We start from the raw sequence: 144,179 nt of genomic DNA, 5'->3' as shown, positions 1-144,179 counted from the left end.
GTAAAATGGCTTTGCATCATAGGGTAATATCTAGTAAGTTTTTAAAATAGTAAAATTTATTTTTTGATATTTACATACTATAGCTAATAAATTTTCAATCGTAAAATTACTTTAAACCGACAAAAAATGATTGATTGAAATGATTGATTCAAACAGTCACTATCACATAAGGAAAGTGTTTATTTGAATGCTTAATGTTGAAATTTTATCAATGTAGATTGAATGTTAAACGCCTTTTTGCAAAATGGCTGAAATTTAGGTAGAAGTAGTATTAGAAAGCTTGTTCAAGTATCAAATTATTAGTTCCAAAATAGTTATGTGCTTTCAAATTGCTTAAAATAAAGTAAAAAAACATTTTGCTAATACTGCATTATTACGGAAAAAATGTTTCGTGCAGAAGTCGAAAATTTCACATACATAAAATGACAAATTCGCAGCTGTAAATTTTAATTTTTTTACATGCATTAATAAATTCTGAAACGGATCAAAGTGCCGCAAGTTTATCCAATTTTTATTGCAAAAATAGATGCTTTGAAAATGCAGTTAAGTTTGTTAATGAATTTTATAATTCTTATCATTAACATCTTTAGAAACTTTTAGAATAAATTGAGAAAAGAACTTTTTAATTTCTATTAATTAGCTGAATTTCTATTTGCAACGACTTTATTAATGATGTTCCCGCATTTAAACGTTTACTTTGTTTCAACCTGTAACCTTACAAATTTAATCGTACTACTTAATTTTCTATATAACTTTAGTGTTCTTCATTAGGAAACCCTAATGAAGAACACTAAAATTTGTTGATGAATGTTGATGTAAATGATGTACCCGCATTTAAACGTTTACTTTGTTTCAACCTGTAACTTTACAAATTTTATCGCACTACTTAATTTTCTATATAACTTTAGTGTTCTTTATTAGGAAACCCTAATGAAGAACACTAAAATTTGTTGATGAATGTTGATGTAAATGATGTTCTCGCATTTAAACGTTTGCTTTGTTTCAACCTGTAACTTTACAAATTTTATCTTACTACTTAATTTTCTATATAACTTTAGTGTTCTTCATTAGGAAACCCTAATGAAGAACACTAAAATTTGTTGATGAATGTTGATGTAAATGATGTTCCCGCATTTAAACGTTTACTTTGTTTCAACCTGTAACTTTACAAATTTAATCGTATTACTTAATTTTCTGTATAACTTTAGTGTTCTTCATTAGGAAACCCTAATGAAGGACACTAAAATTTGCTGATGAATGTTGATGTAAATGATGTTCGCGCATTTAAACGTTTGCTTTGTTTCAACCTGTAACTTTACAAATTTAATCGTACTACTTAATTTTCTATGTAACTTTAGTGTTCTTCATTAGGAAACCCTGGAAGAATCTCTTTGGTTGAGAATGACCTAAGAAATGAACATTTTTTGAGTAAACAAAAAAAATCAAACTATCAAAATGTTTGAAGCGTTTTATTTCTACAATCGTTGAGTTCTATAAATAGATGTAGAATGTAAATTTCAAGAATAAATAGATTCCACTATATAATGTTGTATGTAGAGAGTGTATTAGTGTTCATTTTCTTAAAAAGTGTGCATAGTTATTTTAGTATAAAAATGCAATTATATTAAATGTTATGTAATTAAATATGTTGTATACAAATACTTCAATAAATTAATATTATGAATTTTGTTTTTCTTAATATTGAAAATATTTTAATTTCAGATTATGAACATACAAGGATTATGAACATACAGCGTGAATATAAAAAATTTTAGTTTTTATACAGATATAAATTTTTGCGATTTACTTAAAAAACAACAACAATTGATAAACACTATTTTTGAAATACATTTTTATTGTCCTCTCAGCGGCACCAGGACAATACACCCCCCCCCCTTGAGTATTGCTTTGACTGCATCATGTTGTATGCAAGTATTTTTCTTTAATTGCCGTAATAAATAAAAATGCTTGCTACTCACTTAAAATGAACGAGTGAAAATAACTCACTTTGAGTGCCATTTAACTCGTTCAACTAGAAAAAAAAGCGGCCTTCTCGTCTTGAGTTAAAATCACTCTCGTGTAAGAGTTAAAGGGAAATAGCTTAAGTTTGAGTGAAAAATTTTTTACTCAAACTTGAGTGATTTTAACTCCTGTTTCAGCGATTTTTAGCACCATTTGAGTGGATAGTTTTCATTCAAACTTGTGCGATTTTCACTCGAGTTTGAGTGATTATATGTATTACTTGATTGAGTCCTTTCAACTTGAATTTGTGTATATTTCAATTTTTTTTTCATAATTAGCATCTTTTAAGTGAATATATTTTATTAAAACTGTTCAATGTGGACCTTTATTCCTATGGGTAGGTAAATTCCAATTCAATTAAGATTGTAAGCTGATTGAAATTTAACCCTTAGCAATACGATGTCACCTCTAAGACGCCATCAACAATCACCACTCTAAAGTTAAAAATTTTTATACCTCAGAAATTAGTAACCATTTTATTTTAAGAATTTTAAAAATTGTTTAAAAAGACTGTCGTATGTTAATTCTCCTATCCTAGGACCACAAAATCTTCTGATGAATTTATTCTATTTTTACATGCCATTTAGTCATTGTTACATTGCCCTAGGACAAAATTTTAGATGAAAATGTCTGGTGCCAGCTAAAGTTATTAAATACACGTTTAAATTTTTTAAATCAGCATTTATCTAAACAAGAATAAAGAGTGAAAATTTAAATTTTGCTTCCACAATAAATATCAAAATAAAATGTTCCGGGAATTAAAGAATACTTGAGAAGATACGGAAAACAATGTCGTTTAGGCGCATTAAGCATTCATTAGTCTTAAAAACCAATTCATTTTTTTTATTCCATTTATATTCATTTTCGATCCGGCATTGAAAGGTTGTCCTTAATGAGGGTGAATACATTCTTGATTTAAAAGAAAATCTAGATAACAAATATCAAATGCTCCGAAACGATATTACTTTCCAGTCCACCTAATACACGTCAGTACTTTTCATTTATGGACCACTTTTTGTGGCTGAGCATAAGTGGGTTAAAAGGACTCTAATGGTATACATGAATCAAACCATTATTAACAAATATTGACATTTATAATTTTATTTCTATTCTTTCTACATGAAACCAATCATGCAGTTTCAATTGAAAACATTTTCAATCATAGTTATGATTGTCTTGTCCGGGTCTTTCAAAAAATTGGAATGTTGGGGCACCTCATTCGTAGATGTCACATACGAAGACGTCAATGCAATAAATGCAACATGCAGTGGTTTAGACTCTTGTGAACTACCAAGAGATCCTGATTCTCTCGAGCACTGCAGCTGTGACAGATTCTGCAGTTTGTTGGGAACATGCTGCATAGACTCTAGATATAGAAACAGATATTCTAAACCATTGAAGAACATCGAATGTTTACACATCCCTACTAGAAAAGACAAACACCGTTATATACCTATGATAAAAAGTTGTGATCCGGATTTGGAAAATGGTATATTTACCGAGATGTTTTGCAAAAGTAATGGCGAATTATTAAGCGATCCCTTTTTGAAAATACCCGTTACTGATCCAATAACTGGTATCTCATATAAAAACTACTATTGCTTTGCCTGCAACAAAAACTATGGTACAGAAGAGCCAATACCATGGAATATAGAATTAGCCACTAAAATCGATAAATCAGCAGCAGCGAAAAAAAAGTCTAAAGCGCGTATTCCACAGATGGCTGGAATTGAAGAAAGTTCAGGTTCATCAGTACCAAATCTGCAATACGACGCATTCTGGCAAGCGAGGGTTTTGAAAGTTTCTAATTCATCATCTGTTCCGAGTCTGCGTTACGATTATACCCGAAGAACTTGGATTATGGACCCCAATCAAGAGAATGCAACCGACGTCAAATTTCATGCATCTTTTCCTGAACAGTTAAAAAACGTTACACCCATTTGCTACCATATGTTTTCCCCACTTATTTCAGAATGTGCATCGGATTGGACAGATGACAATATGAAAAAGAGGTGTATGGCTTACATGGCTGTGATTTCAATCCGAAGAAACTACTACCGTAATCCACATTGCGCCATTTGCAATTATGAGAGTATGGATGACGTGAATTGTTTTGTACATTTAAAAACTTTCTATCGCCCAATGTGGCATTCCGAAGTTTTATTACTTAGATTATTTTCTCTCCAAGACAAAGCAACAAAAACTTGTGCAGACTTTATGGTGTATGATCATTTTGAAAAGAAGTGCAGAAGGGTATATAGATCAAAGAGGCGTACTTAAATCATAAATACAGGGTGTTCTCCAACTACCGCATCTAATCAGCACCTCCTGCATCAGAATGCCTCCACACGGCATTTTATAAGTAGTCTGCGCAGATTATTTAAAAAGTGAACCAGTTGTGTGGATGAACCCAAATTCTATTTTAAAAGTAATTGATAGCAATTTATCAAATAATATTAGTATTGAGTCTGTAGTGGTTGACATGTCAATAAGGCAAATCAATCATATTCCCAAATAAAAAAATTTCAATCAAATATTTGCTTCCATTTTCTAATTCTAAATAGATTTTCTATACAAAAGCTCTTTCGTTAGCTAGTTTACCTTCATAGTGGTCTGATCAGACTATCTGTAAAAAACAGTGTGGAGGCTTTCAGATATAGAATCAGCGTTGGTATAATGCGCAAGGTGACTGAGCCACCGTCTCCTGTAACTGAAAGTCTCTACTTTATGTAATTGGTCCGATCAGACCATTATGAAGATAGACAAGTTTGCGATAGAGCCATTTAATAAAAAATGTAATAAAAATAAGGAAGTGGTAATAAATATATGTCTAAAAATTTGTTCAATTTTTGAATATGATTGGTTGTCTTATTTACTTGTCAACCTCTACAGATTCAATACTTAAATATCTATGATACATTTCTCTCAATTGCTCAATTAAAAGAATTTGGATTCATGACCACAACTGATTCACTTTTTAAATAGTCTGCGTAGACTACTCATAAAAACCGTGTTGTGGCTCTCTGATGTAATAGGTAATGATTGAGCTTAGCAAAATATGTAAGTTTACTAGGGATACAGTACCTTAATGTCCCAGGTATAATGTTAAGGGATCTATTTTAAAAATACCTTATTGCTATATATAAAATCAAAAACATATAATTGTGATCCGTTCGAAACTACTTAATTAGGATTTATCTATTCAAGGAACCGTGATTGTGAGCTATTTGAAACCACCTGATTATAATGTATCTATTCGAAAAAACATGATTGTGATTTGTTCGAAACTACCTGATCTTGATGTATCCATTCTCAAACCGATGTTTGTGATCTGTTCGAAGTCATTTGATTGTGATGTATCTATTCGCAAACCCATGTTTGTGATCTGTTCGAAACCATTTGATTGTGATGTATCCATTCGCAAACCCATGTTTGTGATCTGTTCGAAACCACTTTATTGTGATGTATCGATTCGCAATCCCATGTTTGTGATCTGTTCGAAACCATTTGATTGTGATGTATCCATTCGCAAACCCATGTTTGCAATCTGTTCGAAATCATTTGATTTTCATGTATCTATTCGCAAACCCATGTTTGTGATCTGTTCGAAACCATTTGATTGTGATGTATCCATTCGCAAACCCATGTTTGTGATCTGTTCGAAACCACTTTATTGTGATGTATCGATTCGCAATCCCATGTTTGTGACCTGTTCGAAACCATTTGATTGTGATGTATCCATTCGCAAACCCATGTTTGAGATCTGTTCAAAACCACTTGATTGTGATATAGCTATTCGAAAACCCATATAATTGTGATCAATCCAAAACTAGCTGAATGTGCAGTATCTATCCAAAAGCATCTGATCTTGTTATATCTATTTAAAATCTTTGAAAACTCTTGATTTTGTGCTGAATCCACTCAAAACATTTTGTTTGAATACCTTGATTGCACTGTATCTGCTTGAAAAACCATAATTGATCTGCATTTTTTTAAAAATACTTTAATGTGTTACATTAGATGTATTTAAGTTCAATCACGAAAAAAATCTCCTTCTAATGAAATTACTTTTTTTATTGCAGTTACCATTAAATGTGCAACAACAAAAAAATAAACACGAATCGACATTAACAAGGTCAAAAAGATCATTCATTTTAATAATACGTATTTTATTAAATGTATATAAATATAGTAGCTATTATTTAATTCCCGTCACACTTGTAGCCTTGAAGAATGCAAATTATCAAATCATTTGACTAAAGAGAAATCTTACTCGATCCGGTTTTGATCTTTTAATCAGCCAGCTACTTGATATTTCCCCCAGAACTTGAATTACTTTCTTCTCTAAAGCAATTGGATAGGCTTTAATCACTGCACTACATTCTTTTATTTTGAATCTAATTAAAGGTATGTTTAAAATCATTATTTTTATAGTGAAACAATTTATGTCGAAATAAAATCAGGGTCTTAGATAATAGAGTCTCATGCATTTAGTCTCATGTGTCTTAGGAAAATTATATAATGTTAACAAAAAGTAGGCAATATTCGATCTTTTATTATCTTTTGGATCAACACGATATGTCCTTTCGTAAAGAAAATATATCTTTAAAAGAAACTTGGCTTATTCAGACCTCTAATTGTTGTTGCAATATCTTAAAGAGCAAATTTTGACTAGTTTTAATTTTTATGTTTATGTTTTACTACTATTAAATTTATTAAAAACCCGAGGGAACGTTAAAGTTTTGCTGCACAGAAATGACTCTAGAAAATTAATAAATAAAATTGCAAGTGTAACAAATTACACTGAAGAGTCAAAAAAACTGGTATACCTGTCTAATATCGCGAAGGTCCCCCGCGAGTACGCAGAAGTGCCGCAACACGACGTGGCATGGATTCGATCAATGTGTGAAGTAGTGCTGGAGATAATTGACACCATGAATCCTGCAGGGCTGTCCATAAACCAGTGGGAGTAAGAGGGAGTGGGGATATCTTCTGAACATCACGTTGCAAGGCATTCCAAATACGTTCAATAATGTTCATTCTTGGGATTTTGGTGGATTTCCGATACGCACGTTATACTCGTGAAATGGTCGTAAGTGAAAATCAAAATTTCATTGCTATTTCGGAGGTGCTATGTTCCATCTCCCGTGCGCCGACTATAACACCACGTTCAAACTCTATTAAATCTGTATAACCTGGCATTGTAGCAGCAGTAACCGATCTAAGAACTGTGCTAGACACTCGTTGTCTTATATACGCATTGCCGATCGCAGCGCTGTACTTTGATTGGCTCCATACCCCTTTATTTGTATACTCATGGGTGTACCAGTTTTTCTGGCTCTTCAGTGTAGTATACTATAGGGTTGTTCGGAAAGCAATTGAATTTTTTCTCAACGGAGGACATCATTGTATTTGCTCACAGCCGTCGATTCGAATTCAGCATCGGCCTTTCGCTGACCACAGTGCTAACGTAAAACATCCTCAGTGTTAGACGGATCATGGGTGAGATTCCCCTTGCCGTCAGACCAGCCGTGGGAGGTTATAGTGGTTTTTCTCTTGATGTAACGCAAATGATGGTTAGTTCCATCAAAAAGTACTCCACGACGGGAAAATTTCTCCCAATGCTTGATCCTTGAGTTCGCTTGTCTACAGGGTTTTGTTCAAAATTACAAGGCTACGACGTTGAACAATGGTAGCCGTAAACTCAAAATTGAGTCGGCTGTGCAGCGACAGTTATATGAAATGAGAAGGTTAAAAGTCAACCTCGATTGATTTTGACCAGTAAAAAACAAGAATGTTTTAAGCTAGGGAATCATGCTACTGCCGGAAGGATGGGAAAAGGTAATGCAACAAAATGGGCAATATATAATTCAATAAAATATTTATTCACTATAAGAAGATTGTGTTTCATTCAAAACAAAATTACTTTCCGAAAAACTCAGAATCCAATGTTACGGAGGAGCAGTAAGCATTGCTTACAAGAAAAAAAATTAAAATGCAACAAAATTATTGTTTTTAATATCATTTTTTCAGTAAACCGCCAAAGGAATACGATGGTGACTACTAGAAATGACCAACACAACGACCATTTCAAAACGCGAAAAAATTTAAACAATTCAAAATTTTTTTAATTTTCATTAAAATAACCAGGAAATTAAGATAATTTTTTTACACTAATTAAATCATATTTTTCAAACCTTAATTTGGTGTCATGAGCGTTTAATTTCATGCCAAGTTCATACTTTTAAAGAGAAAATTTTCGTTTTATAAAGTTTATATGCTTTCACAACTTCAGAATTTCCTGATCTTCACAAAACAATTTTACTAGTCGTAACAAATATTTTTAAAATTAAATGTAAAAATTTTTTCTCCTCCATAACATATAAGTTTTAATAGATATACATAGAAAAATAGCTTTGCTCATAAAATATGGTCTAAGTTTTGTAGTCTGTTATTTTAGAAAGTTTCTTCTTTTATTCCTTACCATAGGTAACCTCAGTTTAGTTCCCTACAAAATGTTTCGCAAGAAACTTGAAGTTAATGAAAGATATGAAATTTTAGAAAAAATTCTGACATCAATTATGCAACGTTTCTTTATCAACAATATGATAGTTTTTAAATTTTCCCCTTTTTACGTAAAAAAATGGAAGAATGCTTTTGAATGGAAGAATGCTGAAAATACATACTTAATTAATAAAATATTCTTAATTTGCAAAGATATTCAAAACAAACAGGAATGTTTTTAATTTACAAGATTTTTCTCAATTTACAAAATACTCTTAATTTACGAGCATACAAAATAATCTTATTTTAAAAGTACTCTTAACTTTCAAGAATATGTTTAATTTTCAAATATCCTTTAATTTACAAAAATTATACAAAACTTTTAAGGTCATTTATATTTTACAAAAATATTTGGAATTTTCAAGAATATTCTTAATTTCGAAGAATTATCTTAATTTATAAGAATATTCTTACAATTCAGGAATATTTTTAATTTCCAAAAATTTTCTTAATTTACAAGAGTTTTTATTCTAAACTAACATGTTTTTTTTTTTTAATTTACAAAATTGTTTTTAATTAGCAAGAATTTTTTTGTCTTTCAAGAATAAATTTTATTATTAATAATATTCTTAATTTGCAAGAATATTTTTATGTTTATATGCTTCCCTCGCATAAAAATATTCTTAGCTTTCGCTCCTTATCTTATACAAATTGAGGAAACGTCAGCATTAAAAAAGGTTTTTACTGTAACAATGTGTTATTACCTATTATTTTAGTATTCATATTTTAGGAATGTTTGAAAGGTTACAGAGAGTAAAAATTTACTTGATACTGTATTGACTAAATTTGTTTCTAAAACTATGAAAGGGAAAAATCTTCATGATTCGAATGCACAAAAATAGACAACCATTCTCGATGTGAATGAGGAAATCAAAGCAGATTTTTAATAGATATTGTATTGTTATCAGCGAAAAAAATAGATTATAAATAAAAGGAGAAAAAGAAAAAAACCTGTGGTAGCCCAGAGAGGCTAATTAGGGCAGGTTGCATACCTAAAGGCTACGGAGAGTTGGAGAAAAACTCATGTCGTTAATTTGAGATTCTGCATTCGAGTGAAGGAAACAAGATTCCTGAGCTTCAAGATGAACATATTTTTAGATTATCTTGAAACTCTGAAAACTTGTTTGATTTGCCTCGCACGGAGACCTGAGTTTTACTTTGTTTTTCACCATTATTAATTTTTCTTTACAAGTGTAAACGGAAAGAAGTTGAAAGGTCATTATTAGAGATTATCAATCAATGAAACTGGTTTTGTTTCCCCCTTTCTCACAACGGTTTCGGCAGATTTCGACAGCATATTTGCTTTTTGCTGGTATAGTTGGCAACTTTACTTCCATAAAATTATCTGAGCAATGAAAGTTTACCTATTCTGATTTTTTTTTAACACTAAATATCCGCTCTCACGTAAGCATCACTAATAAACTCAGTTTATTTGACTCCCAAGCTAAAATTTCAAAAAGAACTTAAATTTATTATTTTTTAAATTTTGCCCAAATGGTTGAACTTAAATTATTAAAAATTGTTATGAAGCATTGCTTGATTTAAGAAAAAAGAAACATTTTATTTAAAAATTAAGATTTTAAACAATTTTCCGAAATTATAATTTGAAAAATAATATATATATATTTTTTTGGCTTAAAAATGAAATTTATTAGCATGGAAATTGTTTGCAAGATGAATAGAAATAATTATTGTACGAATTTGAATAATCCAGCATCTACAAAGCTTATAGTCATCATATAATCAATGGCAGAAAAAAAAGTTCAATTTTTTAATATATCAGTAATGGTGAGTGCACCTAAAAACGTAAAAGTGGTGATTAGTTTGTTATAGATAAGATTTGTTACCTTATTCTTCATAATAATTTTTTCTTTCTGTTTATTATTAAGAATGAATGAAAGGGAGATTTTTTGAGATTTTAAAGATTTGGTACCTAATTCTTTGTAATAATTTTTTCTTTCTGTTTATTATTAAGAATGAATGAAAGGGAGATTTTTTGAGATTTTAAAGACTTGTTACCTTATTCTTCATAATAATTTTTTCTTTCAGTTTATTATTAAAAATGAATGAAAGGGAGATTTTTTGAGATTTTAAAGATTTGTTACCTTATTCTTCATAATATTTTTTTCTTTCAGTTTATTATTAAAAATGAATGAAAGGGAGATTTTTTGAGATTTTAAAGACTTGTTACCTTATTCTTCATAATAATTTTTTCTTTCAGTTTATTATTAAAAATGAATGAAAGGGAGATTTTTTGAGATTTTAAAGACTTGTTACCTTATTCTTCATAATAATTTTTTCTTTCAGTTTATTATTAAAAATGAATAAAAGGGAGATTTTTTGAGATTTTAAAGATTTGGTACCTTATTCTTTATAATAATTTTTTCTTTCTGTTTATTATTAAAAATGAATAAAACGGAGACTTTTTGAGATTTTAAAGATTTGGAACCTTATTCTTTATAATAACTTTTTCTATCAGTTCATTATTAAAAATGAATAAAAGGGAGATTTTTTGAGATTTTAAAGATTTGGTACCTTATTCTCTTTAATAATTTTTTTCTTTCAGTTTATTATTAAAAATGAATGAGATGGAGACTTTTTGTTTTAACTGTACATCATTGATTATGCAATATTTGTTGGTAGTTACAAATGAATTGTTAAATGAAGAAATGATATTAGGTTTCTACAATTTTTTTTCTTGTACAGTGCACCAAAAAAAGGGACCACCCTGAATAACTTTTGATCTAATGTTCGGATATTCACTTTCAAGGACTTAATCTTAATGGCTCGGGCGGTTGACCTCAATTATGCTAATTAATTAGTGCAGACTATGTCTTAAGCATACATGGCAGTACTTTGACTTTCGTTACTTGTACCGCCGGTACAAGTAAAAAGTACGTACTTTTACTTGTACTTCGTTACTTTTTAAATTTAGTACTTTTACTTGTACTTTCGTTACTTTTTTAGGGAAAAAGTAAAAGTATTTGTAACGGAAATATCGAATGAAATCGTTACTTTTTTCTAAAACTCGGTAAGCTTTCTTTAAAAAAAAAAAAATAAGTAAAAAAAAGCTGTGAATGCAATATATATGCATTCACAGCTAACTTCGTTTTTAAATACCATCTGTTTCAACTTATACACACATTCAATTATTTTTTACTAGCTCAAAGATCACAAAGCTATCTGAAACCCCGTGTTTGCTTTGTTTATGCTTGTGTTTTGAAAACGCGTTTCTAAAGAGTAAAACAATTCTAAATCAATGGTAATTTAATTAAACAAAAATAATAAACTAAAAATTAAAGTCAATAGATAAAATTTCTTTTTCGTGCAAATCCATAAAAAGTTTGATATTAGAATTATATTTGATTTTAAAATTATATTATACGATTATATTATAAAACTATATTATAATATTCCTCCGAATTTAAAAATAAATTAATATCCATAACTTTCAAAATTAAAAATAATTAAATAAATAACAACAATTTTGCAAAAACATTAAAGAACATAAGAATATTATTCAATAAAATTTTAGGTTACTTTGAATTTTCGATTTCCTAAAAATGTACTTTTAAATCGTTACTTTTTTTGTTTAGTACTTGTACTTTTACTTGTACTTTTTACTCGTTACTTTTTAAAATAAGAACTTTTTACTTTTTACTCGTTACTTTTTTAAAAAATACTTGTACTTTTACTCGTTACTTTTTATAAGTAACGTTGCCATATATGGTCTTAAGTGACGAAATTAGGTACAGATCGTACTTTCTCTGAATAAACATACCTTTATTTTCAACAGATTCGGATTTCTGATCCCAAAAATATAGAGGGTAGCCGCAATCTTGGGAAATATGGTCTTAATAGTTTGGTCAGGAGAGCTATCCAAAAATTGGTCTCCTTAAAGTTAAATTTAAAATTTCGTCACATCTCGAGAAATTTTTAGGTGAATTGGAAAAATTTTGTGCTCAGTTTTAAAATTCGCTTATCCAAAGATAATTCCACCCAAAAAATAAATTTCAGCAAATATTTATTATTTTTTGTAATAATAGTCGAAGAAATTGTGAATTGTAAGGTATACAGTTTTGTACATCATTTCATCACTTTTTACCTCATAATAGTTCTTGAGAAATCCAATTTTAAAAAAGTCGTATATTTAAAAATCGATTTTTAGGAACTATTCAAACGATTTCATTCAAATTTCGTGTTTTGCCATGCGAAATTAGAAACTTTAACTTCATGTAAAAATCGTATACCTTACAATTTAAGTTTTTTCGACGATTATTAAGTAAAATAAAAAAAAGTAAATATTTACTGAAATTTATTTTTTTCGTGGTGATTTATTTTTTGTGAAATTTATTATCTTTGTATAAGCGAATTTTATAATTGTGTGGAAAAATTTTCCAATTCGTTACATTTTTTTTCTAGATATGACGAAATACACCGAAGATAAAATTAACATGAAGGACTCAAAACTTTGAACCACTCTCCTGTCCAAACCATATATCTCAGATTGCGGTTACCTCTTATATTTTGTGGGTTAAAAATGCAAAATCATTGAAAAGAGGTACGTTTAACATAGCTTCCAACTCTTCCGGTTTTCCCGGAAGATTTTATTTCCCCATTTAAAGTGGTAGCGAAATTCATGTTATTCCGTTAAACTTTTTGAATTATAATAATAATTATAAATGAGTTTGACCACCATTACATATAAACGACTACAACAAATATATAAAATCATATTAGTGCTTACGATAGCGAATTTTAACCTGATTAAAATATAAATATATTTTTGAGGAAGATAGTTTTTCGGTAATTGTTTTACTACCACTTGGAAAATCTATTCTCGAAAAGAGTGAGTGTTGGCAGGTATGGTATGCATTTAATCAGAGAAAGAACATTCTTGTGTTTGACTTCGTAACTTAAAATATCGTCTGCGCTAACTAATTAGTATATTTGAGGTCACCTACTCGAACCATTAAGATAGAGTAGATCGTGAAGATCTAATCATTAGAGCATAAGTTATTCAGGGAGGTCCGTTTTTTTTTTTTGGCGCATTGTACGTAACATCACTGATATATTGAAAATCTTGTAGAAGGCTTTTGTTTATATCCAATGCAAAAATTTTTTTGTCTCCAACCATGGGTGAAAGCCCTTATATAGCAAGACGGAAAAGAGAAAAACCTGGTACTTAAAACATTTCATTCCAGCATTTTTTTCGAAAAAAATGAAATATCTGTAACTATCAAGATTTCTTTCATAATGCTGGCATATATATAAAACTGCTTCTTTTCCAAGATAAAGTAGATATTGTTGGAAAATTTAAAAAAAGAATAAGTAAACTCCTCCCCAAAACTAGCTATAACTGAAATGGTTTTACTACCAGCCTTTCCTCTTTTCCGTCTCGCTTTCACCCCTGTCTCCAACTGTAACGCAGAGATGCCAACTGCTCCGGACACGCCGAAATAATTTAAAAAACGGTAAATAACTACAAAGTAAATTTTGCAAATATTTGATTATTTTTTGCTTGCTTTTTAAAAGGTATAGCATGACATAAGTACTATAAAGTGGTGAATCATAAAAGCCTACGAATTATTTAGAAATAGTGGTGGATAAAAATGTACTAAATTGAATTTATTAAGCCAAGAATCAGAATTGATAAACTACCACATCAAAATATATATATTGCTGTGCGGAGCAAGTTGGTATCTCTTGTAACTTTTGATTGATTGATTGATATGAGTGGAATCTCGGTGTTAAGCGCGAAGCGCTTCTAACCGATTCATCTATACTGTTTTGGCATTTAGTCCAGAGGTCATATACAGTTCAAAGTTAGGATCAGATAATAAGTCCATGATGAGGTGAGGCATGAGTTGATTCAGTAGTACATCAGTTGTATGGGGAATTCCCCTGGATTAAAGTTGTGAGAAGATGCAGTACGTCTTGGTCCTTCAGCAAGTCTTTAAGTTCACTGTTCTCTTGTAACATTATCAAAATTGACTTTAAACAAAAATATTATTAAAATTTAGTGGTAGTCAGAAGTTAACTTCTGACTACCACCCAGCTAAAAATAAACTGCAGTTTTTCTACAGAACTGAAGTAATTTTATAGTTTTTCTAGAGTTAACTGCAAATTTTCTACAGTGCAATCTTAACTGTAAAAACACTGCAGTTATTTCGCAGCTAATGTGAAGTAATTTTTCAGTAATTTATTTCGAAAAAACTTTTAGCTATTGTCTACAAAATTACTGCAGTTTAAGTGAGGTCACTTTAAAATCATAAATTTCGAAGAAACTGAATCTTTAAATCCGTGGTTATTCTGCAGTAAATTTGAAGTAATTATGCAGTCATTGTTGCAGAAGTATACTTTCTGATGAATTTGCAGAAAAACTGCAGTTACTTTTCATTGTTGTAAAATTGAAAGAATTTGATATTTTCAATCTTGTTTTCCTGGTTGGTATATCAACATTTTACAATGCTTATGGCTTTTTTTTTCTTGATAATAAATTAATTTCTTATAAGTAGGTAACAATTCTAAACATATGTATTGATAACGGAAATAACGTACACTATCTATATTCTTAAAAGATAATATTCATAAAATACATACTTGATTTAGTTGTAATTATTTATAATTCAGAAGCGTCAATAACTTTTAAGTAAGATTTTGACACAATTTAATTGTTTCAAAATATGCCTAAAATTAGGTATTTAAATATTGCTATATTTTAGTAAATTTATTACTAATTTTATTTTTATTAATTTTTATTATAGATTTCTTTTTGACTTAAGAAAACTATGTTTGCGCAAAGTTTATGGTAAAAACAATATTAAAGTAAAGGCAAGTAGTTAATGTTAGTTTCTTTATTTGAATTCATACTAAGCTAGGATTTTTGTAGAACAAAAATTATACTTATTTTTTCTAATCAAAACAAATATTTAGTTTGGATTTTAAACAAATTTATATCAAAGGAGTTTACAAAATTGAATTTGAAAAGGGATAATTAATCCAGATTTTTTATCTCTCCTTCAAAAATTTAATTATTTTACTTTGTTTCTGAAGTTTGTCTTAAATAAATTTAGGCAATTTTAAACAATATACCTTTTTCATTACTTAAAAATAAAGCTTTATAAATTAAGCAAATAAGGTTGTTTGAAAAAAAAATAACTCATAGCATTTACAATTGAACCTAAATGAGCATAATATTTACAAAACTCCTTACTTTAAAAATTCGTTTAGACCTCCTTACTTTTAAAAATTAAACTTAAAAGAAAAATAACTAAACTTAGGAGAAAAAAACTTAAATCTGCAATGCTAGGAATTTTTCATAAAAAACACTCTTAAGTAATAATCCATTTAATTGTCATTTTACCGTAAACAATCAAAACAATTGGATAACCATAAAATTATAATATTCAAACAGTTAACTCAGAGAAATTTTATTAACTGTATTTTCACCTTATTTGATTTAAAGCACAAAAACTTTATCCTCACCAACAAGACCCAACTCATGAAACTATTTAGTTCTTTGCAGCCGTCTTGACATAGGGCTATAGCCGAGAGGGTTGATTGGTCAATCTCACGTCAGATATGAAACGAGTTCGAAACCCATGATACATGCGTCGACATATTCACAACGAAAACTTTCATGAGTATTATATTTCCTAATTAGTTAATTAAATTGAGAATAGATGAAAATAAAATTCTATCAAAAACTTTTTTTCAAAAGGAATTTTTTTTAAGCAAAAACTATAGTATTTTCTATCGCTCACGATAGATGGCACCACTAAATAATGACATTTTGTAAATTAACAGTAAAATGTACTGCAGTTTACAAACTGCAGTAATTTTGCAGTGTTTCGACTTCAAAAATTCTGTAGCGGAATTGGCTAAATCACCACAGTCTTCAAACTGCATTTTTTCTGTAGATTTTCTGCAGTTTATTTTTAGCTGGGTTATTTTGCACCTGCAATAAATATTTATTGTGAAACACATATGCTATATATATTTTTCTTTTTTTGAAAAAAAAAGGAAACATTTTTTTAAACCCAATTGGGCTTAAATGGCTCTTTAAAAGGACAGTTTATTTTTTTAACCCATTGTTGACTAAGTTATTTGTTGTTTTGGAAAGATCTAACGCGTATATCCGATGATTGTTTTGAAAAGCGAAAAAAGAAATAATCCTGATAGTATAAATATAAACACAAAGCTGCTGACTTGTACGGCTGTTTAGAAAAACTTTTCTTAGTGTTAAATCTTCAAATTAAAGACGTATTAGATCTTGAAATTAAAGTTTTTAAAAAAAATGCATACTACGACAAATCAGTAATTAAAAAATATGTAGATATGATTGATTTGTAAACTTATTCATCTCTTAAATGTTCAAGCTTTATAAAATATTTCAAACTTCAGCTGTTGTTTTACTACCACTTTGTATAATCTTTTTCAGTGACCGTTGGCAAGTACGTAAACAGTTGCTAAAAGGAATTTTACACCTATGATAAAGTACTTTAATATATTTGGATTTTTTTGTAAAAATTTTGAAAAAAATTTATCATACTTTCATAGACTTATAACTATAGGTTTAACTTATTTATATATAGTGGTGATAAAAATCATGTTAAATTAAATAAATAGTAAGTATAAATTTTAATACAATATTAGATACCTAAAAACATATACACTCTTCTAAAACGCTTTATTCCTCTTGGTAGGTAAATTCCGATGCCACCTCTGAGCAAAGCCTCCACACGGTTTTTTGTAGGTAGTCTGAACAGACCACTATGAAGGTAATCCATTAGGGAAAGAACCATTTAATATGAAATCTATTAAAAATTAGAAAGTGGTAGCAAATATATGTCTAAAAATTTTTTTAATTTTTGAAAATCTCTACAGATTCAATTCTCAAATAAATATGATGAATTTCTCTCAAGTACTTTTAAAATATTTCACCATTCATTTGCGCTTCGGCGAATTATTATTTATTCCCACTCAGATGAATTAGTTAGAGGCCCTGGCAGGACTGATGCTAAGATAACCACCACATATGAGTATGAGAATGAGTACTTTTAAAATAGAATTTGGGTTCATGCGCGCAAGTGGTTTCCTTTTTTAATAATCTGCGCAGACTACTTATAAGAAACCGTGTGGAGGCTTTCCGATGTAGGAGGTGATATTGACTCTGAGACACCATCAACACTCACCACTCTAAAGTTAAAAAATTTTTACGCCTTAATAGCCGTTTTATTTTAAGAATTTTAAAAATTATATAAAAAGACTGTTGTGTGTCCCTTTTAGCAACCTTTCTGAAAATAACGTTTCCTCATGCTGATACAATTCTGAACAACTCCAAATTCAAACAAACACAACTATAGAACACACAAGCTGCTCATTTTATTTTTTTGTTTCCTTTTTAGTTATTCAAGCAAAGTGCTTGAAACATTCATAAGAGCAACTCCACTTCCTGCTTACCTCAATGCTCAAATAAAACAGTGATAAAATTCGAGATGAATGGGATAGGGGTCGCTTCGCAACCCAGGTGCCCAACAAAATCATAACACTAGGACTAGTTATAAAAAAAATTAAGAAAAGTCTCTTCTCCCAGGACCACAGAATCTTCTGTGGAATTTATTCTACTTTTACATGCCATTTAGTCATCGTTGCCCTAGGGCAAAATTTTAGATTAAGAGGTCTGGTGCCCACTAATGAGGGCAGGCACCTCATCGAACACTAGATCGTCGTCGTGTGTTAAGTGTGCTTATATTAGTTCCAACAGCAAAGTAATTGGAATATAAAGGGTTATTAAATATATGTTTAATTTATTTAAATCAGCATTTATCTAAACAAGAATAAAGAGTGAAAATTTAAATTTTGCTTCCACAATAAATATCAAAATAAAATTTTCCGGGAAATAAAGAAAACTTGAGAAGAGTTGGAAAACAATGTTGTTTCGGCGCATTAAGTATTCATTAGTCTTAAATACCAATTAATTTTTTTTGATCCATTTATAGTCATTCTCGATCCGGCATTGAAAGGTTGTTGCTAAAGAGGGTGAAAACATTCTTGATTTAAAAGAAAATCTTGAGAACAAATATCAAATGCATCGAAATGACGTTACTTTCCAGTCCACCTAACACATGTCGGTACATTTCATTTATAGACAACTTTTTGTGGCTGAGCATAAATGGGTTGAAAGGACTCTAGGTGTATACATGGATCAAACCATTATTAACAAATATTGATATTTATAATTTTATTTCTATTCTTTCTAGATGAAACCAATCATGCAGTTTCAATTGAAAGCATTTTCAATCATAGTTCTGATGATCTTGTCCGGGTTTTTCAAAAAATTGGAATGTTGGGGCAACTCAATCATAGATGTCATATACGAAGACATCGCTGCATTAAATGCAACATGCAGTGGTTTAGACTCTTGTGAACTACCAAGAGATCCTGATTCTCTCGAGCACTGCAGCTGTGACAGATTCTGCAGTTTGTTGGGAACATGCTGCATAGACTCTAGATATAGAAACAGATATCCTGAACCTTTGAAAAACATCGAATGTTTCTACATCTCTGGTAGAAAAATACGCCGTTATATACCTATGATAAGAAGTTGTGATCCGGATGTGGAAACTGATGACGCTACCGAGGCACTTTGCAATAGCGATGGCGAAGAATCAAGTGATCCCTTTTTGAAAATACCCGTTACTGATCCAATAACAGGTATTTCATATAAGAACTATTATTGCTTTGCCTGCAACGAAAACTACGGTGCAGAAGAGCCAATATCATGGAATATAGAATTAGCCGTTAAAGCCGATGAATCATCAATAGCGATGCTTACTGAAATGCGTAGGAAGACTAGAATTAAAGGAGGTTTAGGTTCATCAACGCCAAACCTGCAATACGACGAATCCAGGAGGATATGGGTTCTGAAATTTAATAATTCATCATCTGTTCCGAGTCTGAGTTACGATAACACCCGAAATACTTGGGTTATGGACCCTAATCAAGAGAATGCAACCGACGTCGAATTTACTACATTTCTTCCGGAACAGTTAAAAACCGTTACTCCCATTTGCTACAATACGATTTTCCCGATTATTTCGGAATGTGCATCGGATTGGACAGATGACTATTGGAAAGAGAGGTGTATGGCTTATATGGCTGTGATTTCCATAGAAAGAAAAGATAGCTTTTTTTCTAACTACTATCATAATCCACATTGTGCCATTTGCAATTATGAGAGTATGGATGGCCTGAACTGTTACGTAGAGGAAAATGGTGTCGGTACGATACTATGGGAGTCCGAAGTCTTATTACTTAGATTATTTTCTCTCGAAGACAAAACAACAAAAACTTGTGCAGACTTTATGGTGTATGATTATTTTGGAAAGAAGTGCAGAAGGGTGTATAGAGCAAAGAGGCGTACTTAAATCATAAATACAGGGTGTTCTCTAACAATCGCATTTAATTATCTCCTCCTACATCAGAAGGACACCACACGGGATATTATAAGTAGTCTGCGCAGAATATTTAAAAAATGAACCAGTTGCGCGCATGAACCCAAGTTCTATTAGTAATTGAAAGCAGTTTATCATCTGAGTCTGTAGTGGTTGACATGTCAATAAGATAAACCAATCATATTGGCAAATTAAAGAAATTTTTATTACTACCACTTTTTAATTTTTAATAGATTTTCTATTAAAAGGCCCTTTCGTAAACTAGTTTATCTTCATAGTGGTCTAATCGGACTACCTATGAAAAGCTGTTTGGAGGCTTTCAGATATTTGAGCCAACGTCTCCTATAATTGAAAGAAAACAAGTTTATTCTATTGATAAATAATGTTTTTTTTTACTCTGAACGGTTGAAAAAGATTGAATTGTTGTCTAAAGTGTTCTAATCACATTTAATAAATATCAATATCACAACGCATTGTGATTTTAAACATACTTTATATCTTTACTTCCTGAAAAAAAAAAGATGTAAAATCAGAATAAAAAGTACTTGTTACACTGGTAACAAGTACTGCACTTACTGTCACTCATGAATGATTTGTGCAGTGCATTTATTTTTAATTATATAGTCACCTACAAACATAATCCAATTATTAAAATTTTGCATGTGGCATTATCATCAGACACAAAGCTTAAATAGAAATTTGAGTGCATTAGCTAGTAATTTCGATTGCAAGATTCTAGGTTAGCAGACCAAAAGCAAGCAAATAAGAACTTAGTAAAATAAGATTTTTTTTCAAAATAAATATCTACTAGATTTTATTGTCTGATTGTCTACTAGATATTATTGTTTGGAAAACAAAGCTGTTTTTCTTTTAATTGACACCTTACTCTTGCGAAATCTATTAGCTTGATTTGATGTCTGGTCATCTAATTTCACCTGCTGCAAATCAAGTAGATTAGAGATTATGCGTAATAAATATAGTTTTCAATATTCATATACCAAAATATCTTTCCAATATCTTTGTTAAATTTGTTCTAAAAAAGTTTTTTTCTTTTAAAAATATTCCGATTATAAACTTTAATAAACATTTTTTTCCTCAAACAAAAAAGTAGCAGACGACAAAATACCTTGAAATAGTAAGATGCAAACGATTTGAATGAAATAAAACACGTGATTATGTATTTTTAAGTCGCATCTAATGAGACTTTTCCTTCAAATTATTCTTTTTTCTTGAAAACCGGAAGTGATTACATAGATGGGAATGGCACAACTAACAAAGATTCAATTTACTCAAATTATTAGCATAATCATCGTAATAGCTCTTTAAAAACATATCTTTTTGCAGCCTTGGAAGTAAACTATCTAATGTTTTATAATTAAGACTAAAAAAAGTACCCTGTCCGGTTTTAGCTGTTCTATCATTGCTGTTTCTCTTCAGGTACATTACATTTACGATTTGAGTCGCATTGTGAACAATGGAATATTGAGCGAACTGTTCTAAAAAAAAGTAGGAAAGATAAAGGACAACTGTATGGATACATCTTAATGCCAATTTCGCTAATCAAAGTAAGTTAAAAATTCTTTTACTTAATTCTTTTTTTAGAATAATAATCAACTTCAAGGGATTAAAAAAAAGTTTGGAATATTTATTTAAAAGGCTTTTATCACCGGTAACACATGGGAATAAATGTTTTGTTGCATTTCTACAAATAATTGAATACCTAATTCGTTTGTTTTGCGCCTAATGCTACAGACTTTTTCAAATGATATTTTTATTCTATTTTCTGTCCAAAAGATCGAGATAAAAATTATACACAACAGAGGGTAGCATAAATGGTGTGGCAAACTTTTAGGAGAGTTAAAGGGCATCATCGTGCATGGATTCCTAGGCAATTTTAATCCGGATAATGTGTCCTCTTGAAATTTGTTGTAACATTTAAGCGAATATCGCGCTAATTAATCGAATATATTTATATATAACGTTTTTAAATTTGTAAAATTTGACAAAAATATACTAAAAACGTCATATAATTGAAAAGAAAACTGTTGCCGAGAGAATTGCCGATTTCTGATTTAAAAACAGCGATTTGAATATATCCGAGATCCTTTAAAAAATTGCCGACTTGTGATTTAAAAACAGCGATTTGAACATATCCGATACCCTTTAAAAAATGGCCAATTTCTGATTTAAAAACAGCGATTTGGATATATCCGAGATCCTTTAAAAAAATTGTATTCCATAAAAAAAAAATACTTGTTCCAGAGTGTAATTAATTGAACAATTAACCATGAACAATATCAATTTTTCACCCAATATAAATTAATAGCTAATGTATTACCAATTCTCGATAATGTTCAATTACAAATAAAAGGTAAAGTGTTTATAATTGACGAATTATATATTGACGTTCTTTTATTGACAAGAACACTTAAGGATAATAAAATAAACATGTCTTAATCTTTGCATCAACTCTACAAGTTGATGAAAGATAAAATAAATATTTTTTTCATATTTTTTGCAATTGATATAAACTTTAAGAGTGAAAAAGTATAGAATGCTTATGTTTACATCTATTAATGATTTTAATCAATTTATTAATTCTACACTCATATATTAATAATTTAATTTAACATTTTCTAATATATATATTATAAACTCTAGGTTTTTGTCAATCATAATTTTTTTATCTTAAAAATATATCACTTAAATAGAGTGTAAAGTTCTACAAACAGCGATACTAGGGCAAAAATAAGCATCAATTCCGCAAAGAGGAATAAGACTAAAAACATAATCACATTTATCATTTTAGAATAACTATAAACTTTGTTGAAAAAATCATATCGGAAGTAATAGTTAGAATTCTATTAATTATCAATTTATATATAAGCAATTTATATAATCATGATTAATAGCAAATATTGTGAATTGGACACTATTGTGAATTGGATTAATTGAAAATTAAAGTATATGCTTTCCTCCTTTTTTTTCGCTCAATCTTTATGTCTTAAGTATGTTTGTGAAGACATAACTCACAAAATGTTTAGGGGTTTATTCATTTGACTCTAACTACCTTGCTCACATCCATTTTCGGGCTCATCCAAGGTAACTAACAAATTAAACGCGCTTCAGTATTGCAGTAAGAACGTGCCATAAGAGATCACTTTATTTATGAATCTGTTTTCATATTTTTCATTCATCTGGCAATCTTATTGCGAAAATATTTTAAATCATTCTTGAAAGATTGCGGTAAGCGTAAGTTCATTTTAATTCGCTCCTCACTATATAGATTTCCCTTCGTGTTTTGTTCTGTAATTTCTTTATATTTTTTTTTGTTGTTGTTGTTGTGTGGGAAGAGTAACTTTTGACCATGTCAACCTTCATCTATGAAAAGGTACACCGACATAGAGTCGCGTTAACATGTCTTATATACTAGTGAATTGTAGTGGTAGATACGCTACAGTACTCCCCCACCAGAGTTATATCTGTGATTGAATTCGATGAATGGATGCCACTAGTTGAATCATTGCTGCTTTTGTGCGAAGCCGGGAGAGCTGTATTAAGATCACCGTACTTTTTGAGTGCTGAATGAGAGAGGTGTATTAACTTCACGGTCATAGTCGCTCATGTGTTGCCTTTATCAGTCGAGTGTATGCGTTGTACGTTGTGTGTGATTGAAACTGAGCAGCAACAGCGCTAAGAGGTGGATGATGTTGCAGTCACAAGTAGCAAGTCAACTGTTCAATGTGGACCATCCAACGAAGTAGGCGTATACAGATCGAAGTGGGCGTTCCTGCCCAGGTAGGCGTGTTCACATCCCGTCCGGGTCACCAATGCGGAAAGAGTAGCTTTTGACCATGTCAACCGTCATCTATGAAAAGGTACCCCGACATAGAGTCGAGTTAACATATCTTATATACTAGTGAATTGTAGTGGTAGATACGCTGCAGTTGCTTGTTAGGTTTTATTTCGTATATATTTTTTACTTAATGTGTTCTATTTTCGTTTCAATTTTTTGAGTGCTCCTCACACTATTGTGCTGATATAGGAGCTATTGTGTTGATTGCTTTGACTTTATTGATACAATATTAGAAAACACTCCTTTTTGCTGATATAATCGTGTGAGCTGATGAAGAGATTATATCTTATTTATATTATATTTTGTTTTCCAGATTTTTATTAATTTTTATTTTTATTTTTTTAAGGTAAATTAAAAAATTTTTTAAATACTTTTAAAAATAATTTTAATAATTTTTCTCCTCTTGTCATTATTTTTTATTATTTTCCATATATTCTCAATATATTTACTTAGTTCCAGTTAAGTTAGTTTAGAGTTATAAGATGTTTCTTTAGGTATTCCTTGAGAAATATGAAAAAATGTATTAGTATAGAAGTGTTATGTCCATCATTTAAAAATGTAATTTGTGGGCAAAGACAAGTTGTATAAAAGAGAGGTACGTACAAAATTCAAATGCATAACTAGTTATCGTTTATCTATTTGTTTGCAATTAGTAATTAAAATAAAATAAACAATTTTAATAAAATATTCATTACATCAAGAATAAATAAGAATCAATTGATTTTTTTAACAAATCTTTTATTGCATTTACGTAAATAAATCTTGCCTGATTCAAGTGTAGTGATTTTAAAGATGAAATTTGCTTTGCTCTTAAAGTTACAGATTTTTTTAAAGGTATTTTTAGTTTATTTTTTGTTGAAACGTGCTATTTTAAAGAACGTTATACATAACTGTGGAAAGCATAAATGTTACGACAAAATTCAAGGGATGCTGGGACATATCTTCAGAATTAAAAATGCATAATAATCCATATCTGGAGATGTCGTTCTTGGCTAGGCTTCTTCCTTATTATGATCTCTTCAAAAGCCCACAAAGGTACAGTTCATAATAGAGTAGTGTCCCCAGCGGCGTATGACGACGTTTCCGGGAGTATATTTCATATGTAATTTTAATCCTGATAATGTGAGAATTTCTACCAATCCCAGCAATAGCTGGTCGATACGAATTCCACATCCGGCTTGCACCGCATACAGTGCTGACGTGAAATATCCTCAGTGGTAGACGGATTATGGATTAAAGTCCCCTTGCCATCAGGCTAACCGTAAGAGGCTTCTATGGTTTTCCTCTCCATATTCCGCAAATGCGGGTTAGTTCAATCAAAAAGTTCTCCGCGATGGCAAGTTTCTCCCATTACTTGATCCAGGAGTTCTCTGGTCTTCTGAGTTGAGCTCAAAATTACAAGGGTACAGAGTTGAACATTAGTAGTCGTAAACCCAAAAAAAAGGGTCGACTGTTCAATGACGGTTATAAAATCATGCGTCCCACTGTTATATATAACGCTTTTAAATTTGTACGTTAAAAAAAAAGGTTAAAAGTGTCATTACCGAAAACTTAAACATGGTGAGAGAAACCGATGGCAGATTTGAAATCTGCGATACGAAAATATCTAAGATTTGTATTAAAAAAATCACATGCAACAGAAATAAAAATAAATTGCTTCCCACTGTAATTAACGGATAAATTGTACTACAAACGCAGCAAAATAACTCAGTTATCTGTTATTTTATATGATTTTTTTTATATGAAGCTCGCTAGAAGATAGAAGATTAATTTTGTTAAGATATTGCTATCCTTAATTTGCTATTAGTTTTCACTTCACTATGTCAGTACTGTTAATAACGTAGGTAAGGCTCTGTATAGTCGCATGAAATGATGCTTTTTTGAGAATAATATGTCACTTTCATAACTGATGTGAACTAAGAACTCATGACTGTTAGCGTAAGTTTAGTCTGTCTTTAGCCAGAGCACTCTATGTTTATTCTGAAAATGGCGCATGGATTATTAGTGGTCTATTTATCCCCATTGCTCATTCATTGCAACTTTCCCCAACTTGTTAATATCAACAAGAAAAGAGAAAAGAAAAAAAACAACACTTGTGCAAAAGTATTTTTACTAGAACTAACATAAATTCACTAACACTCGTTAGACTCCTTAAAACAGGAAGAAAAAATGATAGAATTTGCTTATTTCATATTCTTGAAATAACCAAATTCTCGTCAGCCAGAATTTGTTTTTGAAATACTAAAATTCTTGTCAGACAGAATTTGTTTTTGAAATAACTAAATTCTTCTAACACAACTTAGAAAAATAAATCATAGAACGATTTTATGTTATCATCAATCACATTTTTTAAAAATTTCTACTGCCAACATGAGTTAACATTTCGTCAATTCAGGCATTTACAGCTCAGATTTGTAGGCCACTTCTTCAGGGGCACCATATCAGGTGGGCCAACTTTGCTTCATAGTAAGGACAGATAGTGCAGTGAATGAATCTATGCCTTGTCTGGGATTCAATCCCAGAACCTTTCCGATGCAAGGCCAGTTCCCTGACCCCGCAACTGTCCGATCGGATCATCAATCACAATTTACATACATGAGAGCCACGATGGCTCAGAGAATAGAGCGTTCGCCTTCCAATGAGGTGAAACGGTTTCAAATCACCAGCAATGACTGGACGATAGGATTGCAGTTCAGTTGAGTGCAGAACATACAATGATGGAGATTTAATACTATGTCCCCATGGTATACGATTGTGACCCAAATTTAGAAAGTGATAAAACCACCACGGAATTGTGCAAAAACAAAGGTGAATTATTAAACTATCCCTTTTTGAATATACCAGTTACTGATCCTGAAACAGGTATTTCGTATAAGAACTATTACTGCTATGCTTGCAATGAAAACTATGGCGATGAAGAGCCAGTGCTGTGGAACTTGATTATAGAAAGCTACTATGGAAGAGTCAATACAAGAAAGTTACCAGATCTTTATTTTGATGAAGCCAGATGGTTATGGATCATGAACCACAACCAACTAATTGCAATAGATATATCATTGTATGCACAAATTCGAGGAGAAATTAAAGAGATCATACCGTTTTTTTTACGGTCAGAATAATATCAGAATGTGCTTTAAATTAGACTGATGACCAAATGTTACACTACACGATGGGAAAACTCCATTTTGCATTCATTCATTAAATCTTTTCAAAATAATTAATAAATTTCAATCATTAAATATTTTCGAATTAAATCATAGTTTTTCGTTGAAATTTCTTCACTAAATTCGGGGTTCCGATCAAAGAGGTTGTTCACTGGTTTAAATAATTAAAAAGAACTTTTTAAAGTTTCTCCGATTTTCTAAAAATGATTAAATTTGATCGATTTCTTAAGCGTAAAGTTGCCGCAACAGAAAGCGAATTTTGATATAGGCATTTGCTGTCAAAGGGTTATTAATTATCCATCTTCTGTATTATTTTTTAGATCAAACCACCCATGGAGCTTAAACAGCAAATATTTCCGACCTATGTTCTATTGATGCTGTGTGGGCCTTTCGTGATTCTCGATGGTTTGAGCAACCCTTTCTTGGATGTTACCTACAACGATATCGAAACTGTAAATGCAACATGTAAGGGTTATTCTTGTGCAGATGAAGAATTTGACGAGTACAGCTGCAACTGTGATAGTCCTTGTAGTCTTCTAGGAAATTGCTGTGCAGACTCGCCAAACAAGAATAAATATCCTAAGCAATTAAAGCACGTCGATTGCAGAACATACAATGATGGGGATATATACTATGTCCCCATCGTATACGATTGTGACCCAGATTTAGAAAGTGATAAAACCACCACGGAATTGTGCAAAAGCAATGGCGAATTATTAAACGATCCCTTTTTGAATATACCCGTTACTGATCCTGAAACAGGTATTTCGTATAAGAACTACTACTGCTATGCTTGCAATGAAAACTATGGCGATGAAGAGCCAGTGTTATGGAACTTGATTATAGAAAGTTACTATAGAAGAGTCATAACAGACACGTTACCAGATCTTTATTTTGATAAAGCCAGATGGTTATGGATCATGGACCACAACAAACCAAATGCAACAGATGTATCGTTGTATACTCAAATTCCTGAAGAAATTAAAGATTATATACCATACTGTTATACGGTTAGAATGATATCAGAATGTGCTTCAAATTGGACTGATGACAACGTGAGGAGTAAGTGCCTAGGGTACATGGCTCTTGCGAGAATAAAAATCAATGGTAGCTCAGGTATTGTGTATTATCGAAATCCTCACTGCGCCATTTGCAATTATCAGACCATTGATGACATGGTTTGCAACTCAGAGTTTGATGATAATCGGGTGGTTAATGACTTCTTTTATGGATCTTTCTCTCTTCGTGACAAAAAAAGTAAATTTCAAGATATTTGGGTTTTTGATTATTTAGTTCGAGATACCAGAAAGGTGCGAAGAACAAAAAAGAAAACCAAGAGTTAAATTATGGCCGATAAATTTTTATCATCGTACATTTAATGATTCATTGAAAACTGGAAATTTGAATATTAACTTTGGAATGCCTGAGCAGCAACTAAGATTAAAAATAGTTGCGTACACTTTTTAAAACCCTTTAATACATTAACATTATAATTCATAAAATGTTCGAATTGACCAGTTGCCAACTACAGCTTTTTTTAGTTACATAAAATTTTAATTCTGCATCTTAAATAATAACTGCATTTAAGATCAAACCGTCAAGTTGAGAACTTTTGTAAATACTGTAAAAGTTTTTTCAAACTACCTTTTAACGAGTAATAAGATCATCATTGTTAGAGATGTTATTCAGGACTGAAAATTTCTGAAAAGTACATTTAAAACATATAACAGCATTTAAAACTTTACTATTGTATTAAAGAACAAATATATTTACTGTTAACATTATTATGAAATTAAAATTGTTATTATTTTATTATTCCAGTGTCGAACCTATATTCAACGTGTTTGTTTCCTCATTATGTATTATGGAGAGAGCGTTTCTTTAGATATAAATTAATATAATTTAGGATATATATATATATATATATATATATATATATATATATATATATATATATATATATATATATATATATATATATATATATATAATAATAATAAATGCAAGAAAACACGAAGAAAGTTAAGAAAAACAATAAGTTTCATTTACCGCGCCTAAGCTGCAAGTAAACAGAACTCATTAGATAAGTTCAAAATGAAGAATAAAACAAAGAAAAATTATAGACATATGGAAAAAAAAGGGGGGGGGAATAATAAGTAAAAAAAATAACAAACAACAGTTTAAAAGAGAAAAAGGATGAAATTTTATTTAAAAAACCGGAAGAAAAAAAACCGGAAAAAAAAGATATAATCTTTTCTTCAGCCCACACGATTATATCCGCAAAACAGAGTGTTTTCTGATATTGTATCAATAAAGCCAAAACAAAATATATTAATACAATAGTGTGAGGAGCACTTCAAATTATTTTTTATAAATATAACAACAAATAAAATAGATTACAAAAAGTAAAAATAGGTAAAAATAACATGTAAAAACAGAAAATAAAATAAAACAAAAAGAAAAACATTAAAAAGGGAACTCTAAAGCGAGTAGCAAGTCACTTGAAACACGAGTAGTAGCACGAGTGAAGTGATCACTTCAGTGCAGTAAGAACGACACTTTAAAACCCTCTGTTACACTCAATTTGCGCTTTTGTTTTCATATTTTGTAATCTGGCAATCTTTCTACGAAAACATTTTTAAATCATTCTTGAAAAATTTTCTGTCCATGTAAGTTGATCTGATTTTGCTACTCGCTTTATAGTTCCCTTTTTGATGTTTTTTCTTTTTCTTTTATTTTATTTTCTGTTTTTACATGTTATTTTTACTTATTTTTACTTTTTGTGATCTATTTTATTTGTTGTTATTTTTATAAAAAAAATTTTTGAGTGCTCCTCACACTATTGTATTAATATATTTTGCTTTGGCTTTATAGATACAATATTAGAAAGCACTCTGCTTTGCGGATATAATCGTGTGGGCTGAAGAAAAGATTATATCTTTTTTCCGGTTTTTTAAATAAAAGTTCATCCTTCTTTTTTTTTTTTCAAACTGTTGTTTGTTATTTTTTTAACTTATTATTTCCCCCCCCCCTTTTTTTTCATATGTCTATAATTTTTCTTTGTTTTATTCTTCATTTTGAAAGTGCTTTCTAATATTGTATCAATATAGCCAAAGCAAAATATAGATTTATATATTCGAAATATATAAATATATTCGCCTTATAGATTTTCTTTCGTATTTTGTTATATATTTCCTTTACTTATTATGTTCTGTTTTTTGATTGACTTGTTTTATTTCATATATTGTTTTAAATTAATGTGTTCTATTTTCGTTTCATTAAAAAAAATTTCGCGCTCCTCACGCTATTGTATTGATATATTTTGCTTTGACTATATTGACACAATATTAGAAAGCACTCTTTGTTGTAGATATGACCGTGTGAGCTGATGACGAAGTTATTTCTTTCTTTCGTTATTCTGTTTTCTGGAACTTATTTGTTTTTTTTAAGATACATAAAAAAAATTGAAAATATTTTAAATATATATATATATATATATATATATATATACTAAACTACGGCGGCGCGACAGCGAAATATTACACCCGTGGATTAAATATTCCTTTATAATTAATGTTAGATTCTTTTCAATGATTATATATTTAAAAAAAGTTTTGAAACTGAAATTTGAATGCAGTATTGCATCATACTTAGATCAAACTTTACATTATTTAATTTTTTCCTAAAATAATTATTAAATGCATTTATTATTGTATATTAATAGACCATAATATAACAATATGAGTAGTTCTTTCGACTTTAGAAAATAATGTGAATATTTTCATTTAAAATTTGAAATATTTATATTCTTTTCTTCTTCCATCTTTTACTTTGGCAAAACCTGCCCACGTCTGTATACCTTAAATTAATAGCCGCCCTGACAGTATAATTCATATTTTGTTTTCTCTTATTATAACTTATGACAGTGAAATTTGGAACTGAAATATCTTTTTTGCTACTTTCGTTCATACAAAAGTGTAGAGGTTAAACAAGGGAAAGATAAAATCGTCATTTAACAAATTACCTTTGAGAAAGGAAAGAAGAAACATTAAAAAAAAACCTGTTGTAAGTACTGGTTTAAACTTGAAGATCTTTCTAATAATCGTCTACAAAATACACATTGTTCTGTTTAGTTATCAGCAAAGCTTTTTATATTCACCTTCTTCGGTCGTGGTTACTATGGTTGCATATTTAATGATCACTATCAATAGATTTCCATGGTTAAATAGTTAAGAGAAATAGCATACATCTTCAGAATGCAAATGCTTTAAAAATATTTGATGATGTAGGTAGATAATACTACATTTTATATGCATACTTCAATATGTATTTTTGGAATCCTTGTAAAAATATGGTTAAAAAGCATTTATATGTAAGGGATTGCAAAATTATATTTAATCATGAAAAAAAGAAGACGTTATTAAAATCTGACGAATTAATATCGAGGAGATGACGAGATTAATAACATTCAAGCAAGTTTAAATTCCTCAGTAAACATGAAAAAGTTTTAAAATTTCATTTCCACCTCAGTTTTGTTCTGGCAATCATATAGGTTTTGACGTTCTCTTTTCTCGATAGAGAGTCATAAGTTTTAAAAAAGCTTTTCTTTTCGTTTCTCTCTCACTTAAATATTTATTCACTATTCTTACTTCATTTATTTCAAGGATTATATATAGTTGCAGTAAAATTACTATAGTTGCAGTAATAATTTGCCCTATTTAATAGTTTAAAGCAGCCGTTCCCCAACTCTAAGATCCAATTATAATTTTACGAAACATTATCAGTTACGAAACCCTGTAATAAGATTTATGTGCAATTTACTTTCATTAAATATTTAATATTGGCACTGTTATTATTCTCAACGTTTATTTTCGTCATTATTCATTTTTACTTAAACGAAAGCCACCTATCAGCTCATTCATTCCGTTAATGCATACAATTATTCTCAACGTTTATTTTCGTCATTACTCGTTTTTATTTAAACGAAAACTGCATATCACCTCATTCATTTCCGTTTATGCATACAATTATTCTCAACGTTTATTTTCGTCATTACTCGTTTTTATTTAAACGAAAACTGCATATCACCTCATTCATTTCCGTTTATGCATACAATTATTCTCAACGTTTATTTTCGTCATCACTCGTTTTTATTTAAACGAAAACCGCATATCACCTCATTCATTTCCGTTTATGCATACAATTATTCTCAACGTTTATTTTCGTCATTATTCATTTTTATTTAAACGAAAACCGCATATCAGCTCAGTCATTTCTGTTTATGCATACAATTATTCTCAACATTTATTTTCGTCATTATTCATCTTTATTTAAACGAAAACCGCATATCAGCTCAGTCATTTCTGTTTATGCATACAATTATTCTCAACGTTTATTTTCGTCATTACTCGTTTTTATTTAAACGAAAACCACATATCACCTCATTCATTTCCGTTTATGCATACAATAAAATCTAATTAAGAGCTAGACTACAGTCCCTGGTTTTAATCAATTGACGCACTATAAGATTTCATGCAAAATCTTAATTATCAGGTGATAGTATACAGCTTGATTGCTATTACGGGACTTAAACCAGTTTGCGCTTGTTTACCTTCGTGTATCAATTGATTAAATTACGCAATATATAATATAAATTCGACGATTGTATGAATTAGACGATGTATTATTTAAATATAGAATATTTATTACGTCAGGTATTACATTATTATACTGTAATAATTTGATAAAATTATTAGGCGAGCTATAGTTTTTTAATAATTACATGCTTTGAACGAGTTTATAAGCAATACTTATATATTTACACAAATATGTAATGGGTTTTTATTCAGGAGAATTTTTAAATACTTCCTACTTATTTTTGAAATATTGAATTACGATGTTAACCAATTGATACACGAGTGTAAACAAGTGCAAACCAATTAAGATTTTACATGGAATCTTATAGTGCGTCTAATAATTTGGTCAGAGACTGTAGAAGTTCAACTATCTGACAAAAAACCCATTTTAAGACTAGCATTGTTAAAACTGCATGATGGGAAAACTCCCTTTTGCATTAATTCATAAAATATTTTTAAAAAAATAATAAATCTTAATCATTAAATATTTTAAAATTAAATCATAGTTTTTTGTTGATAAAAATTTTATTACAATTGCCCATGAAATTTCTTCAATAAATTTCGAGGCTCCGATCAAAGTGGTTGATCACGGGTTTATAGAACCGATATTGTTCTATGTTTAATTTTTATAAGAATTTCTTCGATTTTTCTTAAAATGTATCACTTTGATCAATCTCTTAAGGCTACAGTGGACGTTCAAAAAAATTTTTTTTAGTTTTTATGCTACACTAAAACTTTTTTTATAACTTATGTATTCTATCAAGATATGCCCTTGCAAAAATTTTTGTAAAAAATATTTGGACCATTTTTGAGAAATTTAAAATTTTTTAAAAAAAATTTCATCAATTTTAAAATGCTCCCAGCGGCTTAAATTAAAATTTTTATTTATTTTTTTTTAATATTCTTTTTTTAGAGATAAATGTTAAAAGCTTTATGCATTATATAGGAATTTTCCTAAATTTATTTTAAAATTATGACCAAAAAACAAATTTTATGTAGATTTTTGTTTCAAAATAAAGGTCGTTAGGTACATGAAACCCGATAACTCTTTTATTACTTGTCGTAAAACAGAAACAAATGCATAAACTTAATCTAATATACATATAAATAACTAGAAAAAAATTTCATCTCAATAGGATGAAAACAAAGTCGACTGGAACATTTTGAATACGTGAAACATAACAAAATTTCAATTTTGAGAAAGAAAAGGGGCGTGGCTTCATAATGTGAAAACGAAACTACCCTATAACTTCTCAAAAAATGACGAAATTTAATTTAAAAAAAATTTCAGTTGAAAAAGCAATGAAACAAGTGTCTAAATATGTCCAAAAAAAAAACCGTAATTTTTATCAATTTTTTCGCAATATAAAGGTCCACTGTAGCCTTAAGTGTAACGCTGCCACCACAGAATGCAAATTTTGATATAATGAACACTTGAGGCTTTTGCTGCCAAAGGGTTATTAATTATCCATCTTCTGTGTTATTTTTTAGATCATACCACCCATGGAGCTTAAAAGGAAAACATTTCCTGCCTATGTTCTATTGATGTTGAGTGGGCCTTTTGTAATTCTCGAATGCTTGAGCAATCCATTTTTGGATGCGACCTACAACGATCTAGAAACTATAAATGCAACATGTAAGGGTTATTCTTGTGCAGATGATGAATTTGACGAGTACAGCTGCAACTGTGATAGTCCTTGCAGTCTTCTAGGAAATTGCTGCGTAGACTCTCCAAACAAGAATGAATATCCTAAGCAATTAAAGCACGTCGACTGTAGAACATACAATGATGGAGGTATATACTATGTCCCTATGATATACGATTGTGACCCAGATTTAGAAAGTGATAAAACCACCATGGAACTGTGCAAAAGCAAAGGCGAATTATTAAACGATCCCTTTTTGAATATACCCGTTAACTGATCCTGTAACAGGTATTTCGTATAAGAACTACTACTGCTATGCTTGCAATGAAAACTATGGCGATGAAGAGCCAGTGTTATGGAACTTGATTATAGAAAGTTACTATAGAAGAGTCATAACAGACACGTTACCAGATCTTTATTTTGATAAAGCCAGATGGTTATGGATCATGGACCACAACAAACCAAATGCAACAGATGTATCGTTGTATACTCAAATTCCAGAAGAAATTAAAGATTATATACCATACTGTTATACTGTCAAAATGATATCAGAATGTGCCGCAAATTGGACTGATGACAACGTAAGGAGTAAGTGCCTAGGGTACATGGCTCTTGCGAGAATAAAAATTAATGGTAGCTCAGCTATTGTGTATTATCGAAATCCTCACTGCGCCATTTGCAATTATCAGACCATTGATGACCTGGTTTGCAGCTCAGAGTTCGATGATAATTGGGTGGTTAATGACTTCTTTTATGGATCTTTCTCTGCTCGTGACAAAAAAAGTAAATTTCAAGATGTTGTGTTGTATGATCGCTTTATTCGAGATTTTAGAACTGTACGAAGGACAAAAAAGGAAAACAAAAATTAAATTTGGCCAGTAAATCATTGATGACACATTAATAACAGAAGTTTTACCTTACATATTAAGTTTGGAATCCCAGGTCTACAACAAACATCAAAAATATTTGTGTGAATTTTTTTAACATCGTAACAGAAACGTTATTACTTATAAAAAGTTTGAATTTACCAGTTGGCAACTACAGCTGGTAATTACACATAATCATTGAAAATTCTTGAACGGCATCTACTGCCGTGTACATTTATTATATTTGTCGAAATTTTATTACCTTAGTAACAGAAACTCCATAACACAATAAGTGCAGAAGTTTATAACACATATTATACTGCAAGTAATGATCACAGCAATATACCGAATCATTAAATAAGTTCTTAAAGTTCTTATGCAAAACAAGTAGGAAAATGGTACTTATCATAAAATGCCAAGAACTTGAACTGTTAAATAATCAAACTACCTTTATAAATATAAAAAATAATCGTCTTGTATACTGTTAACATCGTTTTGAAATTAAAAATGCTATTATTTTCGTTGTCGTATTTTTATTTCTTTATTGTGTTAAAAAATTCGGCAATATATTCGACCTACACTCATATATATATATATATATATATATACTATATACTTCGGAAAAATGAAGGAAAATGGGCAAAACACAAAAACCTGTTTAAGTGTTGGTCGAAACTTGATTATGCGATTGATAAGATACACTTTGCGAGAAGCTTCACTTAGCTTTGCCCATCGATCGATAAAGTCTATATTCATCTTCCACAGTATTGATCCCTATGGTTACGTATTTATTTATCAACGAGTTTCCATGGATTGTTAAATAATTAAGAGTAGTAGCAAAAACCTTTAGAATTTAAATTCTTTATTGTGTTCGTAATTCGAAGCAAAAAATGTAAACAAAATTCTTCTTGTATACTGTTAACATCGTTTTGAAATTAAAAATGCTATTATTTTCGTTGTCGTATTTTTATTTCTTTATTGTGTTAAAAAATTCGGCAATATATTCGACCTACACTCATATATATATATATATATATACTATATACTTCGGAAAAATGAAGGAAAATGGGCAAAACACAAAAACCTGTTTAAGTGTTGGTCGAAACTTGATTATGCGATTGATAAGCTACACTTTGCGAGAAGCTTCACTGAGCTTTGCCCATCGATCGATAAAGTCTATATTCATCTTCCACAGTATTGATCCCTATGGTTACGTATTTATTTATCAACGAGTTTCCATGGATTGTTAAATAATTAAGAGTAGTAGCAAAAACCTTTAGAATTTAAATTCTTTATTGTGTTCGTAATTCGAAGCAAAAAATGTAAACAAAATTCTTCTTGTATACTGTTAACATCGTTTTGAAATTAAAAATGCTATTATTTTCGTTGTCGTATTTTTATTTCTTTATTGTGTTAAAAAATTCGGCAATATATTCGACCTACACTCATATATATATATATATATATACTATATACTTCGGAAAAATGAAGGAAAATGGGCAAAACACAAAAACCTGTTTAAGTGTTGGTCGAAACTTGATTATGCGATTGATAAGATACACTTTGCGAGAAGCTTCACTTAGCTTTGCCCATCGATCGATAAAGTCTATATTCATCTTCCACAGTATTGATCCCTATGGTTACGTATTTATTTATCAACGAGTTTCCATGGATTGTTAAATAATTAAGAGTAGTAGCAAAAACCTTTAGAATTTAAATTCTTTATTGTGTTCGTAATTCGAAGCAAAAAATGTAAACAAAATTCTTCTTGTATACTGTTAACATCGTTTTGAAATTAAAAATGCTATTATTTTCGTTGTCGTATTTTTATTTCTTTATTGTGTTAAAAAATTCGGCAATATATTCGACCTACACTCATATATATATATATATATATACTATATACTTCGGAAAAATGAAGGAAAATGGGCAAAACACAAAAACCTGTTTAAGTGTTGGTCGAAACTTGATTATGCGATTGATAAGCTACACTTTGCGAGAAGCTTCACTGAGCTTTGCCCATCGATCGATAAAGTCTATATTCATCTTCCACAGTATTGATCCCTATGGTTACGTATTTATTTATCAACGAGTTTCCATGGATTGTTAAATAATTAAGAGTAGTAGCAAAAACCTTTAGAATTTAAATTCTTTATTGTGTTCGTAATTCGAAGCAAAAAATGTAAACAAAATTCTTCTTGTATACTGTTAACATCGTTTTGAAATTAAAAATGCTATTATTTTCGTTGTCGTATTTTTATTTCTTTATTGTGTTAAAAAATTCGGCAATATATTCGACCTACACTCATATATATATATATATATATACTATATACTTCGGAAAAATGAAGGAAAATGGGCAAAACACAAAAACCTGTTTAAGTGTTGGTCGAAACTTGATTATGCGATTGATAAGCTACACTTTGCGAGAAGCTTCACTGAGCTTTGCCCATCGATCGATAAAGTCTATATTCATCTTCCACAGTATTGATCCCTATGGTTACGTATTTATTTATCAACGAGTTTCCATGGATTGTTAAATAATTAAGAGTAGTAGCAAAAACCTTTAGAATTTAAATTCTTTATTGTGTTCGTAATTCGAAGCAAAAAATGTAAACAAAATTCTTCTTGTATACTGTTAACATCGTTTTGAAATTAAAAATGCTATTATTTTCGTTGTCGTATTTTTATTTCTTTATTGTGTTAAAAAATTCGGCAATATATTCGACCTACACTCATATATATATATATATATATACTATATACTTCGGAAAAATGAAGGAAAATGGGCAAAACACAAAAACCTGTTTAAGTGTTGGTCGAAACTTGATTATGCGATTGATAAGATACACTTTGCGAGAAGCTTCACTTAGCTTTGCCCATCGATCGATAAAGTCTATATTCATCTTCCACAGTATTGATCCCTATGGTTACGTATTTATTTATCAACGAGTTTCCATGGATTGTTAAATAATTAAGAGTAGTAGCAAAAACCTTTAGAATTTAAATTCTTTATTGTGTTCGTAATTCGAAGCAAAAAATGTAAACAAAATTCTTCTTGTATACTGTTAACATCGTTTTGAAATTAAAAATGCTATTATTTTCGTTGTCGTATTTTTATTTCTTTATTGTGTTAAAAAATTCGGCAATATATTCGACCTACACTGATATATATATATATATATATATATATATATATATATATATATATATATATATATATATATATATATATATATATATATATATATATATATATATATATATATATATATATAAATACTATATACTTCGGAAAAAGGAAGGAAAATGGGCAAAACACAAAAACCTGTTTAAGTGTTGGTCGAAACTTGATTATGCGATTGATAAGCTACACTTTGCGAGAAGCTTCACTGAGCTTTGCCCAACGATTGATAAAGTCTATATTCATCTTCCACAGTATTGATCCCTATGGTTACGTATTTATTTATCAACGAGTTTCCATGGATTGTTAAATAATTAAGAATAGTAGCAAAAACATTTAGAATTTAAATTCTTTATTGTGTTCGTAATTCGAGGCAAAAAAAAAATTAAGTGAAATATACGAGCTCTAGCCTTTATTGAATTGATGCTAGATTTTGGTAGCAGATATTGCTGCAATTCATGTGTATACAACAATATGTAGTTTTAATAATTCTATTGTAAAATATGTATAATTAAGTATATATATGTCAGGTATTTAAAAATTAGCAGCAGTATCACTTTCTGCACTTCTTTTTTATAAGCGTGAAATCTTTCAATCGAAATTTCGACTGCTTTCCTTAAATCTTTCGAATCTCTACGGAGTTTAATGGTTGATAACGATGCATTTTTTAACGATATTTGAAAATTACAGTCGGAATTTAGCACCATATTGAATTTATAATCAATCAAAATTCTGGTCATTTTCCGAATAATTTAAGTCCTATAATTCCCAAAGAAATTTCTTGCTCGATGACGAAACAAAATTCAACCGTTTTATGAATTACACAAGCAGAATTAACTACCATATTATTCCTAATATGAATTTATCGAAAATAATATTTTCGGCCATTGTTTGAATAGCTGGAAAGCTTAAAATTTAAAAGAACATAATACGTTCTGGATGACGTTCTTATGTTGGTACATGATCACTGCAAACTGAACTTATTATATTTAATATAGAATAATATTTAATAAATGGAATAAATTGAATAATATAATAAATAGAATAATATTTAGAAAATATGATTTTCAAGTAGACTGAGAAGAAGAAAGTAGTTTTATTTTTGTTTTGTTTCAATTAAAAAAACGTAAAATGAATCTCTTTCCAAACAAACCATTGAATATTACTCTAGTCTAAATTATTCGCTCTTCGACTTTGGTCTGAAAGTCTATTACTTATTTTATTTTATAACCGTCGTTGAATGGCCGACCCAATTTTTTTTTTTTGGGGGGGGGGGGTACGACTACTCTATTATTTTAACTGAGAGTGGTTTTAATTTTTTTTATTTTACTCTATTATTTTAAATGAGTGCTTGCCCATAATTGAACTGTATTGCACAAAATAGTTCACCTAAAAGTACGTTTTACAACCACTGTGTCCATTTAAATATGTGACATGATGGATGCATTTCACATTCTTCTATTTTTCTTCTGTTCTGTTTTACAAATAATATTTGAAATTCTTCTTTCAAATATAATCTACTAAGTATTAATCCATCGTATTATTTCTAGATATAATTAACCATGGAATTAAGATGGAAAGGAACTCTGACCATTGTTCTGTCGATGTTATCCGGGTCTTTAACAAACTTAGATTGTTGGAGCGTACCATTACCGAATGTGACATCTGATGATATCCAAGGAATTAACGCATCATGTAATGAAACAGATTCCTGGGAACAATTATTTGATGTGATATATGATGATATCCAAAACATAAATGCAACGTGTAATGAATCAGATTCTTGTGAACCATTATTTGATGTGACATATGATATTCAAAATATAAATGAAACTTGTAATGAATCAGATTCCTGTAAACCATTATTTGATGTTACATATGAGGATAAACATAGCATAAACGCAACTTGTAAGGAATCAGATTCCTGTGAACCATTATTTAATGTGACATATGATATCCAAAATATAAATGCAACGTGTAATGAATCAGATTCTTGTGAACCATTATTTAATGTGACATATGATGATATCCAAAGCATAAACGGAACATGCGACGGAAGAGATTCATGCGAATCACCCAGAGATAAAGATACTCTTAGCTATTATACCTGTAAGTGTAACAGCTACTGCAGTTTGTTTGGAACATGCTGTGTAGACTCGAAACACAAACACAAGTACCCGAAACCTCTGAAACACCTATATTGCGATTCAGTCTTTCAGGACGAGAAGTTTTGGTACGTACCCATGATATACGGTTGCGATCCTGATTCCCAAAGTAATAAAACCACCAAGGAACTTTGCAATAGCAATGCTGAACTATCAAACAATCCTGTTTTGAATGTACCCGTAACTGATCTTGTAACAGGTATTTCGTATAAGAACTACTATTGCTTCTCGTGTAACAAAAACTATGGTGAACAAGAACCAATGCCATGGAAGTTAGAATTGGAAAGCCATTCAGAAAAAATGAATGGGTCATTACAGAACTTACATTTCAATATTTCCAGATGGACTTGGGTCTTGGATTACAATCAAGCAAATGCAACCGATGTATTTTTGTATATATCTATGCCAGAAGCAGTGATAGATGTTATTCCTTATTGCTATAACTTCATAATAATATCAGACTGCGCTTCAAACTGGACTGATGACGCTACGCGAAATAAGTGTCTGGCTTATATGGCACTGGCAAGAATTCCTGTCAAGAATAAAGATGAGACTAATCTAATATACTATCGAAATCCACATTGCGCCATTTGCAACTATCAGAGTATTGATGGCAGGGATTGCAATGGATATGATGATAATCATAGTGTGTCTTACGGGCATAATGACTTTTTCTATGGTTTGTTCTCTTTACACGACAAAACAAGCAAATGTGAAGACAATATGATTTATGATTATTTCGGAAAGAAATGTAGAAGAATATACAAAGCAAAAAAGCGACGGCTATCATAATCTTCTTATAGTTGTTCAGTGCACAAAGTAAAAAACCGGTACATCATGAACAATTTTTGATTTAATGATGGGATTTTCCCGTACTAAAGATTCGGATTTCTAGTTCTCAATATGTAGGGAACAGCTGCAATCCAGGAAAGAAGGTACCAATCGCTTACAGAAGAGCAGTCGAAAGCTTGAGATTTTTAATTTAAATTTTTTAAGATACGATATTTTTCTGTTTGCTTGATAGGACAAAACACACAAAAAATAAAATTAACACAAAAGGGTCTAGGCATTCGTCCGTCGATCAAACTATTAAGACTATATTCCCCAAATTGCAGCTACCGTCCTTTTTTTTTTAAGGCCATTATTACGAAATAGTGCGTAATTTAGAAAAGGTACGTTTTGAGCCTTATTTTGTAACCTGAAATATTGCGAGCACTTACAAGTTACTAAATTTAATATTTGGTCCTAGAACTGTCAAAATGAAATCTCGGTACGGGAAAATCTAATCATTTGATCAAAAAATATTCAGGTTATTCTTTTTTTCTCTCTTTCTGCACATACGTCCTCCTTAAAATATCGATTTCTATACAATTGATATTTTTTCGTGGACAAAAAAAAAAAAAGTCAATAAAATTCTCCAATTTACTACGAAGGGGAGAGTGGGTCAAAAGCGGGTAGTGGGGGTGAGACTGGGTTCCCGATTGTGTCAAAATTAGTTTTATTTTTCAGAAGAGTACAGAAGAAGTATCAAATAAGTACACTTGAAAAAAAATTTTATGGTGACTATTAGAGCCACGGATGTTTTCGAATTAATACATTTCAAATTATGTATGATGAACAAGTTTAATTATAGAATCATAGCCCATCTAAGGTGCATTTTAAGTATCGAGAAATAAGTTCTGGAGAAAATTTAAATTCAAAGTAAAAAAACATTTCGAAAATTTTAGTTTTAGACTACCCAAAACCATGTTATTAATGCCGACCTTTCAGATAAGGCGAGATGGTACTTACAAGATTTTATTTTTAAATGCTATTTTCCTTCAAAGTAAAAAAAAAACTATTATTTTGCGACATTTTAGTGAATATAAATGCACTTTGTAACTGAAACTGAATTTTTGAGAAATTATCCATTTTCCTAGGTACACAAATAACTATTTGTATTTGAGGAGGACGTATACGAGGTATAAATTAATAGTTATACATTCGTCCTATTCATTAAGCATTTAGCTTAATATATATTCGTTCATCATCTTTGTTTGAACTGCATTAAATTGCATACTGTACTTTCAAAAATATATGTACCATTAGAAAATGCTCCAAAATTTTAGATTTGTATTAGTAAACTATTACCTAAATCTTTAAAGGAGCAATATTTACTTTTTTATTAAGTATTTATAAAATTTTACATAAAAAAGAGCATTAAATAGATACGTTTGTGATTTTGGACACCTAAATATGTAAATACTTTTTGTACCAAAAATATAAATCTGTAAATTTATTTTTAGATATTTACTAACACAGCAAATAAATTTTCAATCCTAAAATTACTTTAAACCGACAAAAAAAAGTGATTGATTGAAACAATTGATTCAAAAAGTAACTATCACAAAAGGAAAGTGTTTATTTGAATGCTTATTGCTGAAATTTTATCTATGCAGATTGAATGTTTAATGTCTATTTGTAAAATGACTGAAATTTAGAAAGTTGTATTAGTACGCTTGTTCAAGTATCAAATTATTAATTCAAAAATAGTTGTGTGCTTTCAAATTGTTTAAAATAAAGTGAAAAACAAACACATTTTCCTAATACTGCATTATTACGATAAAATAATCGAAACCTTTACCCACATAAAATGACAAATTTGCAGTGGTAAATTTTAATCTCTATACATAATATTCTGAATAAATTCAGATATGGATCAAAGCTTAGTAAGCTTTAAAATTTTTATTGCTGAAATAGCAATTGTTAAGTTTGGTGATTAACTTTTTAATTCTTATCATTAACATCTTTACAAACTTTTAGAATAAATTAAGAAAGGAACTTTGTACCGTAAAAGTGTAATTTCTATTTGCAATGATACTATTAAAGCCACCTACCGCATTTAAAAGTTGAATTTGCTTCATCCTGTAACTTTACAAATTTAGTCGTACTACTTAATTTTCTGCATAACTTTAGTGTACTTCATTAGGAAACCCAGGTAGAACTTGTTTGGTTGAGAACTACCTGAAAAATGAACATTTTTCGAGTAAACAAAAAAAAATTATATTATCAAAGTAATTTAAATATAATGTTGCATGTTGAGAATGTATTAGTGCTCAATTTTCTTAAAAATGTGCATAGTATATAAGTATAAAAATGTAATTATAATAAATGCTAAGTAATTAAATATGTTGTATACATATGCTTGAATAAATTATTGTTTTTCTTAATATTGGAAACAACTATTTTTAACGTAAACTCATTCAGTCAAATTACATAAAACATTTGATTACTGAATTTTCAGCGTAGGAACTTCAAATCAAGATGAGTCAAAGGTTACACACAAAATGGAAGGTAAAAGGTTTTAAAATTTCTCAGCACAAAATTCTTACATGGCAGTGAACTCTTTGAAAATCAGTTTTCTTATGATGGGCCAACAGTATTTAGACATACTAACACTGAGACAAAATTTAAGATAAGTAAACGTTTATTTTTAAAAATTCCACCGAAGTCTGATACGATGATAACCTTTCTATGTTGATTATTCGTATCAATAGATATTGATGAAACTCAAAAATAATTCTCCGTTAATGAATTGACCACTTGTCTGAAGAAAACATCAAATTGATGACGCACAAATGGTCAATTTACATGCGTTTCACTTTATTTAATTTTTGATTTCCTAGGAAACTTTACTTTATTAAACCTTTTCAAAATTAAAAGGCGTGTGATATAGAAGTAAATTCTTTAGCCGCGGATTAATCTCACAAATTGCTGAGTGGTAACTATTAAAGAAATTTTTTATTTCGTCAATATTCAGTTTTAAAAATACAATCTCATGCAAGGTGCACAAAAAGTACGCCTATAAGTGCAAATATTGCGCTTTACTTTTCGTGACTTAAAATGCACTACACTATTTTTGATTGACGTAGAGCAGTGTTTCCCAAACTTATGACTTTTGTGTACCCTTTCTAAATTTTTCGTAAAGCTGTGTATTAATGTTTTTTTCACTATACGAAAATTGCACAAAAGTTAAAAATCACAACTGGCTGTTAACACCACTAATTATTAACTGTTAACTCTCCAAAAAATAGCCAATAGAAAATGTGTAATTGTAAATTTTCATGTCTAGCTTTGTTTTTAAATAAAATATTTTGAAATTTTCGCTTGTTGCAAGATATTTCGCATAAGAACGCGTACGCCCACTAAACTGCTCCAGTACCCATGAACTGAAATGTAAAACCTAAAATTTAAAGCAAGGTACTACCATTGAATGATATTTTATGTAAAAAAATTAATGTCCACGAATATGAAAAGCGTCGTGAACTTATATGATCCGTAATCGTTTCAATGCATTTCCTTTACACTTTTCTGAGTTGTGGCTTCTATTTAAAAAAATTTCTTGTTTTTACATTAATAAATAAGATATTCTTAATGAGAACTGTTTTTTTTAGAAATTTCATTGTTATTCAATGTATGATCGTTAACTATTAGTGGTCAGTGACTCGTTAGTCCTTTTAAAGAAATGATTATTTTAAAAAAATTATTATTGTTCTTAAGATACAGTATTCTTTCTAAACTGATTAACAAATTCTAATAAATTGATAGCTCATAAATCACAAAAAATTCACAAAATGCCACTCGCCTATCGGGCTTATAATTTTTTTAATAGTTTTCTAGATTTAAAAAAAAACTTGTCTATTTCGAAGGGCTTATTCAAGCTCTAAATCAGTGTTCGCGGACCGCTACCGGTCCGTGGATCAAATGGTACCGGATCGCTCATTTCATCGAAACTAAATTTAAATTCCTAGGTTTATACCCCAAATTAAAAATATCTGTGCTCCATTAAAATTTTATTTATTTAAAAAAAGGGGCCCCCGAAGGTAGTGACATAAATTTTTTAATGTTTGTCATGTATCATTGTCTCCGATTACCCTCAGATGGAACCGTCTCATTGCAAAGAAACAAGCTCAGGGTTCTCATTGATTTAACGTTCTAGTAAGTTAAAATTTTAAATCACTTTATATTTATTTTTTTTGGTGCAACTGTACTTTATTTTGAAGGCATGTTTAAATACAATTAAATTAAATTAATAAATCAAAATAATCTGAAATGTAAACAACGACCCCCCCCCCCTCCCCAGCGGGCCGTGGTAAAATTATCAAACGTTGACAGGCCCGTGGTGATAAAAAGGTTGGGAAACACTGCTCTAAATTATTAAAAGCATCGATTGTTACCTTAAGCAAGTCACCAAGTTGTGTTTCTCTCCTAAAAAGTGTTACGTTTGCTGTAAATGATTGCGTTAATTTAGACTTTTACACTTTATTCAGAAATTTTAAATTTGCGTTTAAAGAAACTAAGTGATGAAATTGGAAAAAAAAAAACAAATAAAAACGTGAAAATAAAATTTCATAGCTGGAATAAAAATTCTGTAATTTTATTAAAAAATTCCATACAATCCTTTGGATGTCAAAGTTAGGGTAAATGTTGAATCGAATTTTGAGGATTGATTGGAGGAAAATTGAGTTTTGGAGAAAATTGACAAACTGATCCGAAGCCTTTCAATTGCAAAATTACTGAACACATTGAATCGTACACTGAATTCAATCGTACATTGAATTGAACACTGAACACACTTTTAAGAATCGTATATTGTACACAACTATCTTAATCAAATCTGGCAGATTCAAGGTAGAACAGTTCAGCTCCAACAATACTTCGAATCCTTTCCCTACCTTACACCACTTTCCCCATAATATTACTTAAAGTAACAAGATGTGAATGCAAAACATGGTTTATAATACCCAGACTCATTTTAATTCGAAATGACGTCATTTATACCCTTGAGTCATGCAAGAATGTGCAGATAAAATTGAAAGTTTAACCTCTGTGACGTATTGGTTTCCCCAACTAACCAGCTTTTCTCGTATTTTTCAGTCTAAACATATCACGACGATGGTAAAGGAATACAAATAAGATAACTCTAAACGAAAGTGTTTTATTAAGTAGGGCTCTATTTATAAATAAAGAAAAGATTAAGTCAGTTGGGAAAAAAATATGTGGAATCGTTCACATCTAAAGGCTTCAAGGGCACCGGCAGCGGGGTGCAAGAGGGTGCACTTGCACCCCCCCTGACTTTTCTTTTTTTAAACAATTAAAGAGATACAGAAAAAAAAATTTGTTATAAAAAATTTTTATCAAAAATACTTTTATTCAAAAACAAATAATTAAGTAATTATTGATACATAACAATAAAAAAATTCTTTAATCAAACAAGAATTGTAATCGTCTTGTTTGCTGTCCTAATCTGTTTATAACTTTTTCAATGAATTCTGAGTCATCTTTGATTCTTTCCTTATGCAAACTGAGCTTGCACAAACTTGGCAGATATCTGAGCTATATTTTTAAATTTCATTTAATAAAATATATAAATAATATTTTATTTTCTATTAGTTACTTAGTTTAACGAAGGTATATAACACAAACTGACTTCTCCCAACTTTAAAACTTCATCAACACAATAAATACCAATGTTTAGCGTGCGCAAACACGTTAGTATGCAAAACTACTGCTTGTAGTTATATGTGTTTTAAAGTCAGTAGCTATGCCAGCGCCATCAGTACAGTTTCTCGTGGCAAAATTTGCAAGTACAAGAAATTCGTACTCTTTTTTTTAAATATCTTGTTAACAATGTAGAAATGTATCTTGAAAAAACTTAACAGATGAAAATATATGTAATAACAAAACAAAATGCAATAACAGAATATTTTAAATTTTTTTTTTGGGTGGGGTGTAGTTTGTTAGATGGTTGCACCCCCTTTTATATTATTCTGCCGGCGCCCTTGAATGGCTTTTTACTAAAAATACTTTATTTTAATCACTAAAAATATGATAGAAATTTCCTGAAGAAAGCAAATTTCCCCTGCACGTATAATTTTATCCGTTGAAAAAGTAAAAGTAAAATAAGTCATTATTCTAAACCATTTAAGCTTGTGTTTGTTTGTCAATAAAATAGTAAAATATTTTCGTACTTATCTGTTTTGGGGGTCATGAAAAATTGCTAAAATCTTATTGAGATCAGTGATACTTAATTAATGGAGATAAGTGGTGAGTATTATTTATCATCACAATTAAATGCACTGTAAAAAAAAATTTCGAATATCTTAACCCTTTAACGCCGATGAAACACCGGTGTCATTTCTATATATATTTTTTTCTGACACTCTAAATTACAAGCAAAAATATATTTTGGCATGTTTTAATCATAAAAAAAATCTTCATAGTTACTAAAAAAATCTGTTCGATTATCGGAGTTATATTTGTATTAAAATATAAAATTCATAAAAAGGTAGTTAGAATTTTATTCATTCATATTCAAATATAACAAATAATTGATTTTATAAATTAAGAAATTTTAACTATGAATGCCTGTTTCCCTTAGATCTAAATACTGCAAATACGTGTAATTTCAAAAAAATATTTTGTTGGTGAGTAAGCCATGTTTGGCAGATTTTGCCTTTAACGCAGAAAAAAAACATTGTTGTATTTCATAACCACATATTATTAAAATGCTAAATATAGTATTTTTCGCTTATTTTAACCTAAATTAATGCAAAATAACGAGCAAAGTGTGAAAAATATGTTTAATAAAAACTCTGCTCTAGTTGGTTTAAAAAATAAAGTGCTAACAACTATTTTACACCAAAGTGATGTTCCGTTACACAAAAAATGGTGGTTTATACTTTTTGGTGTTGAGTGGCAGTCAAAATTTGTTTGTATTGAGTAGCATTAAAACTTATAACTTAACTTATAATTATAAGATAAGAGGAACATATCTGTCAGTAAAATTATTTTAGCTAAACAATTTAGAGAAAAAATCATTAATTTAAAAGCATATATTCACATAGTTTTTCTGTTCCTTTAGGAAAGTTTAATGTGAAGGCATTTTTGAATCTAAATTTTTTTTTTATATATTCTTACTTTCAATTCCTTTTATTGAATTTCAATACAAATACTTAAATAAATGACTGGAGCTTTCAAAACACTTTTGAATTGAAATCCATATTATAAGATGAGGAGCAAAATTGAAGAAATTAAAAATCGATTCTGTAGATTCAGAGTGAAGTTGACATAAGAAACATAAGGAAAACAACCTCATAAGTTATTGGAAAAAGTAAAATAAGTAAATAAATAAAAACATTTTGAACCGTCACTTTATTTATTATTATTCAAAAATCTTTAAATGTTTCAGAATGTCGATTGCCTAACTACCACCATTCAATAATAATGCCATATAAAAAAGCCTCTAAACGCATAATAAAAGTAGACTAATCGATCATTCAATTTGTTATTATTTAAAAGTGTTTTAATGTGTTATTATGATTCCAACCATAGCACCATTCAGTCATTATTGCCGATATTAAGAGGCCTATTAAGGAGCTACAAACAATAAAAAACATATAATAATTGTTTACGTAATGTATTTTTAATCAAAAATACTTTTAAATGTTTTGTTTTATCATAACGACAACCAAACAGGCATTCAGCAACAAACAAGCATGCTGATATAAAGAAGTCTCTTAAGGTGTTACAAAAAGTGGAGAAAAAACATACACTAATTATTACCTTAATGTATGATGATTTAACACTAGAAAGACGTAAAATTAGTATATACCTATATTGCCGAAAAGCAGTCAAAATGACTAGATTGTGAATGCGTCAATAAATTTGTTTAAAATTAATTTTTAACATTTTATATATTATTTACAGTTATATAACAAGTTATTAGTAAATATTAACAATGAAAAAAATTATATGTCGTTCAAAAAGTCACAAAATTTTAAGAAATTGCGTCATTGTATACATCATTGTTTTTCTAATTGAAATTAAAAGCAGTCAAAATGACTTCCTTAGGCAATCTAGTGTTAAATGTGTTTCATAATGCCAACAGCCTGACTACAGACATTCAGTCATCTTCTAAATATGTGCCCTTCATTCTTCACATAAAGAGCTTCCGATTCAATTATGTTACGATTACATGGGTTGAAAGAAAAAGTGGGAATAATCAAAAGCACATTGTTATTCTATGGGTTTCACTCAATGCCATCGAAGTGTTTAGTTCAAAATCATGTATTTGATACCCTTCGCACATGCAAACTTTTAAATAAATGAAACTATAAATATCGGCGACTTTTAAACTAACACGGTTTTTTTGCTTATTTTAATCATTACGGCGAGAATAAGTTGTAAGGTATTTAAAAGGGATAGTAAAGGGATAAGACATACTTTATGTCGATTTAAAATTGCTGTTGAAAGGTAAGATAAAATATTATAGTTTTATTGCATTTAAACTTTAAAAGTTTGTTTCATACTAATGGTGCGCAATAGAATAAGTTAAAAAGATATATATTATAGAAAAGATATATATTATTATATAAGATATATATTATTATATTATATAAAAAGATATATATTATTATATTATATAAAAAGATATATATTATATAGCGCAATAGAATATTTTAAATCCTTTAGTGGTAATGTGTTAAAAACGTCTACTTGAATCATAGAGAAGTATTCAAAGTATCATAACTCTGTATTGATAACTATTATCGTCGCAATTGGTCAAATTTGAAATTTAAAATTCTTAAAAATAAAAAAAAGATATCTGCAAAATTACAGGTTATGTTCATGGGCTTGCGGCAACGCTCGAAATATTTTATTTTTTAACAGCCATGCGCGTGTTCGAAATTTTGATTCTTTAGAAAGAAACAGAAAAATTCATTCTTCAAAAAAATTTTGATGAATCATAGTGATTTTCCTGTATCATTCTGATGAATCAGAGTGATTCTTCAGAAAGTGTGACATTCAAAGGGGGAAAAAACGATTCTAAAAATGTGGTGAGAAATTATGAAATATTCTTTTTAAATACCATTTATAAATAACATTAATCTACTTACTCTAGATCTGCGGCTTCCAAACGGTGTCCCGTGGAACCCAAGGGTTCCGTAGAAGATTTAGGGAGTTCCAAGAGTTAGGAATTTTTTACCATTTTTGAAACCTCTAATTATATTCAGATCCAATCAATAAATCATTATTTACTTAATATATCGGATGTCCTTACAAAATTATATAAAGGATAGCCAATGGAAAAGAAATAGTAAATATTTTGGAAAATAAATATAATTTCTGTTGTAATATATTGAATAAATTATTTAAGTATTTCCCATTGCGATCTTCAAACCAAAATAAAATAACAAATTTGTTAGTAAAGAAATGTGTTTCCTAATAACCATTCTCAACGTTTGCTCAAGTTCTTTTTAATTTTCATTTCAACGAAACAATCATGCTACTAATTTATTCATTTTCAGCTTATGCTTATGGACCAAAAACAATTCATATCTAGATTATATTCAGCTCTAGTACTGCGAATTCAACTGTCGGACATAAAACCAAATTTAAGATTAATAATGAAAAAAAGATGAAAAAATTCTTCTTATTAAATCTTTTGAAAATTAAACATTTCTTTATTAGTTAATAAATTAACAATTGTCTTTTAGTAATTTTTAATTTTTAAAAATTAGTAATCTTTCTCCTGTTTGTATATGCACAACTGCTAACGATCTTAATTTATGAAGTTGGAGTTCTGCTAAAAGAAGGTTGATCATTTAGGGTTCCACAGGCAAAAAATAATAAAGAATCACTGCTCTATATTATCTTGAAACATACATTGTCACAGCAAATGCATATACCCTACTAGATATAATATTCCACCTTATCAACAGAAAATTTAAATAAATAAATTGTTTAATGGTTGAAATTTCACTTGTTTCGTAAATATATATATATATTTTTTAATATTTGCATTAAAAAAATTCAGTGGAAATTATTATTTAATGTTAATGTCTCGAACAAATCTCTAACGTCTTATTAATGTCTGAGTTAAAATCATCAAAGGTATCAGTACAAAATCTTTTAAGGTAATAAATTGACAAATTAATAATAACCTGCGAGCTTTCAGTAAGCTATATAATTGTTTGAGTCAGGGGATAATTTAAATAGGGAATTTAAATGTAAAAACGTTGATTCAAAATTAGCATGTGTTTTGTTCCGAAGGATTTGAAATTTGACCCTCAAAATCCATACTATAAGGAAAACATAGACAAAATAGTCCAATTAAAAATTTCAGCTGCATAATGTTAATTTTATTTTTTTGCATATTTTCGCATACCTGGTACTATTTATTTTGAATAAAATATTTTTTGCAAGTAATTGTTAAGTTTTTTTTTTAAAGAGAACTCCAAGGAAAAAAATTAATATTAAGTATTATTTATTGTTTTTTTAATTTAATTTAAATGAAGAGCTGAGTAGAAGATTATAACTGATATTTTAGTAAATCTAAGATATTTAGACTTTTAAGTTTGTACGTTGACAGTAGCTAAGAAATATTATCCGTGCCTTTATTTCTTATCCTCAAGCTGCCGAAAGTTTGAATTTTAGAGGTTACTCGTCAATTGTTTGTTGCTAAATGCACTTTGAAATATCTTTCCGTACCAAATTCTCACTCAAATATTGTCAAATTAGTACCTTTTTTACTGATATATGTGGAATTTCAAGACCTGACAGAATAAATTAGTAGTATGATAATAAATTAACAGTATAATAATAAATGTTATAGAATAAATTGTATAGTACAATAAAAAAATATGACTCATTTTCCAAGACACAGATACCCGAAACTTTTAAAGAGACTATTCAAGACCGAAATACCTTAGTTTTTTCAAGGAAACTATTCAAGACCAAGATACCTCATTTTTTAAAGAGACTATTCAAGTACAAGATATCTCATTCTTTAAAGAGACTATTCAAGTCCCAGAAAACTCATCTTCTAAAAAGACTATTCAAGTCCGAGATAACTCATTTTTTTAAAAAAGACTATTCAAGATCACGATTCATCAATTTTTTTAAAGAGACTATTTAAGATCAAGATACCTCGTTTTCAAAGAGGCTATTCAAGTACAAGATATCTCATTTTTTAAAAAGACTATTCAAGTCCGAAATTACTCATTTTTTTAAAAAGTCTATTCAAGACCACGATGCATCAGTTTTTTAAAGAGAGTCTTCAAGACCAAAATACCTCAGTTTTAAAGAGACTATTCAAGACTTAGATATCTTCGCTATAGATGGCACCACTGGAAAGCAAAAACAATTGCACCCCTTGCCTTAATGACCTACAACAACAACAAGACTTAGATACCTTAATTTTTTAAAGAGACTATTCATGACCGAGATACCTTACTTTTTTTAAAGAGACTTTTTAAAAAAAAGCCTCCTACTAAATTTTTTTGAAATTATTTTATCATATCTCAGCTTTTTTCTCTTACCTTTACATGATATATTCACATTTCTGATTTTCTTTTTATTTAAAGTCAGATAATAATATGCTGAAACAAAAGATAGCAACAAAAATATATTCAATTTGCAGGGTAATAATATAACCTTGTAAATTTATTTTATGCTCTTTCAGATTTTATTCTACCTTTTTTAGATATTCAAATAATAACGCCTACCGATATTTTATATTTTTAGATAAAAAAAACTCAAGATGAAGTTACAATTGAAAGAATTTCCCACAATCCTGTTGATATTGTTCAGGTTTCTTATAAGTTTAGAATGTTTCATAATTCCATCATCTGACGTGACATACGAGGATATCAAAGCTCTAAATGCCACATGTAAGGGTTTGGACTCTTGTGAATTACCCAGAAGAAAAAATGCTCACGAGCACTGTAACTGTGATAGCTCATGTAGTCTTCTTGGAACTTGCTGCGTAGACTCAAAATATAGACTAAGTTACGTATCACCTCTAAAAAACGTTGAATGTGCCTTAAATATTTATGATAACAAGTACCACTATGTACCCATGATAAACAGTTGTGATCAGGATAGAGTAATATACGACAGAACTATTGAGAAATTCTGCAACAGCTCTGCTGAAGAATTAAACGATCCTTTTTTGAAAATACCCGTTACTGATCCCGTAACAGGTATCTCATATAAGAATTACTATTGCTTTGCTTGCAATGAAAATTTTGGTAGAGAAGAACCAATACCATGGAATCTAAAAATACAAAGTGGTTGTATACATAAAGAATTCAATACCACGTCAATACCACCCCTCCGTTATGATAGTTACAGAAAGACATGGGTTATGGACTATGACGGACAGATTATCATGGATGTTTCTCTGAACACCACCATTCCAGAAGAACTGAAACATGTTACGCCTTATTGTTACAATTTTCGTGTCATCACAGACTGTGCATCAACGTGGGCTGATTACAGTGTTGAAGAGAAGTGTGCCGCTTACATGGCTCTGACAAAAATCTTGAGCAAAGATGGTTTTTCTATTCAGTACTATCGAAATCCACATTGCGCCATTTGCAACTATGAGAACATCGATGACATGGTTTGTCTGGCAACGGAAGAAGTTTATGATGGGGAAGATACGAAAACTGATGTTTTATCCATTAAATTATTCTCTCTTGAAAGTGAAATATGCACGTATTCTATGGTATACGATCACTTTGCGAAGCAATGCAGAAATATATACACGCGACGGAAACGGTTTCATCAACTTGGGTAGAAATTTTTATGAAGATTAAACCGAGACAAGTTATGATATAAAGGAACCTGAAGCTGTGAAAAAATTAAAATATATACCAAAAAGAATAAGAATGTATCCCATGAAGAATATAACAGTCACATTAAATAACCTTAATGGTGTGTCAACAGGTAAATCTTTTCGATGTTTAGAGAAATTTCTCAAGAAATCTGGAGATGTTGCCATGCTTGTATAGCAATCATGAAAGAATCTCAAATAAATAGGAATATCTGCGTAACCTCTGCTTCATTTAAAACTAAATAAAATAGAATTTGGAACATACTGGAAAGCGTTACATTATAAATTGAATCATATTACAATATCAATTTATTATGTCTATAACGTGATTACAGGATGCTGTCATTCAAGCTCCAATCCTATGCAAATAATTTTAACTGAGCATTTAACCTTAGGATCAATTTCAGTTGTAAAAAAACTGTATATTACTATCAAAACCCTTTAAAATATTGTATTACGTAGGCCTAAAAGTATATAATTTCCTTCATTGTTCTTGATAATCTACGTATATTACTCCGTAATTTAGAGCTACATTTTAATTTTGATGCTTAATAATTCACGCAAAAGAAGAAAAAAGCGTTTTGTTAGTGAAAAAGCTGAACACAATCGAAATTACCCTACAATCTAAGCTGAATGGAGTTATTCATAGATTCAACGTTCTTGTTATTTTCTAGAAAACTAACCTCATTTTTATTGATTTTTTTCTTCTTATTTTCTTTTTTCATTCAATTTTATGTTGTTTCAATACATTTTAAAAAGTCTTGATGGAATAAAGGACTAGGAAAATAAGTTGAATCGAAACCTTGAAATTTAAAATTGTGCACATGAGAAAATATTTATTTTATTTTTTATAAATGATTAACGAAGTTGTATTTAAATGTAACAAAATTAACACGTAATGTATATTAAATTAATTAACTGTATATAAATGTTTCACTAATATGTATATGTGATCTATTATTACATATTTATTTTATAAATAGTAACATTACAGCCACAAAGCTAGATTAAAATACAATAAAGGAAGAAGCGAATTCAGATTGTGAAGCGATCCAAAAGGAATTTTATTTTATAACTATCGTTGAACTGCCGACCCGATTTTGGGTAATCGACTACAAATTTTCAACTCCGGAGCCCAGTGATTTTGAACCCAATCCAGACGACAAGGAAACTCCTGGATCAGTACCCCCAGAGGTATGGTTTATTATGAGAATATGGAGGACTCTGTAACCCGACAAATTTAACGTGCATCAGTCACCATTTACTAATATGGGAGTCTTCAGCAGGCGTGGATCGAACCCACGATCTCTTGGACATGACCCAGTTCCCTATCAACCAGGCTATCCCGGCCTCTCCGAAAGGAATTGCAAATTTCTGTTCTAGAAGGTGGTGAGCGCAAAGGAAATTTCGATATAAAAATTACTTTAATTGCTATAAAAACGTGCTGAGTTCACAGTAAAGAGTTGTAAACGATTAATAAAATCGACAATAATATTTATTTTTCTAATTTGCATATTTATTTTTAGAAGTTTGCGTGTATTGAATAACAGCATTAAAAGGTTATTCAGTCAATTTTTAAACGACTGGCTTTAAACCTTGGTAAACATTGCATATTATACAATATTTTTCATGTCTATAACAACTGGTATTACATAAAAAAAAAATTCGACGGAATCGCTGGGGGCAAGGAAACCACATTTTTTTCTTCAAGGTCAGAAGGCTTCTTAATTCAAGTCGCACATTCGATACGCTTGTAAATTACTAATTATCTAGTCAATGAATATTACGCGGGAAAGGATTAATGAACGCATTCCGGTTTTTGGTATTGATTCTATCTTGTTTTCCTTGAGAATCTCTGGTATTTGAGTTCAGAACGGTGACAATCTTCGCCAAGCAAACAATAAAATGAATGAATGATGATAAAATGCACGTGAAAGGGATATTTCCTAAAAGCATCGTTATTATTTGATTCTCTTCAAAGGTAAGCTGAAACAAAAAATAGTTTTCTCCTCATTGTATATGCTTATAATAAGTAGAAATAGCATTAAGTTTTTCAAGTTATCGTCAATATATAAACTGTTGCCATCTCATAAAATGTCAGGTATTGTATATAATGCCGGACGTTTTTAGACAAAATATTATAACAGGAGAATTATTCTATTTATTATTCCATTGCATTTAAATGCTTTAGTATTTTATAAAATGCTAAATGATTTAAATAGTCGAGGTACGATAAAAGTAAAGGTGTTAAATAGTAAAGTACGAAATATGAGAATTTTATACTTTTTTTAGCTATTGTACGAAATACCTGGTTTTTTATTAGTCATTTCACAAAATGTCGGGAAACATGTGAAATAATAATGGTTTTTTTCTTAGGCAGTTTGTAATTAATAATTCTATATTATGCCAGGGCAATGTGTGAAATAATTAGGTTGAGTTGGTTGATTTTAGGCATTCTATTCAATTAATAAGCATACAATTAACATTTGGCATAGACATTAACTGTAACAGTTATCTTCTATGTATAAAACGCCACCATAGCATAAAATGTCAGCTCATTGTATACAATGCCGGAACGTTTTTAGGCGAAATATTATAATAGTAGAATTATTCTACACTTAATTCAATCATTGTATAACCTACCAAAACATTTTTATAGAATGCTAAATGCTCTTAAGGCAAGGTACGCAATATGAGAATAGTATAATTTACTTTGCCATTGTATGGAATACCTGAAAGGGTTTAATTAGTCATTTTACCAAATGTCTTGACAATGCGTGAAATATCAATGATTTTTTTCCTTGGTCAGTTTTTTATTAATCTTACTATATTATGCCTAATACTGAAATAATAATCTATTCGGGGTTTGCTGATTGATTTTACACATTGTATACAATGATTATGTAACTATGCGGACTACACAATGCATTTCATACAATGACTACAACATTTATAATAAGTTTAAGTAACAGTGATTGATCTATACCTATAGGATGTTATCTAAGTATTGCTTATAAAAATATATTAAATTATTTATATACGTAAGATAGGCATTGTTTATTATGAATATTATTTTATCTTTGTTGTTTACTCCTAGTTTGTACATTCACTCCTAAGGCCAAAATTATTTTGTTAATCTGTATGCTTAGTTATATGCAAGTACGGCAGCCTATAACTAAAGTGGGAATATTTGGGTCATGAATCCCTTTTCGCAATGAACTAAGTTATAAAATGTCAGCAATTTTGATATTTAAAATACATATTATGAAATAATTTAAAAAATCTGCGTATCTTATAATTAAAATTATTTGACTAATGTTTTGTTATAAATTAACTTTAGATAACCGAGTATTGTTTTTAAATTTTTTGCTTTCTTTTGGAGCTATTTAACAAATAAAAATTTATTTTTGTTTTGTTGAATAGCTCCAGAGATAATGTACGCAAAAGAAATTTGCATATAGGGATTCAAGCTTTTAAATGATGTCCTGACTAAACTATTATTTGGGTCTTACTATGTCATATATTCCAGATTGCAGCTATTTTTCCCCCAAATTTTATTAATAGAAAGTCCAAATCCTTCTGGGAACAAGTATGTTTATGAGGAAGAATGTTTTTATGTCTTTTTGCACAAATTAGCATATATGAAGTTAATCCTTAGAACATTTAAATTTGTACTTACTAGATAAAATCCGGTACATAGTTAATAAGATGTTTCATTTTTTTTCGCAGTTTAAATATAGTTTTACACGTGTGATATTTTCAAAACATTTAAAAAGTTCTATGAAATGAGTTGTGTATATTTTCAAAATACGTAATAATGATGACAATGATATATCAATACAAAAAAAAGGCTAGTTAGTTGGATTTCACGAGAAACTAGCTGACATTCGCAGAGCATAATGATGAGTATTTTGTAACATATTGCACAATGCATCTTTTAAAAGATGTTCTTCTGTTTGTATTTTTTTAACTGAACCAACTGGTATAACTGAATATCCAAAAGAATATACCGGATGATTTAAAAATGGCCAAGAGCTTGTTAACTGGCTGACATCGATATAACTTTTATGAAAAGTACAACTGAATCTACACGAGATTCTTCTTAAGGAAAAGCAAGATTTAAATAAAATTAACATTAGATCTTTTAAAAAAAGCTAATAATGTATCAGCATACGGAATTTGATGGAATAAATATTGTGGAAAAATATTATGGAGTAATTACAGCTACTTCCAAGTCTGAAGAAGTACCGGTTACTAACACAGACAATCGGATTCGTCAATTACTTATAACCTGTTTGATGATTAAAGAAATTTCTAAATTTCTTTAATAATTAAATGCAAATATATATATATATATATATATATATATATATATATATATATATATATATATATATATATATATATATATATATATATTTGCATTTAATTATTAAAGACCCATAATATATACAACATATATATATACAAGAATATATATATATATAGAATGACCCATATATATATACAACATATATATATATGGGTCATTCTCACGAAAACTGTAATTTTTCAGTTCATAAAATCCCAAAAAAGTAAAGTGAATAAAAAACTCTGAAACTTTTTATATTAATAGAAATATGTAATGGCATTATAAAGAAAGTATATATCCTATAAATTATACTTAATATTTAAATTAATTAACTTTTTAAATAATTAATTTATAATTAATTAATTTATAATAATTAATTTAATAAATAAATTAATTAATTCAATAAATAAATTAATTAATTTAATAAATTAATTAATTAATTTAATAAATTAATTTTCTAATTTATTTTTCAAATTAATTAATAAGTAAATTAATTATTTTCACTATTTAAAAAGTGAGAGAATGACACTAATAGTGAGGGAATGATATTTTATTTTAATACATGTTTTTATCTAAGTTACATCTACCTAAAGTTTGAAAATGATAACATACTAAGTATATCTAATATTTATTATAATTTAGTCTTATATATGTAATAGTTTTTACAGGTTTGGGAAATAAAATTGGCTGGCACGATTGAACAAAAAAAATTTGATAATATACTCATCTTGAATCATTCCCTCACTTCAGCGTCATTCCCTCACTTTATACACTAGTGAGGGAATGACGAATTCAATAAAAATTAAAAATAACAGTTAAGCCTAATTAATTTCTGAAGTCAATCACATACAATTATATTCATACAAGAAAGCAACATATAATTATCCACTTTCTCGATGAAGTTGCATTTTATTTTACTCTAAAAAATGACATGAGGGAATGACAAATGTAAAAAATTTTACCTGGTTTGATTCATTCAAATTTATTCCACAGCAAAGCTTCTTTAAGTTGAAGATGGAAACATACTGCAATTTTGTTCCATGATGCCAGTTGTTAACTTTTGAAGTTTTTATTAAAATATTTTTATTCCAAGAAGATTGCAGGTGATAAGAACATTGTTGTGATGGAATGACGCGAAACACTGGGGACAAAGTTTAAAATACTGCTGTGTTAATATTTTTATCAGAAATTAAATTTGAAATAGATTTTCTGAATTCTATATTTCAATATTCTGAAATAAAAAACACGAATTTGTGAAGAAAAAATAATTTATTTCAGAAACAATTTTTTTCTTTTTTTAACTCAGCAGTGGGGACAAGTGAGGGAATGACATATTGGTATATTTCAATTACCTAAAATAAATAAAAAATAAAAATTGATAATTTTATTTTTATTCTTTTGTTAGCTTGCATTCTGAAGGACACTTTCCCTGAATTTTTTTTTCGTAAGCTGTAAAACAAACATAAAATATACTGGGGACATGAAAATGACTGTTTTTGTGAGAATGACCCATATACAGTGGCGTACGCATAATTTTCAGAAATTACTAAAAGAAATTCGAGTATGTAATAAAGCACTATTACTTCCTTAATTTAGACAGCTAGACAATTTTGACTTTTTGTTTCGACAACATTGTTTAGTTAAATTTTGTTTTTATTTTTTAAGTTTAAGAATATAATTTTTTTTATAATAAGAGGTAAAATATTTTATTTTTATTAAAAAGTAGGAATAAATCAAGCCAGAAAAAACTACTCATATTGTAACAGCTACCTAAATAACAACCATATAAATGTGAATATTCCATAGAAAACCAATGAATTTAACTAAAAAATGACTTACCAACAAATAGGGAATTAAACCAGTATACAAACACGCTAAAAATTTATTGATTTATACTGTAATATCCAAACGACGGGTTTTTTTTGCAAGTTCGTTTAAAATGTCTTCGACAGCTGGGGTAAATTTTCCATGAATGCTTAAGAGCGCCAATCCATTCATTCTATTATTTCCCGTTGAGTTGCGTAAATAAGTCTTCAAACGGCGTAAAGTCGAAAAGGATCTTTCGTTTGCACTCGTTGAAACAGGTAGAACGACCAATATTTCTAGGAGTTTGAAAATGTTTGGTGTTATATCTTTATTGCACATTCCAAGAGCATCCGCCGCAGTTTTTGGAACACTACCTCCGTCTTCACTAATCCTTTTTAATCTTTTACACCAGAGTTTTAGTTCAGACTTAAGGCTTTCTTTACAGGTATCCAAATCTCCAGCGTAAAATTCCACTAATGCTTCAAAAGCCTTTATGTTTGAATGTTGGCAAATGAAAGGATCGGCAGGTAGAAGACACTGAAATCCTTTCAAAATATCACGATGCGATACAAATCTTAAGTTTAATTGTGTTATAAAATTTTCTATAAATGGAATAAAAACACTAACTCTTAAATATGTTTCCGGTGTCGATGAGGGAAAATTATCGCGATTTTTCTGTTTTCCTGTTATTCTAGGGATTTGCATGGAAGTGGAAGATCCAATGCTTGTTAGCATAAGAGAAGAAGAGCTGAATATTTCAGAGAATGTTTCAGTGGCATTTTCACGCATTAATTTTAGATCTTTAATGACATCTTCTGCAAGACTCACTGCCTCTATCAAATCTATGCTTGTTTTTTGTAGGTATCTACAGAGATGGATTGTTATGGTGAAAACTTTGTAAATGCACAAAAGAGATATTACGAACTGGCAATTAGATACTGTGCACAGTAAAGAATTAACCTGGGTAGCTGATTCCTTATCCTTCCATTCTGATATTTTTTGTAGTGTTTCGGCGATAGGCTCGAAAAGTTCCACCACAGCGGTTACTGAGTCGTATCTTTCCATCCAACGGGTTGCACATAGCTGCTTAATTTTCTCCCTCTTAGAGCTGGTTTCCATCTCCTCTATTGCTGAAGATAGGACATACTGTCTTTTTGGCGTATTTAAAAAGTCGTATAATGTTTTAATTGTCCCTAAGCAATTTCTAATGCCAGTTATTTCGCATGCATTTGATACAGCCAAATTGAGGCTATGAGCAGAGCAATGTACATAGAGTGCTGATGGGACAATACTTCTTACGTGGGCTTGTACACCATTAATTTTTCCACTCATTGATGCAGCACCATCGTACCCCTGTCCACGTAACTTTTTTATATCAACTTTCATAGACTGTAATTGGTCTAATATTGTTGTTGCTATTGCTTTTCCGGTTAAGTCATGCACCGGAATGAATTGCAAAAACTGTTCGGTGATGTTAAAATTTTCTTTATCGACATATCGAACGCATAACGATAATTGCTCTATACCTGCAATATCAGTTGTTTCATCTGCAAGAATGGAAAAGCAAGTTGCATCATTAATCTTGCTGACTAGTTTTTGCAGGATTAAAATATTGCAAACCTCAATAACTTCGTTCTGAAATCGAGGGCTGGTATACTGAGCATTTTTTCTGCTTGACTCTAAAATGTTCTTAAGAGTCGAATCGTTCTTACTCCGGAAACAAAGCAATGCCCGAAAATTTCCGTCGTTCTCTTCACCTGGTTGTTCAGCAATTATTCCCGAATCCTTATGTCCTCTTAGAGCGAGATCTTGATTTCCACAAAATAGGACGGATTCAATGATTGGAGTAATGTTTTTTCTATTTTCTAATTTTCTTCTGCTTGCTGCACTGTCAACTTGTTCATCCACAGGTTTCATCTTTCCAAATAAAATATCGTTTAATGTCCCAGCAGTTTCGATCGATTTTTTGTGATAAAGACATTTCTCGTGTTCAGAAAATCGCTCTACAGCATTTTTCCAGTTGTCAAATTTTACATTGCACAGTTGGCCTAAAGGTTGCTTTCCAGAACCGGCACCACTTGGGGCGAAAAGTACACAAAATTTGCAAAAAGCACCACCCTTAACCTCTGAATATGCAAGCCATTTCCAGCGATAAAGCCATTTGTACTGAAATTTCAATTTTCTTTTTCCTTTTTCAGGAAAAACAAATGCTGGATTGGGTTCCCAAACATTTTTAAGTATATCCAGTTTTTTTATCCTCGCATGTATTATCTTCTGAAAAAAGTCCAATGTCATATGGGTGGGAAGTAACACTTTGAGGGCCGCTTTCACATTCATCAGATTCTGTTAAGCTAGAAACGTTTTCTTCAACGGAAGTATAACATTTCTGTTCAACAGAAAAACTTACATTGGTACTAGATGCTGTCACCTCACTAATTTCAGGTCGTGATTTTTTCTCAAAAGTAATTAAAAATTGTTAAATTCTTGCGTTTAGACATCCTAAAGATCCAAGATCAGCAAAAATATATACATATATATTGGCACAGAAATATCCACTAAGATACGATCTCAAAGTTTCGAGCTGGAATGAATAACTTCAACGAGCACAGAGTCTCCAAAACAAAACAGATTTAGAAACAAGCTCCGAAGGACAAGCGGCGGAGATAACTCTTAGTCTGACTAAAATCGAAAATAAATGTAACCCCCTTTCATATAATTTTTTTTAACCGCATCTACAAAATTCTCGAATTGTCTCAAAGACGACAGAACGTCTAGGATTCCAGACCTCGCGAATGCCAGCCAGTCTCGAAAACTATCGCGACTGGCAGGTCAGAAAGGATTCAGTGATCGGGGCTCGCCCGTAACAGTATCACGTGAATTTGGTTTCAGAAATACAACCCTATTACAGTAAATGTTTTATCAGTATTCTGAGAAATACCGTGAGAAAAAAAAGTAGGCATAAGGCAAATAAAAATATATAGTCTTAAAAAATAATAACCCGCATAATTTTTACTAAAATTTTTATTTTTGTCTGTATTATTTTGTAAATTCACTTTGTCTGAGCTCAAGGGGGAGTTTAAACCCCTAACCCCCCCTTGCGTACGCCCCTGCCCATATATATATATATATATATATATATATATATATATATATATATATATATATATATATATATATATATATATATATATATATATATATATATATATATATATATATATATATATATATATATATATATATTTCTCTTACACGGCGACAAGAAAAAGCCTCATTACAACTACTCTCCGAATGGCAACGCTAGAAAATCGACCAATGATTGCAGCTAAAAATGTCACATGCCAAATCTAGCTGAGATGGCTCAACATATAGCTCTTTTAAAAAACGGAAACTGAAATAACCAGAGAGCATCAGCTGCGGCAATCTCATACTATTAAGTTAGGCAGAAGTGAGTAGTCTTTGTCGATAGATCTCTATTTTAGTATTTTGTCGAAAGCGCTTTTTTTCACGAATTTATATATTACGAATTTACTTGACGATTTTTGATTTATATCACGAATTTATTTGTTTTACTAGAATTTATTTGTTCATGCAGGTTTTTCCATTGCAATTCACTTATTTCTATTTTTAATAGATTTAATTATAGTCAATATTTTAACCTTTTTAAAGAGATATCAGTTTTAGAAATTTTATCTTAAGATACTATAGCACATTTCTAATAGGTTTAACGAACTACATGTCATTTATTTGAATTCAAATTTATTTTAATGACTTAGTATTTACTAAAAAGATGTAATTTGTTTTTAAAAAATAGTTGTTATATGGATTTGAATGATTATTTTGAATTCTTAGAATTTTGTGCATTTGCAATGTACCTAAGTTAGTAGCGAGCGAAGCGAGCTTGGTTTGCGAAGCAAACCATATAAGATTGCGTAGCAATTTTCTGGGGTTGGCGAGCGTTAGCGAGCAGGGGGCGCAGTCCACTAGTATATATATAATTTTGATAGAAACCAAATAAATATCGCCTAATTATACTATCTAACTACAATTCCTCAATTTTGCTTAATGATGAAAATCCAGAATGACCCAGTTAATAATAAAGTTTTAACTCCCAATGATACTTAAGTCCTGGTTAGTATCCCAGCTTTTAATAATCTATTTTTTTACTCTTCCCACTTCGCACTGACCACATGGTTAGCAGATAAATATCTCTACTGGTAGATGGATTATGGGATCGAGATGACTTGCTATTGGGATAGCTATAAGGGATGTAAGTAGTTTTCCTTTATAACTAACGCAAAATTGGATATGTATCATTCATTGAGTCCTTCAAAAAAGGTGATTTACTCTAATACTTGATAGTATAGTGCCCTTGTCTTCTTGGTGTGGTCCAAATACAAAGGAAATAGAACATTGATGCAGCTGCAAATTCAGTATGAAACGGCTTTTCAGTAAGCGAGATAAAATAAAATGCCACTTTTGAGGTAATCATAGTGCTGTCTTCAATATTTTAATCAGCCATATTTCAAATAAAAATTTAGATCACATTAATTTTATAGTTGTTAATATTATTTACTTATAATTAATTATATAACATATATTTATTTTTAAATTTAGAAGGATTTATAATTCTGACATCCTAAAGCGCTATTGATACAAGAAAAAAACTCTTTTAGTTTTTAATTACTAATATTTTAAATGTTTTCCACTTAGAGTTGTAAATCGAACGTTATACTATCTTTTGCATTATTTCAATCTGGATCATTTTAAATATGAAGAAAATCAGTCGAGTAGATCTTGATGCATAAAAATTTAAATACAAGGTCTTTTTCGCAAAGTAAAGGGAAGTGAACATAATTCGCAGAAAGAATCTAATCTCTCGACGATATTACGCATTTGATATTTTTCCGAAGAAACACCCTACTTTTGTTATAATTTTCGGAATCGTGTAAACTTTAAAAGCAATAGAACTATTTTCGGTGAAAAAGAGGTTAAGTGTTAAAGTGTTTCTAATAAAATCTGTTAAAGTGTTTCGAATAAAATGGCAAAGCTTTTTGTTATAAAGTACTGTGTGAAAAAATATATAATATTACGCATTTGTTATTTTTCGGTTGAAACATTCTTCTTTTGCTGAAATTATTGGTCTAGAAACGGAAAGCCTCAAAGCAAAACAGACATTCTAATGAAATTTTTTTTAAAATAAAATGGGTATATCTATTAGCCAATTTTAATTTTTTATAAAAGTCAGTAAAATAAGTGTGTTCCTTATTTTCAAAAATTTAACAACTGAAGACAGAAAAATCACACTTATATTAAACATAATGTAATGAGTAAGAATCTAAACTATTGCAATTTGGTGATATAATCCCATAAGGGAGTTCGTTTAATTGCTCTTTTATTACTTATTTTTAATATTTAAAGCACTTTTTATGGAGCTAATTACAAGAAAAAACTACATTTAGATTTTAAAAAATCTAATTAAACATAAATATTTATACCTGCAATTAATTTTTTTTTCATAATTAATAAATGATAAATAAAAATTATTATTTTTAAAAAAAATGTCATCTTCTAGCAATTTCGTCTTTAGGCTCACTTCTAAAAAAGAATTATTTTAACTGTATGAAGCTTTCATTTCTTGTGTTTTTGGACCAAACAAGTGTAATACAAGATCTGGTTGGATTAAACATCAAGTTGAAAGATACATAGAGAGGAAAGAAAGATCCAAAGGAAAGATATATATAGTTAGTAGAACATCATGCTGAAAGGAACGTATATTTAACATCAAGTTATTTAAAAAAAAACTAGCGTTGTTTATGTGCACAAAAGCCACTCCTGAAAATAAAAAAATAAAACACCAAACAAAAAAAATTTAAAAACTGAAATTGTCTTTATAATGTCCCCTTTTGTCAGCAAAGTAAAAAACATAAAAATAAAAACAAACAAAAAAATACGTATACATAAAGATGAAAATCGTTATAAAAAAGAATAAGTATAAGTAAACAAATAAAAAAATGGAATAATGAAGTCAGACTGCTCGAACAGCAGATGTACAGATTTTGAATGGTATAACAGCAGCAGCTGCAGATTTAGACCTTTTTCAGACTGGTTAGCCAGCAGCAGATATATGGATTTAGACCCGCCAAATAACAGTAGATGTGCAAATTCAGATTAGTCCATCAGAGAAATCGATGTATGGATATTCTGATTGGTCATTGACAGTAGATAAAATCATATGCAAGCAGTTTAAGTTTTCGGCCCAATAAAGTAGATCAAAATTCTGTTGTGACTCATTTTTATCTTGATGTTGTTATTTTTTATTCATTAACATTCAGGTATTTGATGCAAGTACCCAATTACAAATTAAAATGTTTAAGGTATGGAATCAAGCTTATGAAAAGCATATTACAGTTATTTTAGAATTAAATAAAATGTCAGTTAATTACTGAGCAATTCTCAGTGCTTCAGATACAAACTTTGAATTCTATTCGTTCGGTCATTAAATGCTCTTAATGTAAACGAACAAAAACTTTAATAATAATAATAAGTGCCAAAAGTTAATGTTTAACCAAGTTTGGAAGTAGTTAACAATCGAGGGCCCCTCTAATATTCGTTGATTTGAAAATAAACCAGTATATATATATATATATATATATATATATATATATATATATATATATATATATATATATATATATATATACAATATATATATATATATATATATATATATATATATATATATATACAATATATATATATATATATATATATATATATATATATATATATATATATATATATATATATATACAATATATATATATATATATATATATATATATATATATATATATATATATATATATATATATATATATATATATATATATATATATATATATATATATATATATATATATATATATATATAATATATATACAATAAATATATAATATGTATATAGCGGTAAACAAAACTTTGGTAACCCAAAGGGGTGATGTCTTTAAAAATTAAAATAGAAACGTTTTAATTTTCAATTTCTTTTCTCGAAAGCAGTCATAAGTAATTGTTTTCCATTGTATTTACCTTTCTTTTCAAGAGACACGAAACTTTGTAGCTGACACCGGGGAGCAACATTTTTGTATTCAACAAAGTTTCTAAAAATTCAGAAAATGAAATACGTGTTTTTAAAAAATTTATTCAAGTAAATGTAATTTTCAAGTAAATGTAATTTTCATGTATTTTACTCGCATTTTGCAGTCCTTAAACATAATATTTCAGCACTATTGTCAAAAAGGAATTAAATTTTTAAATTTTACAAAAAAATTTTTGTTTTTACCCTTAGTTAACAATGATTAAAAAAAATCTAACACCTGCTCGGAACTTACTTTGAATAAACTATGTCAAATATTACGATAAAGTATACAGCAAATTATTTAAAAATAAAAAATAAAACGCAAAATGTGTTGCGATTAAATTTTTCGATTAAATTTGCGATTAAATTCTGGGTTTACGACTACTGATGACGACAACTCCGTATTCTTCTTATTTTGAGCCCAATCCAGAAGACACGGGAACCCCTGGACCAAGTATTGAGAGAAATTTGCCCTCGTGGAAGACTTTTTTAAGGAAATAATCCGAAGTTGCGTTGCATGGAGAGGAAAGCTACGAAAATCTCCTATTGTTAGTCAGACGGCTAGGGTACAATAACCCATGATCCGTGTACCACACTGAAGAAATTTTACGTCATCTCTGGTGTGGTCAGTGTAAACCAGAATTCTTATCAATCACCCATTGCTGGGATTCGAACCCAGGTCACATCATTAGTAGGCGAACTCTCTAACAACTGAGCCACCACAGCACAATTCAAAACGATTTTGTTTTATATCATTTGGTAACCGTCACTGAACAGCTGACAGATTTAACGTGCATCATTTACTGCACGGGGGGGGGGGGGCTCTGGCAACAGGGATCAAACCCATGACTTTTTGGACGTGGGCCCAGTGCCCTACCAGCCAGGCTATCCCGGCAGCAATTCAAAATGATTTTATTTTATTTTATATCCGTCGTTGAACAGCCAACCCAAATTTTTGGTTTACGACCACTATTGTTCAACTCCGTAGCCTTGTAATTTCGAACCAATCTGGAAGGCAATGAAACTCCTGGATCAGTACTCCCAGAGGTATGATTTGTTATGGGAACATGGAGGACTTTGGGATCCGACAGATTTTACGTGCATCAGTCACCATTTATTACACGGGAAGTTTTCAGTCTGCTGGGATTGAACCCACGACTTCTTGGACATGGGCCCAGTGCCCTACCAATAAGATTATCCCGGCCTCAATTCAAAATTATTGTAAAATTGTGCCCCCAATATTTGGTCACAGTGAAATCATATATAATGATTTCATATTTTCGTAAAATTTGTAATCAATGTTTTTGCCCCTTTTTTGTTTAAGAAAATAATTTATAGGTTATATAGAATTTCTTTACAGGGTTTATTTCATTGAATACGTGAAGCTTTCAATATAATGTTAATAAAATTAATAATATGTTAATCAATAACATGCTAATAAAAATAAGCATATTTAAAAAATATATATATCATTTTTTTATTAGCGGTGCGCAGCGTTACGAAAAATTTAGAAAGGGTGCACAAAAGTCTTAAGTTTGGGAAACACTGCTCTAAGGGTTTACTTGATCTCTAGAGGGTTTTGCCAAACAAAATTTCCAATTTTTTAAAGAAGAAAAAAATGCATGTTATGACCTGTTCTAACTTATAAGTATGAATATTGAAACCCACTCTCTTAAAACAGAAAACAACACACATATTTTTCAAACTGCAATCGTCTGTAAGCTCAAATATTTTAATTTTCGTAAATTTAGCTTTAAGCGAGTTTTTAAATTAATTTTTTACTAGAAAACTGTACTTTTACTAAACCTATTAAAAAACCTATTGAAATAAAAACAGCATAATAAATAAACCTATTAAAACCTTGTAATTAGTTTGACTACCAAATGTTGCGAGAAGTTATACTAGCACTTGAATATTGGTGAATATTTTACATTATTTAAGACAAATTAGTTTTCTGTGGCTCTAAATAATTGCTGCAAAACTATTTGCTTGCTTGAGTTTGCATAATTTTATATTGGGCATATTAACTGTCTATTAAAAGTTGTTACAAGTCAAGACATGATTTTAATGAATATTATCATGCTTGCTATACGTCATAGTATTGTTTTCCTTTAAATTTTAACTCGAAAGAAAATTAAATTATAATTTTTTTTACTGTTTGACGAAAAATTTTTACATTTAAATAATTGTCGGTGCTTATGTTGAGCTTCTTTAAAGTAAATTCAGAATCCTTATCCAAATTTTAGATGGTTGTTTATAACTGTTCCAACACTTGATTTTTAAGAAACTATGATGTAAATTTCTGATGGTTCAACATGGTTCACTATATTATATTGGACCACCATAAATCAGTCCAAAATCCTATACTGGAAACCTTGTGTTGGTTACCATAAAAAATATAATGATTTATGATGGAATTATTGATGGTCAAAATCAAAATTGTGTTGGTCCGTCAATGGAAAACCATCAAAAATTTTGACTTGGATTATGACATCAGGATGGGTTGCTCTAGATTTTTTTTATCGAATTCTAAATTCATTTGCATTATGCATCAGGGTGTTACAGTGGTAGTGCTAGCCTGTTCCTGGACTTCCATCTATTAGAACTCATACTTATTTTCTGATGACTTTCTAGTCAATCGTATTCATAGTTAGTTGCATTCAGCCTTAAGCCGTTGACGAAACTCGTATTTGCAAACAAATACGAATATTAATTTCCTCAATTTGACAAAATGCTCATACGGAAGGTTTGTTAAGAAACAGTTGCATTTAAAAAAAAAAAAGAAAGAAAATTTCATGAAATTTAAGTTAGTTAAATTCAGCATTGTAAATTGCATATATTTCCTTGAAAATTTAAGATATCGATGAGGTCAATGTTCCAATTTATTTTCTATTGACAGCATTGCAATTGTAATGATTTGAGCAATATTATGTAATAATAAAAAAAGGAAGTTCGAGTTTCATTGGAAATAAAAACTTCGAAGCAATGTTTAGTTCCGTTTTTGTTAGAAAGGAAATGACTTACCTCAAATGAAAAATTACTCTTTAATCAAACGGCAGTGAAAACAGTTTGTTGACAGAATGACAACTCGCGGATTTCAAGCAATGAAGATGTGATTCAGGATGTTTTTATTGATTAAGGAACTCCCGGACAAATATTAAAAATGTAAGATAAAAAAACATTTTAATACTATAATTAATATATCATGGTTTATATAGTACTCAATTTATCTCTCGAATTTGTATATATATATATATATATATATATATATATATATATATATATATATATATATATATATATATATATATATTCAGTATAGTTACTATTATACTTAACTTTTTTAAACTTTTGATTTGCTTCAATTATTTATAACTTAGTTTTTAGAATTTATTATGCATTGGGAGATATATATTTAATATTTTCTAATTAAGTTTATCGCGTATTATGAACCAGATAAAAAGGAAAGCAGTTTTGTATTTCAGTAATTTCTTTTCTAAATAAATAAAAATATTACTTGTGTGACTAAAAAACCCTGATAAACAATTTCTAATATAACTTGAATGACAACAAATATATTAATAAATTTAACAAATAATAATAAGAGTAGACTTTTATAAGTAAATAAATTTATTTGCTTTCCAGTTTTGTACTTTTAATCTATCCTATTCTCGTAGCAGCAATCGCTTTATAGCTGAGTTTTTTTAAATGTGGGGAGCTACTGCAATCGAGTTTGTAACTTATTAATAAGAATTTCATAATTACCATCTGTTTCTACACAATGTATTCGAAAATAGGTAGAAATATTTGTGAGAGACGTCATTTTCGTGTTCAACCACCATAAAATAATTTTGTCTATCTAATCTAAAAAAATTAGTGAAAAAATATTTCTTCCAGTGGTATTCACTCATTTGTCTGTATTTGTTAATACATTGAATGCCACACGGTAAATAACTAAAATTAAATTTGCAAATATTAGGCAGATTTTGCTAGTATTTTAGATATATATGAACTTGAACTGAGTTCTACCACAGTGTACCTGTCCGCGAAGCGGACATTTCACACTTTCGTCGGTGATTGTGCCAGTGGGCAAATGGAATAATGGCGTTCTAAGTGGATAATAGCGGTGAATTGCAGAGGCGGTGGTCAGATTAAATCTGCGTTTAATCTATACGCATATTTAATAAATTATTAACATGTTTACGTAACACTAACGGATGGTTAAACTTGGTGTAAGGCTCTGCTACAACTGTGACCCGGTCGTCCTGGTATTCAACCGCTCGTACCGGGTTACACACTGTACTGAATTCAATGGATGCTATGGCTTGCCCGGATCGGACCCTTTTTACGGTTACTCCTTCGCCGGGTTTGCCGTAGTCCAAAGTATATGCTGTGGGTGTTTTAGAGTTTATTGATAATATTTAGATAGGATCATGTCTGAGAGAAAAAATGAAGTAATCGGGTTGTAGTATTTCATATCGGAATCAGAATTACAAATAAGAAAAAAGTGGTAAATTATATAAGCCTACGAATTGTATAGAAATAATGATGGATAAAACTCTACTAAAATGAATTTATTAAACTAAGAATCACAATTAATAAACTACCACATGAAAATATTTATTCGCTGTCCCGAGCAAGTTGACATCTCTGTGTATATAAATAAAACTATTTTCGTCTGTTCCATATTGTATTAATTTCTTCAAACCAATTTAGTAACTATAATAATATTTAAAAAAATAAAAACTCACTCAAATTATGTGTTTCTAATAATCTTGGCTTCGCCGCTCACCGGTGCCCCTAGTGATCCTACGAACAAACTCAGTGCCAGTCACCGGTGATCCCATGCCATTCAACGTGTTAATATGATTAAGAATATACAGGTACGTCCTGGATAATGATACTGAATCCTCATACATGGGCTGTTGTAAATAAGAGGGTTCCCTCTGTAGTGACCTTTCAATTGGCTACTCTTTAAGGGCAGACTGTAGCCAATGCTTGAATTCACCCAAGAAATTTAAATTATTTTTATTATTGCGTTATATTTTAAAGTTTGTTATTAGTTTAGCATTTTCACCTTGTTCTATATCACCAGCTGCGTCTTCAAATTAAAAATTAAATTTAAAAGTCTGCAATAGTATATTACATCACTACAACAAGCGAAGAACACATATATGGTCCCCAGACTAAAAAGCTGAAGAAACCCTACTTTAGAGAGTCTAAAACTTTGTATATATTGTGTACTGAACAAACCACTGTCGTTTTCCTTGCTTCTGGCAATCCTTGCAATCTGGGAAATATGGCCCCAATAGTTTGGTCAGGAGAACGGTTAAAAGTTTTGACAGCTTAATGTTATTTTACTTTTTGCTTATTTCATCATATCTCAAGAACTTTTTAGATAAATCGAAAATTTTCGACGCAAAATTAGAAATTTCGTTTACCCAAGGATAATTACACGCAAAAAATAAATTTTAGTAATTATTTAATATTTTTATTATTTTATTTAATAATAAATAAAGAAATTTTAAAATGTAACGTAAATAATTTTTCACATCATTTTAAAGTATCTTAATTTTACATGGCAAAATGCAAAATTTAAGCAAAATTAGTTGAACAATTCCTGTGAAATCAAATTTTAAAAAATTCGTGTATTTAAAACTCTATTTCTCAGAAACTATTTAACCGATTTCACTCAAATTTTGTGTTTTGCCATGTAAAATTAAATATTCTGAAATGTCTACCTTACGATTCAAATTTTATAATTGCGTATTAAAATTCCCTGAAAAAATTCTCGAAATATGGGGAAACACGCAAAAGAATTATTTTAACATTTGGGGGTTCAAACTTTTCATCGCTCTTTTAACCAAACTATAAGGACCATATTTCCCAGGTTACGGCTACCCCCAATATTTTGGGAGTCAAAAATCCGAATCAGTTGAAAAAACGGTACCTTTATTCAGAGAAAATACGTTTTTCGTTAAAATGATTTTGTAACTTAAAATATGATCTGCACTAGATAAATATCATACTTGTGGTCACCCTCTCGAACCTTTAAAATGGAGTTCTAGAACATGATCATTATATTAAAATTTAATCAGAGGGCCCCTTTTTTGTGCACTGTGCATCCAATGTTGCGAATCTACGCTATCTCACAGATGAAATTGGACACATAAATAAAAACAGTTATTCAAGATGTCTACTCTTGTCCCCCCTCTTCTAAAATAAAAACCGAGTAAGACACAAATATTAAATTTTTTTTCTACTGAGTAAATATTAAAAATACTTTTCTAATGCAGTACCTATCCTTGAAGAAGTTTTTTTATTTAATTGAAATATAGTGAAATCGTTGCTCGAACACTACTTAACCCTTTCGAAGGCCGTGGGAAGTATACTTCCCACCACTTTTATTTTAGGTTTCCATTTGCTAATAACTTCAGCTTTCTTGAAGTGCGTTTGAATAAAATTTGTTAGTTTAGAAAAAACGTATAATAGTTATGAAATACATAATTCTTTTTGAAGTTTATATCATTCATAAAATTTATTTTATAAATAAAGAAAAATAAAAGTCAATGAGTAATATATGGTCGTTTTAAATATATTTACCACCAAAAAAAATTGCCTTTTTATAAACTAAATGGGTTTTTTCTTTCTTACATCAATTACTATTCTTAAAACAATTTCAATTCCAAAAATACTTTAATTTACCTTTACTAGAAATAAATGGCCCAATGAAAGGGTTAAAATAAACATTTGTTAAAATTATTTACTCAATAATGTATTTTTAAAATTAAATGCTGCTTTGTTTTTTCAAAAGAAACCATAGATAACTAATTTTATATTAAATATTTAATCGAAGTATTAATACAAAGGTCATTAATTTTATAAAACCCGTGTCACTAGCTCATATGTGCAAAAACAATTTATCAAAAATATATATATATATTATTAAAAAAGCTTATATTCAAATTAGCTTAGTCGAACCGGAGTTTAGAGAATCGAACTCCAGTTCCGAGGGTCCGGGGTTCGGTCTTTGACTCCCACCGAGTACATGGAATATACGTGCTCGTAAAATCTGTGGAATCTAAAGTCCTGAGGACAGTCAATGAACAGTACCATGTGTACATTGATTTGGAGAGAATTTCCTATCCCTTCAGATCTATGTCTAAACTGAAGAAGTGGCCCCACCAATGAGTGGTGCTGTTATAGATCAGTGGGGTTTTGAGCTAAGACGTACTTTCATCCTTGCAATGCTTTCTTGTCAAACGAAAGGCTCACCTTTCTGATTTGATTCGCTAAGGCCAATGGCTGCAAGCTTGGTCTGTCCAAGTGTCATTCGAAACACCAACAACAACGTAGCTGGATTATCAATCAAAATTAAGATAAACGTGTGACGTGCAAGTTTTATTCGCAAAAAAAAAAGCTAGATGCATTCTAATACATAGATCAAGAGAAAGCAAACTTATCTTAAGTATCTGACTTTTTTGAAATTCAATTTCTCAGGGACTATTGGGCTGATTTTGCTCAAAATTCGCATTTTGCCATTTAAATTTGCATAACTTTAAAATTATGCAAAAAACTGTGTACCTAACCATTCAAAAATCTTCGCCTGCTATTAAATAAAATAATAAATATTTACTAAAATGTATTTTTTGCATGGAATTATCTTTGGGTAAACAAATTGTATATCTGCGTCAAAAATTTTTCGATTCGCTTAAAAAGTTCTCGAGATATAGCGAAATACGCAAAAAGTAAAATTAGCATTAAAGAGATCAAACTTTCTATTGTTCTCCTGACCAAACTATAGAGACCGTATGCCCCAGATTGCGGCTGCCCCCTATATGTTAGGGCTTAAAAACCTGTATCCGTTGAACAGAAGTGATGTTTATTTAGAGTAAGTACATTTTTGCGTCTGCTTTCGTAACTTAAAATATAGTCTGGACATATTAATTAACTCATTTGAAGTCACCTCTTCAAAGCATTACGATTGAGTCCGAGAACGTGAAGATTCGATATTAGGTCAAAAGTTATTTAGAATAGTCTATATTTTTTTTCTTTTGGCACTTCTTAAGTTGAAAACGAATAAAATTTGAAATGACCTGTTATATAATTGTTAAAAACCGTTATTAGGGAAAAACATATTTCTCTATTGACAGTTCAGTTATTTTATTTTGGTTTGAAAAGCGGAATAGGTAATACTAATGCAACTTTTTAAAAATGCATGTCATTTTCATATGTTATTCCATAAGTCATTACTAGAAAAGTTATATTTTTTTTTTAAACTATATATATATAAGTTTAAAATGAAGAATAAAACAAAGAAAAATTATAGACATATGAAAAAAAAAGGGGGGGGGGGGAAATAATAAGTAAAAAAAATAACAAACAACATTTTATTTAAAAAAAAAAAAAAAAAAAAAAAAATTTAAATGTTAATTAAAAAATCAGAAAAAAAAAATATATAATCTTTTCTTCAGCCCACACGATTATATCCGCAAAACAGAGTGCTTTCTGATATTGTATCAATAAAGCCAAAGCAAAATATATTAATACAATAGTGTGAGGAGCACTCAAAAAATCTTTTTATAAAATAACTACATAAAAATAGATCATAAAAAGTAAAAATAACATGTAGAAACAGATCATAAAATAAAATAAAATAAAATAATATATATATATATGTGTGTGTGTGTGTGTGTGTGTGTGGCTGGGTGGCGCAGTTGGTTTGTCGTCGGCCTTCTGAGCCCAAGTCTGCGGGTTCGATCCCCGGCCCAGACATCGGATTTTCGGGATGCAGAAAATCCTCAGCGGCCATGTCGTATGATTATGCGGCATGTAAAAGATACCTGGAGTGCCTTATTGGCTCTTGACATTTCTGGCAAAATTAAATTCCTAGTGCACTTTAGCATCCAAATAGAGTCTCGGTGCTGCCATCTAGTGTGGCAGAAACTAGACGTCCAAATTAACATGACCAACGGTATCTCACCCATTGTGGTGGTCCTGAAAGAGTGGATACCATCTCTGGAGAACGCACTAGGTCTGCTCATCGGCAGGACCGATAATGCAGCTCATTGGAAATAAATATATATATATATATATATATATATATATATATATATATATATATATATATATATATATATATATATATATATATATATATATATATATATAAAAGCTCACCGGACAAAAAATTAGTCACCCTAGTGCGCAAACACCGATGAATCCTTAGGCTTCGTTGGATGACGCAGTGGTCAAGAGACGTGCTCAACTGCATGCACACTGCTTCAACCTTATCAAAGACAAGTAGCTATCAGTGAAATATTTTTGTTTGAAGCGGAAATTGTGTGTAAATATGGGTAAGAGTAAAGATGTGATAGAGTGGTAAAAAGGGGCAATTGTGTTTGGCCGTGCCAATGGTCATATGGTGAATAAAGTTGCTGGATTTGTTGGCGTTTCAAAGCGGACTGTTCAACGTGTCTACAAGCAGTGGTGTAATATACGTGGTCACGAAAGACGCCGTCAGAAAGACGTGGTCACGAAAGACGCTGACACGAAAGACGTGGTCACGAAAGACGCTGAAAGCGAAATTGCTTTGCTCTAGCCAATATAATCTATATCAGTGGTCACCAACTGACGGCCCACGGGCGACACCCGGCCCGCGAAGCCTTTTTTTTGTGGCCCGCGTACTAAAATAAATTATTTGTCATTTTTTGCAGAAAATTTTTGTAAAAAATATATATGGATTTAAAATACTTTTATTTCATTAAAAAAAAAAACCTAATTTCTTCGTTTATGTAAAATTTAACATACCAAAGGTGCAAAAAATTGTATTTCCCAGGTGAAAATCAACTTATTTTAATTTGTTTAGTACAGCTTGATAAACGTCAAACAGTAATATTTAAGGTTCCTTCAAACATAAAATAGTCCTATATAAAATTTTGATAAAGTTGCGGCCCACCATTTGACTGGTGTTCTTAATTGTGGCCCCAGGCCTCATGTAAGTTGGAAACACCTAATCAATAGTATTCTCAGCTCACGTGTGTCTGCTCCGATACGAGCGGCTCACCAAGCTCTTTAAAAAGGCTCAAGCTGTTGCTATTATGACACAATTACTTCATTGAATTTATTTACTATATAAATTCATTTTTAAAAATAGACTGGTAGTTTTTAAAATTGAATTTCTGTTATTGCTCTTCAATTGATTTATATCATACTTGTAACACATTTTTATTTTATAGGAATAATTTTAATTAATTGATTTTCTTTCTGTTTACTGAATTATTGCAAGATTGATGTCCATCAACTGCTCTTAAGTAACTGTGCGTATTGTTGAAGAAGAGTTCTTAGTTATTCTTGAAATCCCATTTTTAACGAGAACAAAAAAATAAAAATAATTGTAGTCTACTCATTTAATACATTGTTAATTTTATATAAACTCTTTATAGCTAAAAAAACTACTTATTTTTAATAGAAGAATAATCTAATTTTTCTTAATTAAAGAAATCTTTATCTTAATATATAGAAGGAGATATCGTAATTATTCTTAATAATATAAGAAGAAATATTAATTAACATTAATTATAAAAAGATAAGTCTTAATTATTCTTAATTATAAAAGAAGAAATATTAAATAATCTCGATGATTCTGTTTAAATTATAGAATTCATTACTCTCTTATAGAGAGAAAGTATGATGAAATTTCGATATCTTATGGAGAAATTTGTTTTCAAAAATATGCCTGCTTATTTTCAGGGATGACACGTATCCTGCAACAAATTATTATTTAATTTAAATGTAACTCTGATTATGAACAACGCGACTTGATGTCTATGTTAGTTATATTCTGTTTAAGAATAAAAAGTATTTATGGGCATTAATGTATTGCAGACCACGTATAATGTTTAAATAATGTTTGCATTTCAAGTATAATGTTTGTTTTTCAAGAATGCTTTTTTAATTAAAAAAAAAAGCAACGATAAAAAACTTTGTTTCCAATGTTTTATGCTAAATAGAGGCACTAACGACGGTTGGTACACAATGCTGATCCCATTGCTTCCATAATGTGGTTGATCACGCAAATGGGGAGACTTATTCCATGATCTTTCTGGGTCACAACGAACTGCTTCAAGAAGCTTTTCTTTTTAAAAGATGCCAATGTTTTACGCTAAAGGGTCGCACTAAGGACGGTAGGTACAAAATGCTGATCACATTGCCTTCGTAATGTTGTTGATCACGCAAATCTGGAGGAGTTTCTCATGATTCATCTAGAACACAACCGACTGCTTCAGAAATGTTTTTCGTTTTGAAAGTAATCAGAGAAAACTGGATTTCCAATGTTTTAAGCTAAAGAGAGACCAAACGACTGTCTATGACGCAAATGTGGAGGTATTTTTAATAATTTATCTGGATCACAACGAACTGTTTCAGAAATGCTTTTCTTTTCAAAAGAAACAATACAGAACTTAGGTTACCAATGATTTATACTAAAGGGTCGTACTAACAACGGTCAGTACAAAATGCTGATCACATTGCCTCTGTAATGTCGTTGATCGCGCAAATCTGGAGGATTGTTTTATGATTCATCTGGAACTAAACGGACTGTTCCATGAATGATTTTCTTCTTGAAAGTAATGATAGAAAATTGAGTTTCCAATGCTTTATGCCAAAGAGTCGAACAACGGTCGTTACAAAATGCTGACCGCATTATTTCCGTACTGTTGTTGATGGCGCAAATGAGAAGGCTTGTTTCATGATCCCTCCTCTGGATCACAACGGGCTGTTCCAAGATGATTGATATCGTGGAGTAGAATTTAGGAACGGTATAGTAGCTCTGGATCTTCATACAATTGGTAACCATCGATGGTCCATGACAATTTAGCCTCGTCACTCAGATACCGCCATTTCAGAAGCTTCATACAATTGACATCCATTGGTGGTTCATGACAATTCATCCTCGTCATTTGGATCCCGTCATTTCTGAAGCGTCATACAATTGACAACCATTGGTGGTCCATGACAATTTAGTTTCACCATTCGGTCCCACCATTTTTGAAACTTCATACAATTGACAACCATCGGTGGTCCATGACAATTTAGCCTCGTCATTCGGATCCCGCCATTTCTGAAACTTCATACAATTGACATCCATTGGTGGTCCATGACAATTTAGCCTCACCATTCGGTCCCGCCGTTTCAATCCCACCGTTTCAATCCCACCGTTTCAATCTCGCCGTTTCAATCCCACCGTTTCAATCTCGCCGTTTCAATCCCACCGTTTCAATCCCACCGTTTCAATCTCGCCGTTTCAGTACCACTGTTTTGATCTCTCCGTTTTGGTCCCGTTGCCATGTCAGTCCCTTTCCAATCCAGTCCTGTTACTAATTCGATTTGTCTATATTGATGGGATTTAATAGCCCTTATGGTTATTTTTGAATGGCCTTAAATATATTTTTTAGTTTAATTGAATATTTCATTTCTCTAAGGGACAAAATATCATGAATTTTAAATGGTTACCAAATATTTAATAAAATATTAAATGTGAAAAGGGGAAAACCAAGTTTTGAATCACCTTTTTCCCTATTCTATCAGTGGCGTGACTGAAGTGAGTTGGAGAAAATCTCCCCCCCCCCCCAAAAAAAAAACACATATAAAGTTCAAAAATAAACATTTTATGAATGTGATAAAACATCTTGTAGCTATTCATAACATTAATCTATCTTCTTTTTCCATTATAGTTGATTTGTCATTTCAATTACTATCGATCTTCTCGGAGTAATAAAGCATCAAACCATTGAGTGAAGATTCAAAGCAAGCTAAATTATAATTTAACATCACATCTGGAATACAATGTAGCGTTTATATGAATCTTCGATTTTGAAAAGTAAAAGCAAGATCTAAACTTTAACAAACTTTCATTTAACATAACGAGTAATTCATCAGATTTCGATATATCTTTTGTTTTCTCTTCCTTTAAAAGTAAACTTGCTGCCCCCAATATATACTCGTTTTTTTCCTTTATTTTCGATAAGGAAATGAGACTGAAGCTTTGGAACCAAAATGGAGGGACCTAAACATCATGCTTAGACCTTTGGTTTAGAATAGGATTTCATTATAATATCACATTAGACCTACAGCAATTGGGCTCTCGTTGACAATCTGGTGATTATCCAAGAAGAATGTGTATTTTAAATGTGCATTTCTGAAGTTTCATACATTTGGCAACCAATGGCGGTTCATAACATTTCGGCCTCGCCATTTCGCTCCCGCCGTTATTTTGTTTTAGCAAATTCCATTTGCCAATTTTTTGAAACTTCTCATTTATAACATTTTCAATTGTTATTTAAGAACATTATTAGCATTTACCAAAACTTTATATCATTTTTAGATCGAACTATTCATGGAGTTTCATTGGAAGGCATTTTCAACCATTCTTCAATTGATTTTGTTAAAGTCTATCATAAACTTAGAATGTTTTTGTTCTCCATTACCTGATGTGACGTATAAAGACATCGAAGATTTGAATGCAACATGCAAGGGATTAGATTCTTGTGTATTACCAAGAAGAGAGAACATTATTGAACATTGCAACTGCGGTGCTTCTTGCAATCTTATGGGGACATGTTGCGTGGACTCGAAATATAGAAACAAATACATAGAACCACTAAAAAACATAAGGTGCCAAGATTTTAACTATCGTAAAAAAGTCCGTTCTTTACCTATGATAAGCAGTTGCGATTCCAATGTACTATACGATGAAACGACTGAAAATCTTTGCAAGAGCAGTGGCGAAGAGTTAAACGATCCATTCTTGAAAATACCCGTTACCGATCCTGTAACAGGCATTTCATACAAAAACCACTATTGCTTCGCTTGTAATAGAAATAATGGAGAAGAAAAGCCAGTACCATGGAACTTAAAATTGAAGAGCGATTGCATACATCAAAAACTGAAAAACTCAACAATTCCTAAGCTACACTCTGATGGTGAAAAATGGTTCATAACCCTTGAACAGGAAATTGCAATCGAAGTTTATTTGCATACATCTATTCCGGGAAAACTGAAAAGTATTGTCCCTCATTGTTACTTTCTTGTGTGGTCAGAATGTGCTTCGTACTGGTCTGGTGATCCAAACATTAAAAGAAAATGTGAGTCTTCTTATATGGCTCTAACAAGAGTTCTAAGCAGTGATGGCACATTTTATATAGAATACCGAAATCCACATTGTGCTGTTTGCAATCATCATAGTATTGATGACATGGAATGTCTCCAAACGGTAACAATCTCTGATGATTTCGATGATGATGATAATGATAATGACGAGAGTGATGATGACAAAGACAATGGTGACGTGAGAGATGGTAACGATGATAATGATGGAGACGAATATGATGGTGGTGAGAATTATGATGATGGAAATGAAGGAGGCGAAAATGATGGTGACAATAATGATAGTGACGAAGGTGAAAGTGGCGGGGATGAGGATGACGAGAATGAAGGTAGTGAGAATGATGGTGACGAAAATGAAGATGGCGAAAATGATAGTGACAAAAATGATGATGACGATGATGATGATAGTGACAAAGGAGATGATAACGAGAGTAGTTCTGATGAGGGTGAAGGTGGTGATAATGATAATGAAAAGAATGATGGTGACGAAGAGGAGGGTGATGAAGATGAGGGTAACGAGAATAATGATGACAAGGATAATAGTGACGAGAATTATAATGACAATAATGACAGTAGCGAAAATGATGGTAACGAGGGTGATGACGATGACTATGATAATGACGAGGATGACAATAAGAATTCTTTGAAAGACGGTATCTTTTTTGTTAAGTTATACAATCTTCAGAACGAAACGGATTGTAAAGACAACATGGTGTATGATTATTTTGCAAAGAGCTGTAGAAAAATGCCGAAAGCACAGTGGCGTAAGAAATTCGGATAGTGCAAAAACACTTAAAGTGAAAAAGGTAAAGTGCACTGAATCGCAACACTTCTGAACTAAATATATAGAGTTTGGCACAGAATAAGGTTAATTTTCGAAGAAACATTTGGTGTAGAAATTTGGGTGCCATTTTTTTTCTCAATATTCGAAAATCACACAAAAATGAAATTCCTCTTGCATTAGTTTAATTCAAGCTTAAAATTATTAACACTGAAAATTGGTCTAAGAAAACACACAAATATCATTTATATTAAAAAAAAATTTCTGCAGTAAAGTAAATGTTTCGACAAAAACATATAATTACATTAAAAGAAATATAATTATTTCTAAATTTAATATTCTCAGAGATAGTTTTTAAGTTAAAATTATCCGTGCCATTTTTAAAACTAATGTCCTTTCTTAACCTAAAAGATATCCACTTCACAGCTGCAGATTCTCCAAAATTTCCGGCAGCTTTTATTTTTATGTTTAAGGTGATAGCCAAACTTACTCTTTTCTATTTCTACCTTAGATTTATAAATATAGTTGAAAATGCTTTAAACAACCACTAGAAGTTAACAAATTGAACACATATGAATAAATATACAATAATCATACAAAAATCCAAATTCTTGACTATATGCCTAGCCATGTCATGTTAGATCCGATGAATCAGTGAGGGTTGGCCAGAACAATTCTAAGTCATACATAAGTAAGTTTAAGTTTTCGGAAAGCATGCAATTCGCGATCGCAACGAACTATAGGGGGCGTTGTTGTATGAGACGCTTACCTGCGATTTCTATATGAACCGTCATTCAGTTACTCTGGAGACGTCGTTAATGTAGCGTGTAGCATTGCAACGTTCCTTCTTTAATGTGGCTTATTAAATTTGAAAAAGAAAAATGCTTGATCTTCTTTCTTATACAACCGAAAACAAAATGGTATCTCTTTTTATTAGAGAAGGAACATCCAAAACACATCGGAAAAATATTTGTACATTAACAGAAAAAAATATGTATATTCTTATAAGAGTTAAAACCTAATGCCCGAGAAATAGTATTACTAAATTTAATGATATAACATGAAATCCCATTTAAACTTTACATTCTATAGTTTTAAGAATCATATTAGTTCAAAAATTAAAATGAACAAAAAGTATACATAAGCCTCATAATTTTATGAAATTTAATTTTGTAAACAACGTTTTTTGACAACAATTTTTATCAAAAAATTTCAAGTTTCAATAAAAATCATTATTTAGAAACTAAGAAACGTAAAATAAAGAATGCTGACGAAACAAAAACAAAAAAAAAAGACAATTCTTTTTTGTCGCCATTTTTAGTGCTACGAATATTCGTCTTTGGGATTTGCCAAAAACAAAACAAGATGCAATTTTATTTTTTCAGGAGGGAAATATTTTACCGAAAAAACGAAAATGTACCAATTCCCACAACATAAAACTTTATCTTGGTAAACGTACGTTTTGGAAATGTTATTTCATTTGGAATCTTATTCATCAGAGTTCATATGGCGATATGATTGTTTTGAATCTATGCTAAACTCTATATCGGCTCATTTTCCACCGAAATCCGATTAACTATTTTGATTTTAAATAAAGTGTTTTATTTTATGAATTGTCGCAAAAATTTTAAGTGTAGATTAGCGGCTCTTAAAAACCGCCAAATCTGTAGCGGCGGTGGCGTTAATACGTTAGTACCGAATTTTTATTCCATACTTTTCTGAATCATATTACTTCAAACATTGGAATATACAAGAAGTATACATAAACACATAATGTTATACCATTTAATTTTTCAAAAAAAGTATTTTGAGAACAATTTTTATCAAAAAATTATAAACTAAAAAACGGAAAAAACGGAATTCTTAGAATAAAAAAACGATTTTAAGAATTCTTTACATTGAAATAAAAACTTTCATATTGTTTCTTTTTTTATTATTCTTATAGTTCTTAATCAGACGTAAAAACCCATTCTGTAGTGTAGAGAACCATGATCAAATGAAAAAAAAATATTTACAAGCAAATTTTTTATTGTAAAAATCATTGCACTTACCTGATTTATGATTCCCGGAGAATTCCAAAATGATAAGTTCCTTGTTTGAAAACTTTAATCTCAAATAATAGATACATAGTTTATACCTTCATTACTTTTAGATAACATACTACACAGCAAAATTTTATAATTGATATGAATTTGAATATGTAGCTAAAAACAGAATTGCTGAATTCTAGTTGAACTTATTCTTTCAAAATTAAAAAAAACTTACCAAGAAAACGATTTAAATTAATTAAGAATCAGCACAAATGGCACTATTTCAAGTAATTTCTATAATTTTTTATTGTTGTTTTCCGAATTATATGGATACAGAAATATATACTATTCTATAACTATTACAATTCTGTATGTTCTGAATTCATATTTATTCACTGGAATGACGAAAGCAATGTTGACTTCACTTTAATTCGTAATGAATTGAAGACAGAAGAAATGCATTTTACCTTAATACACACATCTGTAACAGTATCCGAAATCGGAAGTCATCAGTTGCAAGTTTGTTGATAATAGAAATTAAAAATTATTGAAGAATTTTTCTTCAAATGTTTGGCGTGTTCTGTTCCCGAAAGATTTACTAATATTCTGGAGATTTTTTTCAAGTTCTTCGGCCTTTTCCTTAGGGAAATTTTGTTTCCTATTTGCTGCTAAAAAATGGCGTCTGATTCAGTCAATGACTTTGATGGAACTAAATGAAAACGTGATAAATTAATGTCCGATATTTACAGGCTCCCGCTAGACGGCGTACTCGAGCGTTGCGATCGCGAATATTGCAATTCTCCTTTTATTGCCTATTTAGGCCTGTAAGCAAGACGATTAAGAGGAACAACTCTGGTACTCAAACTATTTCATTTATAGCTGAATCCCTATTTACTTTTTCTCGGGTACGAAGCAGTGCTGAGTATATGTTAGAACTGTTAAAAAAAGCTTGGTAGTTACGAAAAAAAAGCTAGAATGAAATGTCTTTCTGACCACTACTTTCTTTTTTCCGTTGTAATATAAAAAGACTTTCTATCCTTCCATTGGAAAAATAATTTTGGTAAATAACAAAAATAGACGGACTTGATGTCTAGATCTATTCCCTGTGCTTTTTTCTTGTATTAGAGAAAATAGTTATTGATTGCAATTGATTATTATTTTTTAAAGTAAAATAAACAAGTTTTAACAGAATTTTTGCGTCCTGTTTCAATATTAGTGCTGCAAGGAAACGCTAATCCCAAAGGGTGCGGCAAAGAACATTGTCGCGATGAAAGTATTAAATGCTTTTCCACAAATTGTCAATGTAGGTTTTTTTCCTCTGTGCACAGCAGTTTATCATTTAACGTATTTATTAAAATAAGGTAATAAACAGGGTTAAATAAAAAATATGAGCGATACCTTGAATTGTAGTATATTTAAAGTTTACTTTCTAAACCTCTAGTATCAACTAAGCATTTCTTGTTCTAGCCGATAGAGGACTCTACTGTAACTGGGTTAGAAAGAAAGTTTGCTATGAGATCAAGTCCTTATAGAGTTAATTCATTGATTCAATCTAAATTTTAATTTTCGGGGTGTTTTTTCTCCTCTCTAGCCACAAAAGAGGTGTTCCGATTAACCCATGACATATCAAACTCATGGCTTCATAGGAAACTTCATAGTTTCATGTCTACATAAGTCAAATTTGTTATTCAGGAACAAGATTTTTATTTTAAAGATACTAATACCAAGTTCTTAAAAAGAACTAGCATTCTGTGTGTATCTCAAAGTTGCTATTTTGTAAATAAATGAAAGATAAAGTTCATGATGTCTCTTTTGATTTGAAATGCACCGAATGTTATGGCAAATATGAGTTGGGACACAAATTTTGCAATCAGTCTTAACCAATCAACAGTTAATATCTGGATTTTTAATATCTTTTGTTTCACAATAGTTTATATAAAACTTCCTGCATTCTATTACTTGCACCGATACTATTAAGTTCTATTGATTTATTATTTATAATGAATATGAATATCCAATTTACAACAAAATTGTTATTCATTTATTTGGTTGGTAATTAAATTCCCGCCATTTTGTTAACTTTTTAAAAAGTTGAAAGTATTTTATAACAGTCGTTGAACAGTTGACCCGATTATGAGTTTACGACTACTAATGTTAACTCCGTGAGCTTGTAGTTTTGAACCCAATTTAGAACGCAAGAGAACGCCTGGATAAATTACTGGGAGAAATTTGCCTTCGTGGAGAACATTTTGATGGAACTAACCCACATTTACGTTACATTGGAACGGAAAATCACGATAAGCTCCCACGGTTAGCCTGACGACAAAAAGACTCTAACCCGCCTACCACTGAAGATGTTTTACGTCAGCTGTGATCCGTGCGAGCCGGTAGAGGAATTCCTATCGACCAGCCATCGCTGGGATTCGAACCCGGGGCATCTTATTGGGAGACCAACGCTCTATTCCCTGAGTATCCACGGCTCAGTATAAAGTATTTTATTTTGTTATATAACCGTCGTTGAACTGCTGACGCAAATTATGGGTTTACGACTACTAATGTTCCGTAAGCTTATGATTTTGAACCAATCCCGAATACAAAGGAAACTCTTGGATCAGTACCCCCAGAGGTTTGATTTGTTATGAGAACATGGAGGATTCAGTGACTCGACAGATTTAACGTGCTCCAGTCACCATTTACTTACACGGGGAGTGAGTCTTGGGTCGGTTGAAATCGAACTTATGACCTCTTGACATTTTGATGGAACTAGCCCGCATTTGTGGTACAGGGAGAGGAAGACCACGAGAACCTCCCGCGGTTAGCTTGACAGCAAGGGGGCTCTAACCCATGATCCGTCTATCACTCTGGATAGGTGGATCATGTGGTCGGTGTGGATACTTCACGGTGTGGATAATCACTGTGGATATTTCACGTCAGCACTGTGGACGGTGCAGGCCGGATGCGGAATTCGTATCGACCAGTCATCACTGGGATTCGAACCCGGGGCATCTTATTGGAAAGAACGCTCTATCCCCTAAGGCAACGAAAAATCCCATTTTCTTTGTAAATAAATGAAAATTCCATTTTCTTTGCCCATTCGATTTTCTATGTAAAAGTTTATTTAATCTCTCCTTATCGAACTCAACTGGACGGCCAAATTCCAATTTTTTTTCTAAACTTGGCATTCTAAAAACATGTGGTTCTTTTAGATATAGTCTCCTCTCCCTAGATCGCAATTGTCACGAATAGCTTCCGTGACGTTAGGTGCTTGATGAAAATCAAAAAAAGAAAGAAAAAAAAGCAGGTGTCGAAAATAGCCATTTTTATCAACTTTACATTCGATTTTAATTATCTGAAAATTAATATAAACTAATTCGAGCAAAGAAACAAAACATAGATTACAATTGAACAAAACATCCTCTTTCGAATAATACATAATAATCAAAAACATTTAATGGCAATTGGGACGCATAAATTATAAAAAATAGCGAGAACATTGTCGCCTATCTAATGGATTAATTTTAAGCAAATCCAATCCTATCTAGCCCAATTACAAACGCAACCAGTGAGTACTTTTTCTTTTAAGAATAAATTAAAATAGGGATGACTGATCTATAAACTATATAACTATTTTCTGACATTACAAAAATACATGTAAAGAAACGGAGAAAATTAATATTACAATAATCCGTAACACAATGTAAAGTCTTCGCCGCATATTGGATTCTAGGTATGGATTCTAAAGTCACCGCATATAGTACTTTTGTACTATACGAGCCAGGTTCCTCATATCAGTGCCAGTTTGCGCCAACTGTAACCTCCAAGAATTCAAAGTACTTCGACTGTCTGGACCTACTAGTAATTATTGCACTAAAGAGAGGAATAGCAGAATATTGGTAGTAGTACTAGTACTTTATTTACGTTGTACTACGAGGGTTGCTATTTATATTTCTGGCCTAATAATGAAAAAAAAACAAATATGTAGGATCGAAATTGGTTTTATTGTTTTTCAAAATATTCTCCATGATGATCAATACACTTTTGCATGCGTTTGAACCAATTTTCAAAGCACTTTTTTCCAGTCCGATTGAGGTAACTCCAAAACATGCATTTTGAATGCATCAACCGCTTCTTCGGGGGTCGAAAATCGTTGTCCACGTAATTTATTTTTGATGTGTGGGAATAAGAAGAAGTCATTGGGTGCCAAATCAGGGCTGTACGGCGGATGACCCATCAGTTCGATCTTTCGCTCCGTCAGAAATGCTTTTGTTTGAGTCGATGTGTGAGAGCTCGCATTATCATGATGAAGAATGATACGCCTGTTCTTCTGCATTTTTCGAATTTCTCCGATGACTTCTGGCAAACAAATGGTCGTGTACCATTCAGAATAGACCGTCCTGCGTTGCTCTAACGCCACTGTTGCCACATGACCGTTAATGCCGAAGAAACAGGCAATCATTTGTTTCGATGCGCTTCTTCCTCGAACAACTTTTGTTGGTTTTGCCTCGTCTTGGAAGACCCATACAGTTGATTGCTGTTTTGTTTCCGGCTCATATGCATAGATCCATGATTCGTCACCTGTGTAAATGTTATACACAGCCTTTGATGTACCTTGAACGTATTTTTCCAACATTTCCTTGCACCAATCGACACGAGCCTTTTTTTGAGCGTTTGTCAGATTATGCGGGATCCAACGCGAACAAATTTTTTTTGCGCTCAAATGTTCATGCAATATTTTATTGATGCTAGTCATACTAATGTCCAAAGACGCCTCTATCTCACGGTATGTCACATGACGATCTTGCTTTATCAGTTCACGCACAGCATCGATCTTTTCTGGCACAACAGCGGATTTTGGACGACCTGCACGGGATTCGTCCTGGATCGAACATCGACCACGATTAAATTCGTTATACCAATTTTTTACAGTGCTGTAGGATGGCGCTTTATCGCTGAATAAAGAATTAAGTTCATCGAAGCACTCTTGTCTTGACAATCCACGTCGAAAGTTATGAAAAATAATGGCACGAAAATGTTCACGATTCAATTCCATTTTTTGAAAGAGAAGAACTTTTCAATTTACTGTCAACAACACAAATGAAACTATAATGGTAAATCTTCTGCTGAATTTATGTTTAAAAATATCAAATTTTCATTAAAATCGTCTGCGGTAGCCTAGCAACACTTACTGTTGCCAAGGTCAGAAATATAAATAGCAATCCTCGTAACACAATGAAAAGTCTTCGGATCTAAGTCTTAAGTCTTCGCCGCATATCGGATTCTAGGTATGGATTCTAAAGTCACCGCATATAGTACTTTTGTACTATACGAGCCAGGTTCCTCATATCAGTGCCAGTTTGCGCCAACTGTAACCTCCAAGAATTCAAAGTACTTCGACTGTCTGGACCTACTAGTAATTATTGCACTAAAGAGAGGAATAGCGGAATATTGGTAGTAGTACTAGTGCTTTATTTGCGTTGTACTACAGCTACACGATGAACTATTGGCAATAGTCTGGAAAACATTCCCGAGAAAAGACATGCCATCATGATTTTGATTCTCTGCAGAGGGGATGGCTTCCTCTCTTTGGTTATCAGACGACCTGCACGCGAAGTCGATGACTTCACGGTCAATCAGTTAAATGGTCATCCCTCTCTCACTGACCGAAATCAGTGATGCTTGGTTTCAGAGTTCTACTAAGAACCGCGTCTTTACGATCAGTCCACTGCTGGAGAAGATTAGGATTGGAATGTGAGTTCTTGTGATACATCAAGATCTCCGAGCTTTAGAACTTAACAAAATACTTATGCACATTTACAAATATTTTTTTTTTGGTAGATTTATCAAAATATTTTATTGGCAAGATATCTTATCAAGATATTCAAGATTTTTATTTCCAGAATCAGGCAAACAAGTACATATATATAAATTAAAGAACACACAAATTTAAATTTAAATTTTGTATCCTATTGAACAGTAGTTACAGAAAGAAAAACATTTAAAACTATTTGAAAAATAAATTTTACGGTGAAATCTCGATTTTAAACTTGAACAAACGTATTTGATGCAAGATACGTAGCTCAAATTTGATCGTGAAATCTTCTCAAAATGTTTTTTTTAAGACAGTTTTCGCACATTATAAGCATTCAGAAAATTCAAAAAAAAAAAATCGATTTTTAGTAAAAATTCACTGTAATAATTGTATTAAATTGGAAAGTTTCAATTCAGATACTAATATCAGCATTTAAGGCGTATTATGCATACAAAATTATAGCATTATTTGTCATAAACTTTCGAACTGTTTTATAATTTGGGACACCTTATTATTTGAAATACCATTTTGCGGGAAAAGCCTAATGAATACTATAATTTTTAAACATCATTTTTATTAAATAATATTATTTACAAAATCTTATATTATTTTTAGATCAAGCCATTCATGGAGTTACAATGGAAATCATTTCCTAAATCTCTTCTATTGGTTTTGTTCAAGACTCTTATAAGCTTAGAATGTTTTAAGACAATTTTATCTGACGTTACATACAAGGATATCCAAGAATTGAATGCAACATGCAAGGGTCTAGACTCTTGCGAAATACCCAGAAAACATAAAGTTTTCGAACATTGCAACTGTGGTGTTTCCTGCAATCTCCTCGGAACATGCTGCGCAGATTCTAAATATAGAAACAATCAAGTTGTACCTCTTAAAAACTATGATTGTGAATATTACCAGCATAAAGGACAAGATTTATATTTACCTATGATAAACAGTTGCGATCCCGATATGTTATACGACGAAACCACAGAAAAGTTTTGCAGCGGAAAGGCGGAGAAGTTAAAAGATCCTTTCTTGGCAATACCCGTTACTGACCCAGTAACAGGTATTTCATATAAGAACCACTACTGCTTCGCTTGCAACAGAAACAATGGAAAAGAAAAACCGATACCATGGGATTTAAGACTAAAAAATGAACATGTATCTTTTGAGCTTAAATCAATTCCAGATGTGCGTCGTGGTATAGATTCATGGTACATAATCCTTGAGGAAGGACTAAAGCTGGATGTTTCTATTGTCGTGCGTATACCGGATCAATTAAAAAGTAATTTACCCTATTGTTATAATTTCGATATGACTTCGGAATGCGCTGATGATTGGACTGATGAAGATATCGAAAAGAAGTGCATGTCTTATATGGCTTTGACGAGAATTCTAAGTAATGATGGAACATTTTATAGCTATTATCGAAACCCACATTGTGCCATTTGTAATTATGAAGATATGAATGACAAGATATGCCTTGTTCCGGTAGACAAAAATTACGGTGAAAGGATTGGGCAATATGCAATCCTTTTTGTTGAATTATCGTCCCTTCAAGAAGAAACATTGAAGTGCGGAAAGAATATGGTGTATGATTACTTCAAAAAGAATTGCCGAAGTATACCGAGAGCACGATTTCGTTATAAATTTGGGTAGAGTGCCTGAAACCGAATAAAAAAATTGTGCTTGCATAATTTGGCTGCGTGCTATCTTTCTTGTTTAAATATCGGAAAGAAATATTGAAGTGCGGAAATAACATATGGCATGTAATTATTTCAAAAAAGAACTACAGAAAAATAAAGAGAGCATGATTTCGCTATAATTTTGACCTAACAAAATAATTATGATTAAATGATTTGGCAAAACGCAATCTTTTTTGCTGAATTATCTACCCTTCAGGAAGAAACACTGAAGTGCGGACATTAAAAATGGCATATGATTTTTCAAAAGTACGGCGGAAAATACAAATGGTTTTGCAATTAATTTGGATGTAGATTTATTAAACCGAATCAAGAGAGGAAAAAATTCAAAAAAATCAGCAAAAACAAAAAGTTTTATTCTTTTCAAACTATGCCAAATAGTGTTTTATAATAAATAGTTCGAGGAAATTTCCCTATCGGATCCTAATTGCGCCAACTGCAAATGCCAAGCCCACTGCTTGGATTTTTTAAATTAAAACGTACTCTTATGAATTTCACCCTCCAAGACTGCACTTCAGTTGCATTGATTTATTTAATTATTTACTTATTTATTTTTACATACTTGCGTACCAAAAACTGGTTGTCACTAAAACTTGGCGACATTTTTGGTGGTGGATCCGATACGGAAATCTTCTCTTTATTATTTTTATTACAATTTTTTCTCTCTCTCTCCTACTTTCTGAAACTTTAACTTAAGTCCCTACAAAAAATTATTTCTTTCTTACAAATATTTCTGTTAAAAAAAACAATAAATATGTAATTACATTTTTTTAAAATTATTTTTAAATTACTTTTTTTATATGAAATGATTGTAAACGTATGAACTCTATTCTAATTGCGCAGAAAATAAATAAAATAAATAAATAAAAAAATAAATAAAAATAAATAAATGTGTGGTGCTACGAAAAGAATACGAAAAACAAATGAAGAGTATAGTGGAGGATGCGGGCAAGTGACATTTTCAGGAGTATTAGTCAGAGAAAAATAACTTAAGGTGGTTGCCTTATTCTGGGTATGTTTGTAACAGAATTGTTTTTGTTTTCACTTTTATTTTAACATGACTAGTAACTAGTCCTCATTAGTTTTGATCATGCTTGCACCGCTTTTATTTCTAATGAGGTATCGGCAAATTAAATGAGGTAAAGAATTGTTCGATACGCCTTATATTAAACCTATAACAAAAATAGTTCGGATACCGCTTTTATTTACTAACCCTGATTACAGCCACTCTGAAAATGTCACTTTCCTGGGTCACCCACTAAGCTCCTGAAATAATTGCAGATGTGAGTGATTGATTTAATATAATCTTGAAACTCACACAAAACGTCTTCGCATAGTGAGCGAAAAGGACATCTTTTTTTTCCAGAGTTCAGTAAACTCTGCTGTTAGAACATTAAAAATTAAAATCCTCTATATTCACTTAATCATCTGAGTTTATATTTTTCATACATTCTGACTTTGGTAAAATAATTTCAATGTCAAAAAAATACTGTTTTGGGGGCAGATTTTAAACATAATTTGATCAAAAACCATGCACTTTCAATAAAAAAAGAAAATTCAAAATACCTAAGATATTAACCCTTTGCAGTGTTAATAAGTTTATAAGAAGCTATCATACTAATTGGGAGTGATTTTTATTCGACAAGCATAGTCTGCAAATTAATAATATAAAAATAATTGCTCTGAAAGAGATAAACGCTTTTACCTGTTAGAACAATTATTTTTTCTACAAGCACTGAACCTCTCATTCTACGTTTCGGATGATGCCGGATGTGTATCCTTATTGTTGTCTTATGCCACTTGTCAATACTGACAAGCCTGTTTTTAAGACAGAAGGGTTAGCTTATTCCGTTTTCCCAGTATTCCCATATTCTATGACCAAGAATTTGTCTTCTGCCACACACATGTCAAGACCCGTTTTACAGGGAGGATACATTCGCGCACCATCTATCTGCAGATCATATTTTTGACCTGAACCAGAACAAGATCTCAATTTTTGATTCAGTACTCCCCGAGGTATTGATTTGTCATGGGAACTTGAAGGACTTTAAAAAAGCGGGTTAACTCCATCAAAAAGTCCTCCACGAAGGCAAATTTCTCCCAATACTCGATCCAGGAGTTCCCTTGTCTTCTGGATTGGGTTCAAAATTACAAGGCAAACGGGGTTGAACAGTTGTCGTCGTAAACCCATAAAATTGGGTCAGCTGTTCAACTAAGGTTATAATATAATATTATAAAATGTGCGTGCATAAACCCTTACAAACCTTATAAAATTATACATTCAGACAAAAATAAACTAAAGTTAAAATATCATGTTAAAAATAAATAAAAAAAGGCCGCAGCTTTTAGAACAAAATTATTTTCAAATTTGAAATTCCCATACCCAAATTGGTTAAGATCAGGTACTTGGATAAATGCAATAAAACATTTGTTTCCCAGTGTTATTCTTTATAATTGATTGTTGGTTTTAATTATTTAAATAAACAATTATGGACAGTGGTTAGATATATAAATTACAGTTGGATATATAGATTTTTACATTTAGGGGAGAGTGGAATCAATTGTAAAGGGAACGATTGTAACAGAGCAAAAATTTCGAGTGTCGGGTTCTAGATTTGGTTTCTAGGTGGCGCACAAGGTTTATTTAATAAATCTACATGTACACCCCTGCTTGCAACCATTTTTATGTACTTTTGAAAGAGTTACATCACAAAAGATATTTTCACGCTACGTAAGTACTTTTTTTGGTATTAGAATATTATATTGTAACAAAGTAATTTTGTTTAAACAAATAAAAATTATTAACCGAATATGTAAGTGGACACCTTAATTAACATTTCAACAGAAAAAAATTTGTTTTGTTAATTAACTAGCATTGTTTTTAACAAATGAAGCTGAAATGACGTCTTGGGGACGATTGTAACAATAAGTAAAGGGACGATTGTAACAGCTGAAAATAAAATTCGTAATTTCAATTGCAAGTGTTTAACCCCTTAGATCCCATTTCTTATGTTTGCAAACCATTACTTAACTCTTTAAGAAACACTAATAGTTTCCTATATCATTTATATTATGCTGCGTGCGCATTATTTTATTTGTCACCTTTCACAGCATAAATTAAAATTTTTAACCCCTTAAAGTTAAAAGCTTAACCCTTTAGGTCTCTGCTCATTATTATTTTTACTCCTAAAATATCACTACTATTTTGATCAATAAAGAAATATATCACAACTATGATAGTATGTATAATTAACTATGTTTTAGTTGAATTTATGAACTGTTACAATTGACCCCGTAAGTGGGGACAATTGTAACAAGTGCTCGACTGTCAAACATTGTTAATAACTAATATAATAACATTTAAAATAAGGTTTTTTTTTTCTAGTAGAGGATAGTCTACTTTACTTGTCTGTCAATTAATACTAATAATATATTGGATTTTTTGTTAGTTAAAAATAATTAAGTAAAAAATTTTACAATTGACCCCACTCTCCCCTTCTATTTATGTTTCGGAATGACAAAATACAAAACTTCAAATCGTTTGAAAGAAATGAGTCTAAGAAACCCTGAAAAATGAATGTATGTATGTATAAACGAATGGATGGATCTTTCATTAGACAAATTTTATAATTGTTTGAAATTTTTTCTCAATTCCCTTAAAATGTTTTCGAGATATGGCGAAATACGCAAAAAAATCAAATTAACATTAAAGGGTTCAAACTTTGGACAGCACACCTGACCAAACTATGAAGACCATATTTCGCAGATTGTGGCTACTCCCTATCATATGAGGCTAGAAATCCGAATCCTTTCAGAAAAGGATATGCTTATTCAGAGAAAGTGCGTTTTTGTGTCTGATTTCGTATCTTAAAATATTGTCTGCACTAATAAATTAACATACTTGATGTCATCCCTTCGATCAATTAAGATTGAGTCCTAGAATGTGAGGATCCGATTATTAGATCAAAAGTTATTCAGGGTTGCTCGTTAATTTTCACTCACTGTACAGGTTTTTATACATGCATATACACAGATATGTTCCTTTGAACCTTAAGACAAAAGATATACGATCTTTATATATCGAGCCAAACACTGAAATTTATTATCACCTTCATCCCACCACTCCCCACGTAGTAGAGAAGTTGAGAAACTAAGTATAGAGTGGATTTTAAAAACTCCTGGTTAGGAAAACTCCTCGTTGAAAACGATACAATTTGCATGTGTCTTTTCTGTATTGCGTTGTTATCAAATGGAAATTCTGTAAATCCATAAAATACCTACATGGAAACCACCTTTAGGAATCGTTTGATGTAAAAATATCACTCTTGCTTACACCTATATCGTCCCAAGCTCCTCAATTTTGTACAGGAATGCTCAAATCTATCTCTCGTCGCATGCTTGTCTTCGCTGAACTTGCGGCATGGAAGAAAGGACTGAAATAGTAAGTAAATATCTTGCTTATTTGTGTATAAAATTATACACAATATTATTTTGTTTTCATGCAATATGTTATATTGTTTTGTATATGAAATTCGTTACATGCTGATTTTTTTCTACTCTAGAATAAGCTGTAGCTTTGTTCTTAATAGTTTTTTCTTCTTCTTAATTTTAAGTGGGTGTTACATTATCGTAAAATTCTACTATATTCTTTCAACACAATAAAATTTATATCTCCTCCTCATCATGAAGTTATTATTACATTCTTTCAACACAATAAAACTCTTTATATCCTCACATTATCGTAAAATTCTACTATATTCCTTCAACACAATAAAATTTATATCTCCTCCTCATCATATAGCTTTTATTACATTTTTCAACATAGTAAAATACTTTATATCCTCTCATTATCGTAAAATTCTACTATATTCTTTCAACACAGTAAAATTCTTTTATATCCTCGCCTCATCATGAAGTTCTTATTACATTCCTTCAACACAATAAAACTCTTTATATCCTCACATTATCGTAAAATTCTACTTTATTCCTTCAACACAATAAAATTTATATCTCCTCCTCATCATGAAGTTCTTATTACATTCTTTCAACACAATAAGACTCTTTATATCCTCACATGATCGTAAAATTCTACTATATTCCTTCAACACAATAAAATTTATATCTCCTCCTTATCATGAAGCTCTTATTATATTTTTCAACACAGTAAAATACTTTATATCCTCTCATTATCGTAAAATTCTACAATATTCTTTCAACACAGTAAAATTCTTTTATATCCTCGCCTCATCATGAAGTTCTTATTATATTCCTTCAACACAATAAAACTCTTTATATCCTCACATTATCGTAAAATTCTACTATATTCTTTCAACACAGTAAAATTCTTTTATATCCTCGCCTCATCATGAAGTTCTTATTACATTCCTTCAACACAATAAAACTCTTTATATCCTCACATTATCGTAAAATTCTACTATATTCTTTCAACACAATAAAATTTATATCTCCTCTTCATCATGAAGTTCTTATTACATTTATTCAACACAGTAAATTACTTTACGTGTCCTCATTATTGTAAAATTCTACAATATTCTTTCAACAAAGTAAAATTTTTATATCAACTCATTATCGCAAAATTGTAATATATTCTTTCAACTGATATGAAGATATTCTCTAACTATTCATTCCCTGAAATTTCAGTAAAATTCGGAGAATTCGCCGTGTATTCCTACGGCCATCTTTCTTCTTTAAAACGAAACGCCCTGAATCCGGTAATTGTAATGAATTTCTGTACAATTAGTAAAATTGACCGTTAAATTAAACTACTGTCTGCACCCTTTTTCGAGAAAAAAGTCCACCAAACTTAAAAATGCCTTCCTTGAAAAAATTTCATGGCGAATAGCCGGCATTGACTTTCAAATATCATATTTGAGATGTTAGAGATTAGTTTGCATATTCACTGAAAATCTTGAAATTAAAACAAAATATCAAGCATTTTATATATTATAACAGGCTAAAATACTTAATAGGTCAATATTTTTCCAATAATTAAGAAAGTATGATGTTTTAAATCCTACTTGCTTTTCTCGTTAATAATTCGTAAACTTTTTGACGTTTTTAATTGTTTTTTAAGCAAATAGTAACTGAATGAAATACCATTGTTTGCACTTCAAGATTCATAATATCACACTGTTTCTCGGTTTACTTTCAATGCTGCTTCAAACTATACCAATGTAACTGTACTTTTTTGAACAATAAAGACAATAATATTATGAATAGAATTCATGTGAAACCAGTTGCATAAATCATCGGAAATGTACTACGTCACTTCCAAATAACAAAAGGATTTCATTTCACCTGCCGCATCTTCATTCAAAAAGATTGAATCTAATTAAAATGACTGACAATAATAATGTTTATAATTTGCCAATTTGTTCACGCAAATGACAGTCAGCTTGGTTCACTTCTTTTTAGGTAAACAATTTGTTTATTTTATTCGCGTTATTAATTATTAATTATCTATCATGACGTTTCTGATTAAATATTATACTATCTTTAAATTAAATTTTATAGCATATTTGTTTACTTTTGAATAAATATGAGAATTATTTATTGAATTTATTTCATTGAATATATTGAATTCATTGTTTGGCTTAGCGTTCTCAGGTGAAAAATATTATATAGGATTGAATTTTAAGCTTCTTTAACATGTATTTAAAAAAAAATACTTAAACACAACAAAAGTAGATTCTAAAAAGTTCATTCCTCTTTCTAATATTTTTTACCAATCAATATTCTGATGTATATAATACCTATATCTATACATATCAAAACATTATGTATAGGTAAAAATATTGGTTACTGTAGCCAGGTGAGGTTTTTTTTTTATAGAGGGAATACATTGTTTTTTTTTATCTTCTCCAATATTTTTCAAGTTTATTTTACATTTTTTCCTATATTTTTAACTATTATTATTTGTTATCCTTTGCAAAAAAAATATCCTCACTAGGCTTGTTACCTCTTTTTATCTAAACCTATATTTTGCCAACCCGATAGCAAAACGACTTCTTTAAAATAAGTTTTGTTATACTTATTTAGTTTTGTTATACTTAATTAATATTTTTCTAATTTTCTAGAGCACCAAAATTAAAGTTAACGCACTATGGCACTTTAAAATAAATATATTCTTTTCAATTTAATCTCTCTAAGAAATTATTTTTCGTTCATTATACTAATTTCCAATTAAGTAGAAAACTTTACAAACTATTTATATTTTTGTACAAACTCTAAAGAAAACGCTCTCGTTTAAATTAGTCAAAACTCATGCAAACAAACATAAATAACTGTTAAAACTCGCAGCACTCATAAAAATAACATATATTTGCAAAGTAACACACACAAAAATTTATACATCTTAATTACTAAATTCAGAAAGTCGCATTGGCGAGATATTCTTCCAGTCAATTCTAGTCGCTCAACATGTATCCTTGAATTCTGACATAAGACTTTCTCATCAATTATGTCAGTATTACTTGATCGAAAAAAGGGTGGAATGGCCCACTGGCAGTAAGAAACACCGTTGATTTTTTTTTGTTTTATTCAATGCCAGAGTAGTTTTCAATTCATGTCACGCTCAATTGATACCCTTGAGAAATGCAAGTTATCAAATTAATAAAAAGAGTAAAAGGCCTCCGATCTGGTTTTATTTTCATTATCTCTCGTGGCTTCCTTAAATATTTCGAACATTTGAAAGTCAAAATGTTAATTATCTTTGTCGCGAGTGGTCTTAAATCAAAGACGATGATAAAGAGGAAGTAATAGGATATTTCTTTATCTCCGCACGAAGATGTTTTAGTTATTTGGGTACATTTATAAGGTGAGATACATAAAATCTATTTTATTTTATCGCGTTTGATAATTGAGTATTTTAGATTAATGTCGATTAAAGACTTAATTTTTATTATTTATGACTTTTTTTAAAATTTTATTATCATGATATTTAAAAAATATTATTGTTATGAGACTGAGATCATTAAATAGGAAATTTAAACTAATAACTTTGCTTGTTTCAAAGTCTAAGAATATTAGTAATATCGATCGGTATCATGATGTTCATTTTTCATGTTATTCTTGAAAATAATTGTTATTATTCCTGACAGTGTCTGTAATCGCTTTTTGCATCATAGTCATAATTCAGAATGTATTCAATAATAATCATTATGGTTTTAATATTTGAGATTGTCCATTGGTATCATGTTAATCATCAATTATTATCATGATATTTAGTAAATATTATTGTTATAAGACTGAGATCATTAAATGGGAAATCTAAAATAATAACTTAGCTTGTTTCGAACTCTAAGAATAATAGCAATGTCTATCTGTATCATTATGTTCATTATCCATGTTATTGTTAAAAAACAAGTGATATTTGTAAAAAAATTAAATGTATAAAGAAACTTAATGACTTATAATAAAATTTAAAACAATGACTAACGCTTAACCAATCATAAAATTCTATTTCGTTTTTCGCTCATCCCTATTTAATTAATGAATTAATATTAAAAAAAAATTGTATTAACATCAAGTGTCATCAACTAAAAGTTCAAAAAAATTTATTTTTACTTGACTGGATGAGTAAAAAGTATTTTATTAATGATTGAAAATTTGAACAAGGCATAAGGAGAGTGTGAGCTAATAGTAGGAATTTAATAAGTGTTATCATTCCTGAAAGTATTAGAAATCACCTTTGGCATCATAGTCATAATTCACAACGTATTAAATAATAATCATTATGCTTTTAATATTTGAGATTGTCAATTGGTATCATGTTAATCATCAATTATTATCATGCTATTTAGTAAATATTATTGTTATAAGACTGAGATCATTCAATGGGAAATCTAAAATAATACCTTTGCTTGTTTCAAAGTCTAAGAATATTTGTAATCTCAATCGGTATCATGATGCTCATGATTCAGGTTATTCTTGAGAAATAAGTGTTATCATTCCTGAATGTGTTAGTAATCGCTTTTGGCATCATAATTCAGAATGTATTAAGCAATAATTATTATGTTTTTAATATTTGAGATTGTCAATTGCTGTCAAGATAATTATCAATTATTACCATGGTTTTTAGTAAGTATTATTGTTATAAGACTGAGATCATTAAATGGAAAATCTAAAATAATACCTTTGCTTTTTTCAAAGTCTAAGAATAATACTAATGTCTATCGGTATCATTATGTTCATTATCCATGTTATTGTTAAAAAACAAGTGATATTTTAAAAAAAATTAAATGTATAAAGAAACTTAATGACTTATAATAAAATTTAAAACAATGACTAACGCTTAACCAATCATAAAATTCTATTTCGTTTTTCGCTCATCCCTATTTAATTAATGAATTAATATAAAAAAAAAATTGTATTAACATCAAGTGTCATCAACTAAAAGTTCAAAAAAATGTATTTTTACTTGACTGGATGAGTAAAAAGTATTTTATTAATGATTGAAAATTTGAACAAGGCATAAGGAGAGTGTGAGCTAATAGTAGGAATTTAATAAGTGTTATCATTCCTGAAAGTATTAGAAATCACCTTTGGCATCATAGTCATAATTCACAACGTATTAAGCAATAATCATTATGGTTTTAATATTTGAGATTGTCAATTGGTATCATGTTAATTATCAATTATTATCATGGTTTTTAGTAAGTATTATTGTTATATGACTGAGATCATTCAATGGGAAATCTAAAATAATACCTTTGCTTGTTTCAAAGTCTAAGAATAATAGTAATGTCTATCGGTATCATTATGTTCATTATCCATGTTATTGTTAAAAAACAAGTGATTTTTTTAAAAAAATTAAATGTATAAAGAAACTTAATGACTTATAATAAAATTTAAAACAATGACTAACGCTTAACCAATCATAAAATTCTATTTCGTTTTTCGCTCATCCCTATTTAATTAATGAATTAATATTAAAAAAACTGTATTAACATCAAGTGTCATCAACTAAAAGTTCAAAAAAATGTATTTTTACTTGACTGGATGAGTAAAAAGTATTTTATTAATGATTGAAAATTTGAACAAGGCATAAGGAGAGTGTGAGCTAATTGTAGGAATTTAATAACTGTTATCATTCCTGAAAGTGTTAGAAATCACCTTTGGCATCATAGTCATAATTCACAACGTATTAAATAATAATCATTATGCTTTTAATATTTGAGATTGTCAATTGGTATCATGTTAATCATCAATTATTATCATGCTATTTATTAAATATTATTGTTATAAGACTGAGATCATTCAATGGGAAATCTAAAATAATACCTTTGCTTGTTTCAAAGTCTAAGAATATTTGTAATCTCAATCGGTATCATGATGCTCATGATTCAGGTTATTCTTGAGAAATAAGTGTTATCATTCCTGAATGTGTTAGTAATCGCTTTTGGCATCATAATTCAGAATGTATTAAGCAATAATTATTATGGTTTTAATATTTGAGATTGTCAATTGGTATTAGGCTAATTATCAATTATTATCATGGTTTTTAGTAAGTATTATTGTTATAAGACTGAGATCATTAAATAGGAAATCTAAAATAATAACTTTGCTTGTTTCAAAGTCTGAGAATAATAGTAATGTCTATCGGTATCATTATGTTCATTATCCATGTTATTGTTAAAAAACAAGTGATATTTTTAAAAAAATTAAATGTATAAAGAAACTTAATGACTTATAATAAAATTTAAAACAATGACTAACGCTTAACCAGTCATAAAATTCTATTTCGTTTTTTGCTCATCCCTATTTAATTAATGAATTAATATTTTAAAAAAACTGTATTAACATCAAGTGTCATCAACTAAATGTTCAAAAAAATTTATTTTTACTTGACTGGATGAGTAAAAAGTATTTTATTAATGATTGAAAATTTGAACAAGGCATAAGGAGAGTGTGAGCTAATAGTAGGAATTTAATAAGTGTTATCATTCCTGAAAGTGTTAGAAATCACCTTTGGCATCATAGTCATAATTCACAACGTATTAAATAATAATCATTATGCTTTTAATATTTGAGACTGTCAATTGGTATCATGTTAATCATCAATTATTATCATGCTATTTAGTAAATATTATTGTTATAAGACTGAGATCATTAAATAGGAAATCTAAAATAAAAACTTTGCCTGTTTCAAAGTCTAAGAATCTTTGTAATCTCTATCGATATCATGATGCTCATGATTCAGGTTATTCTTGAGAAATAAGTGTTATCATTCCTGAATGTGTTAGTAATTGCTTTTGGCATCATAATTCAGAATGTATTAAGCAATAATTATTATGGTTTTAATATTTGAGATTGTCAATTGCTGTCAAGCTAATTATCAATTATTATCATGGTTTTTAGTAAGTATTATTATTATATGACTGAGATCATTAAATAGGAAATCTAAAATAAAAACTTTGCCTGTTTCAAAGTCTAAGAATATTTGTAATCTCAATCGGTATCATGATGCTCATGATTCAGGTTATTCTTGAGAAATAAGTGTTATCATTCCTGAATGTGTTAGTAATTGCTTTTGGCATCATAATTCAGAATGTATTAAGCAATAATTATTATGGTTTTAATATTTGAGATTGCCAATTGCTTTCAAGCTAATTATCAATTATTATCATGGTTTTTAGTAAGTATTATTATTATATGACTGAGATCATTAAATAGGAAATCTAAAATAAAAACTTTGCCTGTTTCAAAGTCTAAGAATATTTGTAATCTCAATCGGTATCATGATGCTCATGATTCAGGTTATTCTTGAGAAATAAGTGTTATCATTCCTGAATGTGTTAGTAATCGCTTTTGGCATCATAATTCAGAATGTATTAAACAATAATTATTATGGTTTTAATATTTGAGATTGCCAATTGCTGTCAAGCTAATTATCAATTATTATCATGGTTTTTAGTAAGTATTATTATTATATGACTGAGATCATTAAATAGGAAATCTAAAATAAAAACTTTGCCTGTTTCAAAGTCTAAGAATATTTGTAATCTCAATCGGTATCATGATGCTCATGATTCAGGTTATTCTTGAGAAATAAGTGTTATCATTCCTGAATGTGTTAGTAATCGTTTTTGGCATCATAGTCATAATTCACAACGTATTAAGCAATAATCATTATGGTTTTAATATTTGAGATTGTCAATTGGTATCATGTTAATTATCAATTTTTATCATGGTTTTTAGTAAGTATTATTGTTATATGACTGAGATCATTCAATGGGAAATCTAAAATAATACCTTTGCTTGTTTCAAAGTCTAAGAATAATAGTAATGTCTATCGGTATCATTATGTTCATTATCCATGTTATTGTTAAAAAACAAGTGATTTTTTTAAAAAAATTAAATGTATAAAGAAACTTAATGACTTATAATAAAATTTAAAACAATGACTAACGCTTAACCAATCATAAAATTCTATTTCGTTTTTCGCTCATCCCTATTTAATTAATGAATTAATATTAAAAAAAACTGTATTAACATCAAGTGTCATCAACTAAAAGTTCAAAAAAATGTATTTTTACTTGACTGGATGAGTAAAAAGTATTTTATTAATGATTGAAAATTTGAACAAGGCATAAGGAGAATGTGAGCTAATAGTAGGAATTTAATAAGTGTTATCATTCCTGAAAGTGTTAGAAATCACCTTTGGCATCATAGTCATAATTCACAACGTATTAAATAATAATCATTATGCTTTTAATATTTGAGATTGTCAATTGGTATCATGTTAATCATCAATTATTATCATGCTATTTATTAAATATTATTGTTATAAGACTGAGATCATTCAATGGGAAATCTAAAATAATACCTTTGCTTGTTTCAAAGTCTAAGAATATTTGTAATCTCAATCGGTATCATGATGCTCATGATTCAGGTTATTCTTGAGAAATAAGTGTTATCATTCCTGAATGTGTTAGTAATCGCTTTTGGCGTCATAATTCAGAATGTATTAAGCAATAATTATTATGGTTTTAATATTTGAGATTGTCAATTGCTGTCAAGCTAATTATCAATTATTATCATGGTTTTTAGTAAGTATTATTGTTATAAGACTGAGATCATTAAATGGGAAATCTAAAATAATACCTTTGCTTTTTTCGAAGTCTAAGAATAATAGTAATGTCTATCGGTATCATTATGTTCATTATCCATGTTATTGTTAAAAAACAAGTGATATTTTAAAAAAAATTAAATGTATAAAGAAACTTAATGACTTATAATAAAATTTAAAACAATGACTAACGCTTAACCAGTCATAAAATTCTATTTCGTTTTTTGCTCATCCCTATTTAATTAATGAATTAATATTTAAAAAAAACTGTATTAACATCAAGTGTCATCAACTAAAAGTTCAAAAAAATTTATTTTTTCTTGACTGGATGAGTAAAAAGTATTTTATTAATGATTGAAAATTTGAACAAGGCATAAGGAGAGTGTGAGCTAATAGTAGGAATTTAATAAGTGTTATCATTCCTGAAAGTGTTAGAAATCACCCTTGGCATCATAGTCATAATTCACAACGTATTAAATAATAATCATTATGCTTTTAATATTTGAGATTGTCAATTGGTATCATGTTAATCATCAATTATTATCATGCTATTTAATAAATATTATTGTTATAAGACTGAGATCATTAAATAGGAAATCTAAAATAAAAACTTTGCCTGTTTCAAAGTCTAAGAATATTTGTAATCTCAATCGGTATCATGATGCTCATGATTCAGGTTATTCTTGAGAAATAAGTGTTATCATTCCTGAATGTGTTAGTAATCGCTTTTGGCATCATAATTCAGAATGTATTAAGCAATAATTATTATGGTTTTAATATTTGAGATTGTCAATTGGTATTAGGCTAATTATCAATTATTATCATGGTTTTTAGTAAGTATTATTGTTATAAGACTGAGATCATTAAATAGGAAATCTAAAATAATAACTTTGCTTGTTTCAAAGTCTGAGAATAATAGTAATGTCTATCGGTATCATTATGTTCATTATCCATGTTATTGTTAAAAAACAAGTGATATTTTTAAAAAAATTAAATGTATAAAGAAACTTAATGACTTATAATAAAATTTAAAACAATGACTAACGCTTAACCAGTCATAAAATTCTATTTCGTTTTTTGCTCATCCCTATTTAATTAATGAATTAATATTTTAAAAAAACTGTATTAACATCAAGTGTCATCAACTAAATGTTCAAAAAAATTTATTTTTACTTGACTGGATGAGTAAAAAGTATTTTATTAATGATTGAAAATTTGAACAAGGCATAAGGAGAGTGTGAGCTAATAGTAGGAATTTAATAAGTGTTATCATTCCTGAAAGTGTTAGAAATCACCTTTGGCATCATAGTCATAATTCACAACGTATTAAATAATAATCATTATGCTTTTAATATTTGAGACTGTCAATTGGTATCATGTTAATCATCAATTATTATCATGCTATTTAGTAAATATTATTGTTATAAGACTGAGATCATTAAATAGGAAATCTAAAATAAAAACTTTGCCTGTTTCAAAGTCTAAGAATCTTTGTAATCTCTATCGATATCATGATGCTCATGATTCAGGTTATTCTTGAGAAATAAGTGTTATCATTCCTGAATGTGTTAGTAATTGCTTTTGGCATCATAATTCAGAATGTATTAAGCAATAATTATTATGGTTTTAATATTTGAGATTGCCAATTGCTGTCAAGCTAATTATCAATTATTATCATGGTTTTTAGTAAGTATTATTATTATATGACTGAGATCATTAAATAGGAAATCTAAAATAAAAACTTTGCCTGTTTCAAAGTCTAAGAATATTTGTAATCTCAATCGGTATCATGATGCTCATGATTCAGGTTATTCTTGAGAAATAAGTGTTATCATTCCTGAATGTGTTAGTAATCGCTTTTGGCATCATAATTCAGAATGTATTAAACAATAATTATTATGGTTTTAATATTTGAGATTGCCAATTGCTGTCAAGCTAATTATCAATTATTATCATGGTTTTTAGTAAGTATTATTGTTATAAGACTGAGATCATTAAATAGGAAATCTGAAATAATAACTTTGCTTGTTTCAAAGTCTAAGAATATTAGTAATCTCAATCGGTATCAGGATGTTCATTATTCAGGTCATTCTTGACAAATAAGTGTAATTATTCCTGAAAGTGTTAGCAATTGCCTTCGGCGTCATAATTCAGAATATATTAAATATTATAGTTTTCATTATGGTTTTAATATTTGAAATCGTCAATTGGTATCATGCCAATCATCAATTATACCACTATTAATTCGACGTAGAATGGGTGTAATTGCTTAAGATTATGAAATACATCGTTAGTCTTTTTGTTTTATTCAATGTCAGAGCACTTCTCGATTCAAGTCATGCTCATTTGATACCCTTGAGAAATGCAAATTAGCAGTTTATTAAATGCTGTGTCTGAGAGTAAAATGTGGTTTTCGCTTTACATCTTTCGCGATTTCTTCAAGTATTCTGATTATTGTCTTGAGAGATGTTAATTCAGCGACGACAAAAAAAGGAGATTGTAAATGGATATTCCCTAATCTCTGCTCAAAAATGTCCTATACTGATACCAAAGTATTACCAGATAACTGATAACAAAGCATCATTTATCTGGCCTTATTTGAAGGCACGTTAGATGAAAATGATTTGGTTTTGTAACACTTACTTATTAGCAATTTTCCAGATGATGCCATGAATGTAAATTGATGTCATAAATAATAAGTTTCATATGGTATCATGTTTTGTTTATGAGGAATCCTTGAATAGTAATTATTCGTTATTTTAAAGCGTGCATTATTTAGTATTCCATTACTTTAAAGTCTCTAAGAGTCAATGATCTTTTTTCAAGTCATATCCTTTATTTAATATACAATGAATTGTTTTAATTTCTGAGATAACTCAAGTTTCAATTGATATTCATTATTCATGATATTCTTTATTCGTGATATATGAAGTTAGAGATTGTTCAGATTTTTTCGCGTCTCATTCATTATTTACGGTATTTAAAATAAGGATTCTTATTATAAAGTCTGGTAATTATGATTATTCATAATATTCTTAAATAATGAGTTACTCTTATTTACGAATATCATGACATTCAAGGTAACAGTCGTTGACTCTTAAAAAATCTGAGAATATCAGCGATTCTTCTTGTTTCTTATTCATTATTTTGGATATTTAAAATAAGTATTGTTATTTTGAAATTTGATAACTATGATTATTCAGATATTCTTAAATAATAAGGGACTCTAATTCAAGAATATCATGACGTTCAATATATCAATCTGTGTCATTGACTCTTAAGAAATCTGACAATGTTCGTGATTTTTTCGTTTCTTATTTATTATTTGGGATATTTAAAATATTGTAATCATAAAGTCTGATAATTATGATTATTCTTGGATAATGAGTGCCTCTTATTTTAAGAATATCATGGCATTCAAGATATCAGACTGTATCATTGACTCTTAAGAAATCTGAGAATGCATGGATATTTTTTCGTTTTTTAGTCATTATTTTGGATATTTAAAATAAGTATTGTTATTTTAAAGTCTGATAACTATGATTATTCATGATATTCTTAAATAATAAGGGACACTTTTTCAAGAAAATTATGACGTTTAATATGTCAATCTGTCTCATTGGCTCTTAAGAAATCTGAGAATATCAGTGATTTTTTTCGTTTCTTACTCATTATTTCGGATACTTAAAATAAGTATTGTTATTTTAAAATCTGATAATTATGATTGTTCATGATATTCTTGAATAATAAGGGACTCTTATTCAAGAATATCATGAATATATCAATCTGTCTCATTGACTCTAAAGAAATCTGAGAATGTTCGTGATTTTTTCGTTTTTTATTCATTATTTAGGATATTCAAAAAAAGTATTTTAAAGCCTGAGAATGTTTGGGATATTAATTAGTGATATTAATTAGTACCATGATATTCGTCACTGATATCTTGAGTAACAAGTGTTATAAAACCTGAAGATGCCAGTGATTTTTTGATACCATTCACGATGCCTTGAATTATTTATTTAAAGCTTGAGAATACCTGAAATATGAACATCATTAATCTGTCTGCTTTATTCAAAGCCAACATATTTCTCAGTTATAACTATATTCAATTGATATCCCTAAAAAAGCAAATTAGCATTTCAATAGGATGTAAAATGCATCCCGGTTTTAAAAAGTTTCTTGGGTATTTGAATCTGAATGTTGAGTCTGAATATGGAAAGTGATCTTAAATCCAAGAAAATGATTATTATAACTTTGCACAGTTCTTAATTATTTGGTTATATTAAAAAATAAGAGGATACTAATTATTTCCTTTTATCATACTTGATCATTGAGTATATTTTCAGCTTAATTTTTTGTTTACTGCTCACTGTACATAAAACGTTTTTTTTTTATTTTTATTTATTTGAAATCCTGATTTTTATGCCATTACTTCAACCTCCTTCGGATTGTGCTTACTTTATAAATGTAATCTCAACTTTATGTTTCTCTTCACTTTTAAACAGAAAAAGACCTTTTCTCCATTTGTAAATTATGAAAAATATTATTAATCTGATTGCGTAAACAGTTAATTTACTAAAATTGGACATTATCAATTAAATCCTTTTAATGGCCATTTAATAGTCATTTATATTATTATTAATAATAATTTACACAAAATTGTAATAAAGGAAAGTTTGAGAAATTTAAAAGTTTTTGCTGCAATAATTAGGGAATTTCTATTGACAAAATCCAAAAACAAGACAGAATTTAAAGAATTCTTTTTTCGAAGCAAAATGCATTTTTATTTAAAAGGGAACAATATTGACTTAATATTTATAAGATAAACGACTCTTTAATCACTAACACCGATGACAGAAGAAAATTTCTTCTTTTTTTTCTTTTCCACAAAAAGTTTAAAACTTAAATTGTTGTTCTTTCATTATAAAGCAATCGTATAATATTCTCGTATCATGTAAAACTTTATGACGAAGTTACTTATCTACCGTTTTACAATTATAAAATGAAGTTATTATTTAATACTCAATTGTTCAATGAATTTTACGATTATTATTATAAAACTGTGTATAAAAACATTTCAACTAAAATAATTAGTACAAATTCACTGCTAAAAATTCTCTTAAACATTTATTAATATTATACATTTATAAATTTCAGCTTTTCGCATTATTGCTAAATTATCTCTACGTCGAAAAATATTTAAATTTCTTAATAACGGAAAATTAAATAAAATTTTGAAAAAATTGTAAATGGGTATAGAGCAGAACCATTAAGTTTAATTCATGAATATAGAATTGGAAACAAAGACTGCTGAACAATAAAAAATTGAAGTCTTTTAAGTAAACAAACTTTATTGTAATAATCATTTCATTATTAAGGATTAAAATTTATTTTGAAATTATTAATTTTATTAGTGGATGAGTAGGAAAAGAACTCGAAATACATTTAACGAAAGTTATGAAAATATGGAAGTGGTTATGGGGGTAATAATATATAATTTTTTTTATCTTAGTTTTATTACGACCTTTTAAAAAACACTTCTAAGCACAATAACAGATACAAACGATTATGTCGGCGCTGTAACAAAAAAAATACGCTTTATAGTTCATTTAATGCAGAAGAATTTAATGAAGATCCGCTTAATTGAAACTATGAAATGTCGCACCCATATCTAACTTTGTGAATGATAGATACGTGATACCGAAAACAAAACAAAAACATTTGAGCGCAGCTGTTAGGCGATTGTCGAGAACGCTCCCTTAACGCCAATAAAAATTTTCGCCAACTGTTTCCAATCCGCGGTATGGTCTGCTTAAACGCTTCCGGAATAGCAAATTTCCATTGAAAATTTTAGTCAGGCAAAACATTAGCAAGTGCGACCTTAGGCTGTGTATTCAAAGTAAAGTGACATGCTTTATCTCTTTGTAGTTAAAAGAATAGTGGTTACTAAACGTTTAAATGCAGGTTTCCTAAAATGCTTATAAATTTTAAAAAGTAGTAGGAAAAGTAAAAACAATTTGTATTTTCATAAATTTTTATACACAGCCATGATTAATACTTCCAAATAAATATATCTAGTTGCAATTCCCATCATTTATCTTTTCCAAATCGAAATTATATATCAAACTAACAAGACGACTAATTTATGTTTAGATGATTAGATATTCCCATATCATCAGCAATGGGCAACATTTCAAAAACGAAAATGAAGAAACTTGTCATTTCTCGAAATAAAATTCTGAGAAAAATAACTAAAGCAAGATGGTTTGTACGAAACAAAGATCTTATAACAGAAAGATTCGACAAGCACGTCGTCAAATTAAACCTGAGATTTTTTGACAAAGCAATGCCTCAAACTTTAATAATATTTTTCAGTACCAGAACCTTGAAGAAAACGTGACGGTGGTGTCGTGTCCACGTAAGAACAAATATACCCATGGGTTAAAGAACACAGGCAGCAATCACGGTGATCTTGTTTGAGAAGAATCGCTCTACGTCAAAGGGAGCACTGAGTTAAAGAGTTATACATTTGTGTTGAATTAAAATGTTAGCCGTTACATTGATTGATTAGAAAAAGATAAAAGTAATTATATTCACTTCTTATAATATGTGATAAAAATTTAAAAATTGCTCTAATTTAAGTATAATTGGATTAAGAATGATTAAAAAAATAAATTTATGAAATAATGGAAATTTTTAAAAGCTAGGAAATATGTAATGCCTATAATGTCATCACATAGCTTTAGGTAAGATTGAGTTATAACGACGAACCGTCTTATGTTCATTTATATTTCTTACTGTCTATCAGATAAAATAATATTTAGTACATCAAGTAAATAAAAAAAGAAATGAACAAGTTAATAAAAGATGCAAATCAGTCAATCAGTGATTAACAAACCAGTAGAGCAATGAATCAAAGAATTTATAAATCAGTGAATTAATGAATTTGTGAATCAGTGAATCAATAGATTTTCGAATCAGTGAATCAATGAATTGGTAGTTTAGTGAATTGTAATTTTAATGAATTGTAAATTCAATGAACTGGTGAATCAGTGAATCAGCAAATGAATAATTCTAAATAAACAATAAAATTATCTAGCTTATGATCTGTAATACGACAGAATGACCAAGATGTAGATTTTTTCCCTCTTGTTTTTTCTTATCAAATTTTTTTCTCCCCTAAACTTTTTTACAAAATTTATATTGCTGCCATCTTTCTGAAACTAATATAGAATTTTTAAAAACTAAGCGTATTTCTTCAATTATCGTTTGTAACTAAACACAATATTTACCAAACTTTTATATTATTTTTTAGATAAAACTCAGGATGAAGTTACATTGGAAGGCATTTCCAACAGTTCCACTGTTGATTTTGTTCGGGTTTTTCCTTAGCTTAGAATGCTTCACCGCTCCATCGTCCGATGTGACTTACGAGGACATCAAAGCTATAAATGCAACATGCAAAGGCTTAGACTCTTGTGAATTACCAAAAAGAGAGAATGCGCATGAACACTGCAACTGTGGTAGCTCCTGCAGTCTTCTCGGAACATGCTGCGTGGACTCAAAATTCAGAAACAATTACGTAGTACCTCTAAAGAACGTTGAATGCGCTTTTAATATTTATGACAAAAAGCACCGTTATGTACCGATGATAAGTAGTTGCGATCCGGATATGCAATCCGATGAAACCAACCGAAAACTCTGCAACAGTACTGCTGAAGAACTAAACGATCCCTTTTTAAAAATACCCGTTACTGATCCCGTAACAGGTATTTCCTACAGGAACTATTATTGCTTCGCTTGCAACAGGAATTACGGAGAAGAACAACCAATACCATGGAATTTTAAAATACAAAGCGGTTGTATACGTAAACCATTTCTTACAAACAATACAATACCGCCTCTCCGTTATGATAGTTACAAAAAGACGTGGGTTATGGACTACGACGACAAAATGTCAATCGACGTTTTCTTAAATACAACCATTCCTGAAGAATTGAAGAATGTTACGCCTTATTGTTATAATCATCACATCGTGTCAGAATGCGATTCTGAATGGACTGATGACGACATCGAAAAGAAATGTTTATCTTATATGGCTCTGGCGAGAATTATAAGTAGTGACGGTTTTTCAATTAAGTACTATCGTAATCCGCATTGCGCCATTTGCAATTATGAGAGCCTAGATAATTTAATGTGTCTCGTAACGGAAGAGATTTACGGTTGGAAGGATTGGAAAACGGATATTTTACTTGTGAAATTATTCTCTCTTCAAGACAAAACTACAAAATGTGACGATAACATGATATACGATCATTTTTCAAAGAAGTGCAGAAGGATATACAAATCAAGGAGGCGTGGAGGAGATAGACTAATAGGAGGATAGAGATTAGTTATGAGATAAAAACAACAACAACAAAAAACATGTTGCTGCTATTTTGCTACTCGTGTCATACCAGACAATGTTCTTTCAATTAATAGTTTATGATTTATCAATCAGTTTATGATTTATCATTACTTCAGTTTTTTCAAAAAGAGTTCAGTGATTGGAAATGAGTATTTATAGTACACCGATTTTTTTTATGAAATGAATTAGTTTCTAAAGAGTTCCAATCTCTTACGAAGAAGAATATGTATTTTAATTTAAATTTAATTAAACTACGTGAATTTAATGGAAAGTGAACATTTATGTGTTGAAATATTATGATGTTCTTAAAACTTAACTTTAATGAGTTTTTTAAGTATATTCTTCAAAGCTCTCCAAGAATAATGAAAAAGCTCCTTAAACTCAAAGAAAAGCTATGTTTTTAAACTATGTGTATCAACAATTCCTCTCTTGTATTTTTTTTTCCTTTAAGAAATATTTTAAAAAAACGTCACTTGCATGAAGAAATTTATTGAAATTACTAATTAATCTTTATTTTTTCTGATTTTCGATGAACTCAAATGCAGCGTTTCAGTAACTTTTCAAATATTAAAGCACTGAATCATATTTCTTTTCGCTTTATCTTATTTCAGGAAAGTTCGGCTTTTCTCTGTATTGAGATTTTGTGACATTTTCGTTGTAGCATACTCTAATTTTCGTTACATACTACTAAGGATTTTCTATTATTTAAAATATTATTGAAAATATTTTCCGAGAGGTAGCTAAGATAAAGCATTTTTATTCCAATAAATTAAAAATTAAAAGAAATTTTCCCATATTTACATGCAAATAACACAAGTATTAAAGGTCAAAGTTTTGATAAAGTCTTATTTTAATTTTATTTATTTAAAAAAAAGCTCTGCTTAGCTCATTACCACTATAAACCTCAAATCTTTGGGGGTATAATACAATTATAAACTAAACGGCTTATTGTTTGATAAAAAAAACTTTATTCTTTTCAAAAATATAAAAATTTGAAATAACAGTCGACATATCTCCAACGCTCAAAAATAGGCTCCCATTTTTAAGATTTGCTACACGTGCATGAGGTGAAACAAAAGCGATTTGAAACATAAAACGTAAAGTTGAGAAATTCCATTTTTCGTTGGCAATTTTAGGTTTTATATTTCAAATCAGTTTAGTTTCTTCTCATTCATGTACGGTAAGTTTTAAAATGGGCACCAATTTTTGAAAGCTTGAGACAAGTCGACTGTTGTTTCCAATTTGTATATTCTTGAAGTTTTTGATCAAGTACTATCTTACCGTTTCATTTTCTTGGAATTACTTTATTGTTTAATTATAACCGTTAATGTCCATGAAGGTTGATTCTCAGTAAAAACAAATTCGCGAACTGACAGGAAGTGTTTTTCCACAAAACTCCACAACCGGACTGTTTCTGTACCTGAATACTGTTTTTCTATAATCTGTTCTCTCCGACTACGATCACGCATCGTCGCTGCGTAATCGCTCCAGGGGAGAACCAATTTTCTATGTTACTGATTTGTCAAAACTTAGCAATTCTCAAATAACAACAGATGGCTGTCCAACTGTCATTTTTGTGAAAAATATATGTAAACTGATTTTTTCCCTTGATCTTCACATTTGACTACAGAGTCTCCTAAGAATAACCTTAAATTTTACTCACTATACGCATGGTTAAAAATATATTTCATTAACTTATAATGCAAGTCAATTTTGCAGTAATTGATAAATAAAAAAACTAATGAAAATAATTTGGATAAATAAACATTTTATTATCAACCTCTATGACTAAATTTATTTCAATTTCTTCTTATTTAGCAATTTGTTCCGTAATTAAATTTTTGTGATTTTCTTTTTTAGAGTCGCATCAAAACTGACAAACATTAAAGGATGATAATTTTTTAATTAATATTTATAGCAAACAATAATTTTCGCTCCTATTATTTCTAGATCTTACCAACAATGCAGTTTGAATGGAAAGTATTCCCTGCTATTCCTCTGTTGATTTTGTTCAAGTCCTTTGTAAACATTGGATGTTTCAAAACCTCATTATCTGACGTTACATACAAGGATATCGAAGATTTGAATGCAACATGCAAGGGTTTAGATTCCTGTGAATTACCCAGAAGACAGAATGTTGTTGAACATTGCAACTGTGGCGTTTCCTGCAGTTATCTGGGTACATGCTGCGTAGACTCTAACCATAGAAACAATTACATAGTACCTTTGAAGAACGTCAAATGCGAATATTTCCGATATGGTGAAAGAGATCGATATTTACCCATGATTAACAGTTGTGATCCCGACATGCTTTACGATGACATTACCGAAAAGCTATGCAAAAGCTATAGATATGACGATCCTTTTTTGGAAATACCTGTTACTGATCCTGTAACAGGTATTTCTTATAAGAATTACTATTGCTACGCTTGCAACAGAAACAATGGAGAAGAACAACCAATACCATGGGATTTAAAAATAAAAAGTAATTGCATACGTCATAAACTTAATACCACGTCAATACCGAAACTGAATTCTAATGGTCGTGAATGGTTTCTGGCACTCGAGAATAATATTGAAGTCGAAGTTTCCTTGCATGCACCTTTCCCAGACAAATTAAAAAATGTCGTGCCTTATTGTTATAATTTCGAAATAATTGCAGAATGCGCTGATGATTGGACGGATGACACTGTCCATAAAAAGTGTCTGGCTTACATGGCTTTGACTAGAATTTTGAGCAAGGGTGGGCTATATATTTTTCACTATCGAAACCCGCATTGCGCCATTTGCAACTACAAGAGCATTGATGACATGATTTGTCTTGCAACGGATGAAACACATAGTGGTGGTAGCTCTTCGGAAACTGATGTATTTTTTATTGAATTATCCTCACTGCAGGACGAAACAACGCGATGTGGAAACAATGAGGTATATGATTATTTTGCAAAGAATTGTAGAAAGATAAAGCGAGCCGGATTTCGCAATAAATTCGGGTAAGAAGTATTACATATGAATTTGCGATTTACGGTACAAGGAAAAAGTGTAGGTACATTAAAGAGATTTAGCACTTTCTCTTAGCGTTAAACATTTTTACATACGTATGATTGCCGTAAACCTTACAATATTGTTCCATTCCGTTCCTTTTTCAAAATTCATCAGTCATTTTTGGGACACATGGTAACTACAGCGGAACTGGTTTTGCTATGAGCAGAAAAATACAATTCGAAACTAAATTTATTACGTAACCCCCAAGAGATTCAAAAATGTTTGATTATGATATTCTTTTCGAAATTAGAAATTTCTAGTTTTTTTTTTTTTTTCAGTTTTCATCAAACAAAAAAAAAAACAATAAAAATCACGACTCAAAAAATTTCTCCATTGCATCAGGCACCGTATCACATCTAGTTATATTCCCTCATTAAAAGCGTTAGATGTATCTATTATTATACATAGGACATGATCTTTGCTCTTCCTAGAGTAGCATAGCCTTCAACGAGCTTATTTTGAATTTCAGTGTTTTGTAAAAACGCCATTGGTGAGAAAAAGTCTCAGTGTCTGCCATGAGTTCTTCGAGTTTCATACTTGAAGAGCATGGAGAAGCTGAGAAACACTTCGTTGCATTTATAACTTTACAATAAAGAATGCATCCTTTCCATAAGCTTCAAATTAGAATATCCTAAAACCTCAATTTGTCTTTATATATTGACAAACTGACAGCTGAGAACTTTTTAATCCTATACCTTTTTTGCGAGAGTCATTATGTATCACAATGGTAATCAATATAAACTGTTAAAAATAAATATTTTAAAATATCATTGTTGAATGTTAAGATGAAGAATTTAAGGGCGCACATCACTGTGATTCTTCTGAAAATTATCGAAAACTATAACACAACTATCAAAATTAAATGGATATAGTGTTTCCTATAAACTCATAAAAATTTTGAATAAATGTCTTTTTTCATTTAAAAAAATATACAAAAAGCGAACTTACGTGACTTAACAATTAACTTACGAGGCTAATAATTAAACAACTGATATATTGAATCATTTCTGTGATGCTATATTGTATAAACTAGAGTCTCGATGCTGTCATCTAGTGTGGCAGAAACTAGACGTCCAAATTAACATGGCCAACGGTATCTCACCCATTGTGGTGGTCCTGAAAGTGTGGATACCACTTCTGGAGAACGCACTAGGTCTGCTCATCGGGAAGACTGATTGTGCTGCTCATAGGAAATAAAAATATTGTATAAACTTCAATTATTTATAATCTCTTTAGAACAAAATAGAATATTTTTTTTCTAATCTCAATTGTACAAGTTTGAAAATATGGTTGTTAGAGAAAAACGCGCTTGACGTTTAAAGATTCGTAAGCGCTGTATCTGACACATCTCTGTAATACTGATTGTTGTTGTTGTAGTTAGTTTACGTCGCACTAGAGCTGCAGGATGGGCTATTGGCGAAGGTCTGGGAAACATCCCTGAGGATGATCCGAAGACATGCCATCACAATTTTGATCCTCTGCAGAGGGGATGGCACCCCCGCTTCGGTAGCCCGACGACTTGCACGCGAAATCGAGCACTTTACGGTAGAACAGTTTAACGAGGAATAATACTGCACACTTTCGGTCCCTACGCAGACTGATCCAAGGGGTCACCCGTAGCCAGTGATGCTTGACTTCGGTGGTCTGCTGAGAACCGTGTCTTAACGATCAGTCCACTGCGGGACCTGTAATACTGATAAACTAGCGATTACGTGGAAAGATAAACATCCGTTTTGAAGGTGGAAACAGACCAGTCGACAAAACAAACATGATTTTTAAGGTTAAGTTCCACTGCCTCGTATATATTTCTACAATGTACCCAACACTGACTGTTTAAGGTTAAATGCATAATACTTAAATGAAAATACTCCCAGTGAATATATTATGATCTAGTTGTAAATCTAATCCGGGCATAAATTGGCATGTTTCGATATATTGTTCTCGGCCAGATAAAGTGAGAATGCTTGGTTAATACGAGGGTTGCTATTTATATTTCTGGCCTAATAATGAAAAAACAAACATGTAGGATTGAAATTGGTTTTATTGTTCTTCAAAATATTCTCCATGATGATCAATACACTTTTGCATGCGTTTGAACAAATTTTCAAAGCACTTCTTCCAGTCCGATTGAGGTAACTCCAAAACATGCGTTTTGAATGAATCAACCGCTTCCTCGGGGGTCGAAAATCGTTGTCCACGAAATTTATTTTTGATGTGTGGGAATAAGAAGAAGTCATTGGGTGCCAAATCAGGGCTGTACGGCGGATGACTCATCAGTTCGATCTTTCTCTCCGTCAGAAATGCCTTTGTTTGAGTCGATGTGTGAGAACTCGCATTGCCATGATGAAGAATGATTCGCCTGTTCTGCTTTTTTCGAATTTCTCCGATGACTTCTGGCAAACAACCATTCAGAATTCGTGTACCATTCAGAATTGACCGTCCTGCGTTGCTCTAACGCCACTGTTGCTACATGACCGTTAATGCCGAAGAAACAGGCAATCATTTGTTTCAATGTGCTTCTTCCTCGAACAACTTTCGTTGGTTTTGCCTCGTCTTGGAAGACCCATACAGTTGATGGCTGTTTTGTTTCCGGCTCATATGCATAGATCCATGATTCGTCAACTATGTAGATGCTATACACAGCCTTTGATGTACCTTGAACGTATTTTTCCTACATTTCCTTGCCCCAATCGACACGAGCCTTTTTTTGAGCGTTTGTCAGATTATGCGGGATCCAACGCGAACAATTTTTTTTTACGCTCAAATGTTCATGCAATATTTTATTGATGCTAGTCATACTAATGTCCCAAGACGCCTCTATCTCACGGTATGTCACATAACGATCTTGCTTTATCAGTTCACGCACAGCATCGATCTTTTCTGGCACAACAGCGGATTTTGGATGACCTGCACGGGATTCGTCCTGGATCGAACATCGACCACGATTAAATTCGTTATACCAATTTTTTACAGTGCTGTAGGATGGCGCTTTATCGCTGAATAAAGAATTAAGTTCATCGAAGCACTCTTGTCTTGACAATCCACGTCGAAAGTTATGAAAAATAATGGCACGAAAATGTTCACGATTCAATTCCATTTTTTGAAAGAGAAGAACTTTTCAATTTACTGTCAACAACACAAATGAAGCTATAATGGTAAATCGGCTGCTGAATTTATGTTTAAAAATATCAAACTTTCGATTAAAATCGTCTGCGGTCGCCTAACAACACTTACTGTTGCCAAGGCCAGAAATATAAATAGCAACCCTCGTATATATGTCACCCTCACATGTTGATGAGATAAAGAAAGGTGATTCTTGAACCCTTTGCTAAATTATCGCTCACAAACTAAAAGGGCAGTTCATATACTATTAGAAGTGGGGTTTATAATTGAAGCCATTACTGAGAGCAGTAGTCAATGTCATTCTTTTCAAATGTACGAACTTCGGAAACTCATTATAAAAAACTTTTCTTATTGAATATCCATTATTTTTTACAAGATCAATTTCTCCATATTCCAGAAAAGATTAAAAGATCAGAGAAACAAATTGTTAATCCAAGTTACTATGAAACAGAAATGCTTTTAAATTAATTATCTGTGTTGTGATGTGAATAAGAAACTGAATTCCTAAAATTGATCTGAAATTAAAGTTTACAATAACCTCATAAAACATATGTCACCACTATCTTTTACAGGCTGTCGCCACACTGCAGCATTCTTTATTTAATTCTAAAATATTTCAGAAAAGAACTCGATTTTTGGACCGTTTCAGTGCTGTGCGTCACTTAGATAATAAAATGCTATATAATATTTGTTTATATATTTATAAAGATGTTGATGTTGTTGTTATAAATACCACTTGCCAATACCTGCATGCCTAGTGAATTTTCTAAAGATGTAAAAATCTCTTGTTGTGTCATAGAAATAAAGTGCCAAGTTTATTTGAAAACTGTACATCTTTTGTTTCTTATCAATGATTGCCTACTTTACCACTAGTGCTGAAGCTAGTACATCAGCTTGAGTTGAGCTGAGAGTAATATCGATGTATCATAAAAATATCGCTATTTTTAAACATTACGATAAAGATATGTAAAAAAAATTTCTCAATCTTTATCATAAATATCTTATCTTACAATATATCTAGTATACCGTAATTATCAACAATAACAAACATGAAAAACAATGTCACGAGTATTAACGTTAAAAATAATAATCGAATACGCTATTATCATGATTTTTCATTAACTTCAATAGAATAACGAAATATGAACAACTCTCAAATATTATATAAACTAGAAGAATTATAAAAATTTCGTAATATGCAAAGAAATATCATTTTTTCCTGGAGATATAGGGTAAACTAACCAGTGAAGGAACACTTAAGCTTCGCTTGCCTTTTAAAAAATCATATTAATTTCAAAATTCGTAATTTTAGTGAAATGACAGTGTCAACATATTTGTTACTGATTGCAAATTATGTAAAAAAAACTGTAGAGAACTTACATAATATTGTTTTAAAGTTTTGGAGGTTCAAATAACAAGTAGTAAGAAGACCAAGTGAAGGAACAGCTCTTACCAGTGAATGAACACCCAGTAAAGGAACACTTAATTTTGGTTATTTTTTAATGCTCTTTATGAATTTATAAGCCAAGTAAATATTTAAAAACAAGCCTATTCTTGAAGGTATAACATATAAATACTTGGAAAATGTTAACTTTTTTTTTGTGATCATGAATTGAAAATTAAAAGTGTCAACATATTAACGCATACTATTCATTCACTGGGAAATCTATGCCCAGTAAAGGAACATGCCAGTTCCCTCTCTGGTTAGAAGTTGTTTTTCGTATTTTTAACATACTTTTGATTCGGAACATCACTAAAGGGACAAGAAAATTAAAAATTTTCTTTTATTTTCATTAACTTAGAAAAAAAAACAGTAAAGGAGCACTTGTTCCTTCACTGGTTTTTCATCGTTTGGTGATCCAGTGAATAAACACCCCCTTATCCCAGTACTTTATTATGCTATGATGCTTAAAAAAAATAAAACGTAACTTTAATAACTATATTTTAAATTCACTTTTTCACAGTGAGAAATTAATAAAACATTTAAATAACGTTATCATTATCATCACTGACACAACAGTCCGCAGTAGGTCTTTATTGGCCTTTTCCAGGACATTTCTCCCTCCAGTTCTTTTCATTAAAAAATTTCAGTTCATTAAAATAAAATATTTTACAGAAATGCAAAAAAGGCATTGATACTCATTGTTAAACGACCACGAAAACCACGAAAATCTTCCACAGTCAGCCTGGTGAAAAGAAGACTCTAACCCATGATAACCATGACGTCACTTGCATGAAGAAATTTATTGAAATTAATCTTCATTTTTTCTGATTTTCGATGAACTCAAACGCAGCGTTTCAGTAACTTCTCACTATATTAAAGTACTAAATCATATTTCGTTTCACTTTATTTTATTTAAGGAAAGTTTGGCTTTTCTCTGTATTGATGTTTTGTGACATTTTCGTTATAGCATACTACTACGGATTTTCTATTATTTAAAATATTAAGGAAAATATTTTCCTAGAGGTAGCTAAGAAAAAGTATTATTATTCCAATAAATTAAGATTTAAAAGAGATTTGTCCATATTTACATACAAATATTTAAACAGAAGTATATAAAAAGTTAAAATTCTGATAAAGTCCTATATTAATTTTATTTATTTAATCTCTGCTCAGTTCATTATTACTATACGAGATATTTCATAAAAACCTCAAATGCTTGCGAGTATAATTATAAACTAAACCGTTTATTACTTGATAAAAAAAAAAACTTTATTCCTTTCAAAATTATAAAAAATTTGAAATAACAGTCGATATATCTCAAACGCTAAAAAATAGAATCCCATTTTCAAGACTTGCTATACGTGCATGAGGTAAGACAAAAGCGATTTGAAATAATAAAACGTAAAGTTGCTAGCAAAAGGTGGAAAAATAAAGGTGAGAAATTCCATTTTTCACTGGCAATTTTACGTTTTATATCTCAAATTAGTTTTGTTTCCTCTCATTCATGCTTGGTAAGTCTTGAAAATGGGCGGCTATTCTTGAGTGCTTGAGACATGTCGACTGTTGTATATTTTTAAAACTTTGACAAAATTCAAAATATTGACTGCTGTGTAATGAATTTTCAAAAATATACAATTTGTATATTTTTGAAGTTTTTTTTGATCAAGCACTATCTTACCGCTTCTGTATCTTTGAATTACTTAATTGTTTAATAAGAACAGTTTATGTCCATGAAAGTCGATTCTGAGTTCTAGCAAATTTGCGAGGGGACAAGAAGTGTTTTCCCACAATCGGTTCTCTCCGATAGCAATTACTCAGCTTCGCTGTGTAATCGCTCTAGGGAGAACCGATTTTTCATGTAATTGATTTGTCGAAACTTACAAATTCTCAGAAGGCAACAGATGACTGTCCAATAGTAATTTTTGTGAAAAACTGATATAAGGGTTATTCTTACAAAACATGACAATTCGGACCAAAAAATTTCTTCAAATTTAAAGTCTTCAAAATAATCTAAAATTTTTTTTTGTATACTTCTTTAGCTACACTTATTAATATCTTATAGACAGCAGTGTAGTTTATTGACATTTGCTGGAGAAAAAAAAATAGAAATTCACCAAATCTTGAATGCCAGGAAAATTACCTTGGAAGTTTAAAAAACAGTCATTTTCAGTTAATAGTAAGCATTGAACTTAAGCCTTTATGTTAGATGGACCATAAATTGCTTAAATTAATTCTTTTTGCTCACTGTAGAAAGAAACAAAAAAATTTTTGTTGCTGATATGTACGGAATAATATTGCGTATAATAATCAATCATTAAATAAATAAATAACTTTGATTACATCCAAGCATATTACAATCATACATAAACTTGGTATTAGGTTAATATTTGCTTTCCCTCTTTACAGTATTAGCAGTTAAAAAGAATTTCTGGTAACACTTCAATGTCCTGGCATTTATGAGCCAGGAAAATGACAGCCAGGATAATGACAAATTCGCCATTTTATAGCATATAACTTTACTTTAATTTAATATTTTGGTCCAAAGACGTTTATATTCTGCAGAAAACAGCAGTATTTCTTAAAATAACTCAGATAAATCTATGCAGTTTTTGTTATTAATGATTTCAAGATGCCAGGAAAATAACAGCATAAAAACCTACTCACCTTGAAAAAATTTTTGAAATAGATTTTGAGCCAGAAAATTGGTTCTTTATTCATGCAAAAAGCCATGTTCAGATAGGAGGGTATCTAATCAATCTAGTATTAACATAAGATATTGATTCCTGGCGCTATCTATTTTGGTTATAAATGACTAAATAAAAGTAGCCAGGAAAATGACAGATTTTCATGGGACAAGCAAATTATTGACAGAAAAAAATTTTTTAAACGAAGTTTTAGTAAACAATACCCTCTGTATATATTCTAGAAATGCTTACATAGGATAAGATAAAAAAAATTAGATTTTTAAAAATGTATGGAAAGTTTTGAAGCTAGTTATTATTGGACATGCCAGGAAAATGACATTTTGATATTCAATTAAATTTTTTAAGTATACAAAACAGTCAATGCTAGTGCAAAGTCATTTTAAAATGCTAATAGCAATGCTATTTATTAATTTTTTTTTTAAAAAAAAGTTCTTTTAGTATTATATAGTATTAGATCTTGGAGCAAGTGACAGTGAATATCATGTTTCGTAAGAATCACTCATAAACCGACTTTTTCACCCTTGACTTTCACAGTTGATGACTGAGCCTTCTAAGAATAACCTTAAATTTTATTCAACAAACGCATGGTTTATAACGCTTTTTATTAACGCCAATCAATTTTGTAATAAATGGATTAAAAAAAACTAATGAAACTAATTTTGAATAAATAAACATTTCATTATCAACCTCTGTGACTAAATTTATTTCAATTTCTTTTTCTTCAGCAATTTGTTCTGTAATTAAATTTTTGTGATTTTCCTTTTCAGAGTCGACTCACAACTAACAAACATTTAAGAATGATAATTTTTTTTAGTTTATATTTATAGCAACCAATAATATTCACTCCTATTATTTCTAGATCTTACCAAAAATGCAGTTTGAATGGAAAGTATACCCTGCTATTCCTCTGTTGATCTTGTTCAAGTCCTTTGTAAACATTGAATGCTTGAAAACCTCATTATCTGACGTTACATACAAGGATATCGAAGATTTGAATGCAACATGCAAGGGTTTAGATTCTTGTGAATTACCCAGAAGACAGAATGTTGTTGAACATTGCAACTGTGGTGTTTCCTGCAGTCATCTGGGTACATGCTGCGTAGACTCTAAGCACAGAAACAACTACATAGTACCTTTGAAGAACGTCGAATGCGAATATTTCCGATATGGTAAAAAAATTCGATATTTACCCATGATAAACAGTTGTGATCCCGACATGCTTTACGATGACATTACCGAAGAGCTATGCGAAAGCTATAATGATGACGATCCTTTTTTGAAAATACCTGTTACTGATCCTGTAACAGGTATTTCCTATAAGAACCACTATTGCTACGCCTGCAACAGAAACAATGGAGAAGAACAGCCAATACCCTGGGATTTTAAACTAAAAAGTAATTGCATACGTCATAAACTTAATACCACGTCAATACCGAAACTGAATTCTAACGGTTACGAGTGGTTTATGGAGCTTGAGAATAATATTGAAGTCGAAGTTTCTTTGCAAACACCTTTCCCAGACAAATTAAAAAATGTCGTGCCCTATTGTTATAATTTCGAAATAATTGCAGAATGCGCTGATGATTGGACGGATGACACTGTCGAAAAAAAGTGCCTGGCTTACATGGCATTGACTAGAATTCTGAGCGAGGATGGTTTATCTATTCTTCACTACCGAAACCCGCATTGCGCCATTTGCAACTACAAGAGCATTGATGACATGATTTGCCTTGCAATGGATGAAAGACATGGTGGTGGTAGCTCTTCGGAAACTGATGCATTTTTTATTGAATTATCCTCACTGCAGGACGAAACAACGCATTGTGGAAACAATGAAGTATATGATTATTTTACAAAGAATTGCAGAAAGATAAAGCGAGCCCGATTTCGCAATAAATTCGGGTAAGGAGTGTTACATAAGAATTTGCCATTTGTTGTGAATAACAAACTGAGTTCCTAAAATGATCTGAAATTAAAGTTTACAATAACCTCATAAAACATATGTCACCACTATCTTTTATAGGTCGTCGCCACACTGTAGTATTTATTATTTATTTCTAAAATACTTCAGAAAAGAGCTCGATTTTAGGGCCTTTTCAATGTTGAGTGTCACTTCGATAATAAAATGCAATATAATATTTGTATATATATAATTTATAAAGATGTTGATGTTGCTCTTATAACTGCCAATTGCCAATACCTGTATGCCTTGCTTCGGTATAACCAAGTAAATTTTCTGCAGATGTAAAAATCTATTGTTGTGTCGTAGAAATAAAGTGCCAAGTTTATTTGAAAACACTACATCTTTTGTTTCTTAGCCATTGTCAATGATTGTATACTTTACCAGTAGTGCTGAACCTAGTACATCAGCTTGAGTTGAGCTGAGAGCAATATCAATGTATCATAAAATATTGCTATTAAACATTACGATAAAGATATTTACAAAATTGTTCTCAATCTTTATCATAAATATCTTGTCTTACAATATATATCTAGTATACCGTAATTATCAACAATAACAAACATGAAAAACAATGTCACGAGTATTATCGTTAAAATTAATTATCGAATGCGTTATTATCATGATTTTTCATTAACTAAAATAGAATAACGAAATGTGAGCAACTCTCAAATATTATGCAAACAAGAAGAATTATAAAAATGTCGTGATATGCAAAGAAATATCATTTTTTCCTGGAGATTTATCTGAATATAAAAATTCCAATATCACCCAACTTTACTTTGCTTAAACTAGGATCAAAGTCTAATTTCAATATAATAAGTCGCATTATAAAAATGGCGTACATTCTCTGCTAAAATTAATGAATTTAATACGAATTTAATAAAAATGATTGAATAATGAATTTAATAAAATTAATAATTTACATAACGTCATCATTATCATCACTGACACAACAGTACGGAGTAGGTCTTTATTGGCCTTTTCCAGGACATTACTCCCTCCAGTTTTCTTTATCAAAAAATTTCAGTTCATTAAAATAAAATATTTTAGAAAAATGCAAAAAAGGCTTTGAAACTTGTTGTTAAACGACCACGAAAACCACGAAAATCTTCCACGGTTAGCCTGGTGACAAGGAGATTCTAACCCTTGATCCGTTTATCACTGAGGATATTTTACGTCTGTGCGAGCCGAGTGCAAAATTCGTACTGACGAACGATTACTAGGATTCGAACCCGGGTCACCACATTAGGAGTCGAACTCTCTTTCCCCTGAGCCACTACGGCTCAGTGTACCACCATTGAAGTAACGAACTAATAAATAAGATTTTTTATAAACTTTGTATGTACATTGTTTTTTGTTTTATATTTAAGGTTTGGAGTCACCGCGATACCCTTAAAGTATTTTTCATGAGCATATTATGAGCTTTAAAAAGCAACAAAAATACTAAAGAATTATAATAACATATTTAAAAAAATTGTATTTAGTGGGACGGTTTTATGGTTTTCTTCCACGTGTAACACAAATGCAGTATAATTTCATTCAAAAATCCTGCACGAAGGTTCAGTTTTTAATCCGATAGTTCCCTGGTGTCCTGTGTGAATTCATTCACCAGGAGTTGGCAATTGGTCCCACTTCCTCAGACGAAGAGTTCTTTTCAGCACAGGAGTAAGATCAGAAACGTCTCCGCGCTTGAAATTGAGACAACCCTTAATGCGCGCCAAACGCAAACAGTTCATTCTTTTTCAGTCACTTACTTCACTTTATCATCAGCTATTATACTTTCCTTACTCTGGCTAATTAAATATATTGCAGCAAAATATCCCAAAAAGGACATACTATTCACTCAAAAGAGACAAATATTATCAAATTTATGTAATATTTAATGTTAAAAAAATGCTCATAAAGTTTGCTAAATAAATATTTTTGTCATACGATCGCCATATAGCAACCTTTTTAAGGATTGTTCACATCCTTCTCCCAAAAATAGCGAAATAGTATCGTCGGATACCACGTGAATGTAGGCGGAGGTAAGTGTCAACTCCTGGTGAACGAGCTATAGAAGATTATGGACTTGAACATCGATCGCCGAAAATCCGATTGGCATCGACCTTTTAATGCCAGTTAGAAAATTTGAAAAAACAAATTACGTGAAATGGGTAATGAGTATAAACTATGGTATTCGAAAAATACGGTGTGTACAAGTTTTAGGAATAGCTTATTATGCCTGATCTTCCATATTGACATTGCTTAAATAGAATATTTCAAACAGCCGAAATTGTAAAAGTAATAAAATTAGTACAGTGCGCTGCGTAAAAATAATATGATTACCCTAAATAACTTTTGTTTCAGTGATCGGATTTCCACGAACTAACAATACGTGTTAATCCTGATGCTTTCGAAAAATGACCTCAAATATGCGAATTAATAGTACTATCTATTAATTATATTACAGAATCCGATACAAAAACGTACTTTCCCTGAACAATCCTTTTCTTCCTCGGATTTGGATTCTTAACTATTAAAATATGAGAGATAGCCGCAATCTGGAAAATATTCTCCCAATAGTTTAGTTCAAAGCGCGGTCAGAAAGTTTAACTTCTTAATGCTGCTAATCTCACATTTTGAGTATTTCGCCTTATCTCGGGAAGCTTTTAAGCGATTAAAAGATAATTTCGATCAAATTTATAAAATTCGTTTATATAAAATAAATAAACGATGGAAAATTTTGTATGCCTTACAATTCTATTTGTTCTTCAATTATTAAAAAATAATAATAAATAATTTCCAATAATTAATTTTTTCATGAAACTATCTTAGGGTATATAAGATTTATAAGTAGGTGCAAAAATGGACGCAATTTGTTTTAGAGATATGACCAAAAAAACAATTCGTAAAATTAGCATTAAGGGATTCAAACTTTCAGCCTGTCTCCTGACTAAAAAGAGACCCCATATTTTCCAGATTGCGATTGCTTCCCATATTTTGATGGTTAAAAATCCAAATTAGTCGTAAAAAGGAGTATGTTTATTTGAAAAAAGCGTGTTTTTTTGTTTGTGTCAGTTACTTAAAAGTTAGCACTAATTTATTAGCACATTTGAAATCTCTTTTGAAATGAAAGTGTGATTATTAAAACAATATTTATTCTGAGCTATATTTTTTTTCCATTTTTCACGCATGCTTAAGGTAGTTTAGATGAATTTACAAACAAAGTGATCCTAACTTTAGCTAGGAAAGTTACATCCAAAGAAAATTTAAAAGAAAAAGGGGAAAAAATAGACCCTCAAACATATTGCTGGACAATTGAAACTGACGGATACTGATGTCGGAAGCAGTTGGCATCTCTGTCGCAGTTGCAGTTGTTGTTGTTTACAGTGCAATCAAAGAGCATTTCAATGATATGTCAGGAATATGTCAAGGATATGTATCATTGACATATCATTTCAATGATATGTCATGGGGTTAAGGAAAATATGAGAATTGTAAAATGAATGCCTAATATGATACAGATGGATTATTTCTTTTATCGCTATTTTAAAAAAAATTAATAAAAATTTAAATAAAAGTGTAATATCTACTAATCTTAGTTGTGTTTTCCACAAAAAAAAATGAGAGAGAAAATAAGATTTCGTAAATATGCCTAATGGCCAAATTAGCAGAATAGTGAAAATCTTTGGGAGGTCACAACGACCTCCCGTGACCCTGATGCCCCTGAGAATCATAATCATTAATTATCTACCAAAAAAATTAGTTAAAATAATTCGAAATAGGCTTAAAATCTATTGGAAGTATTTAGATGTTAAATAAATAAACACTATTGTTCTCAGTATGATTTGTTTATTTACCTGTACGTGTAAATTGACAAGTTGTTACATGGAAGGGGAATGGGTGGGTGTATAATGTATGTAAATCATTATTCATTGTACTTTCCTTTAAAATCTATGATGAAATACATAAATTAGAGGAATCAAAACAGAGGAAAATAGTTTGACCTTGTTGGCCGTCATGCTCCATGGCGCATTCGATGGTGGCCACGCGACAATAAAGAATAATGTAGCGAAACGGATTTTTTTTTTCTCCCAAAAATATTTTTATCCATAAAATGCAGATAACAGAAAGAAAGTGAGGATGTATAGGATGTAAACAGGATGAGAGAAAAGCACGAAATCCGATTACGCGGATTTGTATTTAGTCAACGAGAAATTCCCAATTGAGAAAGAACAAATTGTTTTGAAAGGTAAGATATGGATTTTCTTGTTTCATTGTTAACTCGTAATTTTGTAAATGTAGATGAGTAAGCTGATTGTGTGTTGTAATGCTGATGCTATTGCATTTAAAGCGGAAATATAATAGTTCGCTTGCCAATATCCGATTATGTTTTGCCAACTTTAAATAATCTTCCAATGATTAATGTTGTGTAGGCGTAGGCAAAGTTTAATTCTAAACCTAGATAAATAACATTCAAAAGGTGTTACTTTTTATTCGAATCATAGACTACAAATTAAAAATGTGCTTTATTTTATATTTTATTTTTGTCGAATAAATCAGCGTAACTCTTAGGACATCGTTTCCTAATTTTTGTAATTTTACTAACATTGATGAGTAAGCTGATTGCCTGTTGAAATGCCGATGATATTGCATTTACTCGTACATCAGAAATATAATCATATTTCTGTTGCCAATGTCCGATTATGTTGCCAACTTTTAAAAAAATTCTTCTGGTGATCAATGTGGTATAGATGCGCTCAAAATAAGGTGAACATTGCGTTAATTTTAAATCCTGATAAATAACATTTAAACAGTGTTACTGATTATTAAAAATGGGCTTTATTTTATATTCCCTTATTTATATCAAATAAATCAGCGTAACTTCCAGGTTACAGCTTCTTTAGTAGCTACTTCAGTAACTTTTAGTTAGTAACTTTCTTGTCCCATTTTTTGTGACAATGGAACTCTTAATAGTATGACCATCTTCAGGTGGTACCCCGATAAATAAAGTTCATTATAATATAGTACTTTTAGTTCTTTAGTTAGTTATTTTTAGTTCTTATATTAATAAAGTAATTATAAATAAAGTTCATCAGCAATTTTTTGCATGTTAACAAATAAAAGAGTATTAAATATTTCAGAAATTATTTAGAGTGAAGATTGAAATTCTTTGGTTATTTCATAAATAATAATCTTAAGATTTAGATCTCATGTTTGATAGTTAAATTTTGCAAAGCTTCAAGTGTCATCTAGTTCTGAATTGTTTTTTTTTATATATGCATAAGCTGAAAAATTGTTTTCTTTGAAATAGAAACATATATTATTGTAAGACTGCAAGAAAATAGGAGCTAACTGTTGCAGGAAATACTATATTGGTGTAGATACTTCCGTGAGAGAGTTATGTTTGTTCAAGAACGGAAATGTGATAGAAAATTCTGAATTTACAAGAAAAAGTTCAGCGACATCAATAGGAAATGATATGACATTTTACCAATATTTTAAACATTTTTATCATATTTTTTTCTGAGTAAGGTAAATTACATAAGGAGCCTAAGAAATGTATCTTTAATGATTCTAAAATTCGGAAAGATGAATGTTATTCATATTGTGATTTGCTAGTAAAAAAAATAAATGTTACGTTTAACAGATGAAGAGCTTTGAGCAATATCCTTCCGAACCCAGCGTCCATTGTATTCCATAAAATCTGATACAATTTTATGATTTAAGTCATAAGATTATGATTTTAAGTTTTTTTTTACAAATTAATTATGTAAAAACTATAATTAGATTTACCCCTCGTTTGTCTGAGTATTCAATTACGAAGAAAAATTATAAAATGAGTTAGAAATTCGTTTCGAGTAACCCTTTGAACAGTTTTATGGCACTTTAAAATGTTCAAATAACTGTTGATCATCAAATAACTGTTAAAAAAATTCCACATAAAACTGTTGTTGTTATTTGAGCTCAAGAGATGATTAAAAGGTGAAGAAAAACATTATGAAAATAGCTCAACATTTAATTTTATCATTTTTATAAAATAACCAAAAAATGCTAATTAAGTTTAATTAATTTAATATTTTTCAAAGTTTTTTTTTAATCGTATTTATGAATTTACTTTCTTCTATACTGCACACACAATTTTAAATATCACCTATTATTTAAAATTCAGGTCTCTGAAAAATATAGTAATACGACAAACTTTTTCAGAAAGAAAATTACATTGAACTCCTCCGTAATTTTATTTCCAGTTTAATACCTAACAGTATTTTCACCAGATAACAGCACAAAACGTTCATGCAGATACGTCTTAACTGTCTGCATAGAAATCGTGGTATTTATTTTCCCAAAACGCTCTCCAAAATAACTTGAAGAATTGGCTACTTTAGAAAACTTTATATAATGGAGATACTATTTGAAAGAAATTGTGCGATTTATTTTGTAATAGTTTTCAACATTCATTTGAGACCTATTTTGTAAGATAGAAAAAACGTTAAATTTTTTAAAATACCCATATATATCGGAATATATGTATAGGGGTTTAAAAAGTTTAGTCTGAAACATGCCAAAGCGAAAACACAGGTAACGTTAACATCACCATTTACTACATGCGCTTTTAGTCAAATTGATGTTGCTGTGTAGCCATTCTTATGTTAAATTTATAACATTAAAATTATTATTACGTATTATCTTCCCAATCATTCTAAATTTTGTTATCGGATATTGATTACTTGATAGCAGCTAATGGACAATTTGCATATATTTTGTATTTTCTCCCCACAGTATTCATTTTAAACCCATTTCATACAAAAGAATAAGTGTCATATTTGTCGATAATTTATTTTAGACAAAATACGTAAAAGAAAAATTTAGAGAAAAATGTATCGCACGGAAATTTTTCAGAGCGCCGAATATCATGTTTTCAAAAAAGAACCACTCTCTTCAACGTTTAAGAAATAAAGTATCTCAAAAATTAATAAGCAAAATATTTTTATCTCTTTACAGATTAAAGAAGGCAAAGAAATGGGTTATCATTGCTAGCTCATGCATTCATATCAAGCATCAGCCATATTTTTGGCATCATTCTTGGCATCAGCCATATTAGCTCCAGCGTCTCTGCCCAATGCATTCAACTACAATGAGATTAGAAAATGGAATGCATCATGCTCACCCAAAGATACCTGTTCCATCCCCAGAGATCTGGACAACTCAGACCACCACAACTGTGACTGCAGCAGCATCTGTGTCCTTTACGACACCTGCTGCATCGATTCACCTTTCCTCAACATCAGCAGCAACTACAAGCGGTCTGCTACTTGCAGAATCATCAGCAAGTCAGGAGACAGCGTCTTCATGATCGATGTGTGCTCCTCACGGTACAACGGTCCTTCAGATATTCGCAGGAGGTGCGAACAAACTTCAAAGGACTGGAGCGATCCTTTTAACAACATACCTGTTACCAATCCCAGTTCCCAGAAGACCTTCAAATCTTTGTTCTGCGCCATCTGTAACGGTGAAGATCTCCGATCACTTGTAATGTGGCACGTAATGATGGACTGCTCTTCCCTCAGTGAATACATGGATGTTTGCACCGAAAACAGGGATTTCGTGCTGAAGAACATGATGTATATCAGAGAGAAGGGACTATGGGGATTGTGGTCTTGGGATTCGAAAACAGATTGGAAATTCAGATATTTACCAATCACTTTTAAGATCCCTCCTGGCATTAAAAATTCCGTTAAAAGCTGCAGGCCTAATTTAGTGTCCTCTTGTGGCAAGAGATGGCGGGACTTAAAAACTAAGATGCTCTGTGAGAGATATATGGGGGCCATTTATTTGGATGACGTCGCGTACAGGAATGTTCATTGTGCGGTTTGTAATTTTGTAACCAACATGACTGGTATGTTTTGTCATGACTCAGAATCAGAGTTTAAAAGTCCAACGATGTCTTTTGGACTTTTATTAGACATCAACTTAAAGGATGGTGATAAAGTTGGAATGAGTGAGGGTAATTGCGAAAGTGACGAAGTCTATGATCCATTCTCTAAAAAATGCCGCATTCTGGAATGCCCTTTGCCTGGATTTACTCTAAAAGGTGGCAAATGTGTGAATGATTAAAATATAAAAAATTCTTAGTTTAAAAAAACCAATCTGGTCAAACAATGAAGGTCTTGATATAGTTTCTCAGAAATGGTGTTTAAGATCCCAACAATTTCATCTGAACATCTACATCTATACAACTAAACCTCAATGTTCAGTACTAGTGTTAGAGTTGAAGTCATTTGCTTTGCATAAGTTCCACGCTTATACTTAAAGACAGCTTATGTGACGACGAACAAAATAGATGGTGCGTTTGTTTAAAAAACTAGCTCAATCTTTTCTCAAAAAATAAATTGACATTTGAATTTAGGTAAATGTTATTGATATTTTTTAGAGAAAAATGAAAATTCAAAATATCGTTTAAAGCAGATTCTATCTTAAAGTTTCAGTTTTCATATTCACTAAATATATCATTTGAGTAATTTTCAAACAAGGTACTTTTTTTATTTTTTATTTATAGTTATTTTTTAGACTCAACTACCACCGATTTTATATATTCATATGTCATTTGGCAAAAATATGATGAATGCTTCAATTTCATATAATTGCACTTATTTATGTTGTAAGTTGTCATTAAAGACATGGCCGATGTAAATAAATAAATCAGATATTTTAAGTTGATTTCGTTTTGTCTATCTGGAAATAACACCAAGGTAAAGTTTGATGTAAAAAAATGGCTTATAACTCCCCTACACCAAATCCCTAAATTGTTTTTTAAAAAAATTTTAATTATATAATTGTTCCTACTCGGTCCTATATAGTTTTCAATTGTTAAATTATAAAATAAAAAGAAATCTAACAAACTATTTAAATGTTTAACCGATACTTTACCGTAAGCATGCTATTTAATACGCATTAATTAATCTTAATTAGTAATGCATGCAATTGTTGGGATAATTGCAGGTGTTATGTATTGTCTGACTCTAAAGTAAGATGTGCCCCAAGAACCCTTAAAATTGAATCTTTAATTCGAAAAAATCATATCATTAAATCAAAAGCTATTCAAAATGCAACTCTTTTTGCTGTTTGTTTTTTCATTGAGAATAAAATTGAAATTAGGAGAAAAATATATGTTTTTAAATCTGTTTCAAGCTTTTAAACTCTTTTTGTTGATTTCATACAATCAATTTTTTAAACTAAAGTGATATTAAAATACAAAACAGCATTCCAAATGATAAAAAGAAAGCCCTTACCAGTAAAGTGAAACTTCTGCTTCGTTCTGCTCCTCAAAATTGTCTCTCGTGCTTATAAATGTCTTAAAATAGCAGTTACCAGGACATATTTATAAAACTTAATTTTGTTCTTTATCCAAAAAGTCAGAGACGAACTATTTTTCTACAACGAAATTCCCAAGCATCATACACTTGCACAATTCCAAGTGTATCATACACTTGCAGACTTAAATTATTAAAAGTCCTATCCTATAGTTTTAGAAAGGAACAAATACATTTTCTTTCCAAAAAACAAAGTGTTCAACACATTTTATTGCACATTAGCAAGCTCAAAATTTCTGTTTCAATAAAAAAAAACTTATTACATCACCTAAGTTCATAGATTAATCTGATCTAAGGTACACTTATTTCTATTTTTATAATTAAATTCAACTTTTAAACAGAACTTTTTAGTTACAATATATGGAACTAGAACTTTATCGATCAAAAATCGATGGAATTTAGTTAATTGAACGTCGAGAGTAAACGAGTAAAATCAGTGTTTAAAAATTGTGTTTACTAAATTCCCGTTTGAAAAAAAACCGAATTTTCGCATTTAGATTTTAACTCTCGCCAAGTTCGAAGCCAACAATTCTACGTAAACAAGTTTTGAAACAAACTAAATGCGTCCAGTTAAGGCAATGCCTCCTATATCTGAAAGCTTCCACTCGGTATTTTGCAGGTAGTCCGATCAGACCACTATGAAGGTAAACCAGATAGTGAAAGGACCATCATTTAATATGAACTCTATTAGAAAGTGGTAGCAAATATATGTCTCAAAATTTGTTTAATTTATGAATATAAATGGTTTGTTTTATTTACTTGTCAACCACTACAGATTCAATTCTCAAATATATATGATAAATTTCTCTCAAGTACTTTTGATATAGAACTCCATTTTGCTCTCCAAACTTTAATTTTGTCATGTATGTTTCTTAGTTTAATTTCAGGATGAATGGGAAAAGGGCCGTAAGGCCTCAGACGCCCAGTTCCACTACAACGAACGAACTTTTGAAATAGAATTTGGGTTCATGTGCACAAGTGGTTCGCTTTTTAAATAATCTGCGCAGACTACTTATAAGAAACCGTGTGGAGGCTTTCTGATGTAGGAGGTGATGGTTGAGGGGCCTCCCTGGAGAAGCGGTATCACGCTGTGGGAGGTGCTGGGGAGGCCGGTTCGAATCCCACTGCAACCCTGGACGTGGCTCCCTGAATGGTTCTATCTGTCCTTCTACTTGAAGAAAGTTTATAAGCCTAAATGGGGCCCACAAGCGTGCAAATGTATGTAATTTCCAGATGAAAAATATTTTTAATGGTTAAGATTTTGTAGTAAGAAAACGAATAAAACATGAAATCGGAAAAAAAATTTTAGAATCTACGTTTTTTATGCTTGATTAAAAATATATTTTTATTTTTGTCTGATCTTAAAATAAGGACGGCAGGATGTGTAAATTTTCAAAACATTTGAGGAAATGTTCGGTAAGTATTGAAATATAATTTGCATGTGATGCTATCTAGGTATTTCGCTGTAGGTTGGACAAAGACAAATTATTTTTTTCCTTTTTGGTCTACTTAAAGAACAGATTTTTTTTTTTTTTTTTTTGCTTTATCTTATTATTTCATCGCTTTAAATTTGTCCTTGTTAATTTGTTTACAGCGGAAGTGGTTATTTCTATTTTGTAACAAAATGCGACGATTCTAATAAAAAAAGCGATTATAAAAAAAGCGATTTTTACTTCGGTGGAAAATTCGATGGAAATTGACAGCGAGGGTAGGAAATTAAAAAGTTAATTATATCCAAATATTTGAGAAATATTTTATCGACTTCAATAAAAAATTTATTATTTGTGAGCTTAAAATGTTGTTTTTAATGAAATTCATATTACCTCAAAGAATTAGTCTCGTAATTTTTTTTTTCCCAATACCCACCTGGAGAATGACCTAGGTCATACAGGTATCTGAAGGGCAGATTTGTTGACCACTCTTTCAGGGGCACCATACCAGGTGGGCCAACGTTGCTCACACAGTCAGGATAGAAAGTACAGAGAAGGAAAGAACATCCATGCCTTGACCGGGTTTCGAACCCAGAACCTTTCTGATGCAAGGGCAGTTCCCTAACCCCTACACAGGCCTGTCGGCTTACTCTCGTAATTTATACACTCAATTTTAGCTCTCTAGCTAGTCGGAAAGTGGACAATGCCTTTAAAGCAAGATTCCATACTCATAGAGCAGAAAGCTAGTTAATAAACCCATTTTTAAAAAATCGACATCAAACGATATTTTAAAGGTTGATTTAATATTAACTGGAGTTATGCAGTCCACTGGGTAACGTTGCCTATTCTCTGAAAAAAGTTCAAGCCGAAAAAAATGGCCTTTGTTAAGGGTTTTGTAAAAAAAACCAGGGCTGTTAGTTATATTGTTCGTTGTTATTTGCATTTACTAATAGTTTATTAGTGTATTTCTAAAGTGACAGATGAGCAAGAAGTATTTTACCAAATTTGATCCGTGAAGCTCATAATTAGAACATCATCCTTGTGCTACAGCCCCTGTAGAGCTCTGGTCTCCTACAAGATTTTGTACTCTTCTGTTGCTTGCATTTTTTTTCTTAGTAGTAACTCTGAGTAGTTTCAGGTCCTCTTCAATTTGTTCTTCCCTTCCAGTTTTATGTGTTTCTCTTGATCTTCAACCTCCTAGTTTTCCGTCTAATAATCTATACTTCCAATTTTCACAATTCTTTTATCTAATAATCATAATAATAGCTGGTAATTTATTTGTATTATTTGTCTTAACCATCGAAGTGAGATGATTGTGAAAATTTTAGACATTCATTTTTATTTGGGGGGGGGGCTGGAAAGTAATAATGTTTGGGATGAAAAATGTTACTTCATGTAGAAGTCAGAGTCATTTTGCTTACTGTTCACTAACTGTCAAAGACTGTATGCAATGCAGACTTCAGCAGCTAGAATGATGCAGACATGACTAGCTAGACTCATGACCATTACTGTTCAAAAAGAGAATGACGGAAATTGGGAGAAAAAAGGCTTTAAAATTGATAGATGATGGTTGGTTGGTTCTAATGCCATTTCCTACACGGGCAAGCCTGTTTGGTGAAACTTAGCAAATTTAAGGCAGAGTGTGCGATTCTTGTTTTTCAGTGGCGCCATCTATGGCCAAGAATTCGACTTCTGCCACATCACACGTCACACCTGTTTATAAGGCGGACCCATTCATACATCCATTCATTCATCCACAGATCGTAATTTTGATCTGAATCAGAGAACGATCGGTCTCCAATCCAATACCCCCAGAGGTTTGATTTGTTATGGGAACATGGAGGACTTTGCGACTCGACAGAATTTTAACGTGCATCAGTCACCAACTACACGGGGAGTCTTTGGCCGGCGGGGTTCAAACCCAGAAACTCTCGGACATGGGCCCAGCGCCCTACCAACCAGGCTATCCCGGCATTGATAAATGATCTTTGAACTTGCAACAGAATTGGTGGTTACAAAATTTTTTTAGATGATAAAAATACTATTTTCATAACTCATGTGAATTTACAACAGTTACTCATGGTTTTTAGGTGAAGTTTAGCCTATCTTTAGTCAGCGCCCTTTATGTTTATTCTAAAAACGGCGCAAAGCACCAATATGGGGAAAAGCCACAGTTTTGAGAAAAGGAAAAGCATTTGTGGTCTAGTTTTTATATATTTCAAATCTTATTCCAATGCTGCATTATCTGGGCTCATAGAAATTTGCAAAAAATGGGAATAAGGCATGGATCTTGATCATTTTCATCAAGATCTGGCTCATTTGCGGGATATAGACGCTCGGTGCTACGTTTAAGGCTTTTTGTGTGGCACTTTTTACTAAACTGAAACCTTGTGCTGCCAATTCGAATACCTATGATATCCATGATGCGGGCAATCCCCATGCAACCGTCGTTGAAGATCACCGTTGCCAAATCTTGTTGTCGTAGGCTATTAAGGCAATAGGCGCGATTGTTCTTGCTTTCCAGTGGCGCCATCTATTGCCAATCTTTCACCTTCTGCCACATTCATAGGTCACACCCGCTTATAAGACAACCCATTCATACATTCTTTCATCAACATATCGTAGACGTTCAGTAGTTTTGACCTGAACCAGGGAACTATCAATCTCCAATTCAGTACCCCCAGAGGTATAATTTGGTATTGAAACATGGAGGACTTTGTAACCAGACGGATTTAACATGCACCGATCACCATTTACTACATAAGGAGTCTTCGCCCGGCTGAACTTGATCTTCCGTTCTCCCGAACGTGAATCTAGCACCTTGCCAACCAGACTATCCCGGCCATCACCGTTGCCAAATAATTGGTACTTTTGATCATATCTTTACCGTCAAAGATGTGTTTTGGAGAAAATGTCCAAATAAGGTAATTTAGCGATTAGTTACTGTTTTGACTGTTCACGCAAACACATCTTTCCAATAAATTGTCTTTTGTTAGGTCTTCGTATATACACCTGATTGTCTCCTGCGTTATCCATGAGCCTTCGATGACGCAGAACAGCCGGTCTGACGATGGCGTTTTTCAACTACTTACATCAAATAGTTTCCGGACATAACGGTTTCGCCCACATATACGGCATAATGTAAGTTATCGAAGTATCGAGGATGAAAAAATCTATATTTTTGGATTTCATGGCTAATTAATTTTACCCTATGTAAGTAATTTTAATTGCAAAAATGTAAGTTTCAGCAATTTTAGAGTACACCATGAATTTTCAAATGCTTAAAAATTTCTTCTTCCAAAATATGCAAGCAAATTATGAATTATGTCTGGATTACTCAGGATAACGAAGTTAGGATTAGTTACCAGAATTAAGGAATTATTCAGGATTAAGTACTATTATCTTGCTATGCACTATTTTTTGTTTTCATTCTGAAATTTTTTTTGAAAATATTTTTTCAGCATTTGCAACTTAATGGTTCACTCTAGATTTAACTGAACTCTCTTTTCCATCAATTTTAAAATTTAAAATATTAATAGAGGTGAAACAAAATTTGTCAAAAAAAGTTTCTCCTACGAACAATTATGACCAGTTTTAAATTGAAAGCGAAAAAATCTATTTTTTTTCCAGCATTGAAACTTAATGGTTTACTCTAGATTTAACTGAACTCTCTTTTTCATCCATTTTAAAATTTAAAATATTAATAGAGGTGAAAAAGAATTTGCCAAAAAAAGATTCTCCTGCGAACATCTATTACCAGTTTAAAATTGAAAGCGAAAAAAAATTTTTTTTTTCAGCTTTTGAAACTTAATGGTTTACTCTAGATTTAACTGAACTACTGAGATTTAACTGAACTTTTCGCTTTCCATCAATTTTAAAATTTAAAATATTAATAGAGGTGAAACAAAATTTGCCAAAAAAAGTTTCTCCTGCGAACATCTATGACCAGTTTTAAATTGAAAGAGAAAAAAAAAAATTCCATTATTTGAAACTTAATTGTGCACTCTAGAATTAACTGAACTCTCTTTTTCATCCATTTTAAAATTTAAAATATTAATAGAGGTGAAACAAAATTTGCCAAAAAAAGTTTCTCCTACGAACAATTATGACCAGTTTTAAATTGAAAGCGAAAAAATCTATTTTTTTTCCAGCATTTGAAACTTAATGGTTCACTCTAGATTTAACTGAACTCTCTTTTTCATCCATTTTAAAATTTAAAATATTAATAGAGGTGAAACAAAATTTGCCAAAAAAAGTTTCTCCTACGAACAATTATGACCAGTTCTAAATTCAAAGCGAAAAAAATCTATTTTTTTTCCAGCATTTGAAACTTAATGGTTTACTCTAGATTTAACTGAACTCTCTTTTTCATCAATTTTAAAATTTAAAATATTAATAGAGGTGAAACAAAATTTGCCAAAAAAGTTTCTCCTACGAACAATTACGACCAGTTTTAAATTGAAAGCGAAAAAATCTTTTATTTTTTCCAGCATTTGAAACTTAATGGTTCACTCTACATTTAACTGAACTCTTTTTTCCATCAATTTTAAAATTTAAAATATTAATAGAGGTGAACCAAAATTTGCCAAAAAAAGTTTCTCCTGCGAACATCTATGACCAGTTTTAAATTGAAAGCGAAAAAAAAAAAATTTTCCAGCATTTGAAACTTAATGGTTCACTCTAGATTTAACTGAACTCTCTTTTCCATCAATTTTAAAATTTAAAATATTAATAGAGGTGAAACAAAATTTACCAAAAAAAAGTTTCACCCGCGAGCAATTACGACCAGTTTTAAATTGAAAGCAAAAATTCGATGATAAATAGTATAACAAAACTAATTAACTTAAAACTTTACATACCTTTCCCTTCAAATCATTAAAAAATATAACTCCTCAAATGAGAATAGTATACCTTATATCCAGATTCAAAATAATTCCATTTAAATAAAAAGATAATTTCAATTTTTAACTTTTCCATTATAAGAATTCTTAAATATATTCCTAATGCTGCCATCTGTTGCTGCTGCAGACAACAAAAGCCACTTCAAAATTTTACCATTTTACTCTAATACTGAAGTTTCCATTTAATCAAAATGGTACTTATTTAGTATTGGACAAAATTAGGAAGTTCTGCTCCTGGGTAGTGACCATTTATAGCATTTTTCCAGTTATAGCCACTTTTTTTTAAAAAAATTAAAATTTATAACGGTTCTCTAATTATTAATATTAAAAATTTTAAATGTTTATTTTAAGAAAACGATGGATATTAATGATGTAAGATCATTATTTTGAAGCATTTTTCGAAACATATCAAGGTTTATTTTTAAAATGAAAAAACAAAGAAACAAGCGGGAAAATATTATAAAATATTCATTATAATTCCGTATTAAATAAAAAAAAAAAAAAATAATAAATAAAACTAGGTCTGCTTATCGGCAAGACCGATTGTGCAGCTCATTGGAAATAAAAAAAAACTTTTTTTTTAAAAAAAATACATCTTTTTAGCAAATACTAAGTCATTAAAATAAATTTGAATTCAAATAAATGACATGTAATTCGTTAAACCTATTAGAATGTGTAATAATATAAAATCTTAAAGCGTAACAGCACGATTGAGTCTCGTTTTTCAATGAATAACTAATAACAATAATAAAACAAATAAATTCGTGATATAAATCAAAAATCGTCAAATAGATTCTTAATATATAAATTCGTGAAAAAAAGCGTTTTCGACAAAATACTAAAATGGAGATCTATCGACAAAAACTACTCACTTCTGGCTAGCTTAAGCTTATTTCAGTTTTCGTTTTTAAAAGCGCTATATGTTGAGCCACCTCATCGAGATTTGGCATGTGACATTTTTAGCGGCAATCGTTGGTCGATTTTCTAGCGTTGCCATTCGGGGAGTTGTAATGAGGCTTTTATTTTGTTGCCGTGTAAGAGAAATATATATATAGATGTACAGCGAGAGTGCATTTTAGACCAAAAAAAGGCGATCAGGTGGCGACTAGCAGACAATTTTTTAATCTCCATTTATTACAGTCAGTGGCGGGTAGCGAATACAAATTTTGCTACATAAAATTTAAACCTATTTAATCGACTATAAAGAAAGTTGGAATTTTTCTACAACGAACAGTAACGCAAACAACAATTTAAGGTTGCATTGCAATGAATTATGGTTCAATTTACTAACTTTGTAGTTAAATCTTGAACTGATTTTTTCGTAAAGGAAAGGCAGTCTAACCGACTAATATCTGGAAATTATATCACAAAATTATTCTCACTGAGGACGACAGGTTATCTCGTGATTGCCAGACAATACATTAGGGTTTAGAGCTGAATAAGTCCGAGAAAATTTAGAAATACTACTAATTCTAAGGAAATTTTTTTCTTTTCTAAAAAAAAAAGCAACTTTGACGAAAGAAAAAATCGTATCAACTCATTTGTGTCTAGCGCCCTTTTAAAAGGTTAAAGGTTGCATTGTTTGAAGTATGATTCAATTTACTAACTTTGCAGTTAAATGTTGAACTGATTTTTTTTAACATATAGACAGTCTATCCAACTATTATCTGGAAATGATATCCAAGAATGACTCTAGGGACGGGAGTTTATCTCGTGATTACCAGACAATACATAAGGTTTCAGAGCTGATAAACAGATAGTTCTGCCTACTCTAGTATATATAAATACTATAAATATTTATGCATGGATCATACGTCGATGCACAGTACTTCATTAAAACTTAAGTATTAGATTACATAAAGATTTATCCATTTGATATAAGCTAATGCTAATATATGCTACCACATTTTCGGTATTAGTGTTTTTCTTATATAGACTTCTTTCTGAGATTAGGCATTAAAAGTTTAAAACAAAAATTTTTAGGATTTTAATTCTCGAAATTCAAAATTACGGAGAAATTTGATTTTTTTTTTTTTTTTCAGTAGCTCATTTACGTGTACGTGTTAGTTTTAAGTAGGCAAATACGGACTCGATGAATTAATTATAAATTACAGATTCGTATAGAATTATTATTTTTCAATCTTCAGAATAATAAAATTATTTTACAGTAAAATAATTGATTTCAAAAAAATTTGCTTTGAGATGTATTAGATAGAAAAAGAAAAATAACTAGAATCATAGAAGATAAATATAGCTTTGTTAGAGTTACTAATAATAACTGTAGTCTGTGTTCAAATTCAATATCTATATATGTATTTCTCTCACACAGCGACAAAAAAAGCCTCATTACAACTCCCCGAATGGCAACGCTAGAAAATCGACCAATGATTGCCACTACAAATGTCACATGGCAAATCTAGCTGAGATGGCTCAACATATAGCGCTTTTAAGAACGGAAACTGAAATAACCAGAGAGAGCATAAGCTAGGCAGAAGTGAGTAGTCTTTGTCGATAGATCTATATTTTTGTATTTTGTCGAAAGCTCTTTTTTTTTTCATGAATTTATGTATTACGAATTTATTTGACGATTTTTGATTTATATCACGAATTTATTTGTTTTACTAGAATTTACTTGTTTATGCAGGTTTTTCCATTGCAATTCACTTATTTCAATTTTTAATAGAGTTAATTATAGCCAAAATTTT

The 144,179-nt window shown here is 30.3% G+C and overlaps 8 protein-coding genes and 1 pseudogene across 11 annotated transcripts; all 9 read left to right on the top strand.

Moving 5' to 3' along the window:
* The first annotated feature begins 3,189 nt into the window (after window positions 1-3,189).
* On the top strand, window positions 3,190-4,302 carry LOC147809521 (uncharacterized). The gene has a single exon (XM_087162858.1). It carries the CDS (start codon window positions 3,190-3,192, stop codon window positions 4,300-4,302), a length of 1,113 nt encoding a protein of 370 aa, XP_087018984.1.
* A 1,998-nt stretch (window positions 4,303-6,300) lies between these two features.
* Window positions 6,301-20,631, top strand: LOC147809520 (uncharacterized). Its single transcript, XM_087164252.1, has 2 exons — window positions 6,301-6,429; window positions 18,852-20,631. Exon 2 carries the CDS (start codon window positions 18,852-18,854, stop codon window positions 20,016-20,018), a length of 1,167 nt encoding a protein of 388 aa, XP_087020378.1. The 5' UTR covers window positions 6,301-6,429; the 3' UTR covers window positions 20,019-20,631.
* An 89-nt stretch (window positions 20,632-20,720) lies between these two features.
* On the top strand, window positions 20,721-35,734 carry LOC147809519 (uncharacterized; annotated as a pseudogene). The gene is made up of 2 exons (XR_015433793.1): window positions 20,721-21,610; window positions 34,193-35,734. The product of XR_015433793.1 is annotated as an uncharacterized LOC147809519 (transcript).
* Window positions 35,735-49,718: 13,984 nt separating this feature from the next.
* Window positions 49,719-120,501, top strand: LOC110282964 (uncharacterized). The gene is made up of 3 exons (XM_043044237.3): window positions 49,719-49,856; window positions 53,130-56,203; window positions 115,458-120,501. Exon 2 carries the CDS (start codon window positions 53,146-53,148, stop codon window positions 54,184-54,186), a length of 1,041 nt encoding a protein of 346 aa, XP_042900171.2. The 5' UTR covers window positions 49,719-49,856; window positions 53,130-53,145; the 3' UTR covers window positions 54,187-56,203; window positions 115,458-120,501.
* LOC107455228 (uncharacterized) lies at window positions 70,554-92,132 on the top strand. The gene is made up of 3 exons (XM_087164251.1): window positions 70,554-70,683; window positions 80,903-82,490; window positions 90,920-92,132. The coding sequence occupies exon 2, from the start codon at window positions 80,915-80,917 to the stop codon at window positions 82,463-82,465; it is 1,551 nt and encodes a 516-aa protein (XP_087020377.1). The 5' UTR covers window positions 70,554-70,683; window positions 80,903-80,914; the 3' UTR covers window positions 82,466-82,490; window positions 90,920-92,132.
* On the top strand, window positions 98,301-113,713 carry LOC122273127 (uncharacterized). 2 transcript variants are annotated; one of them, XM_016072732.4, is made up of 2 exons: window positions 98,301-98,445; window positions 112,416-113,713. In XM_016072732.4, the coding sequence occupies exon 2, from the start codon at window positions 112,428-112,430 to the stop codon at window positions 113,484-113,486; it is 1,059 nt and encodes a 352-aa protein (XP_015928218.3). In that variant the 5' UTR covers window positions 98,301-98,445; window positions 112,416-112,427; the 3' UTR covers window positions 113,487-113,713. The 2 variants fall into 2 exon arrangements, with proteins under 2 accessions (XP_015928218.3, XP_071042107.2); XM_071186006.2 differs by lacking the exon at window positions 98,301-98,445 and adding an exon at window positions 98,976-99,847.
* LOC147809518 (uncharacterized) lies at window positions 115,470-116,504 on the top strand. Its single transcript, XM_087162857.1, has one exon. The coding sequence runs from the start codon at window positions 115,470-115,472 to the stop codon at window positions 116,502-116,504; it is 1,035 nt and encodes a 344-aa protein (XP_087018983.1).
* Window positions 120,502-124,292: 3,791 nt separating the features above from the next.
* Window positions 124,293-126,179, top strand: LOC147809517 (uncharacterized). Its single transcript, XM_087162593.1, has one exon. It carries the CDS (start codon window positions 124,696-124,698, stop codon window positions 125,728-125,730), a length of 1,035 nt encoding a protein of 344 aa, XP_087018719.1. The 5' UTR covers window positions 124,293-124,695; the 3' UTR covers window positions 125,731-126,179.
* A 3,590-nt stretch (window positions 126,180-129,769) lies between these two features.
* LOC107455221 (uncharacterized) lies at window positions 129,770-134,490 on the top strand. 2 transcript variants are annotated; one of them, XM_043057198.3, is made up of 2 exons: window positions 129,770-130,021; window positions 132,775-134,490. In XM_043057198.3, exon 2 carries the CDS (start codon window positions 132,814-132,816, stop codon window positions 133,885-133,887), a length of 1,074 nt encoding a protein of 357 aa, XP_042913132.2. In that variant the 5' UTR covers window positions 129,770-130,021; window positions 132,775-132,813; the 3' UTR covers window positions 133,888-134,490. The 2 variants fall into 2 exon arrangements, with proteins under 2 accessions (XP_042913132.2, XP_042913139.2); XM_043057205.3 differs by having other exon boundaries at window positions 129,801-130,021; window positions 132,782-134,490.
* Window positions 134,491-144,179: the final 9,689 nt, after the last annotated feature.

This window comes from Parasteatoda tepidariorum, chromosome 5 (genome assembly GCF_982258835.1).
Source record: "Parasteatoda tepidariorum strain Cologne lab strain chromosome 5, Ptep-v5.0, whole genome shotgun sequence".
NCBI classification, from domain to species: Eukaryota; Metazoa; Arthropoda; class Arachnida; order Araneae; family Theridiidae; genus Parasteatoda; species Parasteatoda tepidariorum.
The sequence above is the reverse complement of the archived record's forward strand: the minus strand, read 5'-3'. Positions and strand labels throughout refer to the sequence as shown.

What these genes read in the sequence shown, in the direction of transcription:
- LOC147809517 (XM_087162593.1), top strand. Translation starts at nt 124,696, where the DNA reads ATGCAGTTTGAATGGAAAGTATACCCTGCTATTCCTCTGTTGATCTTG.
- LOC147809521 (XM_087162858.1), top strand. Translation starts at nt 3,190, where the DNA reads ATGATTGTCTTGTCCGGGTCTTTCAAAAAATTGGAATGTTGGGGCACC.
- LOC107455221 (XM_043057198.3), top strand. Translation starts at nt 132,814, where the DNA reads ATGCATTCATATCAAGCATCAGCCATATTTTTGGCATCATTCTTGGCA.
- LOC147809520 (XM_087164252.1), top strand. Translation starts at nt 18,852, where the DNA reads ATGAAACCAATCATGCAGTTTCAATTGAAAGCATTTTCAATCATAGTT.
- LOC110282964 (XM_043044237.3), top strand. Translation starts at nt 53,146, where the DNA reads ATGAAGTTACAATTGAAAGAATTTCCCACAATCCTGTTGATATTGTTC.
- LOC122273127 (XM_016072732.4), top strand. Translation starts at nt 112,428, where the DNA reads ATGAAGTTACATTGGAAGGCATTTCCAACAGTTCCACTGTTGATTTTG.
- LOC107455228 (XM_087164251.1), top strand. Translation starts at nt 80,915, where the DNA reads ATGGAGTTTCATTGGAAGGCATTTTCAACCATTCTTCAATTGATTTTG.
- LOC147809518 (XM_087162857.1), top strand. Translation starts at nt 115,470, where the DNA reads ATGCAGTTTGAATGGAAAGTATTCCCTGCTATTCCTCTGTTGATTTTG.